Source organism: Heloderma suspectum, chromosome 13 (assembly GCF_057233095.1).
Source record: "Heloderma suspectum isolate Gila_16-S chromosome 13, 16-S_ref, whole genome shotgun sequence".
Lineage (NCBI taxonomy): Eukaryota > Metazoa > Chordata > Lepidosauria > Squamata > Helodermatidae > Heloderma > Heloderma suspectum.
In genome coordinates, this window is record NC_139470.1 from 3,753,964 (window position 1) to 3,873,942 (window position 119,979).

General features: G+C 45.9%; 1 protein-coding gene across 7 annotated transcripts; it reads left to right on the forward strand.

Moving 5' to 3' along the window:
• Window positions 1-4,796: 4,796 nt before the first annotated feature.
• HECTD4 (HECT domain E3 ubiquitin protein ligase 4) lies at window positions 4,797-119,716 on the forward strand. Of its 7 annotated transcripts, none has more exons than XM_084820400.1 (76): window positions 4,797-5,513; window positions 19,462-19,979; window positions 28,860-28,949; window positions 29,283-29,413; window positions 29,971-30,079; window positions 31,315-31,453; window positions 33,067-33,237; window positions 35,591-35,783; window positions 36,264-36,425; window positions 37,528-37,656; window positions 38,652-38,792; window positions 40,664-40,896; window positions 41,544-41,689; window positions 43,311-43,381; window positions 43,556-43,661; window positions 46,563-46,683; window positions 48,463-48,591; window positions 52,052-52,176; window positions 53,678-53,831; window positions 54,471-54,571; window positions 57,697-57,895; window positions 61,249-61,368; window positions 62,669-62,773; window positions 64,102-64,265; window positions 64,624-64,857; window positions 65,588-65,780; window positions 65,949-66,053; window positions 67,318-67,406; window positions 67,661-67,836; window positions 69,117-69,252; window positions 69,506-69,647; window positions 71,872-72,038; window positions 73,167-73,313; window positions 74,530-74,714; window positions 75,906-76,059; window positions 76,781-77,061; window positions 77,961-78,150; window positions 78,234-78,315; window positions 81,889-82,091; window positions 84,832-84,967; window positions 85,679-85,861; window positions 86,071-86,241; window positions 86,686-86,855; window positions 89,133-89,248; window positions 90,678-90,781; window positions 90,983-91,165; window positions 91,304-91,452; window positions 92,851-92,930; window positions 93,049-93,212; window positions 94,009-94,246; window positions 95,182-95,318; window positions 96,355-96,481; window positions 97,236-97,373; window positions 97,985-98,121; window positions 98,207-98,367; window positions 99,166-99,347; window positions 99,680-99,885; window positions 100,722-100,852; window positions 101,058-101,263; window positions 101,675-101,854; window positions 102,484-103,787; window positions 104,681-104,888; window positions 105,481-105,704; window positions 106,551-106,702; window positions 108,252-108,358; window positions 108,734-108,857; window positions 109,072-109,262; window positions 109,419-109,565; window positions 109,948-110,067; window positions 110,223-110,378; window positions 111,162-111,265; window positions 111,527-111,748; window positions 113,652-113,818; window positions 114,152-114,347; window positions 114,805-115,027; window positions 116,159-119,716. In XM_084820400.1, exons 1-76 carry the CDS (start codon window positions 5,334-5,336, stop codon window positions 116,293-116,295), a joined length of 13,302 nt encoding a protein of 4,433 aa, XP_084676526.1. In that variant the 5' UTR covers window positions 4,797-5,333; the 3' UTR covers window positions 116,296-119,716. The 7 variants fall into 7 exon arrangements, with proteins under 7 accessions (XP_084676526.1, XP_084676527.1, XP_084676530.1 ...); XM_084820401.1 differs by having other exon boundaries at window positions 108,255-108,358; XM_084820404.1 differs by having other exon boundaries at window positions 91,004-91,165.
• The last annotated feature ends 263 nt before the right edge of the window (window positions 119,717-119,979 follow it).

Sequence of the window (119,979 nt, forward strand, 5' to 3'; positions counted from 1 at the left end):
CTCCATTCAGACATCACACTAAACCATGGTTCATGGTAATGATGGTTTAAACCCAAGCCATGAGTTGCTCTTCCAAACAATCAGGCTTAAGAATGATTAAGTGCCACTTGTCCACTTTTGTTTCTCAGTCGCTCAGCACTCTCCCAGGGCTGGATTGAAGAACTGTGCTGCTGTTTGTCGGTTCAGTTTTATACGGCAAACCATACCACTAGCACAAACCACGGTTGCCCATTCTTTTCTTTTTTTGGCAGCCATTGATTTGTCAGTTCAGTCACAACCTCCAAACCAGAGTTAAGCTTCTTTAACCATGGTTTGGTGTATATGTTGGAACTAAACCAATGTGATTTAAGAGCTTAACTGCATTCAGATAGACTTGTGAAACTATAACCCTCTCTGAAGAATGTCAGTTCCCTTAAGACAATGTTCCACTGCCACGGAACTGGAGGAGTAATTTCCAAGTAGCATTGGGGGTCATGTCCCTCCCACACACACACACACGCCAGCAAAGTTCAATTTTCAGCTCATCAGGCTGTGATGCTACAAATGGACCATGAAGGTGTCATATTTAATCTTAGCTGTGACCATATTTTATTATGTATGGCACACAGATTGCACATATTCTATTATACTTGAATATAGAGGGTTCAGCTTCTGCACTTGATTGAGCTTGGCTCAACACATAAAACAAATGCAAAGATGTGATACAACCAGGGGACTGCATTTCCTCATTCCTTCCCCTCCTCCTCGAATAGTAAATGGCTATGTAGACAGCATAGTCAGAAGCAGAGACATCACCTTGCAGAAAAAGGTCCGTCTAATCAAAGCTATGGTTTTCCCAGTAGCAACATATGGCTGTGAGAGCTGGACTATAAGGAAGGCTGAGTGCCGAAGAATTGATGCTTTCGAACTGTGGTGCTGGAGAAGACTCTTACGAGTCCCCTGGACTGCAAGGAGGTCATATCAGTCCATCCTCAAGGAAATCAACCCTGAGTGCTCATTGGAAGGACAGCTACTGAAGCTGAAGCTCCAATATTTTGGCCACCTAATGCGAAGAGAAAACTCCCTGGAAAAGACCCTGATGCTGGGAAAGATTGAAGGCAAAAGGAGAAGGGGACGGCAGAGGATGAGATGGCTAGATAGCATCACCGATGCAATGAATATGGACTTGAGCACGCTCCGGGAGAGAGCGCAGGACAGGGAGGCCTGGCGTGCTCTGGTCCATGGGGTCACAAAGAGTCGGACACGACTGAACGACTGAACAACAACAACAGTGTAGACACAGGATTGCGCTGTGCACCTGAAGCAGCGGAGCACTGCTTTGGTGCAGCCCTCTTCCTTTGAATTGTGTGTCCATTGCATGTTCAGAGATCAGAGGAGAACTTAGTGTGTGATGCTCTCTGCTGGGCGAACATCACAAAAATCAAAACAAGCGCTGTTAAATACAGCCATGACAGATATGTGTTTTCAACGTTTCTATCTTTATCCACATTTGTGTCCTTCTCTGTCTTCTTTTTTGGCAATGCATTTCCTCTTTTTTGAAGATTTGTATGTGGCCACTCTAAATATCAGACAGGGTATTTCCCTTGGCCTCTTCTTGCCTCCTAGGAAGACTTGCCCTTGCTTTGTCTTTGGATTCAACTGCATTTTTATTTTACTTTTTGGGCCAGATGTTGCTGACAATTATTGCAAATCTGACAGGAAAATGTAAGACCTACCCAAAGATGGGTAGTCTTTTTCATCTCCTTCCCCCAGGAGATGGATTGTACAAGGGGTATTTCAGTAAGGGACTGCACACAAGGTTTGCAATATAAGGGGAAGAGGTTAAATTATAGAACAGAATGGACATGAAAAGGGCATCAGAGACGTAGTGAAAGACAAAAGAGATAAACAAATAGATATTTGCAGCCACTGTTTGCTTTAAAGAAAATGATTTGTGGATTTTGATTTTTTCTTCTTCTCATGAACCAGGTTAAGTTTCTTAAAAAGGGTTGTTTACGTTTGGTTTTAAGATGCATATGTATAGAGTTCTATACTTTCAGTACACTACCTAGCTTTTAGATGCATTCAAATATAAATATTTAATAATACTTTACTGTTATTTTTATAATGCTTTTCATAGTTTTTATACTTTTGAGGGCAGAGGGGTGGCTACAGATAATAAAGTAGTTGTGATTAATGTCACCACCTTTTTTCAGGCCCTACAGACTGCTCCGTTGCCTTTAACAACAGTTTGACCTGCAGAAATCTCGCAGGCAAAGTTTTCCCCATCACTGTTCTCCATGTCAAGGGGAAAAAAACACTTGCTATATTTCTTAATGTTCTTAAGAGTTTCGTCCTTGATGTGTTTGTTTCCATTCAGGCTGTCAACATGCCATATATGACCTAACGTAGATATTCAAAGGCCAGCTGGCCGGTACTTCTTTGCAGAGTTTCTCTGTAACTGATGAGAAGATTATGAATTAAACTAAGCAGCCATTTCTCTGTCCTTCCCCAGAGAACAGGCATTAGTAACAGAAACTCACTTCATCATGGGGTCAGCTCTCCAGGCCCCTTCTTAGGCTGGTTACCAGCACCCTGAAATTTTTTACACATTTTAAGTGTGTGTGTGTGTGTAAAAGACCACAAATGTAGGTGTGTCCTGGGGGGGGATGAAATTTGAGTGTTTGGCGGGGGGAGCTGATATTAACAATATTAATGAGGGGTTGATGGAGGAAATGTGTGTGAGGGATATAAGGGGAATGATTTGGGAGAAGGGGGAAGAGAAGTGAGGGGGGCCTTCAAAAAAGGAGCATTGTGTGTGTATGTGTGGGGTGTCATGACACGATAAGAAGCCCTGAGGGTGACAATGTGTGAGATGAGGGGAAAAGTGGGACACCTGAGGGGGGAGAGTAAGGAATTCCTCAATGGAGAAAAGGCACTCAATAATAATAATAATAATAATAATAATAATAATAATAATAATAATTTGTACTATGCCTTTTTAGACAAAGTACACAAGGTTGCTTACATAAAATCTGTATAATACAAAACAAGCTATAAATGCCACTTAAAACTAAAAAGCAAAACCAACCGCAGCTAGCATTTTATAACATCAGCAGAATGCACAATTAAATGAAGAACTGAAAATGGGCAGCTAAACAAAACAATATTAATGCGGGGTTGGTGGAGGAAACGTGTGTGAGGGATATAAGGAGAAACCCAAGTGTGGGGTGTGGGGATTGACTCTGGCAAGGTACAAGGAAGAGTGGAGGGAGTGAAGGAGCCCTGTATTTGGGTGGGGGTCTTGAGGGTGGTGGGATGTAAGCTCTGAGGGGGACAGAGTGAGGGGTAGGGGTTGAGGCCATAGAAGAAGGCAGCGAAGGGCAATGAAGCCTTATTTGTGCCTGTCTGGTGGGAGGACACAGCCTGTGGTGTGTGAGGGAGTGTGAGTAGTTGGGGGACTAAGCCCTTCCCTCTGTTTTTGTAAGCTCATTGAGGTCAGGGACCTATTTTTTTGCTTATGAAATGCGAAGATGTCATGTGCGTTGATAGTGCCATATATATTTCAGAATAAAAATAGTCACAACAAAAATTATAATAGGAAAGAGAGAGGGGGAGTGTGACAGAGAAGAGGCAGAATTTCATTTGTGGGTGATAGAAAGTCCTGAGCTTACTAAGCCCCTACCGGGGGGAGGGGTTAATATATTTGGGGTGCAGAAAACTATTTCTTGCTTATGAAACTTATCTACAACATCATGTACACTGGTAACACAGTATTTTTAATTTTATTTATTTATTTAAAATATTTCCTAAAATAGTAAAAACAACAAATAACCATCACAGAACACAGCAACCAATTAAGCAGAATGACAAAATAACCCGCCATAAAAACAAACAGAGCACCCTTTCCTCTAAAATGCCTGGGTAAATAGGAAAAGAGCGAATAATAATTATTTATTTTAAAGAAGAGTGAGAGTGTGTGGTAAATAAAAGGAGTAAACTTTTGTTTGTTCTGAGAGGGATATTCTGTGGGGCAGCCTTCTCCAAACTGGTGCTCTCCAGATGTTTGGGCTACAACTCCCATCAGCCTCAGCCAGCATAGCCAGTGAACAGCGATGATGGGAGTTGCTGCCTCAAACATCTGGATGGCACCAGTGTGAGGAAAGCTGCTGTGTGGTGGGTGGCAGATAATCTTGAGGTGAGGCAGGGACACAGTTATTGCACAGTTTATTGCATTTATACCCCGCCTTTTTTCCTCTTGCAAGGAACCCAAGGCGGCTTACATTATCCTCCTCTCCATTTTATCCTCACAACAACAACCCTGTGAGGTGGGTTAGGCTGAGAGTCTGTGACTGGCCCAAAGTCACCCAGTGAGCTTCCATGGCTGAGTGGGGACTAGAACCCGGCTCTCCCGGCTCCTGGTCCAACACTCTTGCCACTACACCGCACTGGCTCGTTTTCGCTTTAACACACCATATGCACTTATGATGATTATGATTCCTTTGACCATCATCATCATCATCATCAAAATAGTGGTGATTATTATATTTATAACCATAATAATATTTTTAATAATAACAGTGGTGATGGAACTAGTGAGAGAGTGTGAGGTGGATAAGCCTGAGGGGAGAGAAGAAAGAACCCTGGGGACTCAACCTGGTGCCCTGTCGGACTGCGCCTCCCATCGTCCTTGCTGGTAGGGGACGATGGGAGTCGTAGTCCAACGCATCTGGAGGGGAAGAAGAACGAGGCGAGCCCAGCAGCGCCGAGCAGGAGCGCGGGAGGACGGGCCCCAGGCGAGGGGGCGGAGCCGCCGGCTCGAAGTGGGCGGCCTCCGTATGCCCGGCCGGCCAATGAGAGGCTGAGGTCGCCCTTTCCCCGCCCCCTGCCGTCGTCGTTCCCTGGAGCGCGCGCCTCCGCCAGTCAGTCAGCCCGCCCGCCCGCCGCCGCCGCGGTCTCCCGCCGGCTTTTCTGGAAGGGAAGCGGAGAGGAGGGCGCGAGCTGGAGGGGGCGTTCTGCGCGCGCGGTGCACGCCGGGCCCGCCTCAGCAGCGAGCCTCTTCCCTTCGCCCCCCGCCCCTCCTGCCGCTGCTCCTCCAACATGGCGTCGCGCTGTCACCTGTGTGTGTGAGGGGGGGGAGCCCGCCCGCCCCTCTCGCGACCTGCCCCTCTTTTCTCTCCCTCGCCGGGCTCCTCCCCGCCATGGTGGGGGGCTGAAAGGAGCCGCCGCCGCCGCCGCGGCGCTCGCCGCCTCCGTCCCGCCCTCCTTCCCTCTGCCCGGCAGCGGCCGTCCGTCCCCTTCCTCCCTTCCCTCGCCTCCCCTCAGCAAGTGCTGTCAACGCCGCCGCCGCCTCGATGGGGTCCCCAGCCGGCGCTCCGGGCTCGGCGGCGGCCGGGGCGGCAGACTCGGCGCAGTGGCTGTCGGTGAAGGAGGAGACCATCTTCCTCCACGACGGGCTGATCCGGGTCACGGACCTGGCCGAGCTACCCAGCGAGATCATCGGCGTGGCCGAGCCCGGAGACACCGAGCTGGAGGTGAGGAGGAGGAGGAGGAGGGAGGAAGAGGAGAAGCTGGCCTTCCTCATCCCCCCCTTCAGTTAGTCTTTAACAACAACGTGGGTGGAGAAGGGGTACTTGGCCGTCCTCATCATCTCCTCCCCTTAGTTTAGGCTTTAATGGTGTGGGGGCTGTGCCCTGCTTTTTTTGGGGGGGGGGATCTGGTCAGCATCCTCATCCCTGCAAATTTGGCCCTTAAGAATAAGATGGGGGGGGCAGGACACACACCAGGCCTTCATCATGATCAACAATAACATGTTCATTATCATCATGCTCTCCTATCCCCCCTCTGTGAAGTGGTCTTTAATAATAAGATATTTGGGTGGGGGAGGGGACTCAGAGAATTTGGCCTTCATCATCAACATCCAAACCTCCGAATGAGTATTTAACACTCACACTGATGCCAAGGTGAGAGGGAGAAAGGACCTGCTGAAGGAATAATGGGGGCAAGGGAGGGAGAGAGAGGTCAAAATCAGAGGAAGGCCCTTAATGTTGTCTTATTATTTCCTTTATTTTGACCTATTATTTCCCCCTTGTGTGACTCATCTCTTACCACCCCCGTATAATGTTGATGATGTTGTTTTTTTAAAAAGACTGACTCAGAGGAGAATTTTGACATCTTTTACTACCCCCCCCCCCCCGTTACCCTGTATCAAGGGATTGGGGTGGGAGAGGAAAAGATGGGATGTCAAAACTCTGTGTGTGAACTACATGTTACCCAAATCGAGGGTTAGAGAATATAGGATGTCACAATTAGAGAGGAGGGAAAATTTAAAAAGGGCTCTCTCCAAATTTGAGGTGTTGAAAAAGAGATGTTAAAATTTGTGGGGGGAGAGGGTCTGTAAATTAGGTGTACCCCAAATCAAGGGGTTGGGAAAAGATAGAATGTCAAAATTGGGAAGGGGGAGGAAAAAATGGTAGGTAGCTCAAACTGAGAGACTGGAAAGACTGGATAAGGGTGAAATAAGGCTATTAAGTTACAAGGAATTGGGAGAGGGAGAATAAAAGATGGGGTAATGGGTCAAAAAGGGGAATTGGGAAGAAGATGGGGAGGGTACCAAAAAGCACATGATGGGAAGAAGGTCAAAAAGGGATGACAGAGGGTCAAAATGAGGAAGATGCAGAAAAAGTGAGGGCAAAGGGTTACAGTGATGTTGGGTAGGGAGCAGGGTGGGAAGATTCAGCTGGGCTGTGGCATGCTTGAGGTAAAATGCATAGAGAGCAAAAACTGTGAGGAGGGGGGGCGGACATTAAAGGAGGCAGGATGGAGGTGGTGGAGGGTATACTGTGAAGTATTAGGCCCAAGGGGACTGTGGTTACTAGATGGAGGGTGTGGGGAGCTGTGCAGTGTCAGGTGGAGAATCAACATAGGGTGGTGATGATTTGTGGGTGAGGATAACAGAGAAACACCTGATTTTTCCAAGAATATCTCAGCCACCAGGATCATAATGGGCAGGGAGGAGAGAGATCAGCAGACATTAAGAGAGACTGAAGGATCAAGACATACACAGACTCACACCCTGGCAGGTCTGTCGATACCCGAATTTCTTGAAATGATGGCACAACCATGATTCAGCACCAGGGCAGGGGGCTCGGGAGATAGGGTGATAAAGCTATTGTAGCTTCACTTGTTTTGAACCAAGAAGGGTGAAACCTCCCTATCTTCCTTTTCCAGGAAGGGATCTCCTGAAAATTGATCTTATGGTGGTCTTAACTATTACGATTAGTTTGCTGTTTAGCAGTTATATGAGGTTGTTACCTATGCTGTGGTTATCATGATTGTTGAAAAGCCAAGCGGTATAGCTATGATGCTTTTCTACTTCAGCCTCCCCTTCTTTTCCTGTAAATGTGGGCAGTTGAGCTGTAGATGGAGAACTGTACAGAGCTGTGATTGTGTCTTTTTTGAAATGTGATCTTTGGGGGAGCTTCTGTCAGTCATTTCTGCTGGTATCTCTTCCAGAGTCTGCATCGCTTTTTCATGCACCTCCCTCTGTCACCCGCCCTCTCCCCCAGCAGTGTGGCTCTCAGTGACACAGGTTCTTTGTCAGAAGCTGGGTGGCGTGAACCGAATGGGGATGGTTCAGCAAGCGCTGCTTGGCAAAAGGCTGCCTTATTGCTAGAAAGAAGGTGACAGCGAGGTTAATTCCTTGTTTGTGTCCTTTAGCTTAATGTGGAAAAGGAACATAATATTTCTTAACATCATCATCATTGTTATTATTATTGTTATTATTTTACTTTGGGGAATGGTTTAAGCACTGCAGGCCGGTTGTTATTAAAATGAATGCTACCAGCAATGCAGGCTTTTGTGACCGACATCTGCTGTTTCTGGGGGAGTGAAGAATGCAATGATTCATTAGTCTTTTGGTCCAGAGTTCATTTTTTTGATATCAGTACAGCTTGCATGCAGAAATGGAGTTCTGTGAGCTTTAATGGCTCAAATAATCACGTGCCTGGTATTTGACCTGGACATATACATGACATTCCTGTGCATTTGTTGATCAAGGAGTGTGCCATCATTCCAAGGATTATTTGATCAATTCTCCTGTTGTAGAGTCCCTAAAATTGATGTTAAACTTGCCACAGGATTGAAATTGATAAGTAGGTCTTTCTGGATTAGTGGAATAGAAACTGCAATCAACCAGCATTTCACTCTTATACTGCATAGTTTACATTACTAATTGGACATGGGTTTGTTGTAATAATATTAAGACCTGTCGCATCTAACTTCTGTGTAAAATAATGTAAATGCTGTGTGTGTGTATGTGTATGTATGTATTTGTTGGCTTATTTGGGATGCAGATGATCTACCAAAACTTTGTAGTCCAGACAAAAGAAGATCACAAACCTAAAGTCTAGCAATGACTTTGCCGTGATACTTCGGCTATCTAAAGTACAGGAATTATAAAACTAAATTAGAGGTTAATACTTTGTCAACCCCAGTCCCAAAGTTTCTTTTGGTTGCAGGATTTCTGTTGCGGGCACAGATCTCCTCAGGCTACAAGGCACAGGTTCTGGATTGTGCACAGGTTCTGGATTAGGATACCCAACTGTTTAATATCTATTTTATATCCTAGAAAACACAGTAGACTTGAAGGAGCCATTTTGTTCCAAGAGGAAAATATAAATTTATTTAATATCTAACTTGTCTGTATATTCAACCAGCAAATGGGTATATCATCATTGAGATAGTTACAAAATTTAATAGGCATAGAAGCCAACCCCCTTTTAAAACACGTTAAGTATGTATGTGTTACAAAATGTGATTAGGTAGGTGGTAATGATAGATTGCAGTTCAAAAACTACCAAACCCATTCAGAAATCTGGAGTCCTTTGAAATTGGCTTGGTTTGCATGTAGTACTCACCCATAATTTATTGCCCCATCCAGGGTTTGTCTGGCAGATGATTGAACAAACTATGTTTTTTCCCCCTTAGCCCCTGGGTTGTTTGTTTCCCTCCTTCTTCGCCTGCTCCCTCCCTGTATCCCAGCTGCCTTTGTGGGACTGCAGTATTGGCATATAAAGAAGCTGGGTTTTGAACAACCCACAATTATGGCTTTGCACGTAATGACAACCAATGGTTTAAGCAACCCACAGTTCATATCCCAACAACAAACCATGGGTTCTTTTCATGGGTTGTTTGTGGTTAACATAATTAACCCATAGTTCCAGATTTCTACATAACAACAATCCACAATTCAACAAACCATAGCTAATTAAACCATGGTTTGTCATTATGTGCGAACCAGTTCGCTGAGATTTAGTAAACAGTATCTAGCTCTGGAGCCCACTGCCAGTGAGAGGGCAGTGAACTAATATAGTAAAAATGTCTATAAGTGTTTATATGGCTGTGGCGTGAAAAACAGCTAAACGGTGACCTGGTTCGCACATAACAATCTAGAGTATGGGCTGAGTATGGGTTGTTGTTGAAACATGAGTCGTCATTACGTGCAAACCCTGCACTATGGTTTAACTATGGATTGTTAACCATCAACAGTCTAGGAAGAGAACCCATGGTTTGTTGTTGAGTTGTGAACTTTGAGTTGGTCATTAGCTATTTTTTCCAAAACTATTCTTCACATATAATATCCCAAATGCAAAGGATAGAGGTCAGGAATGCTTTGTCGCTACTGAGTCCAAGACAGACAGTGCTCATTTTGGCCTACAGATTCTGAGAGGCATTGGAGGCTTGGGATACCTGGCACAGATGAGGGTGGAGGGGTAGATGGTTCTGCCTTGGGTGAGGGTGGGCGATGTTGTTCCCTTTCAGCCCTGTTTCTATAATTTTATGGGGCAACAGGTCACCATTGCAGATATTGTATCTCAAATTGAATCAGTGGACTAGTCTGCTACAGTCAAGTTATCTAGAAGCTGTGTGTCCACACAGCGTATACCCTTTGTTAACTGCTCAGAAACGTTAGTTTTTAAAGTTAAGTGTTTGTTGAAAATAAGCTCCATCTGACTCTTGATGGCTTATTATTGTCCACTCCATCCTGTCCCTCTACTGCACATTTTATATCTTGTTTCTATAAAATTGTATGTGTGATTGCCCCAGTGCACCACTGACACATACTGTGTCAAGAACTTGGGAGCATTGCTTCATTAGAGAGGTCATGATTAATGAGAGCTCTCTGTAGGTGTGTCCTGGTAACTTTGGCTTATTTAATTATTTGAGGAGGTTGAGAAATTCATTCAGTCAAAGGAAGAGTTAGAGCAGGGTGGGGGTAGTGTTGCTAATTCAGGCATCCATATATTTAACAACAACAACAAAATGACATTAGCACATACGTTGCAGAGATAAACCTTCCAAACATTGGCAAAATGTAAATGGATTCAGCAGAATCTAGCTTTCTTGTTGTGGTGATATGAAGAACCATGGTGGTCTCCTGCTACGAATGTTCATACAGCTATGAATTCCAACTGAGAAAAATGGTCATGGAACCATTTATTGTGGTGGAGGTTCAGAGAGGGTATGAGAAAAATGTGGTGAAATGGAGCAGGAACGATATGTATCCCATGAGGAGTATAGCAAAAATGAAGAAATAATGCACTTATAAATACAAAAATTAGCAGCGTATTAGTTAGCGACAGAAGTTCTCATTCTTAGCAGCAACAAATCTGGAGCTTCAGTCAGCCCTGTTAGATACAGGACTCTAAATCCCAGAGACCATTCTTCAGAAGTCCTGTTGAAACTAGATGTAAGGTCTAAGCAAGGAGCAGAATGAGAACCCTGTATGTGTATAAGATGGCCAGCTCCCAAACTGGCTTATATATTGTTCTAATTAATTTAATCCAGACCCACTGTGGATATTTACTTGGAGCTGCCTGGCAGTATCCTGAGACCTTGAAAGCTTGCATGCTCCTTAGAAGCTACTTGTTACTACTGACCAGGGTGGCAACATTCTCTGGAGGTTCCCATTGGTGATTCACTTTGGGTGTCATACAGAATATGCAGAGGGGAAGTGATGATTCCCTTGCTGGCCTCTTTGTGGGTGGCAGCATGTTAGCCTGCCAATTATTTCATTAGGGTCTAATTGATAGGTGTCCAATGACTAAGCAGCCATGCAGAAGGATCCAGAAACATGCAGGAATGCTTTTGGGCAAACTAGGGAGGTTCACCTGGAAATAAAGTTGAAGATGAACATGATGTGATCATTGTGAAAGGCTTAAGACAGTTTAAGGGTGATATCTCACCAAAAAGATCATAATCTCTGGGTTTAGGAGAACAACCCCTGATGTTTAACATTTTGGAAAAGATTTAAAATAACCTGAGATAAAACTCAAAGGAATGTTTTATATTTATTATTATACTACTTTGCCTTTCCTCCAAAAGGTTCAGGGTAGCTGATTGGCTTTCCCCTTCTTACAATTTATCCTTGGAACAACCCTGTACAGTACGTTAGGCTGAGAGATGGTAAGCTCCATAGTTGAAGGGGGTGGTTCAGCTTGGGTCTCTCAGGCCAGCCCAAGTTCAACCCATCCATTGCAACACAATGACTTTCCATGGCATGTTATGCCTACAATACAATCAGTAACTCACATTCAGGCATGTGGGTTACTGACCAGATCTTGGCCTGCATCTAAACAGCCACACAACTTGTTCGGGCACCCAGAGGGGCTCGGAGCTTGTCTTTCTTGAAGAGCAGGCCTCCCATGCCATGACAAACCACTTTCAAAATGGAGGGGAGTTTCAAAAACAGCTTTTGACATGGTATGGGGGTGTCTGCCAATCCAGAGTGAAAAAGTAAATATCCCACTCAGTGCACGTAAGCCCTTGGGCATGTCCAGCACATTGTCCTTTTTAGCATGTGCTCCATTCAGCTGCCAGCTTGTGCAGTGTAGGTTAACTCATATGTATGAGCATAGCTGAGTCTCCTTCTTCATTGCTGGGCCTGGGAACTTGCCAGAACTCTACAGAGATTTTTCTGGCACCTAAACAGTATCCATGATGGCTTAAATCTTAGGCAAAGCTTCCGTTTGCAAGCTTCTAACTGTATGAAATGTAAACATGGCACCCCTGGACTCAACCCAACATTACGTGAGTGGACTTCTACTCATGTAGCAGAAGTTTCCCTTCCCCTCCTTCTCCTTACATGCCCTCTAAATCTGCTCCAGAGGGTCTCCCAACTCTCCAGACCAGATTTGGGGGCACAAGGGGGCTGTAGGGGGGAGGGGTAATTCAAACTACTAGCTGTGTCCATTCTGCTGACAGATGGACACTGTTGGATACAGCTCTCTGAAATTAGACAGACCAAAAAAATGGTTGAGAAGGTCAATTCTGCTTCTGTGAACAGTTGTTACTTAACATGAATACATTTTCTGTTTGGGAGTGTTTGTTCCCGGAGACTGAATGAAAGATGAAGTGGGGAAGGGGAGACATCCGGTATTGGACAAGAGAACGTTATTTGCATGCTCCAGAGTTCTTTTGAGCTACCTAATGATGAATCTTGATGTGCATTAGCATTATTGGGGGATTGCGATTTTCGCTTCATAAGCACTATGCTAAAAATATACTGCTTAGTAAATTGCTGTTTCTTTCCAGGTTAGGTTGTGAGCAGACTTAAATTATCCTACATACATTTTTTAAAATAATATGTTTGCTTAGCATATGTTTCAAATACATTGTTTGCCAGGACGATTTCATATTGGATTTATGACTTGTTGCCTTAGATGGCTCCACGTTGTTTCTTTGTGTGGCACTACTGAAAATGCTGGTTGGTCCTTAATGCAGAGGCAAAAACTGGCAACTGCCTCTGCATTAAAGACCAAAGAGCCTACTGGTGTTACAGGGGCAACAGATGTCCACACTTTGGAATTATGGTCTGATCCAGCATGGCTCTTCTTATCTTATTAATACAGAGATTAATAATATACCCATAAGGAGCAGTCAAAATTATATTTTATAATGTAGGCTGCTTTGGAGGAGCCTCATGGTCAAAAGATGGGATATAAATGGTATAAGAAGGTGCTGAGATCAAACTGGCTTATTGGACAATGTAGTCTCTCAGCAGTTGTGTCACGTTGATGCAGAACACAGTTTTATATCCCTCAACATGGTGGTCTTGCAGTGGCATAAGACCTGCTGATGAACCTCCAGAGCGTTTTTTACAGTTTTTAGGTAGATGGGTCACTAGTCCCCTTATTTTACGAATAGCGAATGGAAATAAATTAACTTTGAGCTTTCTCAATGAGTCAATGACAGATTTTTGGGACCCAGGGCTCCCAAATTGAAATGATGATGATGATGTGCCTGGACATAACAGGCACAGTAGCGAGCATACAGAAAACTTTTAGAATTGGCTTTGAATGTATAAGCCATGAAGAAAAATATCTTTTTCCTCCCATTCCCACAAAGCTCCTTGCTCACTTCCCCACTCTCCCCTTTCTTTTTTGGCAAAGTGGGTCAGCGAAACGTTTCTTTTTCTCTTTTAGCCTAAAGCATTTTATAAGCTACACACAATATATGCCACTAATTGGGCTGTATTGCTGTCATGAGGGAATCATTTTGCTATGGCCTGGTGATAGCAGAATGGTAGCAAGTGCTGCTTTGTTCAGTTTGGTGGGAGCAAAATCGCTGCTTGCTTAGAGCACCATTTGAACCAGAACTTAAAAGGTGTTTAACCATAGCTTTTAATTAAAATGTGGAATCAAATAGAAATGTAATAATTTTACAGTTGCATCTTCTGAACAGACTATAATATTTTTAATATTCTGAAGTGTTCGTGAACCTGTTCAGTATTGTATTTGTCTGATGCAGAGCTCTGTGTCGCTTGAAAACCTACACGCTCCAATAGAATCTGGTACACCAGATTTGTATTTAAAGAGTGGCTTCTGGGCTATGCTCTGCCGCAGGTTATTTTGCACCCTGCTTTCCAGGTAGTTTCCTTTCTTGTGACACTGGAAAGTCATCAGTTTTGGCAAGCTGGAGAAGCATTAGATGAGAGCCAGTAGCTTACTGGAGTGCCTCTCATCACTGTACAAATATCTTTTATTTATACAATATATTTCTATCCTGCCTCCCCTGTGCTTGAAGTCGGTCACAACAATGTTTAAAAACAGTTTATAAAGACATTATAAACAAACAGTTGCAGCAGCAGCCGCCATGGCTGTCTCCAGTACAAAACCCCAATGGCTTCCAAAGATCCTCCTAGAAAGAATGATATGGTTACTTGTTCCCAGTTCCTTATTTGCATGAAAACTCAATCAATAAATGTAATAGGGAACCAAAGTCTATTTGTACCTGAACCCCAAATTAAGCTTTGGAATACTACAGATCCTGTATCTCCGTGATTGAGGAACTGTCCCCTTTTAGTTAAATAGTAATTCTCGCCAATCAAAAGCATTGCTTTTGCATAATGCTCGTTAATGCATGATGACCCAGCTAACAATTACAAATAAGGAACTGGGGGTTTGCACCCCACAATAAGCCACCCCAAATAATACACCCCACGAGATGGCACTAAATTGTGTCTGCTTTGAACTGTGATGCTTTGTTGGGTGCAGGACATTGTCAGGCCTCTCATGACAATAACATGAGCCAGAATACATAGATAAATATGTAATAAGGATCTGGGGGTGTGCGCTCCAAATTATACACTCACATCTCTAAGAGAATGGCCTCTATGAGATGCTATAGAATCGCATCTGGCCCAACACTTCATTTGGGCGTACAATACTGTCATGGGCATGTACCATGCTAATAATAGGCAAAATATGTACAGTACAAAGTTTGTCATAGTAGAGTGGTTAAGCCAGGATCTTTGACCAAGGGTGTTTCCAGATGAAGTATTAAATGGACAAATGTCATTAACATCTAAATGTTTGCTCAGAGCCATGTAAGGACCACATCTGAACTTAGTTTGATACCAAGCTCCTGGGCAGCTTGGCCACAGTGCAGACTCCACGTGTTTGCTGAGTCAGATAATTTTAGTGTGCAGGGAATGATCCCAAGTGAAGGAACTGAATGCAAATAAAAGTTCTTTTCTCAAGCGAGTTTTTATTGCAAAACAGGGGAAGAGCCTGAGGTGGACTTTGCTGCTGCAGATCAAAGGTTAAATGGAAACTCCTTGGACCACACGTTCATGGGCAGGAGCCAAATGCTTGACTAGATAGATAGATAGATGTAGGTGGCTGCAGGTGAAGAAAAGAAGTTGTGTAGCACGTATCACTTGGCAGGAATAAACTAGTGACTGCAGATGGTGGAGCAGGGGCCAGGCAGAAAACATAGGCAGGAATCTAGAGATAGTTTTCTGTGCCATCCATTTTGTAAATTACTAGATAGAATAGCAATATTTGCTTGTGCTATAAAATCTCTACCTTGGTGCCAGATTTCTAGTGAACTATCTAAGTTTAAGTGACACAGAGATGTAAAACAAATGTAAGTGGCACACAGTAGTAGGAAGACTTGAGTCTCTTTCTCGCTTTCTGTCATATAAAATGAGACTCCCTCCTTGTTTGCTTGAGTAACATGACAATGTAAATAACTCAGGATGCTTAACAGTGCCAGATTTATCATCCAAATATTGTTAATACTGATTAGAGAATTTAGATGAATGTTGCTAGCTGGCTAGCTCAATAGAGAGCTGGTGCTGTAGTGATCCCAGGGTAAGTGTGAATGTGAGAGAGACCCTTTCATGTGCACATGAGTCGATATGATTTGCTGTTGTCTGAAGAGTAAACGTATAGGGTATGTTTAGGGTTTGTCTGTCCTTACTAGTTTGCTGCAGATCAGTGCTAAGCTGAAGTTAATATGCCACTCAACTACAACGCCTATGCTGCACTGGTCAACAGAAACATTATGGGAATCTACATCCAAATCATAATGGCAAATTTCATTGGTATACCTTACAAAAGCAGGTGGAAATCCAGTGTTGACCTGGAAGTATTGACTGTTGCAGTTCTGCACAGGCCATGCTGATTTGCTTCCTGTTCCTGCCTCATTGGCTTCCTCCCCTGTTCTGTTTTAGCAAAGGGTAGCTGTTTTAGTCTGTTGCAGCGAAGTGAGTCTTGAGGCACCTTAAAGATTAACAAATTTATTACGGCAGCGAACTTTTCATGGCAAATCCCAAATTCTTCATTAAAAAATACATTTTTTCTGAAGCTGCTTAATAAAAGTATTCTCTCTGCAAGTTTAGAAATTTCACTATCAAATAAAAGGAGGCTGGTGGTGGTGGTGAGATTTGAAGGTTGCTTAATGCTCATTAAAATCTTTGGGGATCTCTTCCCTGCTCCCACCACAAACGTATCTTTCCATTTAGTTTTTTTTCCCTATCTGCTTCATCAGGCCTCATGGAAGAGTAGTTTGGTTGTTGCTTTGCTTTCATTCTAACCACTGGGGAATTGATACACAAAAGCTTGTGTTCAAGATCAGCCATTTCCCCAAAATGTATAGAAAGAACCGTTTTTATGGCCTAGCTCTCTTGAAATAGATGCATGTGTGCAAGTAACAGGTGTAGCAGAGTCAAGTACAAATTTAGTTTTTGACTGACATGCCATTGTGAGATAGCTTTACCACCAGCTGATCTCATAATTCCATAGCCTCTTCACAGTGGCTAACCTTGTTATCTTCTTCATGGGACAACCTTCCAGTAAGGCCCAAAACAGGATCTATAGTGCAGTTTCAATGGTAGACAGCAAGGGTGCCTTGGGCAAGTCTGAAGAGGTGTGCGTTTGAGATCGCAACATCTTCATAACTGTATCTAAGTTCCAAGGAGCTAGTTTAGGTATGCCAAGGCCTTATGTAAATCAACTAGGCTCTTTAAAGTGTAGGTCCTAGGGACATAGGAAGCTGCCTTATGCTGAGGCAGACCATTGGTCCATCTAGCCCAGTACTGTCAACACTAACTGACAGCGGCTGTCCAGGGTTTCAGGCAGGAATTTTTCCAGCCCTACCTGGAGATGCTAGGGATCGAACCTGGGACCGTCTACATGCAAAGCATGTGCTCTTCCACTGAGTGACAGCCCCTCCCCGTATGCTGTATCTCAAATTGCTTTGGAACTTCTTTCAGTTGCAAAAGTGATTTGGCATGCAAGAAAATAAGAAGAACCCTGCTGGATCAGACCAAAGGTCTGTCTAGTCCAGTGTTCCCATAGTGGCCAACCAGATACCCATGGGAAGCCTACATGCAGGACATGAGCACAATAGCACACTCTCACTCGTGTTTCTCAGCAGATGCTACTGGGAGACATACTGCTTCCGATACTGGAGGTAATATATAGCTATCATGACTAGTAGCCATGACTCAAAGAATTTGTCTAATCTCATATTAAAGTCATCCAGTTGGTGGCAACACAACATCTTGTGGAAGTGACATCCATAGTTTAACTATATACACTGTGTGAAGAAGTCCTTCTTTGCATGCTATTCAAATCATAAATCCCTGGTTGGTAGCTAGATTGGTCCTTGCACTAGAGGTGACCACCATTCTGGTGCAGCGAGTCCTTTTTTTTCTGCTAAGGAAAAAGACAGAAGAAGCAGTAGGAAAACACAGGAGGGTTATAAATGGAAGACGACAGTGTATGACCCCCCCCCCTTTAAAATTTCGTGAATGAGGCAGGCCAATTGCACCATAAGAACTCTTCTGCAAGCACCCCCGGTGGTGATACGTGGTTGCCTCAGCATGAAGCTTTTGGGTGCAGCTGAAAACAAATAATTGGATGTTTAACTTACCACTTTTCAACCTGGGGAGTGTTATTTGGATTGGTAGAATGTAAATCTTTGAAATAACACATTTGAATGCAATATAGATGTTTAAATAAACAGAATTGGAATTTCTGCCTCAAGCATGTTATCCTCCTTATTTCCTCTGCCCTTCCACACCTGTGTTAAGACCTCAGTGTCTGGCCAGCAGGGAGATTGCTGAAGAAGAGCTGCACTGGCCGTGACGCCTGCCTGGAGGTGACAGATGGCCTGGAGGTGGCAGGGCAAGGGGTGTGCGAGCCCACCCGCTCCACAGTGCCATTGAACAGCATTGCTAAAGAATGTTTTCACAGGGGCAAAACCTTGCTGGGAGAGAAGGGGAAAGTACGACCGCCAGTCTCTAGAAAAACCCTGGCTGTTCCTAGAACTTGTAAGGTGCCACTGCAAATTAGTAATGGTGAAAATCCTAATGGATTTTTAAAAGCAATGGTGAGTTTTGGACACTGCTAAATCAATACTTGTAGCAGTTGCCTAGTCTACACCAGCTGATGTTACTTTGGTTAATTATCCTTGAAATTCATTCTGGATAATCCTATTTATTGTATTTTGAGTTTTGTCCTTGGAAATGATTTAAAAATAGTCTAGAATGCAGTCAGAATTGTTCAGGGGAGGGGGGGACACCTTGGTATAGCATATCATGTAACTTCATCTACAAAACATAAAGAGCAGCTCTTAACAAAGAGAATGTTGTAAATTCAGAAATATCAGATACTGATGATAAGGGGAATTGTAACAGGGAATTGTAACATTACCCGCACTACTTGATCCAACCAGATGATGGTTTGACTTTTAACAGTGCCGTTGTGCAATGCAGGTTTATAATAAATGCTTAATAAAAGTGCCATTATTTGTGTGATATGCATACTCTCACTAGATCAGAGCGCATCGGGGCTGGGGGGAATCAGTATTAGAAAAACTCTCATGTGAAGCCCTGGCTTTTAGCTGCTTAGCTATTAAGACACAGTGATGAAACTAGTGAGATCAGAAGGTGACCGAAGCTTGTGTGCTTTCCCCTGGACAGGAACTAAATGGTAGAATTGAAGTGTGAGTAGTATCTAATCAGTAGCAGGAAATGAGGCTACTGAGAGTACATTTTGGGTACTCTCTATTTGAATAGGAGAGGCCAGAGCAATGGGGTCTTGTTGCCTGGCAAAGCAGGTCTTTGGAACGGAGCTTCTGTGGCATCTGTGCTCTTTGGTATGACTGAGCTGTTCCAACAAGGCCATTAGCTATGGCTTAATTCCTAAAAATGGAGAGACCAGCTAATTAAAGGAAGGAAGAACTGCTGTTTGTGGTACTTTGTCATACTTTTTCCATACAGTTTTTTCTTTGAAGCAGTGTCGCGTGTTCTCAGGAGGAGGAAGGCATGTCATAATACCTTGTATCTGAGGGGAAAATAGCTCACGATGAGAGGGTTAACATGAATATTGAAGAGTAGGGCAAAACTGAACAGCTTTAGATCTCATTGCTGAATTTGTAGAGCACAAGGAGAGAAAGTTCTGTCACCTGAGACAGTTTAAAGAACTCCATTCATTCTGTGACTCTTGAATTCTGAATTTAGATGAACCGATTTGCCTATCATCTGAAACCTGTTGTCTTATGCAGAGCTTTTGCCATAGAGTCATACTTATCTACCGGTTAAATAGCATAAGAGTGTGCCTTAAAAAAAGCTCTACTAGAAGCAACCTGGTGCATTAGTTCATAATTGCAAATGTCTCCTTTTTTCTTTAGATCTTAACATTTGAGACCAAGGATCCAACAGAGCTGTCTGAGCGCCTCCGATCTGTTTGCGGAAACCAGAGCAATGCCTATGCCCGCCTGCTGGAATACCGCTTGAATGCTCTGCGTGGACTCTGGAACGCCCAGCGCCAGCTTGCCTTGGAGGACCAGCATGAACGGGAAAGCTCTGGGGACGAGGAAGCGCTGGCCTTGCTCAAGCGGCAAGGCCTGTTGCAGCAACCTGAGCAGGCACCGTTTACTTCACGGATGGGGCTGCTCTTGGTCTTTCCCCTCATTGAGTCCCAAAGTAGAACAGACCCATCCCTGTGTAACATAACTGCCGAGGTGCTCTTGACTTGCCTTCGTGACTGCCAGCCCTTGAGCCTGACTAAGGAGCCAGTGGACTGTCTGAATGGTATTGAGTCCTTGCTCTGCTCATGGTTAGAGGAAACATCCGCCTCAGGCCAACAGATTCCACACAAGCAAAAAGAAAACGCCGCTGCTGCCCTTGTTGCCTTGGCTTGTGCAAGGTAGGTGAAGAGGGGAGATCTGGGTGTGAGGATTTTCTCATTGTTCAACTGTTGTATATGACTGTATTAAACAGTAGCAGAAAATACTTGGGTGTCCCACTGCTGAACTGGATTGTGTCCAGGGACAGGTATTTGGCTTTTTTGACCCTGTGCCGCCTTTTCTCCTGCTACCATTTTAACTATAGCAGCAGTGGAGGAAAGAGGGTGTGCTGGCATGGAAGGAGGCATAGGGGGCAATAATGGGCAGCTCTTAACCTACATGCCTGCTCTAACGGCAGGTTCAATGATTCAGAGCAGAGAGCCAAATTAACTGAATTTAGATTTTAACCCAAAGTTGTCTTTCTTGCGCTGCTACAGAGGGATGCTTCGGTTGCAGGCAGCTAGGTTAGTTGAGATTTCAACTGAAATTGCTGGGAAAACAATTGCAAATGATGAAGAACAGGTAGCTTTTTTCTGGGCGACAGATGTCAGTTGTGTATCTGACTTCTGTTGTGGAGGCATCTTGGAAAATGCACAGATGGTAATATAGCAGCCACATAAAAATGGCAGCCCCCTTTTGTAATTTTTCATATCTAAAACTTTCCACATGCTATATGAAAATGTCTATGGTGTTTCTGTAGTTTCATGGGTCAAGGAAACCATTTGTGATTAAAATACAATACAGCCACCTAATTAATTTATATGGGTGTAATTATTTTAATGTTCCTACATGCACAGGAAAAGTCGAGCAACCTACGTTATGGGGAGTTGGACTACAACTCCCATAATCCCAATTGCCATGCTGGCTGAGGGTGGTGGGAGCCACAGTCCAACATATCTGGAAGGTGCGTCTTGGGGAAGGCTGTGCTGCATAATACAATTATCTTCAAGTTTCTTAAATAATGGAAAGCAAAAAACAGTTATGCATGTAAATCAGTTGTAAATCTGATCAACCAGATGTAAATCTGATTGTAGAAGAACCCTTGGTAGGTAAAGGCGAAGCCCACTGAGAGGTATCCCTTTCTTTCTCATCCATATGGGAACAAATGATACCGCCAAGCGGAGCTACGAAGAAATCACATCAGACTTTGAAGCTTTGGGAAGAAAACTCAAGAACTTTGGGACCCAGATAGTTTTCTCATCCATCCTTCCAGTAGTTAGAAGAGGGATAGAAAGGGAAAGAAAAATACTCCGGGTGAATGACTGGCTATGAAGGTGGTGCTGACGAGAGAGATTTGGATTCTGGGACCACAGGCTATACTTCCTGGAAGATGGACTGTTGGCAAGGGACGGGTTGCACCTCACAACGGCTGGGAAGAATGTGTTTGGCCACAGCATGAAGAACTTTATCAGGAGGGCTTTAAACTGAATCCTACAGGGAAGGGAGATGTAATGTTGGGGGTAACAATGGACGTAGGCACATGCACTGCAATGGAGAGAACAGCTCTGATAGCGCCCAATGATAGTCTTCAGACACATGTAGGAAGAAAGCCAGACTATGAAACACATGGTCTTTGATGTCTATATACTAATGCCCAGAGTATGGGAAACAAACAGAACGAACTTGAACTCTTAATACAAGAGGGAAATTATGACCTGATAGGTATAACTGAGACTTGGTGGGATGACTCTCATGACTGTTACACAACAATTGAAGGATATAACTTGTTCAAAAAGAACAGGAGGAACAGAAAGGGAGGTGGGGTTGCACTGTATGTGAAAAATACATATCTCTGCACAGAAATACAGGAGGATGAGCTAGGTAGCCCCATCGAGAGCATCTGGGTTAAAATAAATAGAGCAAAAAATAAAAGGAACCTGGTGGTCGGAGTCCACTACCGGCCACCCAATCAAGGAGAAGATGAGGATGAAACTTGTGAAAAGCAAATAGCCAATGGTTCAAGGAAGCATGATGTAGTAGTAATGGGGGACTTCAATTTCCCCGATATTTGTTGGGAAACAAATTCTGCAAAACATGGCCCTCCAGGAAATTCCTGACTTGTGTGTCGGATAACTTCCTCCTACAGAAAGTAGAGGAAGGAACTAGAGGATTGGCTATCCTTGACTTGATCCTAACCAACAGATGACTTAGTGGATAAAGTAGCAGTTACAGGAACTCTGGGGGAAAGCAGCCATGTTATACTTGGGTGCTTGGTTCTAAAGGAAGCAAAAACCAAGTGTAGCCAAACGTGTACCCTGGATTTTAGGAAAGCTGATTTTAATAAACTCAGAACAATGATAAGTAAGGTCCCATAGCAAGCGACTCTAATGAGAAAAGGAGTCCAAGATGGGTGGGAGTTTTAGAAAAAGGAAATTCTCAAGGCACAATTACAAACAATTCCAACAAGAAGAAAAGGTGGAAGACAATAGAAGAAACCAGGGTGGCTTCATGAAAAGCTTCGAGATGACCTGAAAACAAAAAAGTACACATATAGGGAGAGAAGGCCAAGCAACAAAGGAAGCGTTCAGGCAGGTAGCACAGAATTGCAGGGATGGCGTCAGGAAGGCTAAAGCGGAGAACGAGGTGAGGTTAGCGAGGGATGCTAAAAACAACAAAAAGGCTTTCTTCAGCTACGTGCAGAGTAAAAGACAGAGGAAAGAAATGGTGCCTCAGCTATTAAATAAGGATGGCAAAATGATAACAGATGACAAAGAAAAGGCAGAAGTGCTCAATTCCTACTTTGGCTCAGTCTTTTCCCAAAAGAGGGTCTATGACCCCCCTGGCAAAGGTGAAGTACAGGCTGAAGGGGCAGGATTTCAGCTCGAGATCGGTAGGCATATGGTCAAGGAACACCTCATTACTTTGAATGCGTTCAAATCTCCAGGGCCAGATGAACTGCATCCTAAAGTAATAAAGGAACTGGCAGAGGAGCTCTCAGAACCACTGTCTATTATCTTTGAGAAATCATGGAGGACGGGGGAAGTGCCAGATGACTGGAGGAGGGCTAACGTTGTCCCTATCTTCAAAAAGGGTAAAAAGGAGGAACCTGGGAAATACAGAGCAGTCAGTGTGACATCAATCCCTGGGAAAATTCTGGAGCAGATCATAAAACAATCCATCTGTAAGCCCCTTGAAAACAATGCAGTGATGACTCGAAGCCCTCATGGATTTGTCAAGAACAAATCCTGCCAGACAAATCTGACCTCATTTTTTGATCAAGTAACCTCCTTTGTGGACTGTGAGAATGCTGTGGACATAATATCCCTCGACTTCAGCAAAGCTTTCAACAAAGTGCCCCGTGATATCCTGATGAGCAAACTAGCTCAAAGTGGGCTAGATGAAACAACGATCCGGTGGATCCACAGTTGGCTACAGAATCGGACTCAAAGAGTGCTTCTCAATGGGACCTTCTCAAACTGGGCAGGGGTAACGAGTGGGGTACCGCAGGGCTCAGTCCTGAGCCCAGTGCTCCTCAACATTTTTATTAATGACTTGGAGGAGGAGGTGCAGGGAATGCTGATCAGATTTGCAAATGACAGAAAATTGGGTGGGATAGCTAATACTTTGGAAGACAGAAACAAAATTCAAAGTGATCTGGATAGACTGGAGCGCTGGGCAGAAAACAACCGAATGAAATTTAATAGGGGTAAATGCCAAGTTTTGCACCTAGGAAAAAGAAACCAAATGCACATCTACAAGATGGGGGATACATGGCTCAACAACACTACAAGCGAGAAGGATCTTGGAATTGTTGTCACAAGTGGAATATGAGCCAACACCATGATGTGGCTGCAAAAAAGGCAAATGCTCTTTTGGGCTGCATGAATAGAAGCATAGCTTCCAAATCCCAGGAAGTACTAGCTCCCCTCTACCCAGCGCTGGTTAGGCCTCATCTGGAGTACTGTGTCCAGTTCTGGGCACCGCACTTTAAGAAGGATGCAGACAAGCTGGTGAGAGTTCAGAGGAGGGCAACAAAGATGAGGAGGGGACTGGAAACAAAGCCCTCTGAAGAGCGACTGAAAGAACTGGGCATGTTTAGCCATGAGAAGAGAAGACTGAGGGGAGATATGATTGTTGTTCAGTCGTTAAGTCGTGTCTGACTCCTCGTGACCCCATGGACCATAGCACGCCAGGCCTTCCTGTCCTCCGCTCTCTCCCGGAGTGTGCTCAAGTTCATATTCATTGCATCGGTGATGCTGTCTAGCCATCTCATCCTCTGCCGTCCCCTTTCTTCTTTTGTCTTCAATCTTTCCCAGCATCAGGGTCCTTTCCAGGGAGTTTTCTCTTCGCATTAGGTGGCCAAACTATTTGAGCTTCAGCTTCAGTATCTGTCCTTCCAATGAGCACTCAGGTTTGATTTCCTTTAGGATTGACTGATTTGACCTCCTTGCAGTCCAGGGGACTCGTAAGAGCCTTCTCCAGCACCACAGTTCGAACGCATCAATTCTTCGGCGCTCAGTCTTCCTTATAGTCCAGCTCTCGCAGCTATACATTACTACTGGGAAAACCATAGCTTTGATTATATGAACCTTTGTCGGCAAGGTGATGTCTCTGCTTCTTACTATGCTGTCTAGGTGTGCCATAACTTTCCTCCCAAGGAGCAAGTGTCTTTTAATTTCATGGCTACAGTCACCGTCTGCGATGATGTTGGAGCCCAAGAAAATAACATCTGTCACTGCTTCCATTTCTTCCCCTTCTATATGCCAGGAAGTGATGGGGCCAGATGCCATGATCTGAGTTTTTTTAATGTTGAGTTTCAAACCAGCTTTTGCACTCTCCACTGTCACCCTCAACAAGAGGCTCTTTAGATCCTCTTCGCTTTCTGCCATTAGGGTGGTGTCGTCTGCGTATCTGAGGTTGTTGATAATTCTCCCGGCAATCTTAATTCCAACCTGTGATTCATCCAACCTGGCGTTTCTCATGATGTACTCTGCATATAAGTTAAATAAGCAGGGCGACAGTATACAGCCTTGTTGTACTCCTTTCCCAATTTTGAACCAATCGGTGTTCCATGTCCGGTTCTGACTGTTGCTTCTTGGCCCTCGTACAGGTTTCTCAGGAGACAGGTAAGGTGGTCTGGTAATACTTGAAAGGTTGTCGCAGAGAGGAAGGCCAGGATCTCTTCTCGATCATCTCAGAATGCAGGACACGGAATAATGGGCTCAAGTTACAGGAAGCCAGATTCTGGCTGAACATCAGGCGAAACTTCCTGACTGCTAGAGCAATATGACAATGGAACCAATTACCTAGGGAGGTGGTGGGCTCTCCCACACTGGAGGCATTCAAGATGAGGCTGGACAGCCACCTGTCAGGGATGCTCTGACTTGGATTCCTGCATTGAGCAGGGGGCTGGACTTGATGGTCTTGTAGGCCCCTTCCAACCCTACTGTTCTATAATTCTATGATTCTATATATAAAATGTACTTTCCTACGTTAGAATATAATGTGTAGTAACATAGCAATTTTTTAAATACATACTTTGAAGAATTCAAATCAATAGAACCATGGTTTCTGAAATGTTTTACCATGAACATAGCCATGCTGTTTTCTCTTGCTCTTTTCTCTCTGTGGGACTTAAGATTCTTTCTGTTGTTAATGTTGAGCAATAGTAGGTTCTTTGGATTTGGGAAATGCTGATCTGACTTACAAGAAATGTATCATGCAGCTCAGGTGCACTTTATCATGGGTGGTTACTTCTGACAGATGGTGCTATTAAAGATCTATTCCAGAAAAGGCAAGTATTGCTTGCTGGAATACAGCTATGTTATTGCCGTGGCAGGAGCCTTTGGATATTATGCTCCTTGGGTTGTGGTCAGAACTGTCATATGCTGCCACTGTTGGGATTTCTTTATGTAACTTCATTGGACAAACAAGTTTTTTCCTTCTCAAACTGAAGGTTTGTGCATCGGCACAGAGAAGATGAGATTTCCAACACTGTATATGTATGGGGTGCAGGACACGGAATAATGGGCTCAAGCGACAGGAAGCCAGATTCCAGCTGAACATCAGGAAAAACTTCCTGACTGTTAGAGCAATATGACAATGAAACCAATTATCTGGGGAGGTGGTGGGCTCTCCCACGCTGGAGGCATTCAAGATGAGGCTAGACAGCCACCTGTCAGGGATGCTTGGACTTGGATACCTGCATTGGGCAGGGGGTTAGACTTTGATGGTCTTATAGGCCCCTTCCAACCCTACTATTCTATGACTCTATGCGGTTGACAGGCCCAAGATTATGTAATATTTCCACAATTTCCTTTTTTCCTCATTTTCCCCATATATCGAAAGTTCCAAGTAGCCTGACAAAGGAAGTTCTCTTTTGGTTTAGTGTCACATTGTGCTTCCAGTTGGCTTGGGACTTTGCAAAAGCCCCAGGAAGCTGTGGCATCCTGAGAGCTGATTGAACATGGTTCATATTTGAAACAAGCACCATTAAATATCATATTCACTGCAGCAAGCAGTTCTTGGGGTACATGTTTCATTTGATGACTGTTCTCAAACTACCCATTAAAAGTGCTGGTATGCTCAACCATTTCTGACTAATCATTTTTGCAAATCAAATAAAATCCAGACCATCTTTATTTTAATCCTGTCTGCAAGCTTGTCTCACTGTATTGCCAGTATTTTCCTCATAGACCAAAGAAGGTACTCTTCTTGAAAGTTTTTCCATCATCTGTGGAAAGCACAAAGGAATCCTATTGCACAGTCTGGAGGTATGTGCATCCTGTGTGCTCTCACTGTTGCTCCTGAGCAGTTGTGTGATCTGCAGTATGTACATTTTATTTAGGTTTCCCATCTTGAATACTAGGTGTGCTTAATCCATTATTTTCACAACCGCTTCCATTTTTTTTTTAACCTGGCAAAAGCTACTTCTCACATTAGCTGCGTTAGCTTTCTGATTGGCCCAGTTCATGCATAATGACAACCCAGGGTTGATTTAGGGTACCTTGTTGATTTCACCTGGAGTTCCTAGTTTTAAATCTCCTGTGTTCCAGATTGTATCTGATAGAAAACTACTGAGGCAGATCTAAGTCAGGGGAGAGATCAGCCAGAATTCCTGATTCGTACGTCACGAGAAACAACCCATGGATGAAGCATCCCTGGGTTGTTTAGCTGCTCCTGCTCAAAGCAGAAGCAATTGGGCAGCATGCACCAGCACACTTGCTCATTCACAGTAAGTCAGAGTTTTAAAACATTCTGGGTTACTGTGATATGCAAACTGGGCTGTTTGTTGTGGACTGTGTTGTAAAGCTGAAGCAGCTTTTTTGTATGATATTTTGCTTCTAGTGCTATCTTGTTCACTAATATTGGACTTCCTTGTCTGTACTGAAAGTTGGAATATTAAAGAAAGAATTGCAAGATGAAGCTTGAATATTCAAGAAGATTACATACATCTTCTCCTATGGTGTGGATTTGCCCAAGTCTCACAATGTTTTGTCAGGTTATTATTGTTTGTTAAGTTCCTCTTCTGCCTGTTTTCTTCTTTCATCCAGTTTAGTAGAGCTGGATGGTGCCCATTTTTTGTGCCACTTAACTTTTCTTTGCGGAAGTGGTTTTTTCCCCCTTTTAATTTCATTCTACGTTGACCTTCTTAAAACTTCTGTAGATCAATGTCTGTGGGCAAAGCATCGATATTGTTGAATTATCTGAGATGACTGGCTATGGGAATGTAACCTGCACTGCATGATGCCTCATTTGTGTTATTTGCAGGGCAGCACAAATCACAGTTCTTTAAGTGTTGGTGTAAGATGTGCAGTGATCAGTCCAGAGGTGTCTGTAGGATATTCGTTATTATCATCTCCCAGAGTTCGCTGACCAGTTTAAGGTGTTGTGGTGTCTTCATCATTTCCAATTTCAAACGGTTATGACATCAGTTTGTACACTAAAAAGGAAACCTGAAAGTTAGATACTGCTAATAAAATATTCATGTGAAATATTTCTTTTAATATTAAATATGAATTCAAAGTTATTTTAATGGTCACAAATGGATTCCTTAGCCTACGCAACCACCAAAATGACAGCATATGTATTCTCCTATAAGATATGGAAATGTTTTTATATGAAAAACAATACCAAAAATGATGCCATTCTTATCTGGATGCCATATTGGAATCTGCATTTTCCAGGATGGCTCTACATCTGAAATTAGCTCTATAGTAAATATCTGCAATCCTGCAAAAGTGGACCTACTTTTCAATTTGTGGGTGTGGGGTTAGATGGTAATTATTTTCTTCATCTTAATACTTGCTTAAGAAAAAGTTAATATAATCTCTTGGCACATGTGGAAATAAGTAGGGTGATGATTTCTGCATATTTCTCTTCTTCCCATCCTATCTTAATTATCTTTGCTTATGTGATGGATCTTTACTGTATAGCATCCTACTGAAGAATAGTAAGCTGCAGAACCCATACAAATATTCTGGTAGGCTTGAGGACTGCTACTCCCAAGTAATAATAACTTAATAATAATAAATTAATAATAATAATAACTTCACTTATTTGATGCCACCTCATGATGTTTGCTTCTGCAAGCCACCTTCTTCAAATTACGTTTTCTGCAGCTTCATGATCTTGAAAAGGTTCTGCCTCAAGTTTATGTCTTTCTGGTGGGGGGGCATTCTCAGGGGGCTTCACCTGCTCTCATCTCTTCCATGCTGAAATTCTGTAATGGATTATGGAATGGCAGTGCTGGACATTCAGTTGAGTTCCTGACTGCCCTCAGTGGTGCTTCCCTATAACAAGGATGGGCAACTGGGGAGGGAGGGGGAGGCATCCAGGGGCCATTTTTGCTGGCTGCATTTGCAAAGTAAGTTGTTTTGTTCAGGAAGACATCTTGAGGCTTTTAACTAGTTAAGAATTTGCTTGCTGTTGACTTCTTAAATGCTGCTACTGCTCTCCATTGGTGCCTTCCTAAGTTTCCAAGAAGTGACTGCTACCTTGTGTTTTGGCTCTTTCCTCAGGGGATCACTGAAAACATTTGTTCACACGGTACATCTTCTACAGAAGCAAACAGATTTGGGGTCCCTGCCTGTGGCTGATGTGTTATACAGGTAGGAACGAAGATTTTGAAGGCAATCCTGTCACATGATGCTAAAGATCAAATGCTAATCTTAAACTACGTGTGTGCATGCAGCAGGATCGATACTGTTTAATGATCTAGCATGGTCCAGAAAGCTGATGGTGAACCGTTAGAAAAGCCACGTTCAGCTTTTTTCTGGAAAGCCAATTACAGTACACCAATGTTTCTCATTGTTCATGCAGAGGCCATCCGCCACCAAAAAATATTTTAACGTGAGCCATCGACCTGTACATAGCTAATTATTTCCATTTCAGAGAAGATCTTTCTTTCTTTCTATACCTTAATTTGTATCTACTCTCTAAAGGTTGCTGCTTTTGGAAGGGGGACCTGGGTCACCCTCTTGTTTGCTTGGGGGCAAGCACATGGTGTCCTGGGGTTTTGAAGACATGTTGCCAGCACCTGATGCCAACCCTGGCTCAAGCTCAGAAAATAAAGGTGAGATGCGTAATTTTAAAGGGCAAGACTTTCTTTTATATTAAAATGGCCTTGGCCTTAAAATTCCTGATGTCATATGTTACCAATATAGGTTAAAAGCCATGACCAGATCACAGCAGGGGTTGTGTGAAGGCAGCCAAAAGATGTTATTGCCATGAGAAATACAATTCCTTTGGCATGAGGGGGCATCAACCAGAGCAAACACCGATATTTTTTGTTGCTGCCGCCACCAAAATGCAACCTGTGGGAGAGCCCGCTAAGCGAATGGCCCTAGGACACCCATTTAAATTGTTAAACCATGGCCTTTTTTTGCCACCCCTGCAAATTTCAGGGGTGGGGTTCCAGCAAATGTCGTTGCCTTTCCTTAGGAATAGGAATGTGTAGACTGTCTGTTGGCATATTGGTCAAGCAGCAGTAAGTGATCTGGGTGAAACCCTGCACACTGTGCAGGCTGCTTCTGGCCATGGTAGAAAAACCATGGAGGGGTGCTGTGCCCTCTCGCCAAGTATCATGACTTTGGAAAAGGTCTCTTCCTGAACACATGCTTTCTCTTTCAGATGCAGACTTAGGACGCTGCCTTGCAGCAGATGGACTTTATCTTTATACAACAAACTCCATTGGCAGGGGAATAAGCAAATTAGGATCTGGGTTACACGGTACCTTACGGTAAGCCACAGCATCATTAAATGCCCAATTCATTTATATTATCAATTACTGTAACTGGCTTTTAAATATAGGGTAGCAAATGATTTTGAGAGTTGTGTCTAAAATAATTGGAGTCTCTCTGAGACCAGAGTATTGGGACCAGCTTGTGGATTTCAGGATGTGATTTCTACTGTTTTGAATGCTATATAGCATTTTTTGGTATCAGTTTTGCTTTGTTCCAGTTTCTTGTGGGTTTCCAGGCTTAAAACTAGTTGAAAACTGAGTAATTTATATATAATAATTTGAATTACTAATCCTGACAAGGTCAATAGATCATGCGCTCCAGAGCAGTCTTAATTCTCTTGAGTAGATAGGTTTATAGGTTGCAGCCCATCCTGAAAACATGTATTCTGAAACAGTCCTTCTGATGAGCTCAGTAGAACTATTCCAGATTAAGGATCACACAGCTCACGGGCCATGCAGCAGAATTATAATTCGCAGCCTATGCTAAATTAGACTGTTCCTGTGTTTTCATTTTGGGGGCTCTGCATTTGTGGTTTGTTTCTGAATGTCAGGCTCTCAGCTATTTCCAGTTCAAGTGTGACCACAGATTTGTGGGGCAGATACCAATCTTTATCCCTCCTATCTGTTCAGAAAAAATTCCACAAAGATCTGGATGTCCGTATTTTACTTATGCCTCTCCTTGATTATTGGTTCTTAGGGGTGGGGAGGGGTCTGTTCTTAATAAATGTATTTATTTAAATATAATAACCCACCCTTCTGCCCCTAACTCAAGGCAGCTAACTATCATCATAAAAACAATACCACACTGCTTTCCTCCTCTATGTACTGCTTTTGTTTAAGAACTAGATGCCCTCGTCATTCCTGCTCTATATGTGAATGGGACAAAGACATGCTTAAAATACATGATTGTCTCACATATCTAGTTCGGCCTCCTTATCCTCTTTGAAGCAGCAGTCTGCACTTCGTAGATTTCAGCTGGGTTCTTGGTTTTCAGTCTCCCAAGCAGATACAAGCACAGTTTGCTGCTACTTGAAACATCGTAGATGTTTCCTCTGCCCCCACTAGCCTTTAATACTTCACTGTGTGTATTTTGAAGATGGTTTGCTTATGAAGCATTTCAGAAAGGGCGAAACTCCATGAGTTCCATGATTGAAGAGAGTCAGGGTATAAATGTAATAAATAAGAGAAGGTGCATCATAATTAAAGTGTTCCCCTCCTACTTTTCCCTTCAGAGGCTTTGTGTATTGCCGAAATGAGGAGCTGGAGTCTGGCTGGGTTGCTTTTGGCAATGGCAAGCTTCTACACAGGCCTGTCTCTTTTGATAACAAACCTCACTCCCTTTTCCAGGTCATCGACCAGAATACCCTTCAGGTAAAGTAAAAACAGGAAAAGCGTCTTTTGTTTTCATACTTCATATCAGGGATGGGCAACTCGTAGCATTCCAGATGTTTTGGCCTACAGCTCCCATCATCCCTTACCGTTGGTTATGCTAGCTAGGGAATTATAGGCCAAAACACAGTGGCCCAGCCCTGCTTTATATAGTTTGAGAAAGATGATTCATTTTTCAGAGATAGTATGGTCCAGTCAGCTAAGTATTTAATATAACTGTCCTCTGGAAAGCATGTGCAGTTTTGGAAAATAAGATGAAAAGTCCCACATGTGCTTTGTCTTTTTCTGTAAAACCTCTTTATCCAGCAGCGAAAGCTTTATCACCCTTTGCCTTGAAATGTAGGAATATAACTTGGATCTTGATAAGTAGTCCAAATAAATAAATTAATATTTCAGAGATGACTCAGTAGCAGTCTCTCTTTGAAGGATAGGAATCCAATATTTAGCGTGTCTGTGGATCAGCAAAATATGGCATCCTGGTTGTATCTGTGACTGATGGCCCCAATCCTAAGACTCGCTGCATCAGCAAACAAGTGGCTAGCATGCGGTATATCAGTTGCCGTGCCTGCACAATGCCTTGGACCAAGACAGTATGCCAGAGGTGGAGAGGAGGTGTTGGAGGCATTTTTGCAAGCTGATGTGCTAATCAGGCATTTAGGGTGGGGGGGGATCAATGATTCCCAAGGGTTGGGGGACCTCTGCTTGTTTTTCTGGTATCCTATTTGGATTGCTCTTGAACCTTTCTTAGAAGTTTTCTCTCAAGAGGTAGCAATTATTCTGATCAGAGTGAGCAAGGCACTTTTGGAAAGCATGTAAATATTGTTTTAATGTGTTAGTAGAGTAATTATTCTATTTCACTGCTGGTGTAAATGTTGTGGTTCATGTCAGTCTTTCAAATGGGGACTGTGCTTATGATGCATGGAACCACCTTGTACCCAATCAAATTATTGGCCTATCTGGTCCTGTACTGACTGCTCTGGCTGGCAGCAGCTCTAGGAAATAGGAAGCTGCCTTATACAGAGTCATGCCATTGGTCCATCTAGCTCAGTATTCAGGCAGCAGCTGTCCAGGGTTTCAGACAGGAGTCTTTCCCAGCCTTACCTGGTGATGCTGTAGATTGAACTCGAAACTTTCTGTATGCAAAGCAAGTGCTCTCCCTCTGAGTCTAGGCCCTTCTCTGTTTCAAGGAAGTAGAGTAAGTTAAATAGATGGGGGGATTTGGTGGGGGGTTGACGGATATATTTTTATACATTGTTAGCATCTCAGCATGCTTGATTGGCAAGCATGAGTTTGGAAATCGTGAGCGCTTTTGTTTTGTAATTATTTCAGCAAGCCATGTGATCAAAGCAAGATCTGTTTTCAATTCTTTTCTTTTTAAAAAAAATATCCACATCTATATGGGAAGGCATGTTGCTGTTCACATCCGTACAACACATAAACATTGATCTTAATTGCAAGAATTAAACCAGTGACTCAGCTAGCCTTCTGCAAAACCACTCAGTGTGTTGTGCTACCTCCAGAATCAGTGTTCAAAATGTGAGCTGGTAAAACTTTTTTCTCTCTCCCTGCCCCTTTGCCTCTGTGTCATGCCACAGGTATGTCAGCTTCTCCCAATGCCAGCAGATCACTTTCCAGTAGGCAGCACTATGACCACTGTACATCTTTCTTCAGACGGGACCTACTTTTACTGGATCTGGTCTCCTGCAAGCTTGAATGAAAAAACGCCAAAGGGACACTCCGTCTTCATGGATGTCTTTGAGCTCACGGTGAGTGCTGTTCCCAAGAGAGAGAACTGGGCTCATGCCCACTACTTATAGCTACCTTTTGTCATTTATTATGGAGCAGTGTCAATTTGCAAAATATTTTCCCATCCATGCCTTGTAGCCATTGCCACTCCTGGACAGGGATAATTTTGACTCAGTAATCCTTATTCTGGTAACCTCCCAGTTGGATTGCTGCAATGTGTTTTATGTTGAAGATGGTTCAGAAGCTCCCTTTAGTACTGAATACCAAGGCCAGAATTTTGACGAGCACTGCTCGTTTTACCCACATCATGCCAGTTTTAAAGGTGCCACTGGCTACCAGTGTGCTTCCAAGCCCAATTTAAGATGCTGGTACTTTTCCTTCAAAGCCCTGCATGGCTTAGGAACCAATACCTGAAGTTGTAGGTCCCGTATCAACCGTCAGTTCTTTAAGATCATCTGCCAAAGCTCTACTCCATGTGCCTCTTCCATCTGAGGTGAGGTGGACATTAACCAAGGAGAGGGCTTTTATGACGCTGGTGCCACAGCTGTGGAATGAAGGCCCTTCCCAAAGAGGCTTGCCTGACACCCATGTCCTTCATGCACCAGGCAGAAACATTTCTAGTTACCCAGGCATTTTGTTCTTGTTGGTCAAACGCCGTATTACTTTGTTTTAAGGCTTTATCTGCCGCTCTTACTTTGGTTGATGTGTTTTATATTGTATTGCGCAATTTTGACTTTGTACGTGCACTGAACTAATATGACTCATTTAATGTGAAGATGGGCAGTATAAAACTCTTGTTGGTTATGATGATGATAATTGTAGCAGGCTCATAGTTCACGGAGGTCAACTCTACTGCAGCTCTATAAATTACAAGCCTTGAATTTACTTACTTAGGAAGATTTATTTCCTGTTCCAATCCATTGTCTTAGGGTACATTTCTCCTCACCTCTTTTTATTATATAGCACCTAGAGTTAGCTGCTTTTAAAACTGATGAACTCAAGGGGTCTTGCCCACTAGCTTGCAGTCTAAAGGACATGACACTTAGAGGGAAGGGGAAATGGGAAGAACAGGGGGAAAGCTCAGTACAAAGAAATCAGCAATGCAAGAAAATCAGTCTGGGAAAACTGAGAAAAAAGGGAAGATGTAAGAAGACTTCTACTTTCTTCTTACAACAACCCAGAGAAGGAGGCAACACTTAAAGTGACCCAAGAAGGTCCCGCTCAGTAAAGATTTAAACTTGAGTTTTCCATGTCGTGCTCCCATACAAGCCTCCCTCATTAATGAGATCTGCCCAAGAGGCTCTGCTGAGGATTCCACACCCATGTGAGGCCCTGTCTGCCAGTGCCTGAAGCAGAGCCTTCTCTGTTGTGGCCCAGCCATTGTAGTGTGTGCTGCTGTCAGGAGCGCCCTTGCTGCCTTCTGAAATCCTCAAGTAGCCAGAATCAACACACAGACAATAGGGCTCTTTTCCAAGGCTTCATTTCCATTCAACCTAATGACGCTTACAGATGCTAATTGCATGAGCCTAATGAGGGAAACTTAAGAGAGCTGCCTACCAGAAGTTTCTAGCCTTAGTGAATCAGTTGATCTCCGTTTGGAGGGCAGAGCCGGGAAAACTCTGAATTTAAGGGGTAGGAGGCGAAAGTCCACCCCTTTCCCGTGGGGCATCAGGGCGCAGCTGTTGACGTCGCGCCAAGCGGGCTGAGTGCCTCCTCTCGGCACCCTCCATCTCCCACTTGTCCCTTCGCTGGTGCCTAGTGCTCCGAAGCTTCAATTGTCCCTCCCCCTGCCTGCCAGGGTCACTACTACTCTCATGAATGTGAGCAGGGAGGGACTCTCCCTCCGGCGGCACCTCTGAACAGCGCGTGGGTTCCTCTCCCACGGTTTCTATCTCTTGCTCAGAATCAGAACTGCTTTGGGGCTCTATGGGCTCTGATCCAACCCTGACAGCTACCTAGGGAGGTTCCTCTGGCTACATCTCTTATAAACTTTACAAACTTAGCTAAAGCCCTTCCTTTTTCAGCAAACTTTTTCAGCAAATTATTCTTCAGGTTGTTAAATTGGCTGCTGCAGGTTGCTGCTCAGTCTTCTCAATCTGCATCTATGTGCTTCTGAATTGTCGTTTTAATCTTTTCTTTGTCATGTGTGTGTTTTTTTCAAAAGTCAAAAGCTGACATCCTTCACCCTGCATCATGCTCCAAAGTATACCTAGCTGGCAGGATTGGGGGCGGGGGGCAGCCTGTGTCATAATATAGATCTAATGCTTTCACCCTTCAACCCTGTGTTTTGGGAGTAGGTATGATTTGAGGTGCAAGTTTATTCCCCCCTCCCCAATGGTTAAAGCTCTGTGTTATCTTGGTTCACTGGACTAGATGGAAAATGGCGTCTGTGTAGCCAATCCCCTCCAGGAGCGCATTATACTAATGAGAAAAGAGGGGGACTCGGCCAAGAGTATTAACGAGATGCTTCTGAGCAGGCTTTCAAGATACAGAGCCTCTCCCTCAGCAACCTTGGCTGCGTTGACTGGCTCCACCATCTCCAACACACTGAAAGAAGACCAGGCAGGTGAGGAGAGAGTTTGTTGCACAATGATTTTGCACCTTTGTCTGCTTTGATATGCAGAGTCCAGGACTTACAGCCTGGCCTCTATCACTTTATGGAGCAAAACACATCAGGACCATCTCTTGCACAGTCTTCTCCATTGAAAGAGCAGAATCCCATAGTTTCAGAGAGTCTGAAGGGCATGATTTTGGTGGATTGTGCACCCCTTGTCAAAACCCTGCATCAGCCTTTCCCTACTTGGTGCCCTCCAGATGTATTGGGCTAAAACTCCCAGAACTGTACAGCTGGCATAGTTGGCTGGAGGGAAGGTTCTGGAAGCAGCAGTCAGAACACATCTGAAACTGGCTGTAGGCTTCTTTTGGGGGCTTGAATCTCACTTGACCACCTGCCCAGATTTTTATCTCAAATCTTGTTCCATTTCACTTTCTTTTTCATGGCAAAAGCGTTTCTCTGCTTCTCACAACTTTCGTCCGGTCTTTTCAGCTGCGAACACTAGTTGTGGCCTGCCTCTCAAAATGCTGCGGAAGACTCCGATATATACGTGCGGGACATACCTGGTGATGTTAGTCCCACCTCCAGGGGGCTCCGGCAGCTCTGCCACACGGTCACTCTTCGGTGGAACAAGCGGTTTGTCATCCTTGAAAAGTAAGTCCCCCCCAGCCTGCCTTCTATTCTCACCAGGCTGGATTTAGGGAAAATGGCCAAGTTGCTTGTGGAAGGAGCTACTCCTTGCCGTTCTGCTCAGTTCCTAGCTAAGTCCTCATTCATCATCCACTGCTTTTTGGGGGTGCAAATTGTTACTTTACTCCATCTGCCTTCCTCGAGGGAGGGGCTTCCTCCTAGTTTATTTCCCAGTGGTTTACTGGCTTGATCTTGGGCCAGCCAAGTTTGAGCCTGAAAACCTGTTTTCAGCGCAGGGTGAGGGGCCAAACGACATGAGGTGGGCAGCCAACCATTTTTCTTTACATGACAAGGAGTGGTGTTCCTTCCATCCATTTTCGCCTTGCCCCTGTCCTGTGCTGGAAGTGAGATTGGGTTTTTTGGGGATATGGGTGGGATGGGGGATGGCTTGATTCAATAGAGTGTATGGGGGGGAGAGGGGTGGGTTTCATTCCTGTCACTCACATGCTCCTTGTCATGTAAAGAATGCATACACACACACACACACACACACACACACACAGAGCTTTACATGTGAATGGGGCAGACGTATGAATAAAATACATGAGGCTGGCAGTATCTCATTTGTCCCGTGCTTCAGAGCACACTGTGGTGATGCTGCCACTAGACAGCATGTCTGTGTAGCATCCATTACATATACAGGCTCTGTCCTGTTGGCTCCTAGTCCACAGCAGGTGGGGAAGGTTAGGGATGGGAAACAAGGAGACATGTGGAGCAAGAGAAACATTTATTAAAAATACAAAGTGGAAAAAATACAAAATAAAGGTGGAAGTGCCTAAGAGCATGTGTGGAGGGCCTTTCAATCACTGTTCAGTAACCATAGTCAGCCACACTCTTCCACCCCACCCCACGCATGCATGCGCGCGCACGCACACACACACACGCACACGCACACACGGAGTCTGGGAACAGGTAGATAGCAAAAGGTGTGACTTCCACTTAAGTTTGAGCATCAGCATCCCTTACCATAGGAATTAAGCACTGCCCACGTGTAATGGTTAAACTCTGCCTGTGTATAATACACAGTTCTGGAGAAAAATGTGAGCTTTCCAAGGATTGATTGCAGGCTCTTTGTTTAAAGTTCTAGCTTCAAGCTTGGTGTACAACATATCAGACGGGCAGTTTACAAGCCGAGCAGACCTCATTGATGCTGCCGGGAGCTCTTTTGGACGCGGTGCTCTTGTTCCTGGTCTAGGTAAGGAGCACATAAGCATTTTAGATGCAACTTGCTAATGACAATAATGGCATCAAATGGATTATAGATTTCTCCAACCAGAAACCTACTTGCTTTAAGCAATTAACCAGGTAAGATGCAGCCTTTTAAAAGAAGTGCTGGAAATAACCTGCCAAAGGAAGAGCAGGCCAATACAATTTGAAAGGAGAGGAGATTGACTGCAAATACTTACAGATAGTTTGGACAATTATAGAGTATATAATTGTTGATAATAATTATAGAATTACTTGAAGCTGTGTATTCATTCTAAATCTTAGCTGGGCGAAGATGGCAGTGGTTGAGCCATTGGCAGTGTGATGGTGGGGAGTGGGATGCTTCGGTTGTTTTCATTAACTTTAGAGAGGGTGATGAGGGTGGGTGTCTCAGGCATTCCATTCCTTGCTTTCTTGTCACCAGTGATAGTGATATGTTACCTATAAGTCTATTTGTGAGTTAAACACCAACTTTGGATATGTTGCGATGATTGTAGAGAGGCAAATGGGGCATCAAATTAAAGTATGCAGATCTGCAGAAAAATTACAATTTCTTTGGCTTGTCCCCCAAATCAGATAAAATTGCAAACAAGCACAAATTCGAGTTATAAGCAGACTGCGGTCTTTGAAATCTCCCACAGCTATTGACTGTAAGAAATCTGGCTTTCGGAAGATTGAAATGAGACTTTCCTAGCCATGAGCTCAGCTGCTGAGGTGTTATGCAACGTTTAAGAACATTCCAACTGCTCAGTAACAAACAAACCCTTTAGGACTGACCAAATGGAGCTGTTGGTGGGAAGGGGTGCAGGGGAGGGAAGAAGCAGCACTATCACAATGGTGGTCATTATGTGTGTACATGTGTATGAGAAGAGAGAAAAGAGTTGTTACCAACCAAAAGTGCGGCTGTGAATTTTCATGTGTCTCCACCTGTTTCACATCATATACCACTTTTGATAAAGGGAGCTATTGATCATTTTTGTTCAGGTGCATGCTACGATGCTATGAATAACATGATCTGGACGTGCTCGAATGACTATATTGATCAGTGGTGCAATCCTGGGAACCAAGCCTTCCATTACGTCTGCCAGAGGCTAGGAGTCAGCCATATAATTATAGAGCCAAAAGGTGAGGGGAAAATCTGCTGTCAGCACTCTATACAAAGGAAGTGTCAGTGAAATGCAAGATGGGCAGCCTAGATTGGTGAGTGTTGCCTTTAAGCCATGTTGCACCTGACTGAGAAACCAGCAGGGCAGAACTGCACTTTCATACAAGGTTGAAGAGGGTATATATAGAACAGAACGTCTTTTGATCAGAAGTAAGAACATAACCAGGGTGTTTGAAGTTTAGCTGCTTTTGAAGTTACAGGCTGCAGTGCTCTGGGGTGGTTCCTTTGAAATCTCTGAAATTGCACTGAAGGAAGGAAACTGACCATTACTGCTGCAGGAGAAAGGCACCAAAATACTCTACTTTTGAATGCAAGCGTTAGCACTGGAACAATCAGATACATGGTACTGCTATCATAACTTGTATAGCAGTTTGAATTGCAGAGGATTTACTCTCACAATGACCTTCTGAGGTGTTGCATTTTGTTTTCCATCTGTAAATAGACTGAGGTTGAGAGATGGTGACCTATCGAAGGCCAAACAATGTCAGAGGGAGAACTTTGACTGGTCTCCCAAATCCAAGCCATCTGTTTATTCCCTTCAGTACTCTGGGGATACCCAAAGTATCCCCATCATAATTTGTGCTTGCAGTCTTTTACCAGGCAAGTGCAGCAGCTGATATTTGGCATCCTAAGCACAATTCTAGCCCTTGTGAATCTAGGGCTTGAGTTTCTGAATCTTGCCTGAATAAGGCTCAGAAACTAGAGCAACCCTGATTAAGACTGCTGTAGATCGCAAATGGGGTTTTGATAGCTATAAAACAGGGGTGGACAACCTCAGGCCTGAAGGCCAAGTCCAGCCCTCTTGGGGTCCCAATGTGGCCCTCTGGGATTCCCCAGAGGCTACACCCCTTTTCCCAGTCTACTGATCCTTTGGTAGTTTCCTGGCTTCTGTGCAGTTTTCCCCCCATTCCAAAAGGTTGAAATGCCTCTCTGAAGGCTGAGTTACTAGCCATAAGGGCTTTAAGGTAAAATATATTGGTATTTTTGGTATATTGTATATTGGTATCCCACCCAGCACTGGAATGCAGCCCCCCCCACCCAGCTTCTCTGAAATGGAATTTGACCCTCAGCCTGAAAGAGGTTCTGCACCCCTGCTATAAAAGCTCTCTCTCTCTCTCTCTTTCCCTCTCTCTCTCTCTCTCTGGCTGCTTCCAGACAGAGGGTTCCTAGTGCCATCGATCAAAAGGCATTGTGGAGCTATTTCATCTTTTCCTCAACAGTTCTTTTGCTGGTTAAAAAAATAGACAGAAGAAGCAGTGGAAAAACATGGGAGGGTTACAAACTGAAGACATCATCTGGACCCCCTGTAGAATTCTGTGAATGAGGCAGGGCCATTGCACAACAAAGGCCTTGTCCAGAAGCATCTTCTCTCTCATATACATGGTTGCTGTTCCTGGTTCCTGGTTACTTGACACCAGGGACCTAACCCTATCTCCATGTTCTTCTCTTACTCCCCTTCTATACGTACGAACAGATGAATCCACCTGATACCATCTGGCCATTGGCCCACTGAGCCACCTGGCTAATGTCGTTTTGTCCAACTGATCGTGCCTTTCCAAGATCTCAGCCCCAGCCTTTCCTGGCCTTGCAGCATAAGATACTTTAACCTGAAAATGCTGAGGATTGAGCCTGAGGCCGTCTGCAGGGCACTGAGCCTCTCCATCCTTGCCTTCGATAACTCGTGTCCTTGCAACAAGTTCAAATTATTTTGAAAACCTTGTTTGCAAATAGTTGTATGGAAGTTTTAAAAAATAACTTGCATTTCATACAAGGCACCGAGTACATAAAACCCTGACAGTAGGTTTATGTGAAATTATTGTTGTTGTTCTAGGAGATGCCATAACCACAAACGAGGTTATCAACCAATTACTGCACCATGTTGGTGCTATGTGTATCCATCAGCTCAACCTGCTGGCAGCAAGTAACAACCTTCCAATCACAACGTTTCTGGGCAAGCAGCATCCAATTGAAGCCCATCATCTCAGCAGCATTTGCGACATCATGGAGAAAGCCATGGTCAATGGGGACACCTGCATTATACGCTGCATCCTGGTTGTCTTCCAGGTGTGTACACGTATGATAGGGACACCTTGGGTATTTGAACTGTACCCTACCTTTCTACCAAGAACAATGGCACTCAGGGCAGCTTACAATCACAACTGAAACTTGATTGAAACAATAATAAAACAATGTATTGCAACACAATAAAAACACAGCAATGAAAGAATAAAAACAGCATAGCATGGTTGTGCTTAGTTGCAATTACACATGCAGTTTGAGGAGGACTCAGGGGGAGCAGAGCACCCTAAATGGCCGCACCATTAGGGCACTGGTGGGTCTCTTGTCAGTTCTGGAATACCTCCCTGAGAGATGTTCCTGATAGTTGCCTCCAGGGATCAGGAGAACTTTTTCTCACTGGAAATTGATCAAAATCTGAGCCTGAGCATCTTCTTGTAAGATCTCGCTTTTGTGGCTCACAGTTAAATCAATGAAGGTTGGGGGTATTTTAATGTGATTGTGTTTTACTGGTTTTCTTTGGATTCTTTTGCTTTTGTTCCCCACCTTGAGCCACTGGAAAGGACTGGGCTATAGCCATTAATAAGTATGTGAATGTAAATAGTGTTATGTGCACTCTTTTAATGACACTCCTTCATAAGCAACATTTCAATGCGAGCATTTCTTCCCCTCTTCCCCAACGGTTGTCCTTTCAGGTGGTTTTTAAGTTTTTCTTCAGCCCCCAAACAGAGAAGAATCGTGACACTGTAAGACGATCTGGCCTCTTGCTTTGGCAGTTACTGATGGCACCAGTAGACCAGATCAGCTCTGAAATTCAGAAGGAGGTCTGCCTGGCAATCAGGTGTGTTACCTTATCTCATTGTAATAAATCAAATAATTCTGTAGTCCTAGTAAAGGTAATTTCTAGTAAGCTGTCTAAAGCATGAGTCAGTAAAATCACAAAGCAAACATTCTAAGCTTCATTCTAGTAACATGTGAACTGTCTGTGGTTTACATCAGGGAGTGGCAGCTTGTGGTTCTTGGACTGAAACTGGCCTAAGGAAGGCAGCTAATATGCCCCCCCCCCCCCCAATGCATGCTAGACCCTGCTTCCCTGCCCAGTCAGTGTTACTGGGCATCTTTTTCAGGAAGCTGCTGCTGCTGGAACTTTCCAGTCTGCTTTTTGCTGGCTTAGATTAGAAATATTTAAAAGCACGAGGAGGATGTTTACTGAGCAGCCACTCAGGCTCTGTCATCAGTTTAAGAGTTATATACGATTCTGCAACATGGGCTTGTGTGTGTGTCTGAGGCTGTCACTGCAGTGCTCCACTCTGGACTGATCCGCAGGCCAGTCTTCTTTCTAGTCTAGGGCATTGCGCTCTTAGGAGGTCATGCTGATGGAATACAACCAAATAAAATGATAAGGAAGTCTAACGGTGCTTCCAGACAGAGGGTATCTAGTGCTGCCAATTAGAAGGCATTGTGCAGCTATTCCATGTTTTTCCCCTTAATGGATTTTCTATGGTAATAAACAAGATAGTGGTGGGAAACGTAGGAGGGTTATGAATGGATGACAATGTCATCTGGACCCCCCATAAAATTCTGTGAATGAGGCAGGGTGATGGCCCAGTAAAAGCTTCGCCTGGAAGCACCCAAGTTTCTGGGGTCAGCTGTAGGATTTGGGAGAAAGCTATATAGAAAACAAATATTTCTATAATCTACTTCAGAAAATTTTGAAGTTCTTTTAATGAGTGGTACTGGTGCTGGTTGGGGACACCTGTCTGTGGTATGTACACACAGTTCTTTGAGCCAGCTGGAGGTTCAAGATTCAAGATGGCCTCCTCTCTTCCATTTGCTACTTCTTTGTCATTTTGCCAAAGCAAAGGGAATGCTACCGTGTATCTTTGCAATTCTGTGTTAAGATAACCAGATAACATACATCTCAAGGGCAAAGAACATTTCACTCAAATGTCCCATTTGGAGCTGTAAATGGGACGTATTCCAAAGCGTGAGAACAAAATCTTCCAGAGTAACCTCCATGCCTCTCTTTATGAGCTGCTATGTTTTCAGTGCTGGAATAATTATGTATTTTTGATCCAAAGCTGATTTTTCCAGTTCTGCTGATTATTTTGTTACATTTATTAGTATTAGCAAATAGTTAACTGTTTGCTGGACAATCTTGCTTGGAATCCGTTGGACAAATTCAGTTTAAACAGAGTGGTGAAGTGTAGAATTACATATCTTCATTATAATAGAGCCAGCCATTCTGCTCCAATGACTGAGTGCTAAACTTTTTTTTTTTTTAAGGCACCAGGCTTTCCTCTTATTCTTAATTAAAAAATGCTAAAAACTTCCAGATTCATGTTAGTCTGCTGTAGCAAAAATACCGACAAAAAAAGCTTATGTTACCAGGTGCCACAACACTCTTTGTTGTTGTTTATCCAAATGCTAAATGTTACCTCTTTCTTTTCTCTCCTTTTAAGTTCTGGTCTAAATATCCTGTATCCTGGAGAAGTAGAAATTAATAACTTGCTTAAACTGGTCTTAACTGAAGGTAAGCGTTTTCACTGATACTGGAATGAACGTTAGTTTACAAACTGAAAGTACATGATCCAGAAAGCATAGCCTGGTACACCTTGAATAAAAAAATGTTTTTAATTAGTGTCAGTTTTCAGCAGAGCCCAACATCACTGTATAACCCGTTCCTCCATGAATTATTCCATTTTAGGAGACAGAAACAGTGGGCTTGCTCAGCTTCGAGATGTGATCATGACTAATCTGGCTGAGCAGCTTCAGAACAACAGATTTGGCAGTGAAGATGATGAGCATTACAGGTAAACAACATGAGTCTTCCTGCATGGTAGGGGTGCAACCCGCAAAGAGCACATGCTGAAAGTTTTGGGGGAGGGGACTAGTTCGTGTCTGTTGAAAGGATCCATTATTCATTGCTGTCAGTGAACCAGTTTATAGAAACAAATTATAAAATATACAACAGCCTCTAGATAAGACAAGCTTATCTAAATAGAAACTAAAACAAATAGATGATCAGTCTAAAATTGACCCGAACTATAAGCTAACTCAAGTGAACGTTAGCTGAGTGTGTCTTAATTGCAATATGGAAAAAAACAAACAAACATCGCTGCTGTTACTGAAAAGGTTGCTTTCAGTTAAGCAATAACACACACAATAACCTTTTTCTCTACCAGGAAAATTAATTATCTCTTGATACCATGGTAAAATTTCACTGTAACAGTACATATAACACAGTTTCAAGGTCCCCTGAGCCACAAGGGCAACAAACGTAGAGGGAGATTGCTTATTATATCTCTTCTCTAACAAAGCAGACTGTAGTGTATGTGCATGGGGCCGCATAAGGGAAATCCTGTACTTATACATATTTAGGGCTTTCAAAAAGAATTAGCACCTTGACTCCCAATTGGACACTGGATGCCATAAAAGGAAGGAGAACAAAATCAGTGGCATCAAGATACTGCTGGTTGCATCGGGTTTTGATGATCTCTGTCATATAGTCTTTGGAGCAATGCTACTTTTGCCTTTGTTTGAGTTTGTGTATTCACTGGGGGAGCTGATGATACAAGGGAATCTCCCTGGAGACCACCACTCCAAACATGGATGGTCTTTGCTTTCGCAGGCCTCTGGATCTTACCCAGTTGGGGCTTTCCTCTTAGCTGCAGCTGCTGCTGCATGTCCTCCATTGGTTCCATCACAGCTCACATGGAGCTCCCACATGTGGCCTCTTTAAAAATGAATGGAGACAGCAAAAGCACAGAGCCTTGTAGATCGCATCCTACTAGTGTTGGCTTAAACTTAGACGCTTCCTATCCTTTCCTCCTTCCGAACAAAAACTGTAACTCTTAAATATTATTGTCTTTGTAAGGGTGTGTGTTTGTGTGTGTGTGATTGATTCTTGTACAGTTTCCAGGGGGGTAGCTCTGTTAGTGTATTGCAGCAAAAACGAGAAATTGTGGCACCTTAAACACTAAGGGTGCAATCCTATGCATGTAGACAGAAGAAAATCTGACAGCTCCCAGCATTCTCCAGGCAGCCATGCTGACTGGAGAATGCTGGGAGTTGTCAGACTTTTTTCTGTCTAAACATGCATAGGTTTGTGCCCGAACACATTTATTCTGACATAAGCTTTTGTGGACTACAGCCCGCTGGCATCTGATGAAGTGGGCTACAGTCCACAAAAGCTTACATCACAATAAATGCATTAGTCTTTGAGGTGCCACAAGATGTTCTGTTGTTTTTGTGATACAGTGGATATTATCCAGTAACGGTGAAAGTCAATTAGAATATATATATTTTTAAAGCAACACTACACAGTTAGGCACTTAAGAATGGCCTTGGTGGATTAAGCCAAAGCCGCTCTAGTTCAACATCCTCTTTCTATCAGCAGCCAGCCTAGTGCTGGCTGAACCAAACTGATGCTTAGAAGTCTGGGTTAGCAATCAGGCAGTTAAATTAGGATGTAAAATGATCCGTTGCATACTTTCTCTCTTTTTCTACCACTCTGCACAGCTCTCCAGTGCAGGAGTGGGTAACCTTTTTGCCCCTAAGGGCCACATGCGGCAGGGGCTGCTTGCTAGGGTGGGAGTGGCTGAAGACAGCAGGGGAATGCCCCTGGCCAGTGTCTCCCTTGCCCCTGGCCAGTGTCTCCCTTGCCCCTGGCCAGTGTCTCCCTTGCCCCTGGCCAGTGTCTCCCTTGCCCCTGGCCAGTGTCTCCCTTGCCCCTGGCCAGTGTCTCCCTTGCCCCTCCCACTCTCACACAAATACTGGCACACAGTTATATATGCAGAGCCTTCCACCTCCCCTCCAGCCTCACTCACACACACACACACACACACACACACACACACGCTTCCCCATCTGATCTCAGCATGCAGGGTTGGGGATAGTTAACCCCCCCATGTACTGAGATCCTATTGCACATCCTCCCTCCCTGCTACCCATCTTATTGATGCTTTCCCCAATGCCAGTTACCTGGGAGGGTGTATGCAAATGATTTAACAGAGGAGAATGGTGCATGGGGATGTCTCTCTGCGTTGTGTCCTCTCCATTGAAACCATGCTCCAGTAAGCCTGCCAAATAGCTGAGCATTGGGCTTGTAGGGAGCCATGTGGCATCCTGGGTACCTGTGTTGGGCCGCACTCAAGTCCTCTGAGGCTTGCCCACCTGTGCCCCACCACATGGCAGTTACTTGCAATCAGATTGGTGTTTGAAATTATGGACAGTATGAACTGTCAGTCGACCCAGTCCAGGAGCGATTTCCTCTGCACAGACATTGTGTCCCTTGCTAAACACTTGTGCACTGGTGCCAAAGAATTTCTCATGGAATTGTGCCCCCACGGATGGGATCTAAAGAGCTACTTTATGTGCCCCTGAGCATTTGAATGCTCCAGTGGAGTTTTGAACGTAGAATCTGAGACCATCCCTCTTCCCAGCAATATCCAAAACTGCTCTTGAAAGCCATTCTTTGAGCAGTTCATTGTGAGGCGTGAGGGCCTGATCTCTGGATATGCAGAACCATCTGTACAGTTCCTTAGATCTTGGCCAACGTAAGTTAAGTAAGTGGAAAAGATGCATGTCTGTGTTATAATAACCACTAGTTCTGTATGATGGAAATACTGAGTGCCCTGCAATTTGCACATAAGTGTTTTTGTATTCCATCCTAAGCCCTCACCATTTTACCGTGTCTTTCCTGCATTTTAAAGACTAAACGATGAGCTTTTGCACTACATTCTCAAGATTGTTGTCCGAGAATCTTGTATCTTAATCACCAAGTGCCAAACTGTATCCAGAGATGAATTTCAAAGGCTCCTCTCAACTGTGCCTGTGAGTAACACCCTCCTAGCTTGCTCTTTTTTCAAAAAGGTCCTTTCTTTTGTGAGTCCAGTCATGGTAGGGACGGCGTGCAGTCTGTGCAAGGTTTAAGGGAGGCCTCTCTTTTGTGCTTGGGTTGCAAAAAGGAAATGTACAGGTGAGGCTGTGAACCTCTAAGATCACTGCGGACTTCCCCATGATCTGTATCACACAGCTCTACAAATACTGGCTCTACAAATACTGGGGCTATTTTGGACTTTGTCCTGTCATGAAAGTTAGGGCCTTGTTAATCATGCATGAACTATTCCAGACTTTCCCCTATGCTTGCTGGGATAGATGTCTTATAATGCCTTTTGTTCACACATTGCAACCCTGCTCTCCCCCCCCTTCCTGTTATATTAAAAAAAATAATCCTAATTGAGAGCTAGTAGGTAAAAGAACAAATGGTGAAGTGAGAAGTCCATAGTTCAGATCATCTTGCCATCTGCTATGAACTCACTGGACAAACCGCTGTAAATTGATTTGGTGTAGTAATTGTATTTTATTCACTTGTAAGTTGCTTTGGGTACTTCTGTAGAAACATGAGCTATAAATATAAAACGGAACCACTCTTGTATAGAGTTTGTCTTACTGCACTTATATCCTGCCCTTGCTCAGAGGAGCTCAGAGCTGCACATATCCCACTCGTGTATCTTTATAACAACACTGTGAGGTAGGTTAGGCTGAAAGTGAGTGACCAGCCCAAGGTCGCCCAGCGAACTTCACAACTGAGTGGAGATTTGAACCCAGGTTTCCACAGTATTCATCTGCCATGCAGTCTAGCCACTACACCACAAACGGGAATAATGGGTCTCCAAAATGGGAGTAATAATAATGCCGGTCTGCTTTACAGGAAAGCTTTGAACGGCAGTGGGGATAGAAAGAAGCAGCCTGAACTTTGGAGTAATAAAGATTCTGGCAGAACATTCAGGAAATGATTAACAGGAGGGTATAGGTGGGACCACATTCTGACCAGAGTTGTGTGTCCACTCCACTTTGGATGGCCACCATGCTATCCAGAGCTCACAAAAGCTGGATTTTGGGCCCTCCCTAGAGAATGCGCGTGTGCATTGTTGCTTCTGTTTTGCATAGTTTATTGTGGCTTTGCTAACCATGGGGAAGAGCAAGGAGTTAGGGAGAGAGGTGGAGCCCTGTCCCTTTGACCATCAGTCGCCACTCCAGCAGGCCCTTGCTTCACACTTACAAGTGTATCTGCACAACCATAAGGGCTAGCAACTTGCTTTTTTAAAAACGAAAGCTGAGACTTTTCAGGAAGCTGAAGTCTGCACCCAGTGCAATATAATGTGGATTTTCTGTGCTCCCACAAAATCACCGCATACACACAGCCCTAGGCTTACCGTTTTATTGTGTATTATTACAGTAAATCTGATGAGATCCTATTTATACTCCACTGGCATCCTTTCCTGAATTTATCTGTTGAGCTCTGTGACTCAACCTTGTTTTTAACAATTGACTTTCTATTACCTGCATATGTGTCAATTGGGCAAAATCCAGCAATTTGTGACACATCTCCCAAATTTTAGCTTGTTAATGAGTATTTTGTTATGTTTTTGTAATGCACTGCAAAGCTGTGACAGTCGAGCAAGAGAATAATGTAACATTTCCCTTGTGTCCTTCCCTGTTTGTTCTCTTCCTTCGTGTTTCAAAAATAGTACACAGCCCTTTTTCTGTGCTTATTTTCTTATTGAAGTGTTGAGACGATAATGCAAACGGTGCTCATTTATATTAAAGGCTGCCTCCTCCTGCCTGCGGTATCTGATGGCCGTACAGAACCATCTTCTGAGTAATACAATTTTGATTAAGCCTGACGAAAATGATGACAGTGACAGCTCCTTGCAGGGAGAGACATTGAAGGTACAGGTAAACACCAAGATTAAATTCCAGTACTTCTTTCGACAGCCCTTGTGTCGCTGCAGTTCAGCCGATGGGTATACCCTCTCTGTGCTGTCTCGTCACTTCTCGTTGTCTCAGTGTACTGTTATGACGGCATGCTAAAAGTGTCTGTGGGCGTCAGCCAGAATTCTCAATGGTGGCTTTGTGGGTAGGGGGTAGCTGCTGTTAAAGCCACATATGCCCCAGTCCAGGACTCCTTGGGCTTCACAATGCAGGAGTGAGCTGCCCAGTCACTTCAGTTGTTGGCAGTGGAGACCAGTGTGCGCTGCCGCCATCACCCCTCACAAGTTCCATTCCTCATATGATTGTTCCTCAGAAATTCTCTGTTGCCAGCCAACTAACGAGATCACACTGAATTACTTTTATTACCAATAATTCAGTGGCCCTACATACGCCATACAACAAAGTCCCTTCGCTTTTTGAAAAAAGTTTGACAGATTGTCCTCGATTTGACAGTGCTATAGTTAATTTTTTTAAATCCCTTAGAAATATACTATTTGACATTTATTTTTTAATATAAAAATTGGTTGAATTTGCCCTGCCACCCCATCTCTTTGCCTTGACCTTCTGAAATCTGCAAGACCACCCATGACTTCAGCGTAGGGATGCATGGATCAAAATGTTTCCAGTCTGCATCAGTTTTGCATGAGTTCATTCATAAGTCCATTCTGTCCTGTTTCTGCATCTATCTACAATTTTTTTAAGCACAAAATTTTGCATTTTTAACACATTTTCCCACAAAATATACATTTTTGTACACCTCTTATCTGAAAATATGCGTTTCTCTATGCATTTTGGTATGTTTTTGAGCCAACAACCATATTGCAAAACTTGGAGAAGCACAAAAAACGAAGGATAACTGCATTTCAATCTCAGTACGAGTCCAGGGAGTACGAAACAGGTGTAAAGGGGTACGCTATGAGCCCTCCATCTGAAAGCACCCTTGTTCTGAGTTGGGGTGCTTCCCGGCGAGGCTGTTACTGCACAATTGCCCTGTCTCATTCATGGAATTTTATGAAGGGTCCAGATGTCATTGTCTCCTATGCATAATCCTCCCGTGTTTTCCCACTGCCTCTTTCATCTTTTTTCTTCCCACAAAAGATACTCTAAGGAGAAAAAGACAGAACAGCTGTACAATGCCTTTGATTGGAAGTGCCAGGAGCCCTCTGCCTGGAAGTGCCCTGTGTTGCCAGCTGAAGGCTATTCTAGGTGTACATCTTTGCAGCCCTGTTACACAGCCTGCGTGACTTGGTTCTAGAGCTGCTGTTTTAACTGAGCCACCGAGTATTCCCGAGAGGGAAAGTTACCCCCTGTGTGCCAAAATCTAGCCTTTCAAGTACTTGAAAATTGAAATCTGTTGTTGGTTGTACTACTGCAAACAGTAGATCTGTTGACAGCAAAGCTCTGCTATTAGAAGTAGGATTTCTGAGAACTTTTTTCATGCACTGTAGGGAATATTCACAGATTATCCAAAGCAATAGGGCAAAACATCCTTTTATGCAGGGTCTGTGCTGCTTTTTTTGGTTGGCTTTGCATCGCTTATCTTGACTGCTTAAGATTTTTGAGGGGTTGATCCACTGCACATTTCCCCTGGCAATGGCCGCTGGATATGAACAGGGCTGGGTAAGGCCAGCGTGCATTCCTTTCAACAGGGCCCACACGGGAGCAGTCTGTGCTTGGTTGTGCCCTTCTGTTTCCAGTTCCATCAGTCTCTGTTTTGCTCCTCACGGCTGTATTTGTGTACTTGTCCTATTTGGCCGCTGGAACACGTTCGTGATTGTATGAAGTAAATAATAAATGTGTCCATGCTGTCTCTCATCCTACAAACACGTTTTTGTTTTTTTCCAGTTTCTCTCTGCGGTTGCTATCATCCTCTCTTCCCTTCTAGGACTGTCTGTTTCGTTCCTTGTCTGGCCAACAGGCAGGGCTGGATTAACCATTCTGATAAGTACTCTACAGAGCTGGGGCCCAGCCTTCTTAGAGTCCCTTCTGCGCTAACTAGAATTCCCCAAATGGAAAACGTGTGTTATCTTTCCCCCTTCTCTAAGAAATTCCACTGTAGCTAAGAGAAAATTGACATTCCCACATTGTGAAACAGGGAAGTCATGCTCCCATCAATAGATAAATATTGAGCAATGCCATTCTTTCCTCAATTCTGCAGAAGATTTTGCCAAGTGGGCAGGATGGAGAGGTCAGAAGGAAAAGTGTGTGTGTGTGTGTGTGTGTGTGTTCCTGTGCCTATTGGGGTTGTTGTCCAGTGAAAGAAACTTTAAGGTGCAATCCTATGCATGTTTAGACAGAAAAAAATGGCTGGCTGCAGGATGCTGGGAGTTGCAGGATGTTTTCTCTCTCAACATGCATAGGATTGCATCCTTAATTTTTTAATTGTATACATTTTAATAAATGGATTAAATCTGCATCAATTTGCGTAGGAGTGAGCAATAATTCTTGACGGGGAAGAAATCATATACTTGTTAGATGATGTGAACACCATCTTAGAAGAGGCATTCTTCACCACACTGTGTGTGTGTGTGTGTGTGTGTGTGTATATATATATATATATGTGTGTGTGTGTGTGAGAGAGAGTGAGAAGGCAGAATTCCTCTACTGAGATGGAGCCTACTGCTTGTATTCTTCTAAGAACTTGTATTTAAAAAATAGTTGACCTCTTTTTCACATGCCGTTGCCCGGTCACTCTGGGGCATCTCTTTAAATTAAGTAATTGAACTGGCTCATGAACTAAAAGTTGTGCCCCTAGTGCTCAGCTGTGTATAGGAATACTGGCAGACTGTGGTGTTGTGTGTCTGAGACAGAAGGCCTCGAAAAAATGACTCACTAGGGCCTCCGTGTCCTCTCATCAGGCCTTCTTGACAGGGAGCTCTTCTCATCAGGATCAATTCTTCATTTTCTCCATAGTACCTAGATGCATCGTCTGTGTTTTGTTTTTGTTTTTAAATGCCCTTTTGAGTTTACCTCGTACTTGGAGGCATAACATCTTAAATCTCAGGCTGTACACAGAGAACAGTGAGTTTTTTCTAGAAGGTCAAAAGTGGAGTGATAGAAGCATCGTTTTCATGGTGTGCTCACTCATTTCTTTTTGTCTTGCTTTCATCTCTGGTCAAAGAGGGAGAGGTTTCTTTGCAGGCTTTTGAGGCACAGCAAAAGACCTCTGAACGGAGACAATGGACGAGTGTGTCCATCATAGGCTCTGGTGCCTCTCCAAACGCCTTCAGCAATGTGAAGAAGCTGTGGTCTGTCTCCAGCCCCAGTCTTGGAGAGATCTGCTGGTGCTAGGTTTCATTGTCATGGTCATCACATTAACTTTGAAAGCCCATGCTTATTTCTTGTTGGTTGGTTTGGTTTAAAAACTGGTTGTTCCCTCGGCCATGTAAACACAACTGTCTTCTTAAACACTTTTTGTGTCTAGGAGCTTAAAGCTAGTATCTTGGCCCTGGCTACGCAAATCCTGACGGGGTGTGATGAAGTTCTAGAAATGCTGCAGCAAGTCACTACTGCTCTTATAAACAGTGATATTCCAGACAGGGAGCAGAGGTAAGATCATTTACTTTGTTTATTTTGAAGATTTATGCCTCACTCTTTCTATCAAATGATTCTCAAAGCAAAAATGCACACCACACAGCAGCCCTTAGTCCTCTACCCAATGGATAGGGTCAGGGGGTTCTTCCCTGGTGCTCTGCAGTCCCAGTACAACTGGCATTGGAGCAGAGGGTTCTTTGGGGGGTGGGGGAGCAAGATCCTTGCAGCTGCTCTTTCTGTGGCTGATGGATGGGACCAGAATGCTCAGTAGCCCCTGGTCCTCTGGCCAATTACTGGTTCTAGATTGTGCTCCCATTCAGGCCTACAAAATCCCAACCAGTGCCTTGGCAGACAAATGTTTAATTTTCATCAGAACTTGGCACTGCCATTTTGCCAAACCTCCAAGATCATTGCCAAAACAGGATATTTTTAGTAACTGTCACACAGTGGAGGCTTGTGTTTGGCTGGCAGAATGCAAGTCCAGGCAGGATCTGGGTTTCAAACAAAGCAGGATGTGAGAAAAAGGGAGGCTAGGGTGGCTTCCCCTTCATTTTCCTTCTGCCAGCAGGCAGGCTTGTGGCATGTAAGCTGCTTTGTTGCTGAAAGGGGTTTTAACAGGTAGGGTGCTGCTTAATTCTTGTTATTGCTGCATTTTTAATGTATGTGTGTTTCTGTTTTAATTAAAATTCTGTTTTAATCCTCATTTTTTATTGTTAGTCTCCTTGAGTGCCATTTTGGTGGAAAGGTGGGACATACTTTTAATAAGTCAATAAAATAATAAAGCCATAGTTGGAGCAAGCAGAAAAGTCAGAGCCACAGACATAATGACCTGGTTCGCACATAACAGTAACCCTTGGTTTGTTGCCCTATCCAGGGTTTTTCTGGGAGATAAACAAATTGTGGTTTGTTTTCTCAGTCCCTGGTTGGTGGTTTCCCATTTCCTTTGCTCATTCCCTCCCTGTATCCCAAATGCCTTTGCGGCATTGTAGTACTGACATGTATAGCAGCTGGTTGGTTTGTTTTTTACCACTCTTGCCTGCTGCCTTTGTAGCCTGGCAAAACAGCTGGGTTCACTTGTAATGACAATGCATGGTTTAAACAACCCAGAGTTTACAACCCACCAACAAACCATGGGTTTTTTTCTGGGTTGTTCCTGGTTAACAAACCGTGGTTTATTAGTGTGGCTGTGTTCACCCAGAATTCAACAACCCATGCTTTAGCATTGTGTGCAAACCAGGTTAGGAAGTGAGGAGTTGTCCTTAGGAGGGTGGGACAGTCCTAAAGATGAGTTGTGGTCAGAGGAAGCAGTTGGGACAGGCTTTGGGTCCGGAATAGATGACTGGGGTTTGGGAGAGGTCTGGGGAGCAGCACAGACAAGAGCTTGTGGTAGTGATGGAGAATGAAGGGAGGAAGCAGGAAGTATGTTGCTGGTTCAGAGGGAGGTTAGCCAATTGGGCATATAGTGAAGCGAGGACAGCAGCAAGATGAACTGACTCCAGAGGGCCTCTCATCACAGGTTAAAAGGCCTGGAGCAGGTGACCAAAGCCACAATGCTGGGTCACTTGCTTCCAGTGTTGCTGACCTCCTTGATGCATCCCAACCTCCAAACACTGACCATGGCGGATGCTCTGATGCCTCAGCTGGTGCAGCTGGTCCTCTACACGAGCCAGGTATGGCCTTTCTTTCTGCTGCTGGAATTTTTAACACCCTGATGGGGATGACCTTTGCTATTAAAACTGGACTGCAGAATAGTAATACTTTTATCATGCTCATTGACCCACAAGGGATGCTTTAAGCGCTGCATTGTATGCCTGTGTGTCTCCATCCTCCTATGATGGGCAGCATGCTTTGCTTTCGTAATTGGAAGTCCTCCGAAATCCCTGCAGAATTTGATTACCCAGAATCCATTTAGGCTACTTTTGTTCCCTACACCCTTCCCAAAAGGGTAACTGAATTGCTTGGGGACAGGGCAGCAGTGCCTGGGAGAGGAGGTGCATATGCACTGTCTCTCTCCAGCTCTCCAGTTATTTTTTCCTCCCGAATTGAAATAAAGCATAACCACATAGTTTTATTAGGGTGCTTCCAGATGAGGCTTTTATCATGCCATTGCCCTGCCTCATTCACAGAATTTTACAGGGGGTTCAGATGATGTTGTCTTCAACTCGTAGCCCTCCCACGTTTCTTTTTTCTTATCCTGGAAAGTCGGAAAGGAAAAGGATGGAAGAGCTGCACAACCCCTTCTGATCGGTAGCGTTAGGCGCCCTAGACGTATCTTTAAATAAGCAAACGGCATTCATGTTGTTTTACAGACAGCCTTGTTGCTGAAAACCCCGTCTCCGGTGTTCTCTGAAGTGGGCAGTTCTCCCGGAGGGGCATCTGAACAGAGGAGCAAGCTGTTCCCTGATGAGAGGTGATAGCATCATCAAACTGCCCTTTGACACTCAGCACTCACTATTTTAATGCCCTGAGGGCACTCTCTTTCATTTGCTGCCTGACCATTGTTGAAGAATGACTCAGAGGCACAGATCTCCATGGGGTCAGCCTTGGATTACTCTGTAAAATTGCTTTGTAGGCTCCTAAAAAAGCTTTCCCCTAAAGAGCTGAAAGTGATAAATCTGAGTGAAGGTTTTCTTTCCTTTTCCCTCTCTCCCCTGGCCACCTTAAGGGCTCTGCAGGAGCAGCAGGAAAATGAGAAAATGCTGAGGTTGAGATTATTTCACAAGCACTGTGCTTTGAACTATAATGGGCAAGAAGTTATTACCTCATCCTGATCTTAAGAACTTTAGGATGCCACTTGGCAGGATGTTGGGAGATCTATGATCCGAGCTTGCGTGGCTGTAAAAAAAATTGAGGAGCAGTCAGGGAGGTTTTCGCTTGTCTGCAACACTGGGGTAGAGGAGGGTTAGTGCCTCCCCCCGCACCCCTTTTACTGATGAAAATCAGCTATTTGCCCTGTAGGAAGAAGCTTGTATATATAGTTTCTGTGTGTTCCCTAGGAGAGCAAATAGGAGCTTGGGCGGAAGGGAGGGATTGTTGTCAGGAAAACAGAGCAAGGAGAAGGGTTGCCCTCCATCTCCATTACAGTTCTGATCTAAATCAGCCCCCTGCACTCACAGCTCCTGATTATTATTATTTTAAAACAGTGGATGATCTGATCATAGTCCTAGCTTCCCCCTTAGACCATAGGAGGATCATCGCCTCCTCTCCTAGCCTGCCCAGCCCCTGACCCTGCCTGACTTGTTTAAATTCAACATCATAGTGGAACAGGGAGTCTGTGCCTGTAAGCCGCATCTCCAAAGTGGCATCCAGCTTGCAGACATCACGTGGGGCTGTTTGCAGGGCCAGCAGGCATGATCCTGACCCATTGTGAACAGGGATAGCATGAAAACTTTGAATTAACTTAGAAAGTCTTTCAACATTTTTCAGTTCTTTAAATCTAGAAAAGCTGGTCTACCAAAGGCCCTGTGTACTTTAGAGAGAATTTCCTGTCAATCTTAAAGGTTTGTTTGTTTATTTATTTATTTATTTACAACATTTATATACCACTCCATATCTAAACAGATTCCAGAGTGGTGAACAATAATAGGTAAAAAGAATAAAACACCATATTAAAAGTTTTTATAGAAAAATAAACATCAATACCAATTAAAAATGTGGCTAGTCAATCAAGGGAGGCTTCTTGAAATAAATATGTTTTCAGCAGGAGCCGAAAACCACATATCGTTGGTGCCTGCCTGACCTCCAGTGGCAGGGAGTCCCACAGAAAGGGAGCCACCACAATGAAGGCTGTTCTCTGGGTGGATTCAATCGGGCCATAGGTCCATGTGGAACCACCAGGAGCATGCCATGTGATGTGACTGGGCAGGTGGATAGGACACTGATAAGGCACTCTCTCAAGTGTCCTGGTCCCAAGTTGTTTAAGGCTTTGTACACTAGTACCAAAACCTTAAACTTGGCCCGGTAGTGAATAGGCAGCTAGAGCAGTTCTCTCAGCAAAGGAGTTTGTATTTACTTACTTACTTACTTACTTACTTACTTACTTACTGAATTTCTTAATCGCCCATCTGGCCGGTCACCCGGCCACTCTGGGTGATGTACAGCAATACAACAGTTTTAAAACAATAAAATTTTACTTTAAAACATATTTCTAAAAATACCCTAACCCACCCCAAATGCCTGTCTGAACAACCATGTTTTTAATGCGTGGCGGAAGCTCGTTAAAGAGGGGGCATGGCGGAGTTCCCTAGGGAGGGAGTTCCACAGAGTGGGGGCCACCACAGAGAAGGGGCAGAGTTCCTTGCTGAAAAGTGGCAGCTTTTGACAACAGCCAAGCTGCTGCATTCTGCACTAGCTCCAGCTTCCGGAGCAGCCTTAAGGGCAGCCCCACATAGAGCACATAGCAGTAATCCACTCTTGAGGTTACTAGTGCCTGTAGCACCGTGGCCAAGCTATCCCTGTCCAGGAAAGGTTGTAGCTGGCAAACCAGTTGAAGCTAGTGAAAGGCACGCTGAGCCTCCATGGCCACTTGGGCCTCCAGCAACAGTGATGGATCTAGGAGTTCCCCCAGACTATGAACCTGATTTTTTAAAGGAACTGCAACCCCATCCCAAACAGGCTATAAGCCTGTCTCCCGGACTCAGGAACCCTCGCCCTCAGAGCCTCCATTTTCCCAGGATTCACCTTCAGTGTATTGGCCCTGATCCAGCCCATCATCGAGTTCAGACACTGGTCCAGTACTTGCACAGCCTCACCTGATTCAGATGTCATGGGGAGATATTGCTGTGTGTCATCAGCATGCTGATGGCACTTGGCTCCATGAAGTTGGGGTGGAACATAAGGATGGAGGCAGTCTCTTAGTTATGCTGGACACAGGCCATTTCGTGCATGGAGGTCATCCCCAGCACCTTTGGAGATCGAGTGTAGACAATGGAGAACTGGCATCATGTACTCCTGATGATGCACCCCTTCACAGTGCAGGCTCCAGCATTTTGCACCAGCAAAAGCCTTCAGACTCTCCTCAAGGGCAGCCCTGCTTCGCACACATTTCAGTGGTCTAGCCACGATGTTATGATGGCTGCTAGGTCAGTCTTGAGCTCTAGGCCCCAAACTGGCAGTGGGCTGTGGGTGCTTCCCTTCTTGCATCTCATTTTTTATTTACCCAAGTTGTTTGTAACACCTGTCTTTTTAGGAATGTTGAAAGTGGCATCCCATTGCATCTCATTGTGTTGTGCACACAGTTGCCTCTGGTCAAAAGGGTTTTGTAGGTTTTTGAAACCATAGGAAAACCTGCCAAACCTCTTTGAGCAGAGGTGGAAGTCAGACCTAAGTGTCCACCCTACAAGCAACTACTCCTCTTTTGAACTTCTGTCCACTCTCTCTAATTTGTCCTCAGTCCCAGGGCCCTTCACACATTGCATGTTTCTTGTTGTGACAGGATTTCAGTGCAAATTGTAGGTTTTCAAAAGCCCCTTGCGTTGGTTGACTAGAACCTGCAAAGTTACTTTCTTGCTAACTTTTCTTTTTCTTTTGTGCCAGAATGCTAGAAGAGAAAGAGGAGCCGGGTTTTCTTACTGGCTTGAAAATCCCAGCTCCTTGGGCAGCTGGGAAAACAGTAGAGACGGTTCATCCTGTTAGGGACAACTACAAATTTAAGGAGACGGTGCATATTCCAGGTGCCCGTTGTCTGTACCTGAGGTTTGATAGCCGATGCTCCTCGCAGTATGATTATGATAAGGTAAGTGAGGTCCAGGATGGTAACTCAAATTTGGGCATGACCCACCAGAAAATCTTCCCACTGAAGCGGAAGAAACCATGCTCTTGTGTAGCTTCATTTCCTCCAGTATTGGTTGCACAGGAGCAGCTTCAGTGGATTGCATCCCTTAGTACACTTGCTTTATGGATGCTTCTCCTTGTGGTCTTTGAGATCACTTACTGTGCTTCCAGACAGAGGCCTTCTAGTGCCACCAATCCAAAGACATTGTGCAGCCTTTCTGTCTTTTCTTCCCTGATTTTTTCCTAGTAAGAACAGATGACGGAAGAAGCAGTGGGAAACATAGGAGGGTTATAAATGGATGTCATCGTCATCTGGACCACCTGTACAATTCTGTGAATGAGGCAGTGGGGTTGCAGAATAACAGCCTCGTCTGGAAGCACCCTTCCTATCGGTAGCATGTTTCCTGATGTCATGAAGGAAAAGTGTTGGAGAGTTTGAGGATGGAGCATCTCCCACAGCCTCTGGATGGGATCTGAGAAGCTGGGGGCATGAAGAGGAGATCTCGCACGAGTAATTTAGGGTGCAATCCTAGGCATGTTTGGACAGAAAAAAGTCCTACAACTCCCAGCATGCCCTAGCCAGGATGGCTGGCTGGGGCATGCTGCGAGTTGTAGGATTTTTTTCTGTTTAAACAGGCATAGGCTTGCACCCTTCAGGAATTCACTGCCGTGAGGTAGAATGACAACCGCTAGCTTAGGGCCAAACTAGTCATGACACCATCCACGCAATAAACAATGGACTGAATGGCTTTTTAAAAGTAAATAGCTGTTGCAGGGAGCCTCATCTGGAGCAGGACCTGGGCAGGGGGCCACTTTAACCTTCTGTCCCTCACTATGGTCCTAATCCAGATTGGGGCTCTTGCACCTGCTATTTATTTATTTTTATTTAGTGCATTTCTATACCGCCCCATAGCCAAAGGTCTCTGGGCAGTTTACAAAAGTGAAAACATTAAAATACAATATGCAAAGTTTAAAAGCTATTTGCATAAATGCACACAAACAACATATAACTAAAAACAACTTTGAACCAAAAACAGTTTAACAAAAAATCCAACAATAAAAGCAACATAGCTTAAAAACAGCACAGCTTAAAAACAGTATACAAGAGTTGGAACAACAAGGTACTATTTGCATTGGAAGGAAAGCTTCAATTCGTGCAAATGAGAGCTATTTTTTTTCCAGTACAAGTAACAGACATGGGAACCCTGATCCAAATCAGGACCAAAGGTGGCAAAGGGTTAAAGCCCCCTCCCCTGCCACGGTCCCAGTCTCCACGTAGGACAGGAAAAGTTCCTGTCTGAAACCCTGGAGAGTCGCTGCCAGTCAGTATCGACAGTACTGAGCTAGATGAACTGAGAGTCTGGCTCAGTGCAAGGCATCTTCCTACGTTCCTCATCTGGATTGACTCCTTCCTGCACCTGCAATTAACTTTTTTAGAAGCCGTTCAGGCAGCTGCTAATTCTCTACCTTCTTTCAATGCCTGTTAGTGATTATGAGTATAGAATCTCGCCATGCCTCTGACTCCCATTTATTTATTTATTTATTGTTTGTTTGTTTGTTTGTTTGTTTATTTCATTTCTGTACCGCCCAATAACTGAAGCTTTCTGGGCGGTTCACAAAAATTAAAACCAAACGGCACACAATAAAACAATATAAAATATATAGAACATTAAAACCACAATGTAACAATACAACCACAATAAAACCTAGCAGCAGTGCAGGAATTTAAAATAGAGATTTAAAACAGCAAAGCTAAAAGTCTAGAAAGCTAAAATGCTAAAATGCCTGGGAAAATAAAAAGGTTTTCACCTGGCGCCGAAAGGAATACAATGTAGGTGCCAGGCGAACCTCACTAGGGAGCTCATTCCACAGCTGAGGTTCCACAGCAGAAAAAGCCCTCCTAGTAGCTACCTGCCTCACTTCCTTTGGCAGGGGCTCACAGAGAAGAGCCTCTGAGGATGATCTTAAGGCCCGGGCAGGCACATATGGGAGGAGGTGATCCTTCAGATAACCTGGCCGCAAGCCGTTTAGGGCTTTGAATGTTAATACCAGCACTTTGAAGTGGGCCCGGAAATGGACTGGCAGCCAGTGCAGCTGAAAAAGTACTGGTGTAATATGAGCTCGCTGGCCAATCCCTGTTAACAATCTTGCTGCCCTATTTTGGACCAGCTGAAGTTTCCGGACTGTTTTCAAAGGCAGCGCCATGTATAACGCATTGCAGTAATCCAGACGAGAAGTTATCAGAGCATGGATAACTGTAGCTAGGCTATCTCTGTCCAGGTTAGGGCGTAGTTGGTATACCAGCCTAAGCTGATAAAAAGTGCTCCGTGCCACTGGGTTCACCTGTGCCTCAAGTGACAGTTCTGGATCCAAGAGCACCTCCAAACGATGAACGTGATCCTTTAGGGGGAGTACAACCCCCTCTAGAACAGGTTGAACAGAACATTTGCTGGAGTGCAGTAGCAGGGGAGAGACCGCTTGTTGCCTTCCTTCCTGGCTTGTGGACTTCCTCAAAGCATCTGGTTGACTGCTGTGAAAAGCAAGATGATGGACTAGATTTCCTTTTGATTTGATACCCCCAGGGTTGCTCTTGCCTTCTTACCTTAACGATACCTGTATGGCATGCTAAAATGGGAAAGAAGCAGAAGCAAAATGGAGAGGCTAGGTTTGGACTGAGCTTCAAGAAAAACTGAGCATGCTTTGCAGCTGCGGGTTAGAAATGTCTTCTTTTGGAAGAGCACCGAACTGCACATTAGGAAATAATAACACAAACTGTTTTGAAAATGCTGTGTGTCTGAATGAGGGCTTCTTTTAGATAGTGTCTTGACCCTACAAGATGCATTTTTGTACTGTCTCAGTGTGTATGTGTGTGGGATGGACAAAGCAGCGGAAGGTGCTACTATCCCCCCACACCCATTGCCCCATGTCCCGGTGTGACCATATGTAGGACTTGAGGGAAGCAGCAATTACTTTGACCTGAGGAACTGTGAAACAGGGCAGGAGACCCGTCTGGTAGAAGCTGTTGGGCCTGTAGTAAACCATTAAAAGCAGTGGTGATTCAGAGGAAATTGTTCGCTTCTCCTGTTCAGTAGTAGCTTTGGCAGGGAGGGGAGGCAGTGTAAGAATCCAAGGTGGAAAAATGCAAGCTATGTGAGGTACCTCTTTGCCTTAGGGTACCGGTATGTAAAATCAGGATGCCACTTGCATGTCTCCTTCAGAGCAGTTTAGGGATTGCTTTCAATATCCAACCTGCCATAAACCTGCCGTTTTCTTTGTTTTTGCACCACCCTAACAGTGTCTTTCATGTTTTTGAAGTTGGTGATATACGCGGGCCCCAACACAAACAGTCGGAAGGTTGCAGAATACGGGGGCAATACTCTTGGATACGGCAGCCGTAGCGTCTTAGGAACTGGTTGGCCCAAAGACTTAGTAAAGGTACAGAATAGCCATCTCTCACTTTCTCTTTTTCTCTCTCTAACTGCAGCCAAGATTTCAACACAGATTAAAGGGGCATGTAACCTGTTCTTTGAGGATGACTGTCTAGAAAAATGGATTCCATTTATTACATACATACATACACTCAGCAAAAAACAGTGCATAGAAGCTTGTAGCATCTGAATTCAGTGTTTGCTAAAGGTGGATTGAGGGGCAGGGCGTGGGCGGGGAAGGGTAAAACAAAAACAGCTCTGGGACTATAATATTTGCAGAACCTGGATTTTCTGATACTGTTTATAACTTGAAATGTACAAGGAAAAACTAGCTATTTCTTGTCTTGTAATCTTTTATTTTTAAAAAACCTAAAAAAAGAACGGCGGAGGGAGGAGTCATTTTTTAAAAATAAACATTTGAAATAATTGTGCCACTGTGGTTAATAATAAAGGCCACCTTTCCTTAGAGCAGGGTTGGGCAACTTGTGGCCTTCCGGATGTTTTGGCCTGGTCAACTCCCGTCTTCCCTCACTGTTGGCTGTGCTGGTTGAGGCTGCTGGAAGTTGCAAGCCAAGACCTCTGAATGGCCAGAGGTTGCCCATCCCTGCCTTAGAGAAATGCATTTATGGATCCAGAACGGTTGTTACCTCCTTCCAATCCCTGTGTGCTCATAACATTTTGAAAGGGACTTTTTCTGTAGCCCTCTGCTGTGATCAGACTTGGTGGCAAATTTTGCAGCTTTCCTGGTCTATTTAGGTATCTGAATTTCAGCCTTGATGATGGGTCACAAGGCACAACATACCCGGTCCTCCACCTCCCTTTTTCCCCGTCTTCTTAGCTGCTCTGAGGGCCAGATTCCTTTTTCAGTGTGACACTTTGTAGGACAACAAACATTTTCTTGGAAAATAATCATAACAGTTGCTGTTGATAGAGGCCAGAGGCAAATGTTTCGGACAGAGCTTACTAGTGGCTGACATGTATCAATAACAAGGTGTGCGTACTTCTGTGTGCTTTAGCAGAGTCTTATAAGCAGTTTTAAGGAACCTCAATAAAATACACACACTGTTTAATTTATTCTTTTGGAAGTCCATCTAATTGCTTAGGGACCAGCCTAGGCTCTGTCCCAGTTGACTTTCTGTGGTTTTGTATAAAGTCAGTTCGATTAAGTTGCTTTAATGCCTTGTCATCCCAGTACACACATACCATGATGTTGCTGTGGAAAATCAGTGTTTGATAGATGGCTGCCCACATTTGGTTGCTTGCTTAATGGAGTCTATTGTTTTTTCTTTGCCCTTTCAAAACATAAGGTGGAAGGGGACACCGTTACCTTCTCCTTTGAAATGAGGAGTGGCCGAGAACACAACACCCCAGACAAAGCAATGTGGGGCTTTGCTTGCACTGTCCGAGCACAGGTATGCTTGTGTCATTAACTGACAGTTACCAAACTAAGCCTAAATATGCTAGATTTGGAGATCCAGCAGGGGATGGAGAGGAGGAAAGAGAAACTGGGACAGGTGTTTTGGCGACTACCTTAATGGTACTGCCTGGCATCTTATGGCGGCCTTCCACAACCTGGTGTTCTCCAGCTGGAGGGGGGATTATGGGAGTTGTAGTCCAACACAACTGGAGGACTCCTGATTAGGGAAGGCTGTCTTGTGGGATTGAAACTGTTACCTGAATCTTGACTGTATTCCACCATTCAGGGTCTACACAAGTGTTTATAACATCATGTGCTTACTAAACATAGTTCTGTGCAGTTCTCCAGTAGGGCTCTAACCACAAGCCTGCTGCAGGATTTCTTCTAGTCCAAGGGATAAAAGTGTGTGTTTGGTGAGGGGGTCATCTGGATGCTGGGCTCTACTTAAGGGGACAGTTCAGTTAATTCACTGTGCCTGAATGCAACACAGAAACCTTGGAAAGGTAGCAATCAGATGAATGCTTCCTGGGTCACAAGATGGACTTTGGTCATTGGGCCTTTCTTAAGAACACAGAGGTGGGCCAGGATTGGAATGAAGGCACCCATTCAAATATGACCACAGTGCTTCAGTTGCTTTTTTGCATGAAATTCAGCTCACCTGAGACATCAGTGCAGCTGTGTAACTGTGGAGGAAGTCATTTTTGCCAGGAATTGCACTGCCTTAGTAATGTTTGGATCAGCCCAAGGAGAGGAGAGGGTCCAGCAGCCATGAGACAAAAGTCCTCTTCCTGTTTTCAGGAGAGCGCTGCACCTGAAGGTTCTAATGAGGCATCTGGCATTTGCTTTCCGCTTCTGTCGCTATTCACTCTTTTTTCCCTTTCAGATTCCAGTTACCTGGATCTTATTCAGTTCTGGCATTATAATAACCAGGTTGTTCAGTAAATTGATAGGCCTTTTATGAGTGTGCAAGGGGATGTGTGCATTTTCCCAGCTGCAGCTTCTCTCCACACCCCCAATTTGTTGGATGTTGCTTCTGACATCATTTTCAGAATAAATCTATTATGTGATTCAGATTAGATTAGAGAAGAGAAGCTACTTTGGAGCAGGGCCATATTTTTTTATTTGCACAGTTGGCTTCTGCTTTGACTATTTTAAATGCTTCGGTTTTCCTGGTTTTATTCATATTGTTATATTGTAATCATATTGTTATTTATATTTTATGTCTGTGATTTAATTTATATTTTATGATTAGCCCTTTGGGGCTGAAAAGCGAGAACAATAGCAAATAACATTAATTGTTGTGTGCGCATTTCCCCTCTGAAGGAGTCCTCAGAAGACGTGTCAGGTGGATTACCGTTCTTGGTAGACCTTGCTTTAGGCTTGTCTGTGCTGGCTTGCTCTATGCTGAGGATACTGTATAATGGACCAGAAATAACCAAAGAGGAGGAGACATGTCAGGAACTTCTGAGGTCCAAACTTTTACAGAGGTAAATAGTGTGAATATGGCTCAGTGGAAGAGAGGCCAGTCCGCTGGTTCTCCAAGCCAGATGCCAGGTGTTTGTGAAGCTTTTGTTTCTTCTAAGCTTCAATTAGTTTGTGGAATGGCTTATTGGTGAAGCTGCTTTAAGGCCTTCATACCTTTATCGAGGAAGAAGTGCATTTCTTTGCAAGGTGTACAAAAGACAGAGCACACAGTTTAATTACACCATTTTTTAATCGGCTTTACTTTGGGAATGCTAAAGCCAATTTGGAGGCCTTATACATCAGGGTAGCATGCTAAAACTGGAAAGACAGGTCTGGGTTGGAAAGAAGCAAAAGACTTTCTACCTGTGTTTCACTTTCCAGGTGCCAGTGGCAAGTAGAAGCCAATGGTGTAATCTCTCCAGCCCTCACGCCAAGCCCTTCCCCACTGCCTCTCACCATCGACGAAGATCGTGAGTTCACCTACCCATCAGATGTTCTCGTTCCCCCTGTTGGTCACTACTTTGACCTGCCACGGATCAGGCTGCCTCCTGGAATCATGATCAAACTCAGGGAAATCTCCGGTCGAGCTCGGCCTCAGTTTAGACCTAGCATCAGGTACATAACAGCTTTTTCATCCTCCCCATTCTTTTTCGTAATGCAGGTTTTGGTTTTGGTTTTGGTTGTGCATGCCTGTAACTTTGTCAAATGCCTGCGTTTAAAATAGCTTCACATCAAGTAAGCAAACTGAAGAGAGATATTTCTTTAATCCCTCAGTAGTCATTATTGTGTGCTGGCTGGGAAATGCTGGGAGTTGTAGGATTTTTTTCAGTCTAAACATGTATAGAATTGCACCCTAACCATAGTTTACTGTAATTTCTGAATTGCCAAACCATATATGGTAAACCAGAATCAGAAACCATGGTTTGAACTGAAGTAGGTTTATAAGCCATGATTTGGGCGCTTCTGGATTGTTGTGATATCTGAGTTGATAAACCATAGTTAAAGCTGTTGCTCTGCTTCTGGAGCCCACTGTACCTAGAAGTGGGCATGCTGAGCAGATGAAATATGAAAGCAGGAAAGCAGCTCCATGGTTTGCTTGTACATTTGGAGACTCGGCCATGGTTTGTATTCTAAACTATGGTTAACAGAAACCATAGCTTAGTGTGATGTCCAAACTGACCACAAGCTTCCACAGATCCCTGGTCCGTTAAGCAGCTTTTCCATTTGCCCCCCTCTCCATGGCCCTACAAACCTTGTCATTGAACCAAATGAGTCTAGTGAATGGTCACTGTGCCAAGACACACCTCTTTGCCAATCTGTTATTTTTAGTTTTCACCTTCAACAGGGAGGTGATCCAGCCAGACATAATGGAAGAAATGGTGGTTTCATGTGTGATCAAACACTTGAATCTGGTCGATGCTCTCCAGTCCCTCATAAACTTTCAGTATCAAGAGGAGCATGCAGAGGAGTATGACTTGCTTTGTAAAATTATGGGAGAAACCTTTAAGAAGCTAAATGCCATGGAAAGGCAACTGCAGGTAAGAATGCTATAAAAATAAATGTCCTGTAGAGAGAAAGAAGATTGCGGTGCTTTTAGAATTAAAATGTACATCTCCTATGAGACAATTGCTGTTCTGATTTTTCCTTATGTTTTGATAAGCTAATGGTGATCCACCACTTTTATGGTGCTCTTCTTATTTGGCCAGAGTGTCGCCGAACTAGAACAGAAATGGCAAAGTGAAGTGGAGGATGCCATGCACGGGAAACTGGAGAACAACGTGCCCTTCTTTTACGATTATCACTTTAATGAGGTATGCATCATTCGCTGTCCCCCACCCATACTAGTAAGGCTGGGGGAACTCAGAACGTGCTTTTTCTGAACTGCTGTGCTCTTTTTCCATTCCTATAAAATGTTGTGCTTGGTTTATTAGTGCACAAGGGTAAATCATGTGCTCTTTAAAACTGACAGACTGACCCTTTGTTGGAAATTAGATTGTAAATTATGATTGCTGCTGCTTCCAGGAACACATAGTTTCTAGGAGCATATATGTAAGGGAAAGGTATCTCCAAAGTGTATCAGGGTTTTGCCAGTGTGCATGATATGGCAATGAAATAAAGCAGTTGGAAATAACCACAAATACGAGTCAATTGCAAAGACAGCTGCCAGGTTTTTAATGCTTTCAGATCATCTAAGAATGGGTCTGATCCTGGGTATGAGGCAATTTCAGCATTACTCGAACTCTTCTTGAGACTGAGGGTTGGCCGTTCTTGCCAATGAGAACTGCTATGTTGGTTCAGGTCACGGTACTTCTGATCCAGCGTCCATTTCTCAGTGGTAGCCAGCGAAATGCCTCTGGGAGATTTGCAAGTAGGGAGTGACAGTGAGGGCCAACCCCTAATGCCTGCCTTCCCCAACCTGGTGCCCTCCAGATGCTGGGATCCAGGATGCTGGGAGTTGTAGTCCAACACATCTGGAGGGCACTAGGCTGGGCAAGGCTGCCCTATTGCAGCCTGTCTCTTATTGTTGGAGACAGACTTCCTCGATCACAGAGACCCAGTTCTTACCAAATGAATGGCACCATCTTGTTTGTGTTTACTTGGACGTACATCTCATGATGTGGGACTTCCTCACTCATATGTTTATAGAGACTTGCAGCCTAAGTTGATCCCCATGCCAGCTGGGCATGATGGGAGTTACAGTCCAGCACATCTGGCTGGGGAAAGCTGTTATCTGGGCTGATCAGTCAGGGAGGCTTTCAATATGGGAATTAGAGGATTTGAATCCCAGTGAATCTTCTGCTTATTCTGAAGGGTGGCTGTGTCCCTGCCGTTGGGGCAAGGCAGAGGAAGCCTGACTGTAGATGGCCTGTCTGCTCTGGGGATTGGGGAGGGGTGCTGCCTTCCTGCTTCAGCCTGTGTCGTGCGGTGCTGCTGCCTGTGTTCACGAAAGAGGAAAGGAGAATCTGGTGTCACAAAGGGCACTGGGCATTTCCTGCCCTTCAGTTTTATGATCAGCTAACCTCCCCATTATCCCCTGACTCGTATATCTGGACTCCCTTTCTACTCCTCCTTTAGAGCAAGATGAAAGAATTGGAACTTCTCTGCTCAATGAAAGATATTTCTTTTGATGGAAGTGATCTTGAGAATATGGTTCTTTCGCTGAGGTTAGTGTGGTTATTGGATTTGGCAGAGGTTCTCTTCTTGAGCTCTGTCCCTTCCTTCATTTGGGCAGAGGTAAATTTGGACTGCTGCATGAGTAGATCCCAACCCCTCATTTCCATTCCGAGGTTCCCAGTATCCAGCTCTTCTCTGCAGCCTCAGATTTGAAGAACATTGCATGTTCTCGCCATATGTTTTTGAAGATATAATGAACATCCAACCTGTCTGGTTTTTTGGATTTACCTTCGCTGCTTTTTAGGGAGAAATTCTTTCAGGAGGTAATCTCCCAGCTCCAGAAGCCTTTGCATCCCATGGCCAAGACGAAAACGCTGGTAAAGAGTCTGATGAACCGAGCAGAACTGCTGCTGCACGTCACCATTGCTGCCCAGTCTGGGCTCACTAGGAGTATATCTGGCACGCCTGCAGAGACACCAGGTAATGATGGTGGCAGCAAAAAGGAAAGATTAAAGGGATTTGTCATCTTAAACTATGAACTAGTTGCAATGCACAGTTTCCAGCAGAAACAGTGAAGTGTCTTGTGGCACCTTAAAGGCTAACAACTTTATTCTAGCATGAGCTTTCATGGACACTGTCAGTGGACAGCGTTGTTTTTGCAGTGTACAATTTCCTGCAATTCACAAACTCTTTAGAGCATTTGTGTTCTCCCATGGACCTTTTCCATATTGCCATCTGCATGACCTACAACCCTCTTTCCCTCAGTCAGCTGGAAACCAGATTATTCCTCAGCAAGCCATTATGGGTTAGCAACTAGCAGCCCCAGACCAAATTCACTGACCAGTCTCATAGGTTTCCAGCCCATGTTCCTCCCCACCCCACCCAAAAAAACCTTGGGAGAGAAACTCTTGTCAGGGAACGAGGTAAGGAGAAAGAAGCCATGAAGGTTGTAAGGAACAGGTGTCAATTCTGAGAGGCTACAAATGGATGGAGGTTGTATGGTTTTGTTCTTTATTTAGCTCAGTTCTGCTTCATCTCCTATACATAAGGATAACATCCCACAGTAAAAGACAGTCTCATTTACAAATGGCAAAGAGAGACATGAAACACCAGCAGTGGTCCCAGCGGGTTCACCTGTAGTTTGATCCTGCCTTTGCCACTTGCCTTATGCACCTACCTACCTACCTACCTACTTGCCCGGTGTGGTCTTCAAACTTGCACTTCCGTTCAATTTTCAAGGGGGTTGCCTACTTAGTTTAAAAGTATTTTTTTTAAGCAGACTGTATATGTTTCTATTAATATGCCTTCACCCATCAGCTTATGGAGGGGAAACCCAACTGCAGACACCTTTAAACAGTTGCAAAAAGCTTCCAGGGATTGAGGTGTGGTGGGGGGAGGTGTTGGCGACATCCAGGCGCTAGCACATAAAGCCGGGCTTTTCCTTAGTTGAAACTGAAATACACTTGAACCACTTGCAGATGAGATTTCTTCCCAGTTTGCCCAAGGGGGAGAGAGGTCTGTTGGAACTGAACACAGCAAGCATGCTCTCATACCACCTCTGCTGCTCTCAGAATGTGATGTGTGCCTTTGTGAATTGGCTATGAAAAGAGAATGAGATTCCCAGCAGAAAAGCTACCTGTGTTGAGTGTGTTTTGTGGGGAATCACCCTGAAGAGCAGTTGCTCTGTTCCATCAGTTTCCTAAACAGTGGTCCTGGACAATTAACAAGCAGCCATCCTTTCTGCCCTCTTAACATTGCAGCTTGCAAGTCAGCATCTGAAACAAAGGTGATATCTCATGCTGTTCGCCAGCCTGTCTTTCTCCGCAGCATGTCGGCACCATCTGACCTTGAAATGATTGCGAATGAAGACCTGGAGTTCACGAGGTCCAGCCAGAGGTATACGTCCTCTTCCGTTTCTTTAAAACGAACCCTTTTTGAAATAGCCAACCTCGTGGTGCAGTTCAAGCAGCCTTCCCTGACCTGGTGCCCTCCAGTTGTGTTGGACTGCCATTTCCAGCTGCCATGGCCATGATGGCAAGGCATGGTGGGTGTTGCAGTCCCACAGATGTGGAAAATCCCAAGTCGGGGAAGGCTGAATTAGAGGTCCGTTAGTCTCTCTAATAAGATCTGTTTCCCGCCCACCCCATAGGCGGCGCCATGTGACTAGCCACAGAAGCAGCTCCTTTACCCTTCTTCAGTCTCTGACCTTCGAGGACAGCCGAGAGAAGCCCACCTACAGTGTCTTGCTGGGGCAGCTGTTTGCTTTCATTGGGACCAGTCCAGACCAAGCAGTAAGTCATGCCAACATCAAGTGTTAGCGTGCCTATCAGGCTGTTGTGGTTAAAGAATGCTACTTTGCATAGCAGTGTGTGTTCTGCAGCACCCAGGGCAGTATCGGGTAAAAGCAATGAAGACAACACAGTAAAATAACATATAAAAAGCAATACAAATCGCAGAAGCCAAGAATCAATACATCTTTAAATTCCAGCAAGATGCTAAAAACACAACTGGCTCGCTATAAAACACACTGGAATACCTGGGCAATTTAAATTTTTTTCCTGAACAGTAACATTAAACGTTCTTGTGACCTTTTCCTCGATTTATATGGATAATGGTAGCTGACATCTTGAGTAAAATAGGTGCTGTTCTTTATTATGTTTGTCACACATAAGTGGGAGATGTGGAAAGTATTCTTTTGGCTAAAATTAACTTCAGTTAGTATATCCGATGCAAATAACTTCTGGACATCTGAATCATGGTTCATGTGTAGCTCCTTTATTTTTTAAAAAATGGTGGGAGCTGTGACTGTAAATGGAGCAATTTTCATAATAAAGAATATTGCTAATTCTGGGTACTGTCCACTGCTAGTCCTACTTAGTCTAGACCCATTGAACTGAGTGCGACTTGAGTTAGTCATAACTGAAGTCCCATCCATTTCAATGGGACTACTCTAAGTAGGACTGACATTGGACACTACTGCCTGTGATTCTTTCTTCTGTGACAATCAATACAAATCCCATTTTGATACAGGTCCATAATCATTCCAAGGGCTTTCTTCTGTAAAGAGAGCTGTCATTAGTAATTGTTATACAGGCTATTTCAGTTAATAAGATAGCCTTGCATTCAGAGCTTGCTGATTTAAAATTAATTACTGGTTTAAATAGCCAAAAAGAAGAATGGCCTGGTGCCAAAACAGGCATGAAGATTAGCCCAGGTGAGCTAGCAGAGGGCCTTCCACAGAGAGGGGACCATGGCTGAGCATGCCCTCTCCCCTGCCACCTCTTGCTCAGCCTCAGACAGCAGGGGGCCCAGGGAAGGGTCTGCAAGGATAAGCCAAGGGGTGGGCAAGCTGGTGTGTAGAAGGCAGTCAGCCTTCCCCAACTTGGTGCCCTCCAGATGTGCTGGACTACAACTCCCAGCATGCCTCAGCCAGCCATGCTGTGAGTTAAAGTCCAGAGCGTCTGGAGGGCAGCGTGTTGGGGAATAATGTCATACACAAACATATGAAGCTGCCTTACACTGAGTCAGGTCATGGCTCCATCCAGCCCAGGGCTATCTCCTGTAAACGGGGCCAGTTCTTTCCCAGATCTGCCACCTGAGATGCCAGGGATGGAACAGGGGCCCTCCTGCTTCAACGGGCATAATTAAAACACACAAAAAGCAAGGAACAGCTTGTACCAAGCTGACACACCTGTTATTAATTTATTGTATTACTGAAATGTATGTACCACTTTCTACAAAGGTATCAAAGCAGTGAACATAAAACAAAATGGCATAAAAGAAATATAACAAGAAAAACACAATACAAGTCAGCAATAAAGCCACGAACTATGCCGTGTGTTACAAACCACAGCTAGCTGGTCATACTTTTAAGAAGACATCTGAATGTCAGAACTGTGGGGCCCTGTCTGATGGCAATGGGCAAAGTGTTCCAGAGAGTAGGTGCTGCAGCGGACCTCAGGAGCACGTGGCACCTTCAGAAGTGCTTCCTCTCATGATTGCAGGGGGCGAGGCCGTCCCCAAGGGAACCTGATCCCACGGTGTTTAGGGCTTAATCTGTGAACAGCACCTTGATTTTGGCCTGGCAGCTTATTGGCAGCCAGTGCAGGTCTTTAGTAAGGGTGTACTGCTGTCGGAAGGAGGCCACAGTTAGCAGCAGTATTGCACAGGCCCTTGCCAACGCAGAAGAGCCAGGACTATCTTGACTTCTACATTGTGATGAATCAGGATCAGCACTGATCTGACAATGACCTGTGACGGTGGAACAGGCTGTCATCCTCAGTGTTCTTATTTGAAAATTGAGCTTTCTCACTATAAGCAGGGATTTGAATCAAGGTTCCGCCCATCCAAGCTGACACTCTGTCCTCTGCACCCCACTTAAGGCAAGCTTGTATCCTTCAAGGAAGAAGTTATGCTCTGAGCCAGCTGGCCATCATGTCTCAAGTCAGTCAAACAGAAAACAGTGTTGATGTTCCAGCTGAGGAGTTGTAAGGCTCACACATCCCTCTCTTGCAGGTATCTAGCAGCAGTTTTCTGTTAGCTGCTCAGACCCGGTGGCGCCGTGGAAACACCAGGAAACAAGCCCTGGTACATATGAGGGAGCTCCTGACCGCAGCTGTTCGTGTTGGTGGTGTGACTCATCTTGTGGGTCCGGTCACAATGGTCCTTCAGGGAGGCCCACGGTCAGTTCTCCTCTAAAATTTATATTGGCAGGGCTGGGGTGGAGGGAGGGCAGTTCGTGCAGAGGCAAAATTTTCTGCAGAAACAGACTTACTGAGAAGACGCTGGAAATGGTCCAATGAGCACGCTCTGTCATGTTGTGCTTCGGCCAACAGAGAAGCATATTTCAACTTGTAGCTGGACGATGTGTCACAGGGACAGTTCTTTGTGATGGTCAGTTGGACTGTTGGGAAGCCAAGGTTGGTTGTAAAAAGGTTCCAACAGATTTGTAAAAACAGGAAAAATGGTAGAGGCAATTGTGTCGTAGATGGGCACCCATTGTGGAAGGCTTTGCCCTGTGAGATTGGCCTCATACGATTTACTTTTAGGTAACTTTGGATATATCTGCAGTACAAACTTAAATTGATTTTATATCAACATAACTGGCATGGCTTCTCCCAAAGAATCCTGGCCATCGTCTTTTTGGTGAGGTGCAAAGGATTCTCTCTTAGAGATACTCATCCTGCCTCCATGCCAGTCTAGAGCTCCCAGGATTCCCTGAGGAGAGGCCATGACTGTTCAACTCATGTAGGTCTGTAATGTTAACATGCCCTCTGATTCCCTGCTGCTTCCTTTCCCTTTACTAATGTTGTTTGTTTATTTGTTTATCTATTTCCTCACACCTATTGGGTTTTACCTTGCCTGTTCAGGAGGTGGAGGGTATTAATTGTAGCAAACAGTTGAAATGTATGGATCGCTTGATGTGGAAGAAAAAAGAACCCATCTATCCTACTCTACATATCTCAAATGTGTAACTCACCCTTCCTCCAAGGAGCTCAGGGTGGCTTATGCTTGAAGAGAGCCAGTGTGGTGTAGTGGCAAGAGTGTTGGACTAGGAGCTGGGAGATCCGGGTTGTAGTCCCCACTCAGCCATGGAAGCTCACTGGGTGACTTTGGGCCAGTCACAGACTCTCAGCCCAGCCTACCTCACAGGGTTGTTGTTGTGAGGATAAAGTGGAGAGGAGGAGGATAATGTAAGCTGCCTTGGGTTCCTTGCAAGAGGAAAAAAGGCGGGATATAAATGCAATAATAAATAAAATAATAAATAAGAGTTTGTGTGCTGTGAGGCTCAACTGTTCAACTTCCTGCAGGATCGAAGAGCTCACCTGCGGCGGGATGGTGGAGCAAGTGCAAGAAGCCTTTGGGGAGACCATGACCTCGGTGGTGGCGCTCTGTGCTCGCTATCCCATCGCATGTGCAAATAGCATCGGCCTGTTGTGCACCATACCGTACACAAGGTAGGCATGTCTCACTGTGAGAAGCGTTATGAGCAGAGTGCAAATGGCTACTGTCCATGGATTCTGTTACGTCAGTCAGTGTTTCCCAAATGAAGCTTTTAAAGGGCTTTGGATATTTCACAGGAAGCATTTGGGAATGTGGTTGGTGATGCGCCCTCCGCTTTCTGCGGTCCTTGCCCTGTGTTTTCTCGTTATCGTGCTATTGACATGTCCTGCTGTGCCATTCCTCTCCCCACAGCTGGATTTTCTTTTAAAAAATGTGCTTTGGGAAAAAAAATCTCATTTAGGTTCTTATGCTAAAGCTGCAAGTGCAAAAATAATGTCTGTGTTTTTCCAGTCAAGTATAAGTGTACTGATAAAAAGTTAAATTTAACCAGAAAATAAGGGCTGTTGTCAATAGTGCTGCTGACCAAGAGGGAATAAGTGTAGGAAATAATTAAAGGGACAATTTCAGTAAAAATGAGTTTTATTTCACTGAAATTGGCTCTTTATTAGTGGAGGGGATGTAGCTGAGTGAAAGAGCCCTTTCCAGGTAGGGCTGGGGAAAGCCCCTATCTGAAGCCCTGGAGAGCCACTGCCATTCAGTGTTGTAGACAATATGGAGTGAGATGGACAAATGGTCTGACTCGCTTTAAATCACACCAGACAGGGAGATACGATTGAAGGCTCTATCCGAAGCACACATTCTAAGCTCGGTCCCATTAAACTGAATGGAGCTTACTTCTGAATAAACCTATTAGAATCTTCCCCGTGGGGATAGCCATTCTGGGATTATTATGGAAAATATAGGGGGAATATAGTAATATGTGTGTGTGTGTGTATTAATATATATTAAATGGCATGTAGAACTACAGTGATAATTCCATTTCCAGATGATTGCAGAAGAGCAATGCCTTTGTAGTAGTAAAGGTGGAAAGGGCCTAAATAATTCTACAGTGCATCAAGAATGCGAACATTATCCTGCAGTTCTTGTCAGTTTCATCCCATTTTGACTATGGATTGTACAGTATTTGGTACTTTTCTAAGCATAGGTCTCAGCGCTCAGAATCTAATTAGAAAGGTGCAAACTGTCAAGTAGGATTATACAGAGCCAAAAAGCAGGAAATTAGCCTTACAGGCACCATATATGTGCTGCGTGGTTCTCTACTTGCATGTGTATCAAGAGGGCTAGACTCTTACCGCTGCCCCTACTGTCTTTCTTCGTGTGTCTGGGCAGGAGCGAAGAGAAGTGCCTGGTTCGGAGTGGCCTGGTCCAGCTGATGGATCGGCTGTGCAGTTTAAGCAGCCAGGCTGAATCCATCTCCAGTGAGAAACAGACCAAGAAGCAGAAGGTGGCCACCATGGCTTGGGCTGCATTCCAAGTGCTAGCCAACCGTTGCGTTGAATGGGAAAAAGAGGAAGGTAAGGGAGGCTGCACGCCGAGCCACTGGCTGCACGACACTTGACGGCAGCCAGTCAGTCCCGTAGAAGGAGGTGGAAACATTCCGGCAGGCTCCGAGTTGAGCTCTCCAATGAGCGCTCTCTGTCTAAAGCCCAGCAATGCCATTTTATTTCTTGAAAGCACCATTGATGCATTGGAATCCAGACACTAGTGGCACTCTGCCTCTTCAGTCCAGGATCCTTCCTTCCTCCCTGGCGGGACACTTACACCTGGGATCTGCCTTTCAGTAGGGACCCAGGGCGGCCAATTCTGACGGAAGACCTCCATGCCCGTTTTGTCTGGTGCGGGGAGCCCAAGGCAAAGGCCAGAAGGAAGCGCCATTGCTTTTCTCCTTGTATGATATCCTATATTGTTGCCTGTTCTAGCAGAAGTGCCTTGTGTGTTTCATTCATGAACCCCAGCAGGAGTCACTGGTGCAGGGGTAGCTATCCAGCATACCAAGGTAACTCTTCAGCTGTTCACACAACACGCTAACCCACACTCAGTGGTTGAGTGTGGGTTGTTTTGAACCATGGGTTGTTTGTTGAACCGTGGGTTATGTTGTCTGAACCCAGCCATGGTGGCTTGTTAACCATGCAGTGTGGCTTATTTTCTCAAACAAGTCACCTTGAGAACCCGTGGGTTGTTGTTCGGTTGTTCAGGATGGTTAACAAGTCACACTGCATGGTTAACAAGCCACCCTGGCTGCGTTCAGACAACACAATAACCCACCCTGCAGAAATGCTGCTCCATTCAGACAACACACTAACCCATGATTCAGTAAAGAACCCACAGCTCAAAACAACCCACACTCAACCACTGAGTGTGGGTTAGCGTGTTGTGTGACCAGCCCCTCTGTGTTTTTGTGTAGTTGGGCTGGCATAGCTTTTAATATGTTTGTTCATATCCTAAACCTGATATATGAGGTTAACTAGTCTTAAACTGACCTAACCCAAGTCATTTTGGGGTTGAGTATGTGTCTTCTGTAAATACAGCTATTGAAAATGCTAATCCTTCTTGTTCAAGCTTTATATGTTTCTTAAACTTGATTTTAAAAATGTTTGTTATTTCACTCACTCTCTAACCTCCAATCCCAAATCGCACATTATCAGTGATCTAATCTTTATAATGGCTTCTCATCAACCACAGTCTCTTTTGTGCTCCTTTTGCAGGTGGATCAACGGAGGCTGTGCACTCAGGTCTGGCCCGTCAGGTCTCCAGTCTCTTAACTAACCACCTGGCACGTGCCACGGAGTGCTGTGGCAACCAGGCAGCTGGCAATGATGCCCTGCAAGATGTCCTCAGCCTTCTGAATGATCTGTCAAGGTACAGTCCAGTTCGTGGCCTCTGGTTTGCACAGCAGCTTACAAAGGATTTTAGGAACGTAGGTGATGGAGACTTGGAATTAAAAAAATTCTAGAAATTCTTTGTGAATCAGAAAAGAAATATGTTTTAAGCAACTTGGTATGTTATGCTCCTGGGCCAAGATCTGTTTGTATGGCAGAATCTAAGATCCATGCATTTAGTTTCAGCTCTTTTTCAATATTATGTCATATAGTTGTCTAACTTAATCCTGCAGTCTTGTGCATGTCCCTTAAATTTAATGGAGAGTCATAGGGAGGGTTTTATAATTGAAAATAACACAGCTAGAGCTCTGGAGTTACACGGTCTTTTATCCAGATCTCTGCATGTGGTGATAGTATTAGAGCTGTCCTCCTGCCTCTTTCATTGGTGGCAAAAGTGAAAAAGTTTGCATTATAATTTGGCCCCCAAAGGTAAATTAAACAAGAAAATCTGCTGCTAATCCCAGCAGTGGCTGAAATACACCAAAAACAACTTGTTGTAGTTTGTGATTCCTTTGTGACTGCAGGCACACTGCTTCTAACCTTATTAGATCCTTTTCTGCTATCCAGTCTAGAAATCACATTGGACATTTCTGCCTGGCTATATAGAGCATCCTGTTGTCATCTGGTTTTGTTTCAAGACTACGTATTTTGACCCTTCAAAGAAATTGTATTCTGAGCTGCCGGTCTTCATCCTCTTACAGGAGTCACATTGGCAAAGCCATCCTGAGCCAGCCGGCCTGTGTGTCCAAACTTCTCTCTCTGCTCTTGGACCAGCGTCCCTCTCCAAAGTTGGTCCTCATCATCCTTCAGCTCTGCCGTGCTGCCCTTCCGCTCATGAGTGTTGAGGACTGCGGGAATGTTGAACTGCCCCCCTGGAGTTACTCTGTGCCCTCCCTGAACAGCGAGCAGGATGACCCCAGTGACCCTGCTTCCAAAATTGCCTCCCTGCTCTTAGCAAAACTGGCAGATTACATGGTACCAGGTAGAGAAATGCTTAAGGTTCTGCTGCAATACCATCTCGGCATCTAGAGAAACATGTCAGTGCTGCATGAGAATTCAAGGAGTGTCATATGCTTTTATGGGCTATCTTTTATAAGACTTTGGAAGCGCCAGCAAAATGTTTGTCTTTTTGACAGGGATGGGTCATTGGGAGCACATTGCATCTGTTCTCCAGTGTCTGCACTGGCTTGATTGCCAAGGTCCTCAGCAGCCTGGGCCCAGCGATCTGCTTCTGTGTTCCAGGAGCATCGGGTGGGACACCCTCTTGAGGTTACCATATATGCACTTCTCTGTAGCTGCCCCCCAAGACTTGAATTCCCTTCCCCCAGAGACTCACTAAAGCCCAAATCTAAGTTTTGGCTGTACAGGCAGAATCCTAAGATGGTAGACAGGACCACTTCAGGCTGCAAGTGGGAGGAAGCCATTTTTTAGTTTTCCCAGCAAAAAACTAGCAGGCAGGCAGGCAGAAGGTACTTGGCTTGAGCTGCTGCCTGCTATTCTAGTTTTTTACCTGCAGGGAGCTTATAAAGCATCCAGTCAGATATCCCCACAGCAGACATGCCCACCTGCTGTGTAAACAGTTAGGACTCTGGTCTCTCATTTTGTTGCATGTATAGACCGGGCCTACGTATCCACCAGAAGCTGTATAAGACAGTTTTATTCCTCCTGGCTTTTGGTGGCCTGTGTACCCTGTTTGCAGGGAGGGCAAAACATGGCCTCATTATTGTAGTTTGGCATTTTGCAATTGATATCCTCATCACGTTGTTTTGACATAGGGTGAGCTATCCATCAAATTAAGTTTCTAGAGTTGATAGGTTATCTGAAACGGTCTGCAGTTCATTTACGGCTGCTGCTTAAAGCTTATTTTCCTCCTGCTAATAGGATGCCAGACTGTTCTTTCTCCAACTGCTTCTGAGCCTGATACTTCGCTGACAAAGGCCAGCCCAAAAGGCTCCCTCAAAGGAGACAAAGATCCGGGAGAAGAGAGCGAGGCTGTAGATGGTAAACTTTCCATTTTTATTCATAAGCGGGAAGACCAGTCATCCCACGAGGTCCTTCAGCCACTGCTCAGGTAATTCAGGCTCTGCGGAATGCAGTTAAGAGATCTGTAGCCACAGCTGCATTTACACCGCGTTGTTATTTTTCCCTTTATAGTAGCTCGGAAGGTCGGCCATTTCGCCTTGGAACAGGTGCCAATATGGAGAAGGTGGTTAAGATGGATCGAGACATGACTAAAGTAAGGGCGACATCACTCAGTCTTGTGAATAGCTTAGTCCCTTTCTCAGAGGGAAGAAAAGAATAAATCTAATTAAGAGCATAAGAACATCAGAAGAGCCCTGCTGGATCAGGCCAAGGGTCCATCTAGTCCAGTATTCTGTTCATGCGTTGGCCGACCAGCTGTCGACCAGGAACCCACAAGCAGGACACGAGGGCAACAGCACCCTCCCACCCATGTTCCCCAGAACTGGTATACACAGGCTCACTGCCTCTGATCCTGGAGGTAGCACATAGCCCTCAAGACTAGTAGCCACTGATAGTCTTCTCCTCCAGGAATTTGTCCAACCCCCTTTTAAAGCCATCCAAGTTGGTGGCTGTCACTACATCCTGCAGTAGTGACTTATAGAATCATAGAATAGTAGGGTTGGAAGGGGCCTACAAGGCCATCGAGTCCAACCCCCTGCTCAATGCAGGAATCCAAGTCAGAGCATCCCTGACAAATGGCTGTCCAGCCTCGTCTTGAAGGCCTCCAGTGTGGGAGAGCCTACCACCTCCCCAGGTAATTGGTTCCATTGCCGTATTGCTCTGACACTCAGGAAGTTTTTCCTGATGTTCAGCCGAAATCTGGCTTCCTGTAACTTGAGCCCATTATTCCGTGTCCTGCAGTCTGGGATGATCAAGAAGAGATCCTGGCCTTCTTCTCTGTGACAACCTTTCAAGTACTTGAAGAGTGCTATCATATCTCCCCTCAGTCTTCTCTTCTCAAGGCTAAACATGCCCAGTTCTTTCAGTCTCTCTTCATAGGGCTTTGTTTCCAGTCCCCTGATCATCTTTGTTACCCTCCTTTGAACCCTCTCCAGTTTGTCTGCATCCTTCTTCAAGTGTGGTGCCCAGAACTGGACACAGTACTCCAGATGAGGCCTAACCAGTGCTGAGTAGAGGGGAACTAGTACTTCCCGGGATTTGGAAGCGATGCTTCTATGAATGCAGCCCAAAATAGCATTTGCCTTTTTTGCAGCCACATCACATTGTTGGCTCATATTCAGCTTGTGATCGACAACAATTCCAAGATCCTTCTCGCTCGTAGTGTGGTTGAGCCACGTATCCCCCATCTTGTAACTGTGCATTTGGTTTCTTTTTCCTAGGTGCAGAACTTGGCATTTGTCCCTATTAAATGCCATTCTGTTGTTTTCTGCCCAGCACTCCAGTCTATCCAGATCACTTTGAATTTTGTTTCTGTCTTCCAAAGTATTAGCTATCCCTCCCAATTTTGTGTCATCTGCAAATTTGATCAGCATTCCCTGCACCTCCTCCTCCAAGTCATTAATAAAAATGTTGAAGAGCACTGGGCCCAGGACTGAGCCCTGCGGTACCCCACTCGTTACCTCTCCCCAGCTTGAGAAGGTCCCATTGAGAAGCACTCTTTGAGTCCGATTCTGTAGCCAACTGTGGATCCACCGGATCGTTGTTTCATCTAGCCCACTTCGAGCTAGTTTGCTCATCAGGATATCATGGGGTACTTTGTCGAAAGCTTTGCTGAAGTCGAGGTATATGATGTCTACAGCATTCCCACGGTCTACAAGGGAGGTGACTTGATCAAAAAATGAGATCAGATTTGTCTGGCAGGACTTGTTTTTGACAAATCCATGTTGGCTTCGAGTAATCACGGCATTGTTGTCAAGGTGCTTCCAGATGGATTGCTTTATGATCTGCTCCAGAATTTTCCCAGGGATTGATGTCAGACTGACTGGTCTGTAGTTCCCAGGTTCCTCCTTTTTACCCTTTTTGAAGATAGGGACAACGTTAGCCCTCCTCCAGTCATCTGGCACTTCCCCCGTCCTCCATGATTTCTCAAAGAGAATAGACAGCGGTTCTGAGAGTTCTTCTGCCAGTTCCTTTATGACTCTAGGATGCAGTTCATCTGGCCCTGGAGATTTGAACTCATTCAAAGTAATGAGGTGTTCCTTGACCATATGCCTGTCGATCTCAAGCTGCAATCCTGCCCCTTCAGCCTGTACTTCGCCTTTGCCAGGGGGGTCATAGACCCTCTTTTGGGAGAAGACTGAGCCAAAGTAGGAATTGAGCACCTCTGCCTTTTCTTTGTCATCTGTTATCATTTTGCCATCCTTATTTAATAGCTGAACAACCATTTCTTTCCTCTGCCTTTTACTATGCATGTAGCTGAAGAAAGCCTTTTTGTTGTTTTTAGCATCCCTCGCTAACCTCACCTCGTTCTCCGCTTTAGCCTTCCTGACGCCATCCCTGCAATTCTGTGCTACCTGCCTGTACTCTTCCTTTATTACTTGGCCTTCTTTCCACTTCCTATATGTGTCCTTTTTTGTTTTCAGGTCATCCCTAAGCTTTTTGTGAAGCCACATTGGCTTCTTCTGTTGTCTTCCACCTTTTCTTCTTGTTGGAATGGTTTGTGATTGTGCCTTGAGAATTTCCTTTTTTAAAAGTTCCCACCCATCTTGGACTCCTTTTCTCGCTAGCATTGCTTGCCATGGGACCTTACTGATCATTGTTCTGAGTTTATTAAAATCAGCTTTCCTAAAATCCAGGGTACGCGTTTGACTACACTCGGCTTTTGCTTCCCTTAGAACCAAGAACTCAAGTACAACATGGTCGCTTTCCCCCAGAGTTCCTGTAACTGCTACTTTATCCACTAAGTCATCTCTGTTGGTTAGGATCAAGTCAAGGATAGCCGATCCTCTAGTTCCTTCCTCTACTTTCTGTAGGAGGAAGTTATCCACCACACAAGTCAGGAATTTCCTGGAGGGGCCATGTTTTGCAGAATTTGTCTCCCAACAAATATCGGGGAAATTGAAGTCCCCCATTACTACTACATCATGCTTCCTTAAAACATTGGCTATTTGCTTTTCAAAAGTTTCATCCTTGTCTTCTCCTTGATTGGGTGGCCGGTAGTAGACTCCGACCACCAGGTTCCTTTTAATCTTTGCTCCATTTATTTCAACCCAGATGCTCTCGATGGGGCTACCAAGCTCCTCCTCCTGTATTTCTGTGCAGAGATATGTATTTTTCACATACAGTGCAACCCCACCTCCCTTTCTGTTCCTCCTGTTCTTTTTGAACAAGTTATATCCTTCAACTGCTGTATTCCAGTCATGAGAGTCATCCCACCAAGTCTCAGTTATACCTATCAAGTCATAATTTCCCTCTTGTATTAAGAGTTCAAGTTCGTTCTGTTTGTTTCCCATACTCTGGGCATTAGTATATAGACATCGAAGACCATGTGCTTCATAGTCTGGCTTTCTTCCTACATGGGTCTGAAGACTATTATTGGGCGCTATCAGAGCTATTCTCTCCATTGCAGTGCATGCGCCTATGTCCATCGTTACCCCCAACATTACATCTCCCTTCCCCGTAGGATTCAGTTTAAAGCCCTTCTAGTTTAACTCTGCGCTGTGTGCTCCTCTTGAGAAGATGACTTGCCAGTCAGCGCTTTTACATCTAGCCTGCGCAACTGGTAAAGAAGAGGACATTCTTATGATGATGAGCATGAGGGGAGGTTGTCTTGGCCAGGACATGCCAAACAGGGAGTGGGTTGTGACCGAGGTGACTCTCTTTTCAGAGTGGCTGCTGTGAAGTAATTACAGAGGAGGCGGCGGCAGCTTTGCGGAAGGCCACAAAATGGGCCCAGTCTGGGCTGATTGTGAGTGTGGGGCCACCAGTGGAAACTGTCAGTCCCGAAAGCACCAGCGGCCTGTCCACAGGGGACAAGAAGAAAACTGCGCAAACCTCCATTTGCAGGGAGCGGAATTCAGAGCTGGCCAGGTAGGAAGCCCTTGCTGGCATCCTGACCCTCGGAATCTTGGCATCCTGATGCTCAGAAAGTTGGTTGCCCAGCTGGCATGTTGGAAATTGCTTTGCTGATGGGCTCCTCGCTGTGGGCTTTGCCTTTGTAACGTTTAAGTGGTGCCGATGGCCGAGGGCAGGTGGCCTGAGTACATCTGGGTTTGAAATGGCTTCCCAGTGCGTAAAACTGAACCAGTAAACAAGAGCCACAGTGCAGGGACAGTGGAGAAATAATAATGCAACTCAAGAACCACCTAAGCAAATAAGGGGGAAATGAACAAAAGGGGATAAGGAAATAATAAAGCAGTAAAGGAATTCAGCCATAATAGTAAAAGCATACAGAGCAAATACGAATCAAGAAAATAAAGCCAAGCTCTTCAGCATATTATGCTCCATCATCCTACGTTCCTTCCCCCTGCCGCACACATCTATTTAAGAGCTAAATCATCCTAATCCATTTCGAGTCACATTCGAAGTATTCTAAGTGGTTCAGAGCTACCATGAATAGAGGACAGGGAGGAAGAACAAAGGTAGGTGTAGATGTAGATGAATGAGAGAGAGAAGGGGATGGGGGGAGAATAAGTAAGTTAATGAATCAAGGTAAGAGTGGAAGTGGCTCATACTCTCCCATTCTGGGCATTTTATGTTGATCAGAGATGTGGGGAGATCTTTCTTTGTTGCTCAGTAGGCACAGAATATTTCCACTCGCCCTGTTTCCCCAAATTTTATCAGGGGAAAGTGTCACCTGTTTTTCAGTTGCCCTGTAAGCATATTCCATTTCAGCATCGTCTCACAAGCTAACGCTAGCCCTGCTAGCCTTGTTATGGCTGCTCCAGTTTCTGAGTTGCCTAACAAGATCTTTCTCCTCCTCTTTACAAGTTCACCCTCCCTGTCCTCTTTTCTCAGCTAACAAGGCCTTTCTCATCCTCATATCAGTCCAGATGCCAAGGTCTCATACGCAAGGCTTGTCTTTGTACGTCAGTGGTTTTATCAGCCCAGGGTCTCACTGTTTGCCTAATCGGGCTTCAGGCCTGGGCATGGGACAGAAACGGCCTTGGTCGCCTTGGTGGATGATATGAGGAGGGCTCTGGATAGGGGTGAATGCTCCTTCCTTGTTCTCCTCGACCTCTCAGCGGCTTTTGATACCGTTGCCCATGGTATCCTCCTGGACCGCCTGGAGGGGTTGGGCATTAGAGACACTGTATTGCGGTGGTTCCGGTCCTTCCTCTCCGGCAGGTACCAGAGGGTAGCACTGGGAGAGGAGGTTTCGGACCCCTGGCTGCTCACTTGTGGGGTGCCACAGGGTTCTATTCTCTCCCCGATGCTATTTAACATCTATGTGAAGCCACTGGGGGCTATCATCAGGAGGTTTGGGGTGCAGTGTCATCAATATGCGGATGACACGCAGCTCTACCTCTCATTCAAATCTTCACCAAGGTTGGCCGTAGAATCCCTGTCCAAATGTTTGGAGACGGTGAGTGGCTGGATGGGGAGGAATAAGCTGAAGCTGAACCCTGACAATACCGGGGTACTTTTGGTGGGAGACAAGAGGAGGCTGGGGGATGTTGACCTGGTGTTGTATGGGATACGGCTACCCTTGAAAGACCAGGTCTGCAGCCTGGGGGTCATTTTGGACTCCCAGCTGTCCATGGAGGCTCAGGTGTCAGCTGTGAGCCGGACAGCGCTGTATCAACTCCATCTGATACGGCGGCTGCACCCCTTCCTTCCCGACCATCTGCTCCCATCGGTAGTACATGCCCTGGTCTCCTCTTGTTTAGACTACTGTAATGCGCTCTACGTGGGGTTACCCTTGAAGACGGTTCGGAAGCTGCAGCTGGTACAGAACGCGGCAGCTCGCCTGATTAAAGGCAGCCGCCGGCGAGATCACATCACTCCAGTGCTGAAGGAGTTGCACTGGTTACCAGTTGTTTTCCGGGCCAAATTCAAGGTGTTGGTTTTGACCTTTAAAACCCTATATGGTTCCGGCCCAGCCTATCTTAAGGAGCGCCTCCAGCAACACCAGACAGGCCGCTTAACAAGATCAGCCTCAGATGGCCTTCTCTCTGTCCCATCAGCCAGGACAGCTAGACTGGTGGGGACGAGGGAGAGGGCCTTTTCTGTGGTGGCCCCCACTCTGTGGAACTCCCTCCCTAGGGAACTCCGTCATGCCCTCTCTTTAATGAGCTTCCGTCGTGCATTAAAAACGTGGTTGTTCAGGCAGGCATTTGGGGTGGGTTAGGGTATTTAAAAAAAAAAATTATGGTAAAATTTTATTGTTTTAAATTGTTTTATGGTGGGTTGTACATCGCCCAGAGTGGCTGGGTGACCAGTCAGATGGGCGATTAATAAATTTAATAAAATAAACAAACAAATAAATAAATAATAAAAAATAACTCTGACCCACAGTAAGCTCCTCTGTAAACAAAGGTTAGGTAAAGGTGTAAAGGTGTCCCCAACCAGTCATGTCCAACTTTAGGGGGTGGTGCTCATCTCCATTTCTAAGCCAAAGAGCCAGCGCTGTCCGAAGATGCTTTCGTGGTCACGTGGTCGGCATGACTGAACACTGGGGTTCACAGAATGCTGTTACAAAGGTTACCCAGAGCCAAACCTCTCCATTGCTGCCATCCATGTTGCTTCATCATGGCTGCTCTGGGTTTTGTTGAATGCAATGGTTATTTGGGCCTGGTGGGGCTGAATTAATGTCCCTCTTTCTCAACAGAACGGACCCTGTGCGGCCCTTCATCAGTGGCCATGTAGCAAACAGCATGGCAGCAGAGGTGATCGCTTTGCTTCACAGCTTGCTCATGGCACCAGAATCCAATGCAGCGCAGATATGGACAACCACGGCTGAAAAGGTAAGCAAGGGAAGTTGTTGTTTGGATTTGAGTCAGAAGGAGGCCATTATTATTACATGCAAGCAGGACCTTCGACAAATCATGTATCCTTACCCACTAACTGGCATGCTCCTATTCAAGGGTTCAGCAAATCAGCCAGACCTGGCTGCCTGCCTTCTGGGATGCTGTAATCTGTCAGGGACTCAAGCTGCCCAATTGTCCACCCCACGCACCCCATCCCAGTTTTCTGGTTTGTCTTTCCAGTTGACAGCTGGCTGACATTCCATAGTTCCTGAATGCTACTGGCCGTGCTTTCTCTTCAGACTGTTTGGAGTTTTTGTGAACTACTTTTTAAATTTTTATAGCCATACATACGTCCGCAAACCTAGAAAGTCCCCCATGTGTGGAGAAATCACTACCTTATTTTTGGATGGCTTAATTAAAAAACTCCATGAATGAAATAGCTGCACATTGTCTTCTGATTGGTAGCGCCAGGAGCCCTCCGTCTCGAAGCACCTGTGTAGAAGTGTAAATTTTACTGGAGCTTCTCATTTTATTCTGATTTGTTTTTAAAGGCTTACCACCTGCCCTGTGTCCTTAGGATGAAAATCTGTTAAAAAGCTCTTCAAGTCTCTACCCAGGTGCTGTGGCTCTTGGTGTCCACACAGAATCTAGCCAAGGCCCTCCTGTCCCTCACTAATCTCTATTTATATTTAACGCCCCTTTTCTTAGGTTCTGTCTCGCGCGCTGATGTATATTCCTCAGCTGGGAAAGCATGCCGAGAGCATCCTGGAGAACGGCAGCAGCAGCGGAAGGAAACTCGCCAAGCTTCAAAGGACTGCTCGCCAAGCAGTAGCTGCTCTGTGTGCTCTTGGAGGCTTCAAAGAGACAATCAAAATTGGCTCTGAAGTGCAGGTGACTGGCCATGTTCTAATTCCCCATCACCACTAAGTTGATGGCAAGCCTCGTGCGTGAGGACAGAACAAGTGGTTGTTTCTGCTATGGCTGCTGTGCTCCTCTGTCCAGTGTGTGGGGTTTGCTACTGCACCCTTAGCATTTGATGATTTATAGCCCTGGGTACATCTTCACTTTGTTCATAAATGTTCTATTTCTCTTCTTAACAGGTTTTGGGTAGGGGAATAGCAGGAAGTATTGGAGTGGTGGCATCTATTAATGAACAGGAAGGTATAGCAACGGTCAAATTTCCACCTTCCAGTATAGACTGTAGAAAGACCTCCCAAGCATCAGACATTTTAACTATTCCATTATCTAGGCTCTGTGTTCCAAGATCAGAGGTAAGGTCATTTTAAAATCCAACGTTGAGTATAGTAATGAATTGTTAAATTTAAGACATGATTTAAATGATGGTTTAAATGGTTAAAACTGCGATTTAAATTGTTAAAGGGGCTGAAGCTTTTTTAAAGTGGTGTGGGGAAGTTTGAGTATACTATGAGGAAGGCAGTTTGAAAGTTCTGTGCAAGGAAAATATAATGTAAATCATCTGTTTGTTTATTTAATTTATATCCCGCCTTTTTTCCAAAAAATGGCATCCAAGGTGACTAAAATCACTGAGAATTTGAGGCTATCTTACCTTTTTCTTCTTGGTTTGTAATGTTTAATTCAGTATGTTTTGTGATTAATGTTAAAATGAGACTATATAACTCCAGGTAATTCCCTCATTTCCTAGAAACTAACGACTTGAATTTAACTTTTTACCGTGCCCCCTCCACCACCATCAGGCATTGCCTCTCCATAAACTGTCCATTACTGAGAAGGTAGTACAGGCAGTCCAGTCCATGTTGCTTCCTCAAGAGGGGAGTCTCTCTATTCATACCTCACTTCCTGCAACAGGAGATGGCTCAACTCCAGTAATGGCAGTGGTCCGACTCCTTGCTGAAATTAGAACCAGGTGAGTGGTGGTGTTTCCGGCAGTGCTTGAGATGTGGCTGGGCGGCAAGACACGAGGAGGGCTGGGTGCTTTGCTAGGTGGGTTGATGGTGATGCCTCAAGCGTGTGGTTGACTCAGGGCGAATACAGACATAATATATGGTGGGTCCCTCAGCTGCAGGGTGAACTTGGCTGCCTCTTGACTTGGCAGTCGTGCTGCCGGATAGTCATCGCAGCACGTCGAATGCTGGCTCAGCTGCCGGTCTGCTCACTCCCCACGTTGTTGTTGTCGTTCAGTCATGTCCGACTCTTCGTGACCCCATGGACCATAGCACGCCAGGCCTTCCTGTCCTGCGCTGTTTCCCGGAGTGTGCTCAAATTCATATTCATTGCATCGGTGATGCTATCTAGCCATCTCATCCTCTGCCATCCCCTTCTTTTGCCTTCAATCTTTCCCAGCATCAGGGTCTTTTCCAGGGAGTTTTCTCTTCGCATTAGGTGGCCAAAATATTGGAGCTTCAGCATCTGTCCTTCCAATGAGCACTCAGGGTTGATTTCCTTTAGGATTGACTGATTTGACCTCCTTGCAGTCCAGGGGACTCTTCTCCAGCACCACAGTTCGAAGGCATCAATTCTTCGGTGCTCAGCCTTCCTTATAGTCCAACTCTCACAGCCATACATTGCTACTGGGAAAACCATAGCTTTGATTATACAAATCTTTGTCAGCAAGGTGATGTCTCTGCTTCTTACTATGCTGTCTAGGTTTGCCATAGCTTTCCTCCCAAGGAGCAAGTGTCTTTTAATTTCATGGCTACAGTCACTCCCCACAGTCTTCAGTTAAAGAGTGCTGCATGAACATTTGTCAGTTCATCCATGACTTTACTGTTATTTTTTTAAGTACAAAAATGGCTCTTTGCAGGAGGGCTATTTGGTGACATTGCTGGGGTGGACCAGCCAATCAATATCATGCACAGCCAGCTCCTGCTTCATACTTACAGAACCAGATTTTCCAGAGCTACTAGAGAGAAAAAGTACTGCAAGGGCGTTTCCAGATCAGCCCCGCTACTCTAAATATGTTTGTCTTCACCTTTAAAGAAGTGAGCAGCAGATATATCTGGTGTACAAGTTGGATGGTTAAACTGAAAGGGCTTCTTGTGGGAGAGATAGTACATTCATGTTTGAGGTGTCCTTCTTACTAAGCAGCCTCCTCTTAAGCTAGCTTGTCTAAAACAAGAATTCCTTGACCTGCAGAGAGACACTCATTGCTTCATAGTGTAAATAAAAGAGCGCTTCAGCTGCCACAGCCTAGTTGCCATGGTGAACAAGCGTGACTGGGGTGCCTTGTCGGCATTCTCAGCGCTGTGTAGGAGCTGCTCACCTGTGAGAAGCTTCCATGCAGCTGGGAGAAGATTTAAAGGACCCAACCACATGACTGGGACTTCATCCTGCAACATGACAGGAAGGTTGTGTGCTTTGATACCTGTCCCCACCCACACATACTCCCAGCCCTGCAGGAGCTGCTCATAAATAAGAGCTGCTCATGGATAAGATGTTTTCCCAACCACCTGTGTGGTTGGGAGAACATCTGAACTTTAGATTCTAAAGGGCACTGAAGTCTAACTGAGAAATTAACTCTCCAAGACTAAGCTCAGATGTACGATGGCAGAATCAGGTTGTTGTAACCAAAATGCCTGATTTAAGTTTATTCAAGTGGAAACCATTTCTGGGGTTCAGAGAGAATATCACCGTGAATGCTTCGAGAACAAAAACTGACCGTGAATTGCACTGTATAGACTGTGCAGACAGAATGCTTGAACTTATCTGAGAGCCCAAACTTTGCTTGCCAAACTAAGTCCCGTCCCCAGAGAATGTGTAGCAGAAGGCACCACGGAGACCTGCTTCACACCTTGCAAACAGAGAGGATGGAGAGGCCGGGAAACTACCTTAACAAGGGTCTTCAAGTGTACAGTAAAAAAACAATTGTTACATGCAAAAGGCATGCAATAACCTGGCATCATGTTGCAATGGTTGGCTTTAAGGGGCTAGTTCCAGGCATGGACTCTGCTAAACCTGTCATGCTGGGTGCATTATTTAGAAAGACTGTATTCCTGCATTTTCTTCCAAGAGACCTGAAGAGGATCTAAAACCAGTAGCTGAATTTCCAGGCAGGACCACCTTTTCCTAGACGCTTGTTTCCACAAGCTATGCAATCTCTGTAACCTCATGTATGTTCTGGGAAAGTTTTTAAAATACTTGTTCACCTTTTGTCTCCTCCTTCCTCCACCCACCCCGCTCCCAGAGCATGCCTGGTGATGGCACAGTTGTTAGAGGACAGTTCTTTCTGTGAAGAATTCATCCAGCAGTGTCCAGCTGCTGTGGAAGTCCTTAACCTCGTGGCCCAGGAGTGCAGCCCTGGTAGGAACTCAGTCTTATTTTGCACAGCGAATGTAGCAGCAAGCTTGATTGGTACTTTAAGAATGGGAATACAGCAAGGGGTGTGTGCGTGTGTTTATACTGTGGCTTGCCCCTGCAGTTTGGATTGAAATAAATCCATGGTCAGCTAACTAGGAGCAGAACAAAAACCAGTGCTGGTTTTAACCTATAAAACCTTACACGGCTTCGGACCACAATACCTGACAGAGCACTTCTCCCGACACAAACCTACCTGTACACTACGCTCAACATCTAAGGCCCTCCTCGGGCTTGCTACACCAAGGGAAGCTCAGAAGTCGGTGACAAGGGAGAGGGCCTTTTCGGTGGTGGCCTCCAAATTATGGAATGATCTCCCCAACAAGGCTCGCCTGGCACCAACATTGTTATCTTTTCGGTGCCAGGTTAAGACCCCAGGCGTTCGGCAGTATAGGATAAGTGTTTACTCGATCCTGGAATATCTTATGGTTATAGTTGTTTGTTTTTGAGATTGTCTGAAGTTGTTTTAGATATAGGTTTCTTTTGTGTATACTGTCCATGTGTTTTTTATGTAAATAGTTTTTTATTATATTTTTAATATTTTTAATCTTTGTGAACCACCCAGAGAGCTCCGGCTATTGGGCGGTATAGAAATGTAATAAATAATAACAACAACAACAATTAGGTGAGAGGCTAAGATCCCACTCCAGAAGTGCAGCTCCTGACTTGCTAGAGGCATCTATGTTTGAAAACCTCTGACAGCTGGGTGGTCAGTTCTGCAGAAAATGGGTTGCTGGAGAAGCCTGTGGCATTTCTGACAGTTTTCCTCTTCCTCCTCCTTGCAGCCCGCTGGGGCTTAAAGGGCTCATTTTCTCATCCAAAAGGGTGCAGAGACATGATGGCCAGCTGAGTGCCATCTGGAAGCCAGAGCTGACCCATACACCACCAAGTGCTTACTGCTGTAATAAGCTATGCCCCATCTGTTGTGGAGGGAGCAAAGGAGAGCCTAACTGGGAGTCAGTGTGGCATATTGGCTGGAGTGTCAGGGTTGAACTGGAGAGACCAAATCTGCACTCAGCCTTGAAGCTCACTGGGTGACCCAAGGCCAGGCCTCAGCCTAGCTTACATTCTCAGCCTAACTTACTTCACAGGATGGTTGTGAAGATAAAGTGTGGGAGGAAACCAGCCTGAGGAACCTGAAGGAAAGGCAGGATAAAGAGGAAATGCGTAAACAGTTGAGACAGAATGTGACAAATTGACTTGGGTAGTCAGCCAGCACTTTGCTAGTTCTGTAGTAGAAGTCGTCATGATGTTTAGCTGCTGCTGCTGCTGAAAACAGAGGGGTTAAAATATATCTTTAGAGAGGTCAGGAGCCCCATTGCAATCTGGACAGTGGACAGGTGTGCCACTGCTGGCTTTATTTGTAATCTTCTAGGGGAGAGGCTCCTTGTTGTGGAAGTGCAGTGCGAAAGGTTAAGGATGCTGTACCGCGACAGTGCTCGCCCGCCGCCGCCGCCGCTCCAGGCAGACCGAAGGCAGGTAAATATATATGCAGAGCCCTAACCTGTCTCTTCCTTAAACTGCCCTTGTGCCTGAGGAAGGCAGATGTCAAGCCATTACAACATGAAACGCCCCACGCTATCTCCAGGCAGGACTGTCTTCTGCCTAGTGTGCAGTTCTTTGGGTTTTGCAGGCATAAAATCCAGTTTACATGCTGCAGTTATGTATAATTAAAAGCAGACCTGTCTCTTCTTGGTTCAGCCCAAGGAAATTACCTGGAGCCCTTCTAGAGTCTTCCCACCTGTGCGAGCCTGCATGTTCTCCTCGCATCTTACTGCTGTGACCTTCCTTGCGGATCCCAGTGCAGGCGGGGGGCTGCCTCGTGGCACCTTCATTTACTCCACATCACCAGTTCCGGTACAGGTGAGAATTCACAATGGGCATAACCATATTGTCTCATGCTCATGCATACACGAATACTATTTCGGAAGGTGCCAAAAAGCGTATTTTCTCCTTGGCTAATGTGTGTGTGTGTGTGGTGGGGGGTATTCATGTCCCCAGGCACCATCTTTCTATTGGGAGATTGAGATTGTGTCCTATGGAGATACAGATGATGACACAGGGCCAATCGTCTCGTTTGGCTTTGCCACAGAAGCAGAAAAGCGTGATGGAGCATGGACCAACCCTGTGGGCACCTGCCTCTTCCACAAGTAGGTTATAAATACATTTGCTCTGAAATTGGAGCCTAATTTCCCTGTCTGCTTGGACAGGAACCTGCACAGGCAACCTTTACTTCTATGATGGTCCCAATGTGAGACAGACAGGCTAAGAAGGTGGCTGTAGCTGTTGTATTGGTAGGGTGGCAAGCATTTGAGTTGCGCAGAACTTCTCTCTATTCTCTTCACTGGCCATCCTTCACCCCTGGGGTGTGCCCCTTCCCTTGATGGAGGAGGAGGAGGAGGATGGAGCATCAGTGTGCATGGTGCTTTATAAAGTAGAAGAGGACAGGTCCCTGCCCCGAAGAGCTTACCACCTAAAATTTGGCAGAGGAGAAGCAATGGAGGATAGGAAGGGAAATGATGGAAAAGGGGAACATGGAGAGGGTGCGCATTTATTTCAGGCACATATACTTGGGTTTAGTTACAGGGAGTGGTTATGCCAAAGCCTTCATAGAAAACAAGGATTTTGAGGAGGGTTTTGAAGGAAGACAAGGAGAGGTGGGAGGGAATGCTAGCCATAAGGGAAGAAGGAACGGGGCTGTTTGAGAGAGGAGGAGACCGCTGGGTGGCTGAGGGTGGTGGAGTCAACAGCGCCCCTTGCTTGAGTCGCAGCTAACTTGGAGCTGGCCAGGGTCCTGGAAGACCCTGCCTGGTCTAACTTGCCTGGCTATTCAGCACCGTTAAATTGCCCTGGCCTGCCCTGGTCTAGCCTGCGCTGGACTTGCCTTGCTTGGACTGGACTGGACCTGACCCAACCTGACTTGCCAAGTTCTTGCCTGTACGTGCCTTGCTGCCTTTAGCACCTCTGGGTTCTTTGAACCCAGTAGGACAGGACAAAACCTACCAAGATGGAGGAGCATAGAGCCATCCTGCCTGGTGGACTCCAGCTGAGAGGCAGTGCCTTGAGCAGTGGAGCCTCAGAAGCAGGGGGAAATATTTTCTTTTTATTTCAGGAGCTTTTTCTTATAACCTCAGCGCCGATTACATTTCCCCACATATCCTCAGATCAAAGCTCCTCACCCCACCACCCAGTGAAAAAAGAGCTTTTAGCACTCTCTTCTGAGATAAAGACCCTCGACGGGGCAGAGGAAGACTCTTGCTTGAAAAAGAGTTCTGTGCATCTTAAAAGCTTGCTTCTCTAATCTTCCAAGTGCCTTGAGCACAAGGAATAGGGTTGTTCAAGCCCATCTACACCTTTGATTTTTGTAATCTGTTGAATGCAATTTGGGCCTCAGCAAAGATGTTAAATGTCTTTTTTGATCTCAGTGTGGTATGTTTGCAGCCTTGCTGTAGCTTTCTTTTAGCTGCTAAGTTTCCAAAGCTCTAGCAAAAGATTAAGTGAATGCTTTATCCAGTTAATGCTTTGTTCCCTTCTTCACGTGGTTTCAGCAATGGGCGAGCTGTTCATTACAACGGTTCTAGTTTGCTGCAGTGGAAGAGCGTGCGGCTGGATGTGACCCTCTCTCCTGGTATGTCTGCTTTGGCTGTGCTTAACCGGCAAGCATCTTTGGTGACATCCACATTGGGAGAGGCAGAAAGATCCAGCTTTGTCTCTCTCTCCCTCTCATCACTTTGCCATTCCTCTAGGTGACGTTGCAGGCATCGGTTGGGAAAGGGCAGAAGGCACCCCTCCTCCTCCGGGACAGCCGGCCAAAGGCAGAGTGTATTTTACGTACTGCGGGCAGCGGCTGGGGCCATATTTGGAGGATGTGTCCGGCGGAATGTGGCCGGTCGTGCATATCCAGAAGAAGGCAGGTTCACACCACCCCTCTCTTCCAGAGCTCACCAGAGCTTAGTCCAAGGTCCTGCTTTTAATGCCAGGCCTTGAACAGGTGAAGCAGCTGTTATGGAGGGTACCTCTGTATTTGTGCAGAGTGCCTTTCCCTCTCTCTATTGTGTAATCATTTCAGCCCACGCACACCAAGGGTGAGAGCTGGAAGGTTCCAAGGTACACTTGGGGGGCCCAAACACCTCTCAGCTGAGGACATTTTAAACTCCCGGTATTGTATGTATTGATACATTTGTTCCATAGAGAAAATTAAGGCATTAGCTTCCCAGCTTGCCCTTTTTAAACTGGCTTTTAAGACCTTCCTATCTTAGGCCCTTTTCTGACTGGTGTTTTGGTTGGTTGGCTTAATGCCAGCTCATGGTTTCATTGTGTGTCTCTGTCCTTCTGTTTCTATTGTTTTAATCTTAATGGCGTTCTGTTTTGGGAATCTGACAGGACTGAAAATCAGGCTAAAAATAACTTTAATAAATAGATACATTATTCATTGCACAGTGGAGTAACTTTTTTGTTGATACTTGGCACTTTCCGTTTTTCTAATGTAAATTTTCCTTACTGACAGTAACTGCACTATGATAAAAAGAATACCATTCTTTTAAAAATACGTTCCATGGTTTATCAGGCAGCAAAAAACATCATTCTGAAAAGTATTTATGAAGCTGAACAGAGCACATCCCCTTTCTAGTGGAGTGCAGCAAAGAGCATAAAGCTGTAATGGTGCACAAGGTGACCCCTTTTGTTTTGTTCCTGCGTCCTTCTAGAACACCAAAGTCAGAGCAAATTTTGGGTCCCGCCAGTTTGCCTACGCAGAAGGCCAAGCTCACCGGAATGCTGCTGACCTCTGCGTCGACCTCGCGGAAGAAATCAGTGCCAACTTCGAAGTGTTGCCTTTTGCCATGGCTTCCGATAGCGATAATGACGCTGGCACCAGCACCGCCTCTGACCCTGGGACTCATGGGCCTCCTTGCAGGATCGCCGCTGTGGCCACAGCTCAGCAGCGTAAGTGTTCCTAAGACCCTTCCCCCAAGGCCGCTTCCATCCCCCACTGATGGGTCCAACCAGGTATCACTTGGTTAGACCATTGCCAGGCCAAATGATCCTTCCTTCTTGGCCAGCAGGGAGCAGCCATAGCTCAGTCGTAGAGTACCAGCTTTGCATGCAGAAGGTCCCATCTTTAGTCCCCAGCATCTGCAGTTAAAGGAGCTCAGGTTGGAGGATTGCCACAGGCCTTTTTCTGCCTGAAACCCGGCAGAGCTACAGCCAGGTGGAGTAGGCAATCCTAGGATGGTTGAGCCAATTAGCCTCACTCCATGTGGGGCAGGTTCATATGTTCAGGACCATTTTTGCAGCCTCTCAAAAGAATGTTGGGCAGGGCGGTTTACCTCTCAGCATGTTATTATGTGTTTCTTTATGACATTTATTGCCCGCTTTTCATTATAAAATAATCCTATAGTGGGATACAGCTAATAAAACACAATAAAATCATTGTTGTTGTTCAGTTGTTCAGTCGTGTCCGACTCTTGGTGACCCCAAGACCATAGCACGCCAGGCCTTCCTGTCCTCCGCTCTCTCCCGGAGTGTGCGCAAGTTCATATTCATTGCATCGGTGATGCTATCTAGCCATCTCATCCAAAAAAACTCAAACAGGAGAGAACAGTAACACATATAAATAAGAGTTTACGCAATGCAGCAAAACAAATTCAGTCAAAGTTCTGGCTGAACAAGAAGCCCATAAGGCTCAGCACCAACCATACATGAGGGGTGGAAGGAGCTCCACAGTTGAGGTGCCTGAACTGAGACCACCCTCTCTTGGGCTGCCACATATGGAACTCCAGGCAGCGGTGGCACTGTCAGGAGGACATCCTAGTGAATAGAATCAAATTGCGTTCAAATGCAGGTTCCTCCCCAACCCTCTATTTTTGGCTTGGTTCCAGAATATGACAGTGACACCTCTTGCCATTACAAGATGGAACTCAGCTATGAGAACTTCATCACGTCGGGCCCGGAGCCGCACCCCCCTCCCATTGCAGATGATGAAAGCGATGACGACGATGATGACGACATCCCGCGGGTGAGCATCGCGAGGCACTCCCTGCTGGAGCTCCTGTGCACATCCAGTCCCACTCGCTTGCCAGGGCTGTTCCATGCAGTCCACCAAGGAATTGGGTATATTGATACCTGGGCTGAAAGACAGCGCTTCTACAGCTGGTCTTTCCACAGGCCTGTCAAGCAGTGTGTCTGAATCCATGCATCCCCCACTGCCTTTATTGCTGTATGTGCCTCTCTTTCACAGAAGCTCAAAATCCCACCTAAAGTCAAACTGGACTGAATATAGTACCATCAGATGTGCACGTTTTTCTTGAATCATGCTGAAACCTATGATAGTTAGGTTGGGAGAAAAAGGTTGTCAGAGCACCCCCTCCGCCTGGTTTCTGTCCCCGATGCCCTTCCTGGATTACCATCAGTGTAGCTGCCAGGGATTGCACTAACTGGATTCCCTCAGCTCCTCAATTGCAGTTAGCACTCCCTTCCTTCCTTCCTTCCTTCCTTCCTTCCTTCCTTCCTTCCTTCCTTCCTTTCTTTCTTTCTTTCTTTCTTTCTTTCTTTTTAACCTTCTTACAGACGCCTTCCCCCCTCTCCAAAACTCTGTGCTTTTCCTACAGGGGACAAGCTCATCCTTGGATAGGGTGTCCTCCATTCCCTGCAGAAAATGAACATATCACAATAAGCACCTAACATTCCTTCTGCAGACCTGCAGAGTTCTTCTCTTAGAGCCCTCATCCATCTTTCCAGGGTGCCCACAGTGCTGGATAAGAACTTGGATATAGATATTCCAGTTTACCATGTTGCAGTCTGTACAACTTGTTGAATGAAGAACTTGAATTTTCTTAGATTTCTAATTTTCAGCGTATAAGTGAGCTGTGTATGGGTGGTGCTGAGGTGGGGGCTATGGCTCAGGGTTAAATTATATGTCTTACATTTAGAAGATCTTTGTCTCTGTTAAAGACTTCTGCAGAGTGACTGCTTTTCAGGGTACATGCAACCTAGTTAGCAGGACTATAGGTCATCCTAGATCTGACATAAAAATGTTTGGCTTCACTTTTTAGGAGGATCACTATGCCTTGCTAGTTAAAGCCTGGGAGACCAAAGTGTTCCCTACAATTAGAAGACGATTCCGCAACGAAGCAGAGCGGAAGTCTGGCTTGGATCAAATTAAAGGAGCTTTACAACTGGGTATGCCTTCTGGAAATACTATTGTGACTTAACAACAATTTGTAGACCCTGCCTGTTAATTCCTAGACTGAGAAACCTTTGCTCTTCTATGTGTACCTGTTTTCATGTGTTCTTGAGATACAGGCATTGACCTGGTTCACATCCAACGACAAGCCATGGTTTAATTAACCATGGATTGTTGAATCATGGTTTGTCATTATATGCAAATCCAGAACTATGGGTTAACTACAGGTTGTTACAACCAATGAAGAGAACCCATGGATCGTTGGGCTGTGAACTCTGGGTTGTTAAAATCATGGGTCGTAGTATAAATAAATAAATACATGCGAATTCAGAATCGTGGGCTGTTCATGAATTGTTTCGCCAGGCTACAGAGGCAGTAGGAAAGAGTGGTAAAAAACCCCACTGTCTTTACATGACAGTACTGCAGTGCTGCAAAGGCATTTGGGATACAGGGAGGGAGCAGGCGGAGGAGGGAAACCAACAGCCTAGGGACTGAGAAAACAAAGCATGGTTTGTTAGATCGTCTGCCATACAAACCCTGGGTAGGGCAAGAAACCGTGTTTTAAATAAACCATGGGTGTGAATCAGGGCATAGATACCCATGAAAGGTTTTGCATGTCTACCAGAAATTTTGGGCTGTAGTTACCAAGTCATTCAGCCATTTTCTGAGAAGTCTTACCCCCAGTTATTCAGATGGAAAGAATGTAAGTAACCATAGGCTTCCTTAATTAACTGTTGATCTTTGTTTCAGGCATGGTTGATATAGCCCGGCAAACAGTAGAATTTCTCTATGAAGAAAATGGGGGTATTCCTCGAGACCTGTATCTTCCCACAATTGAGGATATCAAAGACGAAGCCAATAAGTTTACCATTGATAAAGTTCGGAAAGGTACGTCTCTCGCCACGGTTTTGGGATGTTGGGCTCAGGGGGTGATCTTTGGCTTTCACTTCTCCTTGGGTTAGATTAAGGGTGGATTCATGACTTCCCACTGGGTGACTTCAAATGGAACAGACTAACTGCCTCTGAGAAGCAGGTGAAACCCTGCTTAGACAGTGTGTCTTTGTGTGTGTGTGCGTAGCACGTTCCTACACAAAAGCCACCACTTTGAGGTTGCAGACATGAAGTGCTGAACGTGGAAGTGTAGATCGACGATCAGAACAAAAGGTGTTAAGCCTCCGCCATTGTTTTCCCTCTAAGCTAAGCCAGAGTCCCTGCCTCTCGTCACTCATCTCCCCTCATCTCATGCTGTTGCCCAACAAGCGCAATATGGCAAGGAAACATGGCAGCTGGGGCCAAGTCACTGAGGATGACCACAAGCAGCAGGCCACAGATGGGAAAGGGCATGGGTGCCGGACTGTTCACACTTTTTTAACCTGGGATGGCTCACGTAGGCCAAGCTTACTAGCAGTTGTGGTCAGAGGTGGGGCTGCTTCTTGAGAAAGCCCAGCTATTTCTTGCCTGAAATCACAACGTGAAGACCACCTTTCTGCTGGCTCCAGGTCTCACCGTCGTCACCCGCTGCCCAGACAGTAACAACGTGGCCACCAATGCCATAGGAACAGCCCTGCCGAAGTTTGCGATCCGTGGCATGCTGAAGACATTTGGGCTCCATGGCGTCGTTCTAGACGTTGATTCGGCAAGTTGAAGCTCCCTTTAAATCTGGAGGGAATGCCTGTGGCATCGTGGCTGCAGTCTGTCACAAAGGGGATTTGTCATTTCAGGTGAATGAGCTTGTCCAGGTGGAGACTTACCTCAGGAGCGAAGGGGTCTTGGTAAGATACTGGTACCCCATCGATATGCTCGAACGACCACCTGCAGGCTATAGGAGGACTGCAACAAATGGGCTGGTTTCTCTAGACAATTCAAACATCCAAATTCACAGGTAAATGGAGAAGAAATCAGTGGGCAATCCAGGTGCACTTAACTGTCCTTCTCTTTGCCTCCACCTGCACGTTGTAGGCCCCTCCTGATAACTGTAATCTGGTTCCACTCAACAGGAGTGGTTTTCCCTTCCCTACTTTCAGTAAGAAAAGTAACAGCTGTTTTTCACAGGATGCCTTTGCTGAAAGAGTGAATGCCGTGTTCTGTCTGTAGTGCTGCCGCAGAGCTGTTTGCTGTCTTGGTGTATGCAGAAGCAAACGGTGCTGTGGCAGCACCTAATGCCAGAATATAAGCATGACAACACAGTATCTTTAGAATGCAGTTGATGGAAGGAGGAAAAGTTCCAATATTTTTAAGCATCCTTAAGAGGAGGCTTGCTTAGCTGAATCCAGGTAATCAACCACAGAAAGGCAAAGTATTAATCATACAAACTCACCCTTTGAATGCATTTATTATTGGTATTAATTATTTTCAGCTATCCTTGTTGGTGTGCATGCCTCTTGTTGAGTGAGAAGTTGCTCCTGGATAGTATACAATATTCCTTGTAATTTGTAGTGTTCTATATGTGGTACCGGCAGTGTAGGCGATGTCTACACTGGGTGTTCCATTCTGAGCTAAGCTAGATCTCTACCAGATACTGGAGCTGTTATCTGTTTAATGTATCTTTATAATCCTGAATGGTGTTATGGTTTAAGATAAATAAACTTGAACTGTTGGATGAGACCAAATACTCTGTATGTACAGATTTTGTCTGTTAAGTGCCTTGAAATATGTACTTCCTTTATCTCTCCTTTGGCAGAGAACTTTTACGATGTGAAGCTGCACTCGCTAGGCTGTACTGCCGCATGGCTCTGCTCAATATCTTTGCCCCTAAGTCTCCTCACATGTTTACTCGTCTGTTTCACATCCCTGCCATCCGGGACATCACTCTGGAACACCTCCAGCTGCTGTCCAATCAGCTTCTTGCACCACCTCTTCCTGGTAAAACGGCTCTTCTAAAAACAAATCTCTTCAAGCACTCTTAATACAGAGTTGGCTTAGCCATATCCATAAATGAGTGTGAGTGAGCGTACGTGTCTGTGTGTGTATGTACACGTATTTGTGTGTTTGTTTAATTTCCTTTTCATTTGTACATTACATTTCTATACCACCCAATAGCCAAAGCTCTCTGGATGGTTTGTAAAGATTAATGAAGCCATCTTTGTAACTGTTGGGCTTTAGCAATGAACATGGGACCAGGTTCAACTGGAATGGAAAGAGAAAATGGGCATTCAGAGATAACCGTGGTTTTTTTTCTTCTTTTATCTTGACAGATGGAACCATCAGTTCCAGCTCCATCCTGCTGGCCCAGTCCCTGCAGCACTGCATCCATTCCCAGAACTGTTCTGCCACAGACCTCTTCTACCAGGGCAGCTCCCAAACCGTGCAGGAGTGGCTCACGGTTGCCATCACTCGTACTCTCCATCAGGGAGAGGACAGCCTGCTTGATCTGACCAAACAGATCTGTTCCTTCCTGCAGGCAAGTAAAAAAGATTCACATTCTGATTATGTTGGTCTCATGATAAAAACAGCATTCTCAAAGTCATTTAGGCCTCTCTTTCCTGGCAAAAATGTCCTTTTGTTGTTACAGTGTCAATTACTTGTTTTGTTTATAGTGGATCAGAGAAAGCTCTGAAGCAGACCAAAGTGCGAAGAGCTCCCTCCCTTGCCCAAGAGAGAAAATAGGTGCTGGACAGGAAAGCAGCCACTTCTAGCCCCTGTACAACAGAAAATCATCTCCATTTTTTAAAGAAAAGGCACAAAATGGGTGCTTCCAGACAAGGCGTTTATTGCGCTATCACCTTGCCTCATTTGTGGAAGTTTACAGAGGACCCAGACGTTGATGGCTTCCACTTGACGCCCTCTTGTATTTTCCCACTGCTGCATCTGTCTTTGTTTCCTTACTGTGGAAAATCCGTTAAAGAAAAGTCAGGATAGCTGCACAAGGCCTTCAAACTGGCAGCACCAGGAGCGCTCCGGTTGGCACCACCCTGCTTCCTGTGTGCTTCCGGAGTCCCTGGCAAAGTTGTTCTTTCTGGCTTTTGCCTGATCCCCTCCAAGCCTTGCGCATATGCATGAGCAGCCGCTGAAAAGCTCTTGAGAGGGAGCCACCTGTTCATCATATCTTAGCATCTTGTAATCCCCAGATGTTTGTGGCGTACAGGAACTCCCCACATCAGTTCCGTGTTAGCCTAGCCCACTATTTGTGATGCACTGAAATGTGTTTTGTTTTTGAGGTATCAGCTCAGAACGTTAGAAGAAATGGCTGCATTTCCAGACTATGGTGTTTTGACTGTTTCAAAATCCCATTTTCAGAATGCTCCTGAACAGTTCCCATCTGAAGAGTTCCCCATTTCCGAGTCCAAAGTCAATATGGATGTCAATTTCCCTGGTGCGGCCTTCGTAATTGTATCCTGTAAGGAAAGCCAGTCTGGACTCCGTAAAGAGTGAGTGACCATGAGGAACAGAGAGTGAGGGTTTGTTTAAAAACACACCTGCCCACCCAAGGAATACTGTGCACACTGTGTGTGTGTGTGTGTGTGTGTGTGTGTGTTCCAAAGCCAATACTTCCACATTTTTAGATGGCACAGCTGGTGGTAATTCTAATGTACAACAGACTCCTTTCTAGTGACGATTCCGTTTCTTTTCTAGCTCCTCACTGTACAAGGCCCCCTGGGCCCGGATTCTGGTTTATGGTCTTGGTCACAAAGTGAAGAGGAATGGGCAGCTGAACCTCGTTGAAGCGGTGTGCTACCCGCGGGACGCTTCTCCGGCCAACACAGGCCTGACCCCACCCCCCACAACCAACCAGTATCCTTCGGTCATCATCTCTACGGACAAGATCCACATCAAACTGGGTAAGGCCTAAGGCCTGAGTCAGATTTCGGGAGCACACCTTGAACGTGCCTTTAGGCTGTGTTGGCCAGGGCAGCCTTCCCCAACCCGGAGCTGTCCAGGTGTGCTGGGGAAGGCTGATTCAGGGGCTCAGATACCAGCGAGGGTATCTTAAACGTTCGGAGGATCTTTCTAGTAATGGTGTAAATGAGGGAAAGTCCCACCCCTTAGATCCTGTCTTCTGAGAATTCCAGGGGTATGCCTGGCTCAGGGATTTTGAGATGGGGAAACCAAAGGGGGTTGGGGAATGCTTTAAACCCTTTGCTTTCTTTTCCAAATGCTTTGGCTCCGAGTCTGTCTCCTTCCTAATAATATCGCGCCATTGCTGGAAGCAAGCTGTAGCAGCGACTCCATTTCCGTGGCTCTCGTTCAAGGTGTGTCGCCCCCTCCTGGAGCTGTGCTCATCCTGCATTCCCTGCCCCTGGAATTCCCGCTGGCCATGGCATTCGCAGAGCAGCTGCTGACCTGGAAACTGGAGGACTGTGACGGGAGATCTGAAGAGGAGCTGGAAACGATCCCCGCCTCCGTGCTCTTGCAAGTGGTGGAAATTCTAGGTGAGAGTGGAGTGCCTTGTCGCAGGCTTCACGACCAGGAATGGGGAAACCGCATCTGCTGGGATATGATGCACCACAGGCAGCTGTGGCATCTGAGCAGCCCCAGTGCCATGAGCTGCTCTGAAAGAAGCAAAAGCACCACCTGCATTAAGGGGAACAAGCAGGATGTGGGATTTCGGCATCAGGGTCCCAGTTCTGGTGAGAAGACTGGGCATCCCGTTGCGCTGGTGGAGAGACCCAGCCCCTGCCGTCCAGGAGGCCTGCATCATGCAAGGGGCCTCCGAAGCTCTGGGTGGGGGAGGCACAGCCCCAGTCATGACCCCTAACGTGGCTTCCTTTGGGCACCACAGAGGCCCAGGAGCGGTCCTGCTTTTCCCTGGCTTCGATAAGGACCATGGGGGTTTTCTTAATGCCTGTGGGATGGAGCTGAATGCTGTCTGGCCCACTAGCTAAGGAGAGAGTGTTGTTTTCCCAGCCTCCGTGCTTCTAGGATTGGGCTGTATGCTGTCTAGGCAGCTGAACTCTGCATCCACTGCTGAACGGATTCAGGTTCTGCTGTAAAGTCCATCACTCCAGTAGAACATTTTTTAAAAGACTTGACTGCAGCCGTTCTGTTTCGATATTTCTAGGGAACTTTCTGTGGACAACCAACATGGCGGCCTGTGTGAAGGAGCTGCTGTTCCATCTCCTGGCTGAACTCCTTCGCAAAACCCACGGCTTAGAGCAGAAGAGGAATCCAACGGGGTTGTCTTCCTCCATCGCCCTCCAGCTGAACCCTTGCCTGGCCATGCTGATGGCCCTCCAGTCAGAACTGCACAAGCTGTATGATGAAGAAACCCAGAACTGGGTGTCTGGAAATGCCTGTGGCGGGTCTGGAGTGGGAGGAGTGGACCAGGGGAGATTTTCCACCTATTTCCACGCTCTAATGGAGGTCTGCCTGGCCGTGGCGGAAGTGACTTTGCCAATCAACATGAGCATCACAGCCAACGTGATGTCATCGACAAGCGGCCCAAATCTAAGTGACTCTTCCTCCTCCTCCTCTTCTTCTCCTGGACAGACACCCCAGAGCCCGAGCCTCCTGTCGAAGAGGAAGAAGGTGAAAATGAAGCGGGAGAAGACATCAGCTTCGGGGAAACAGACTTCGTCTCGAGCTGCCGATACGGACACCACCCTGCTGAGCATCGGTGGGAGCAAACCAGAGGACATGTTGTGGTTCCACCGGGCGCTCACCTTGCTCATCATTCTCCGACACCTGACTAAGAAGGACCCCCAGGGGCTGGGTGTGACCAACGATGCAGTGGCAGACGCTTGCCAGGCCTTGGTTGGGGCGACAGCACACAGCCGCTTGTTGGTGATTTCTGGGATCCCCACCCACCTGGAGGAAGGCATTGTGAGGATCGCCATCCGCAAAGCCTGCAACGCCCACGGTGGCGTCTTCAAAGACGAGATCTACATCCCGGTGCAGGAGGAGGGCCCTAAGAAAGCCAAGGACAAAGCGGAGGGAGGGGATGGGAGGACGGAGCTGGACAAGCCCGTGGTCTCCAGCAGCGTGGACAGCTTGGACATCAGCAGCTCCAGCAGCGCCACGCCCGCCATGAGCGTCAGCGCTTCTGCTTCCACCAGCCAGGCCTCCCTCTGCAGCTCGCAGGGCATCTCCCGCACTATTAGCGACATCTCTGTAGACCAGTTCCAAGGTGGCTTGGAGACGGCCATCCCACCCGCTCTGCTGGAGCCACATGTGGTTTCCAGCCAGGAGAGTTTAGACCTTTCGCTCTGCAGCACTGGGAGTCTGGGCAGCCTGGGAAGCCTTGGGGAGCAGCTGGACAACGTGGAGACAGCCTCAGTCTCGGACGTCGGGTCGATGTACACTGTGACGTCGCTGGACAGCCAGCCAGTCCCCTCGCGGCCCATCAAGGGCTTCGCAGTGGTGGAGGTAACGGCGCTCTGGAGAAAGGGGTTTGTCTGGATTAGACAGGTGGAACATAGGTACATAGGTGCTTTTTTTTAAAAGGGTGTTTTCAGAAATGGAAGCTCGATGGCTCTAAACAGAGAGCTGACAAGCACGTGCTCGAGACAGCTTGAATTAAAGGTTATGGGTAAATCTCCCTGATGCTGTGGTGCATCTGCCTGCTGCCTTATACTGGGGACAATAAGCTGTCTTAAGCAGTTATCTAGATGGACCAGTGCAGTGGGAAGGGGAGGGAGGAATACATCCCTCTCTGGAGCGGGAGTCTGAACTAGATGATGGTCTGTTTGTTGCTGTTGACCTGAGACTTCGCAGGTATGTCAGACAAGACATTAGAAAATGAGGCTTGTGGCACCTCTTAAAATACTAATTTCTTGCATCCTGAGATCAGGTAAGAGCCTACGTTGTCAGCTACACGAGTCTTTATAAACTTTCACCTTATAAAAGGAAGCTCGGACTTAGTTAGCCTTTATGGTGCCAGAAGACTTTTTGCTGTGTTTCATGCAGCAGATTTACACAGCAATTCGCCCAGAAGGTCAGATAAAGTATTCTTCTAAACATACGATGCTACTATATTGATACGTAGCATAAAATTCATTGTGATGATGCAGCAATTTTAAGGTTGCTTGCGTGATATTCAGGGTTCTTCATCTCGAGTTTTCTTTTCAGAATTTGGATTTGGAAGAGGCAAATTAGGTAGATAGGGAGGTCAGAAGGGGGTGGGAGAAAAGGGTGTATATGCCAAGTGGGTCAGGAATTCAGCATCATAGGAGCAAAAGAAATGCTAACCACTGATTGACAAAGAATGTGCTTACCTTCAAAATCACACCTAAATGTGTGTTGGGTTTTTTTAAACAAAGATAAGGTCCCGGGCCAAGATAGAGAAAATCCGAGCCAGCTTATTCAACAGCAGCGATCTGATTGGTTTGTCGAGTCTGGACGGGGAAGATGAACTCATGGAAATGTCCACAGAGGAGATTTTAACTGTCTCAACTGTGAATCAGAGCTTGTTCGATACACAAGGAAGTCCAGCACTTGAAGATTATTTCAATGACAAAACTATCAAAGGTGGGTGTGCTTTCACATTTAGCAAGTAGCCTGCACACACTGTGTGTGAGAGAGGGATTGTGCATGCACACAGGTCTGATACAGACAGAGCAAACTTCCTTTCATGGGGGTGCGTGCAAGAGAAGATCCTGATGGGTTTTGCTGCTGTTGCGAAGTGAGTCGACTTCACAGCAGGCTGATAGCAATGCCATATCCTTTCTCAAAGGACAACAATGAAAAAAAAGTGGTGAATGAATTAAACATTGGGATGCTTCCAAACAAGGGGGCTCCAATCCAAAGACATTGTGCAGCTATCCTGCCTTGCCTTCCTTGATGGATTTTCTGCAGTAAGAAAAAGGAGAGAAGTGGTGGGAAAACACAGGAGGGTTACAAATGGGAGATGTCTCTCCCACCTGGCTCCTAAAATTCCAGGAGCGAGGCAGGGTGATTTCACAGCAAAAGCCTTGTCTGGAAGCACCCACTCTTAGTTGCGTTCACCTCCAGTTTAAAACAAAGGGTTCCAAGTGTGGGATAAATTAGAAGGAAACTGTTTAGAGCTGACTTTTCTTTTTAGCAATCCTGTTGCCATTCTTACCCTTTTCACTTGCCTCAGGAGACAAACTTGTGCCAGGTGCTCGCGACGTCCTCACTGAAATATTTAAAAGCTGCCTCCATTCCGAGCAAATGCTGAGTTTGACGCCGGCAAAACCCACCAAAGTGGCTGAGATTTACCTGAGCAAAGAGCAGATCAATGCCCAGACTCCCGGGAACCTGCTGCACACCTTCTTCACCAACGTTCGTCCCCCAAAGAAGGTTCTTGAGGATCAGCTCACCCAGGTTGGCATGAAATGTTCTCTTGCTCTCCTTCTCTGGGCTTAAAAGAGTGACAGGACTGCCCTGGAGAAAGGCAGGTTCTGCGGCCTGTAAGTTACTTGCCAGTGCTTGTTTTAGGTTTTGTAACATGAACCCCCACCCCTTTAGAGCGGAATTCCACTGGCTATTCCCTCTTATTAGTACTTACATTTATATCCCGTCCTTCATCCAAGATGTTCAGGGTAGTGTACATCGGCCCTCGCAACAACCTTGTAAGGTAGGTTAGGCTAAAAGAAAGGGGCTGGCCCAGAGTTGCTCATTGTGCTTTGTGGTCTGAGTGGGGATTCAAACCCCACCCAAGTCCATTGCTCTGGCCAGGCCGGCGCTCCCTCTTACGCGGAGGCAAGGGCGGCCCCCGCAGAAGCATGGCCTCCTGCCTTGGTGAAGGACACGATCCTGGCTGAGAGGGGTCACTTCTCCTCCTTGTGCCACAGGCAGGGCCAGGTCCGTCAGTGCGAAATGTTACGTTTCTCCTGGAGGAGATGCCACCTGGTTCCGGTCCTGGTCCTGCTGTCTTTACAGCAACTGGGGCTGCTCCAGATGAGCATTTACTGTGGAATTGCCTGGGCTTGTTCACACACATTGGGCAGGGGTCCACAGGATGTTGTCACCTGCTTGTCATCCTCCCCTGTTTTCCCATTGCTGCTTCCATCTTCTTTTTTCTTACAAGTGGAAGACGACGACGATGTCTGGACCCCTCATTTAAATTCTGTGAATGAGGCAGGGTGATTGCGCGATAACAGCCTCATCTGGAAGCACCCTTAGTCCTAAGTCCAAGACCTCACCGTTCTTTCTTTCTGTGCTTTGAAGATCCTGAGGAAATACGGGGCTCCTAAGCCAAAGTTTGACAAGAGCAAGTACAGCAAGGCTGGCAAAGAGCAGCACCCAGTAAAAGTCGTGAGCAGCAAGCGGCCCGTCACGAAGCCCCCTGCCAAGGAGAAGGCTGCGCTCAACAGCGTCAGGTGAGAGGGTCTTGCCTTTCTGGGTCTGCCGCAGGCTCGTCGCAGGCAGTCGCCGTTCAAACTGTGAGGGGTGCAGCTTCCTGCACTCCTGGTTTGCCACGTCACGCTCCCCTGGAAGTGTCCCAGGAAACAGGCCGTTAAAGCCAGGTGCCCCCAGCCGCCCTGGTCTTGCTGTCTGGGTGGTTTGGGGGACTGACCTGAGCCAAGATTTCCATTTGGATTTGGCCAGACACACCTTGGAATCAGTGGAGGTGGGTGGCTCTGATGTCTGTGGGGTGGTGACACCTTGGATGGCTCCTTCAGAGTTCTGGCTGGTTCTGGCTGAAATCTGGAGCGGATGCACCTCCCCACCGCTGTCGGAGCCACCAGCCTCCACTGCTTGGAATGAGCACGCGGGTCGCCTCTGCGCTGCCTAGCGGGCGGGCACACACTTCGGGGCAGCGCTCAGTCCTTGCGCTGCTCCTTTGTGTTGCTCTGGGTGGCGGAGGTAATGCCTGGCAAGCAAAAGGGCATGGAGGCCTCAGAGAGCTGCTGCCCGTCCGGATAGACAGTGCCGGACTAGCTGGACCCCGGTGGTCCGACTCAGTGAAAGCCTGCTTCGTATGGATCACTTCAAGTGGGACATTTAGGGCCATGCGTGCCCTGTGCTTAGAACGCTCAACCTGTATTCTCTGCCTAGAAAAACTGGATTCTCCATTGATGATACATAATTTAAGGACATTCATCTGCATACTTTGGTTGACTCACCATTGCTTCTTTTTCCTTCTGTTAGGGGCTAGACACGTTTAAAAAAAAAAGGAGTTACTTATTCTTGTGCCTCCGGGTGCTTTCAGACCAGGCTTTTGTGGTACCATCACCCTGCCTCATTCAGGGAATTTTATGGGGTCCAGACGTCATCGTCTTCTACGCATAATCCTCCCATGTTTCCTTACCACTTCTGTCTTTTCCATATCGCAGAAAATCCATCAAGGAGAAAAAGATGGAACACTTGCTTGGTGCCTTCTCATTGCTAGCGCTGGGAGCTCTCCATCTCAAAGCACTCTCCTGCTTTAAAAAAAAAAAAAGGCAATCTCTCAGCCACTTTTCTTATATGTTGCTAAAGAGATAGATGGAAATATAGAGAGCATACTAGAGAACAGTAACAGGATTTGCTGGTGTCAGATCCCAGGTCCTGCTTTAGAAGCCTTGGAATCCAATTTTTCCATCTGAGAGGTTGGTTTCTCTCCTGCATCTCCTGGCCAGCTGCATGAGAGGTCTCTTGGGTGTGTCCAGAGTGTTTTCCACCATACGGAGCAATGGGCTCAATCCACAGGGAATGAGGTTTTGGAGTCAAAGGTTGTGGCTTCGAGGAGGCTTTTGCTCTGGCCCCTTTCATGTCTACAAGTGTTGCCCCACTAACTCTGGTGGGGCTACCCTAGAATAAGTACATGGGAACTGTGATCTGTAATGCACATGCTGGGCACTTCCAAGGATTCAAAAGAAGTTTTGAAATATTGGGATGTTCTGAAAACAAATGCATCATCTGACGTGAAGCTTTTCTCTATGTTAGCAGGACAGCTTTGAGTGAGAAGAAGCCGACGGTGAAGCCTAAATCCCCAGAGAAAAACAAGCCTGAGGACAAAGACCCCGACAAGTCTCCCACAAAGAAACAGGAGGGTGGGTAGCTACATGTTTTCTCTTCCAGACTTGTGGAAAAATGCCCTTGGTGTAGAACTTCTCACCTCAGGAGCTCCAGCAAGCCTTCTGGCTTGCATTCGCCTCTGCAGCATATAGTGGATTGCCGTCGGGGGGCTTTAACTGCCTTGACATTATTTCTTGGCATATTTTAAAATCTCACATAAGCCCCTGTGGAGAGCTAGAATAGGAGGAGGGGGGATTTGATTTTAAAAGGAATGAATAAAAATCCAGACTAGGCTGTGTACATTTTTAAGACTGGAAGGAAGGAAATATGAACTATCAGGGCAGCAAGGGAGGAAGCTTGCCCTGTGTTCATACAACTCATCAGATATTTTGGGGGGATAATCATTTCAGTTCCTGAAGAGAAGTATCTGACGCTGGATGGATTTCACAGATTCGTCATCGATCGGGCAAAACAGGACATCCGTAGTGTGTGGCGAGCCATTTTGTCCTGCGGTTACGACCTTCACTTTGAAAGGTAAGAATGGCTCCCCACGCACACTCATGTGTGCGCTCTCTATCGCTCTCTCTCCCTTTTTGCAAGGGGGGAACTGAACGACACTCCTCTAGCAGCTGCCCCAGTGGTGGGCTAGTTTTGCAAGCCTCCCGCTGCAAACCGCTGCCCCAGTGCAGCCATTCAAAGGCTTGCACGCGTGCTGCTCTCCAGGTCACCCCCTCTCCCGCTCCCCCAGGTGCGCCTGCATCGATGCCCGACACGCGCAGAAAGCCTCCCGCAAGTGGTCCTTGGACATGGACGTGGCCCTGGTCCAGTACGTGAACCGCCTCTGCCGCCATCTGGCCATCACGCCGGCCCGGCTGCACCCGCACGAAGTGTACTTGGACCCTGCCGACACGGCTGACCCACGGGTCTCCTGCCTGCTGCGTACGTGTGAGGTTGTGAGCTGGGGGTGGCCTCCTTCCGGATAGGGGATGTCGGATCGCCTCTGGGAGCATCTGTGCTGAGGAGGACTTTGGTGGCCCAGAGGGGAATGCGGTGCCCTGCTGCTTCTCAGTCCCTGATGTCTCTCTCCCATTGCAGATGTGCCCATCGAAAGCCTCCGCCTGCGCTTTGCGCTGCTTCAGTCCCTCAACACCACTTTAGAGACATTCTTCCTACCTCTGGTGGAGCTCCGGCAGACTGAAGTGTACACCAGTAGCATTGCAGCACTCCTGCAGGAGGCCAAAGGTCAGCGTTCGGCAGGGGCTATGTGGCAAAATGGCCCTTAAAGGAAAAGCAGCTCGTTTTTGGAAGGGACCAAAAATTTGCCTTCCTTATTGAGGAAGCCGTAGCAATGCCCTACCTTGTGGGAAAAAGAAGTGGGGAAAAACAGGGTTGTCTCCTTTTTCTCCTAATGGGTGAAAAATGAGACCACAGGAAATGAGGCAGAAACAGTGTTTAAATCATAGAAGAAATCCTTAACCTCACCAAGAAATGAAGAGGGAATCCGTTGTCCTAGGAAGCTTGTTTCAGGAATACTCTGGATTACCCTGCTACCGCTTTGTCTAAACAAAGGCTGTTTCTTCAGGACGAACTGCTCTAACACAGCATGTTGTGTCTTTGTATTTAGGGTTCATCTTTTATGACACAAAAGTGACTGTCATGAACAGAGTGCTGAATGCCACTGTGCAAAGAACTGCTGATCACGCAGCCCCAGAGATCACCCTGGACCCACTTGAAATAGTTGGAGGTACTGTGGTCCTCCCTTGCTATTACTTCAGGAAATGTTTGGTGACTGACTGGGCTGGGGAGGAAGGAGTCATGATTTCAGAGCTGAGGGAATTAAACTTCCTGCCTGCTCAAGCCTCAGCGTTCTTTTTCTTTCCTCTCCCTGCTCTCAAACAGGAGAGATCCGCTCTTCAGAAAACTCGTACTTCTGCCAGGCTGCCCGGCAGCTGGCTTGCGTCCCATCCTCGCAGCTCTGTGTGAAGTTGGCCAGCGGAGGGGACCCCACTTACGCCTTCAACATTCGCTTTACAGGCGAGGAGGTCCATGGCACAAGTAAGTGGCTTTGACTTTTCACCCCTCACTACCAGAGATTTGACTCTCAGCAGCCATTTGGGCAACTGAATGGTGCTCGGAACAGCTGGCAGGAAAAGTTTCGCAGGCAATTCAGCCTATGCCATTTCAGTGTGGCAGGGCATACCTCCCACCCCAAGTGCTACCCTCCCCGAATGTGCCATTGTTCACGTCTTATGTCCTTTTGAGCCTATAAAGGCACAATCCTGTACATGCTTAGACAGAAAATGTCCATGCTGGCTGGGGACTGCTGGGGGTTGTAGGACTTTTTTCTGTCTAAAATGCATAGGATTGCACCCTAAAGTGCCTTGCAGTTTTTCTCCCTGTTAACCACAATAGCCACTGTGTGAAAGATGTTGGGCTCATGGTGTTCAACTCTGCCTAGTTTTAAAACAGAATTGCCCTCCTTGGACGCTTCCGAAGTACGTTTTTCCTTTAAAACAAGGTGTGCGCTCCCTGCATGCCTTGTTTTAAAGGGAAATAGGTGTTTTTTCCCCTCTGCTGCGCAGATCTGGTAGCGGGTTAGTAGGGCCACAAAACCAGCCAGGGAGACTGCATGAAGCCCACCACTGGGCTAACAAATGGCTCCAGCAATACAACTTGAATTGAGTTGAGTTGGCTGGTTGAAAGACCTGCCTTCCGGAGGGCTGTTTCCCCCTTCCCTCACCCCACATTAGTGAATAAAGGGGAAGGATCACTTGTTGTGAAGAGCGCTGGGACTGGCTAGTCATGCGGCTCTGAAAAGACCCTCCCTCTTTCTTCCAGGTGGTTCTTTCCGCCACTTCCTGTGGCAGGTCTGCAAAGAACTCCAGAGTTCATTGCTGTCCCTCCTCTTGTTGTGTCCCAGCTCAGCCGTCAATAAGAACAAGGTACGCTGTGCCAACACGGGAGAACAGAGAGCGGCTTTGCTCAACGTCGCCATTGTGGAGCGACAGCTGATTGGTGCTCTCACTTGCTGGCCCAGGGAGGCAGCATTCACTTTGTTGCTGTACAGGGTCATTAAAACACTTTCTTGAACTGCCTTGAGCAGCATTTGTTTGAACGATGCAAGTGTAACCGACAGTAAATGAACAAACAATTCCTGGGCAGGTTCTGCTTCTTGGTCTAACACTGTTCCTCCTCCTCCTCAGGGCAAGTATATCCTGACCCCCAGCCCCATCAGCTACGGGGAGGAGCAGCTGCTGCACTTCTTTGGGCAGCTTCTGGGGATCGCCATTCGGGCGGACGTCCCGCTGCCCCTGGATCTCCTGCCCTCCTTCTGGAAGACCTTAGTGGGAGAACCACTGGATCCAGATGTTGACCTCCAGGAGGCTGACATACTGACCTACAACTATGTCAAAAAAATTGAAAATGTAAGTCTTTAGTGATGCCGTCTCCCCTTCCCCAATCTTACTTTCAGTCACCCTAGAAGCTGCTAGTGGACAACAGATAGCTAAAAAGGTGTCCATTCTTTTCAGCCAAGGTCTATACTGGATGGAGTGTTATTAAAGGCCTCATTTCTTTCCCTGACTCACAATCTGCTTCAGTGGCATCCTAGAGAAACCGGCGTGGATCACATTGCAGGTTGAGAGTCAGGAGGTGCACAGAAGAGAGGCTAGAAATGTTCAATGTCCTCTTAAGAGTTTTTTGAGCTTTCCTGACCTAGAATGTTTCCTTTAAAAAAAACTGTTTTTAAATTAAGTGGTGGGGAATACAGAACAACCAGGGTTTCCTACACATTTCTAGTTATAAACAGTATCAGAAAATGCAAGATCAGCAAAGTTCCAGAGTGAGGAAAAGCACTTTTGAATTAGCCACCTAAGTTTGCCCTTCTTTAAATCCGCAGACATGACTTTAAATCTCAAGACCTCTGAATGCCCAGAACAACCAGTACATGCACAAAAACACTAGAAATTGGCCCCTTTTTCCTGTTGATTTGTTTTTTATCATTTCAAAATTGTGATTTGATACTTTAGTGATTGTTTTACATCACTTTGAATGCCTTAATGGGTTGGAAAGATGACTCAGACATTTTTCCAAATATATTACACATGTACATGTAACAATATGCTTATCAAGTAGGCAGAAAAGAATTCCCAATCTTTAAGGCACAGTCTGCCAGGAATGTCTGCAAAAAAAACCTCCTTGAAAGCAATGGAACTTTGGCAAGAATTCATCCAGGATCGGTGGGACACGGGTCCAGAGAACTGTGCTGTCAGAGGTTCCGTTTGGATTTAGCCAGCTGTTTTGCTGCTCCCTCTCGGGAGCCCCCAATAACTACCATGCTGGGTTATTACTCAGGACTATTCCATTTGGCTACATTCCCAGAAGGATCTGGCTTTTTCTAGCTGCCTCTGCAGACATGATTTAGGCAGAGTGCTGTGTCATGGTGCTGACTCAGCCATAGAGGAGCACATCCCAAATGACATCATTTTATTTATAGAGCGCACGCGCATTCCTAATACAGAGCAGTCTCGAAGCGAATCGGTGGCTTCTAAATACACGTCAGGTCTGCTCCATGTCCAGCCGGCATAATAGGCTACGGCAAGGATGGCAGGACGGCATCTCTGTACCCCTGAAGGAGCACCGGGGAGGCTGCTGCGTGTTCCTGGCAACGGCCCTTTTCGAAAGGGGGCGGCGCGCCGTCGCCCCTTCTGGCTCCGAGGCTGTGCAGGGGCTGCTCCCGAGGGGCAAGGCTCCCCTGCTAGTCCGCTTCCCGAGTCTCCTCCCCCCGGTGTCCCTTTGCGTCTCTTCCCATGCAGCTCCCTGAGGTGCTGTTCCTCGCGCCCTTGGTGATGCTGATGATGCGCACAGGGCCAGAGCCCTTTTGACTGTTGCTCAAGGCCCTGCGCCTCTAGGTGCCCTCCTGGTGGGGGGTGTTTGCACACAGAACAACCAGTACATGCACAAAAACACTAGAAATTGGCCCCTTTTGTACACAGCTAGGATTTTAAGGAACGGTCCAGTCTTCCCAATGCCCTGGCGCTTCTCCCACCTGCACAGTACTTGTTCAGGGACCTCAGGTCAGCTGGCCTTCCGCTGTGCCTGGCTGCTGTCCTTCTCCTTATCCAGCAGCTTGCGCCTGATCCTGTGTAATAGGGATCCGCCCCCTCCATTTCCGTGACCCAGGGAGCCCCATCCACGCTGCAGCACCAGCTGTGTGCTGCAGGGCAGGTGGGGCTCTGCGCTGCGGCCTTTGCCATCAGCTGTCCTTCCTGGCCTGCTGGAGGGCCAGCCAGGCCAGTGCTACCACCTTCCCCTCCAATGTCGCCCTAGCTCAACGACGAGGCAGAGCTGGAGGCCCTGTGTGCCGAAATCGCTTCCCAGCACCTCGCCATGGAAAGCCCTGACTGTCCCAGCAAGCCCAGCTGCAAGTTCACATACCTGACAATGACAGGAGAAGAAGTGGAGCTGTGCGCCAGAGGCAGGCACATCCCGGTCGCGTGAGTAGCAGAGCCGAGGGGGTTTGGGTGCAGGAAGCCAAAAGCATCCAAGGGAGAGTACACGTTTTTCAAAAGCCATTCAGTTCTGAAGACTGTGAAGCTGTGCAATTGCTGTGCTCGGGCAGGGTGGCAAGTTGTATGGAAGCCCCAAGCACAGAATACCAAGGCTGTTTGAAACAGCGATTTTCAAACAGGCATGAGGGTTGAGCAGCTGGTGTCAGCGTTCAGTGGGACTTGGGGATGGAAAAGGAGCCAGGAGCTTGCTGCCACGGCCTGCAGAACAGAGGCCAAGCCTCATCCCAGGTCTCTGGATGTCTCTTTCTTTTCCTCCAGGTGGGAGAACAAGGACGTCTACGCCTCAGCCATCCGGAACCTGAGGGTACGGGAGCTGCAGACACCAGAAAGTGTGATGGCCGTGAGGGCCGGCCTGGGCTCCATTATCCCCCTGCAGCTTCTGACCATGCTGACACCCCTGGAGATGGAGCTGAGGACTTGTGGGCTCCCCTACATCAACCTGGAGTTCCTCAAGGTATGCTGGTGCTGCCCAAACTGCAGAGCAGAGCGCGTCCTGCCAGGCCTTCCACAACCTTGATGTTGCCCCAAAGCGCTGGATGCATGAAAGCAGCAGCATCTGCCCAAATGAGGGGAGCCTCTGAGAACACCCATGCTTTATGCACTTAGGAGCACCGGTTGCTGTTCTCCTTTCTCCCCACATCCCCCAGGGCTGCCTTGAGCATCTCAACAGGGCATGGAGACTTTTCTTGATTGAAATTAGAGCCAGCTAAGACATAACGTGCAGCAGCAGGGGAGAAAACTGAAATAAACCCCGAAGCTTGGCGAGAAAGAAAATCTGATAAGGTTTGGAGCCTTCTGGGCATTGTTGTTTAGTGTAAGAAAAAGTGATGTAACCGTGGCCTTCTTTCCTCCCTCCCTCCCTCCCTCCCTCCCTCCCTCCCTCCTCCTCTCTCTGTCTTCCGCTGTGGCAGGCACACACTATGTACCAAGTGGGACTGATGGAGACCGACCAGCACATTGAGTTTTTCTGGGGTGCATTAGAGATGTTCACGCAGGAGGAGCTCTGCAAGTTCATCAAGTTTGCCTGCAACCAGGAGCGCATCCCCTTCACCTGCCCCTGCAAAGACGGCGGGCCAGACACAGCACACGTCCCGCCGTACCCCATGAAAATTGCACCCCCAGATGGTACTGCAGGTAAAGTGACCCCCTGGGCTCTGGAAAGCCCAGGTGGCAGAAGCAGCCTTTATTTGCTTATTTTAAGGAGGAGAGAATATTTTAGGCATCTTGCCAAACTAATGGGTGAGTGAACAAATTAGGGGACATTATTCCAAAGTGCGGTGCAGCCAACAGTTATTTTTCCTAACATCACTTTGACTTTCAAAGCAGTTACAACCAGTGGGACATAATTCCTGCTTGACTTTTGTTGGCTCTCCTTTGCTTACTTGCTATGTCTGCGCCCTTCCTGCAGAAGTCTGAAGGCAGTTTACAATTTGAAATAAAGGCTTACAGTCCAAGACAGCTGATACAAAAGACAGAGGGGGCAGGGCTTGGCAGGAGAAGAGAACGAATTCCGGCACCGGCTCTCTTTCAGAGTGTCATACGATGTTCTTCTCCATCATAGGCTGCCAGTGGTGGCTAGTCATGATGGCTGCATGTTACCCCAGTGCCAGAGGTGCGTCCCAGGCATTTGATGGGCTGTTCAATGCACCAGTTGAAATGTTTATGGTTGTCACTGACGTTTAAGTTGCTTTATGGGGTAGTGGTATTTTAATGGATAATAGTTTTAGCTGTTTTAAAGTTGGCATGTTTTAATTTTGTTGGAAGTTGATTTGAGTCTTTTTTTGAGAGAGGCATCTAAGAAATATAATAGATATATAAAAAGATAATATGCCTCTGTACATCAGCTGTTGGGGAACACAAGGGGCAAGGTGCTGTCACACTGATGTCCTGCTTGCAGGCTTCCCACAGGCAGCTGGTTGGTCACTGGGGCAACAGACTACCGCCCTAGATAGGTCCTTCTTATGTTCAGGAGCTGACGTATCGTTTATATATCAGAGGACATGCCTGCTCTGCCCAAGGAGCCCTAACCCAGCCTTCCTAGTCCGTTTTGGGTGGTTTCCATTTCTGAGAGGTTTGAGTCAGCTGCCTTGATCTTGAATAGCTGTTGCCCTTTAAAATGGGAGCCTGGTTGACATCAAACAACGAGAGGTCTGGAAGGCAGAAGTAAGAATCGCATTCTCAAGGCACTGAGGGCCACTAAGAAACAACAACGCTCTCGTCTACAGGGCAGAGTAAGTCTCTCTCCTTTTCTGTGGTTCTTCACAGGCTCCCCAGACTCACGCTACATTCGTGTTGAGACCTGCATGTTCATGATCAAACTCCCACAGTACTCCTCCCTAGAGACAATGCTGGACAAGCTCCGGTATGCCATCCACTACCGCGAGGACCCTCTCAGCGGCTGAGCCACTCCACTTCAAGGCAACGGACTCCTCGGGGAGGCCCTTTGGAGAGGCCCCTGCTCAGCTGGACGCCTCCCGGTGACAACGAGGCCAGAGCTGAGAGCCGACCCTTTCCTCCAAACCTTTGCTTTTGCAGCAGTGGTTGCCGGAAGACTTCCGTTTCATATTCGTAGACTATTGTGGTGGATGGGTTGTCTTTGCTGCCTTGTTTGTGAAATATTTATAGGATGAGTTTAGTACACAGACTGAAGTTCACAAACCTCGAGATCTTTACATTTCTTTCATAATTAGAAGAGTGCTAATCGCTGAACAGGAATGTAATGATGAGGCTTTCAAGGTGGTGTTCTCCCTGCTGCCGTCTCTGAGTGCAAAAAATGGACCAGCTGCAACTACTGGAGCCGTCTGTGTTCTGTCACCACTAACACAATGTAACTCTCACTGGGACAAGTATTGACAGCTCTTGCTTTCTGCCATGGGAGGGGTGAGTGGTAACTTCACAGCATTCCACACATACAAAATTGGTGACAAGGACGCTATCAATTCACAGTTCCACAGGGCCGAAACTTTAATGGTACGCTTGTCTGGGGGTTCTGTCGCACCACAAGCATGAATCCTTCTTTCAGATCTGCCTAGTTAATTGGCTTAAACTCAAACAGACCTCCCTCTCAGGTCTCCAGTGGAAACACTGCCAAGTTTTTGTACTCAGAAATGACCAGAGGTTATCGTTAAAATGTTGCATCCAGAAAAGAGGGGAGGAAATGTGAAAACTGCCTGACTTCCGAGAGCACATTTTACTCTTCCTCAGTAAAACTGCAGGCAGGATCAACTTGGCCTTCCTCTTTCATGGCCTTCCTTTTGTTTCAGTTGGGTGTCTGTGGAAACTGGTGGGGAAGCTTCCCCACTGAAACCAAAGGGAGCTACAGAACAAGCAATTGTTGGATCGTGCCTGTGTCCCTTGTGAGATGCATTCTGCATCAGCAAGGCACATCAGGCATGCACATTTTTTCCCCTTGACTAATGTGAAGAGTGTTGCAAGCATCAAATGAAGGTCATGTTGCTGGATCAAGCAGTTTTGGGGCAGTCCTCCAACCCCAGACTCTCTGAAGGGCCTCCCTGCTTGGCTTGGTGCTATCTAAGTGCCAGCACTTAGCTCCAAGCTTGTTCTCTGCCCTGCAGAAACCTCACGTGCATCTTTACAAGCTGTAATCTAAGGCAGCTGGGAGACAAGATTCCAAATAGTTTTGCTTGTCTGTAGCAATGGAAGAGCTGTATTTATTGTACATTACTGTGAATACTGGTAATTATTCGGGTTGCATGATGCGTGGATGGAGCTTGGGGGAGTGAGTGAGATGAGTGTGACTGTTTTTAGAGTTAGCTGTTGGCGTGTAAAGGATCCAGGTTCCATTGTCAGAGGAGATGAAAAACTTACACCTGCTTAGGCATCACTTCTAACTCCTGAGTCTTGCCCATTTTCTGGCCAAAGTGGGCAGGATGCATTCAGACTAAAGACAAAAGTCGCACGGCGAGTTTACAAGCACCCAAGAGAAACAGACCCAGGTGGAATAAGGGGGCATGAACTGACTTCGTTCCATCCACAAAGGACGTTCTGGGCTGTGCTAAGCTAACAGCCTCGCTTTACAGAGATCTGACTGGTTTGCAGGGGGGATCGCCTGGTTTTCTCTTAAGGGGACTTCTCGTTCAGTCATATACCTCACAGGCCTCTCTGTTGCCACACCGCCAGCTGCGAATAGGAGGAAGCTGTTGCTGCTGCTGCCGCTCCTGCTGCTCGCTCCTAGAGGATGTAGGTGCGTCGGGACTATCCACACCTGGGCTCAGAAGCGTGTGTGCTGTAAAGTGACTTGGTGTATATTTATTCCAATTATTTGTGGTTGCATTTAACAAAATGAATTGTCCTCCATGGTGTTTACACCCCACCCAGTGTAAATGGAGCTTCTTTATGGGAACATTTTGTGTCCAGATCTTATGCCCTTCATCTGCATGGTGGATTCCTTTGGAAGAGCAGGCAGGGGCAAGAGAAGGATGCTGCTGCTAGGTAAACCTCAGCAAGTTGCAAAGAATTTGGCCTGGATTTCCTGAATCAAGTCAGGTCTTGTTCAGTCTGAACACTGCCTATAGTCTGGAGTAAGAGGCTCTCTTGCTACGTAGACTGGGCTTTAAGTTTTCTTTCTTTTGATTATTCATTCCGAATGTAAAGCCAGCAGAGAATATGGATGTGAAGGCGATTGGGTTGACGCTTACGTCAAGCGCCCGTTTTGGTATTTATTGCACACTGTTAATGCGTTCAAGTGCTCTTGGTCAGATATCAGACATCCAGGCTAAAGGGAATTCTTCCTACTTGCACGTGCTCCTTAATACTTGGCCTGGAATCAGAGAAACCCCTGTAACTTCAAGCTGTATTCACCTACGGAAGTCAAAACTCCATGCGATGAAGAATCGTGGGCTGCCTGCTCTCCAGCTCACTTTGGGGTAGGTTTGATGCACTGTACTTTTTAATTTGTATTTACTTACAGCAAACGTGTAAATATTTTGTACAAAAGGGACAAGTGAGCCAAGGGCTGCTATTTCCCTCATGCAGGAGGGACTCAAAAGTTTCTCCTGCCCAAGGGAGATCAGCTGCCAAGCTGACAAAAGTGTGTTTTGTTTGCCATTATTTTGTTAATTTATTCTCTCTGCTTTCCACATCTCGATTCTGCCACAAAGGTCTCTCCTTAGAACTGTTATCCCTTCTTAACTATATCAAAAAATACAACCTTAGCTTCCTTCTGTAAACCCACCATAGTGCTTTGCCCTTGGAAATAACACTGCGAAGTTGGTTGCCACTTGTTTTTAAGAACTCTTTGGCTTTTCTTGTATTTAATAAATGCTTACTTTTGGTGGAAGTGTCCTTAAACCTGCTTTGTGTGTCTGGTCTTGACAGCTGGGGCTAGGGCATGTGACTGAGTAATAGAGGCTTCAGCCTGATCCTATTCCTCAGCTGTGTGTTGACAGTCACCGTGCACTGGGAATCATGTGGAACTAGATACTCTAAAGGGGCCCAGCCTATGGCAAACTCGGAGCCAGGGCTCCAGGAGGTGAGAATCACCACTGTCTCCTCCAGTGCTAAACTTGGGTAGGCTAGCGCTTGTCCATGTAGCAGCAAGGACCACCCAAGAACCTCCCAGGTATGCAGAAATATTTGTAGGTCTTTGTGGTGGCCCAGGCCACCATAGTTCGGAACTGTCTCAAATGGAATTGCTGTCTTAGGACCCAGGCAGAACCCTCCACCCAGACCTGTGCAGCCTGGCTCTGACAGCATGACTCATTTGCTCTCAGCACCTTGGAGGGCATGAGCTGACCCCCATGGCATCTTATGCAGCTGAGTAAAGAAATTCATGAAATGCTGCAGAGAGCGAATGCAGGCACCTCTCCCCTACCTGCAGTGCTGAATTTTGGTGCCCTTGAACAAGGGCTCGTCTTTTTGCCAATTAAAGTGTGCTTATGTGCTTGAGGTGCCGAAACTCTAGCCTAGTTGTAGAAGTTTCCCAAATTGAGCTCTGCATAGGCACAGAAAAACGCTTAGGTGGGACTACCATTGTCTTCTTGCAGAGCTAGAGTTGCAGGTAAGCAGCCTGTCTTTTGTAAATGAAAGGCCTCCCAAGGACTATTAGTGGCTTGCAGAGCCTGTGG

What these genes read in the sequence shown, in the direction of transcription:
- HECTD4 (XM_084820400.1), top strand. Translation starts at nt 5,334, where the DNA reads ATGGGGTCCCCAGCCGGCGCTCCGGGCTCGGCGGCGGCCGGGGCGGCA. An exon ending in GGGTTACACGGTACCTTACG is followed by an intron (nt 30,080 to 31,314) that starts GTAAGCCACAGC and finishes TTTTCCCTTCAG; the next exon opens with AGGCTTTGTGTATTGCCGAA. An exon ending in AAATTGGCTCTGAAGTGCAG is followed by an intron (nt 85,862 to 86,070) that starts GTGACTGGCCAT and finishes TCTTCTTAACAG; the next exon opens with GTTTTGGGTAGGGGAATAGC.